The following is a 144,179-nucleotide window of genomic DNA, read 5'->3' as shown; positions in this document are numbered from 1 at the left end:
GCCCCATACCCTTCAACATGGCGCCATGTCCGGGCAATTATTCTCTTAGAAGAGTGGTATGCATGTCCCCAGGATTAAAAGGCAGGGTAACAGATGCAGTATTCCAGTTGTTTCATTTTTGACTCCATGTTAGTATGGGAAAATGAAAGGGCCAGGAACAGGGACAGAGCACATGTAGTGTGTGAAAGCGCAGGTTGACTATCAAAATGTCCTCTACCAGTGACATCAATGTTGTATCTAGTGTGGGGTGGTGAAACGAAAGACAGCAGACCAGTAGAAGGTATTACTTCTTCACTTGCACTGTCTGGAAAAGTAGTGGCTTCAAGAGCAAGTTTAGCGGCAACACACTAACATTTGTTTACATTCCCGGAAGTATTCAAATCGGTCCGGTTCCTCCCCAAAGAGTCTTGACACCATCACATCATCAGACTGGTCTTGATAAATCTTTTGAATTGGTCAAGTGGGATTTTGGGTATTCCTACTTGCTCTTCAGACTTTTTTTTAGACACTTAAAGTGTAGTAGTTAAGATAACATGCACTAGTTCATTTATTTAATCCTACAGTGGCTTACGTTAATCCATTGGTCTTGTCTGATTGGTTGTTTGCTATTTTCAAATTTCCTAAACTGTGAGTAGTTTCTAGTGATCCCATTGTCAGCTCTTCAAGCAGAGATCAGGGGTCTTTTCATGTGAGAAACAGCAGTGAAATGCAGGAATGTCCTTGTGCATGTGGACTTGACATACTAGTGCACAATCACCTACTTTAATGTCGATCTGCTTTGCCGTGCCAGCAAACTTAATTTACTGCTCTTAAGTGGACTGCTTTGCTTCTGTTGAGAGTGTGATCATGCAAACTGTTTATTGGAGGGCATATCTGAGTGTTGTGTTGTGGCGGAGCACACCGACATGGGTTTGGTTGGGTAGATATTGGTGGTCCAATGAAGGGTGTTTCTGTAATGTGATATAGTGCTTGGAGACGTGCTTTTCTTGTGCGTCTGCAATCCTGCATTGGTTTTTAGATGTTCCAAATCAATTTTTCCACAAGGCCATTTACGTACGGCCGTGAGGGTATACTCTTGCAATCATGAAATACTAAATAATTAGCAAACAACTTAAAATCAGATCCATTGAATGGAGGACCACTGTCTGACTTGAACGTTTGTGGAACTCCATATGCTGAAACGATTTTGCACGAAGAAGGAATGTGTATTGCATCCTTCCATGACTGTATTTTGTTTACTTTAGGAAATATGTAGTACTCAATTAACAACAAAGGTGCATGTCTCCAGGGGTCCACAGAAATGAACAGCAACTTCTTCCCAAATGATTTATGGGAGAGGTGATTTCTGAAACGGTTCTGGACGTTTGTACATTGTAATGGTCTCACAGGCACGATACTGCTTGAGTGTAGATTAAGCCATTTTATTGGATTATGTTCCTGATTATAATGAGCATCCTATAGGCAACAAATCTTTGGTAAACCTGATCATTAAAGTGGAAAAGACTATTCAAATTGATCATTGAGCCCATGAATATGCGTCTTCATGCCAAAGATCCAACTCAGCTCTTTAAATGTCAGACTCAATTTGATCAATTGTTGCAACAGGTTGCGTCTGACCACATCAAGTACCCACCAGTGAATCCCATTGTCATCATGGTTATGTTCGCCAAAATGGTGGACTAAGAGCGCTCCTAAATCTTGACATCTGATATGTGGTCTATGTTTCATAATACAAACCTTATATCCATTCTCGTAGTATTTCGAAAATATCTCAGTTCACATGGGCATTCAATGCAGTAAATCTCTAACTTTTATCGATAGTTTGTTTTGTTTGTTTATTTATTTTATTTGCATAGCGCACCAAACCCGTAGCTAACTGGGCGCAAGAGGTACAACATTAGTTTAAGTTTAGGTTACAGAGAGCAGAGTACAAAGGTAAAGATTCAGAGGACAGGTAACAAGGCAAGACATTCAAGTACATGATAATGTTAATGTTAATGTTAATGTTAAAGGATATTTTTACCGGCGCTCTGGCGGCTCTGAAAAAGGGAAAAGGGGGGGAGTTAATGGGAATAAGCTGGAAAAGTGCAAGAGAGCAGTGATGTGCTGTTCGCAGCCTCAGCCCGGTGGCTCCGTTGGCTGGGCTTGGGGTGTTTTACGGTCGGTAGTCGTTGTGTGCTGTTGTGCAAGTCTATGTGTGGTGTGTTTGTTGTTGCAGTGTGGTGAAGTTTGTGCGGATTGCTGTGCTTAAGGTTTGTGGTTGTGTTTGGTTAGAGTTTGAGAGGTGTATGCAGAGGGATGAATTTGTTAGTGTATTGATTAGTCGGTATTCCTGTCCTTGCAATTGTGTCTAGGTGTGATGCTTGCTAAAATTCGCTGTTCCATCTGAGTGTGGCACTTGCTAATCTTCAATGTTCTGTCCAGATGCGAGGCATACATGATGCAAAAAAATGGTAAATACAGAGATGCAATCCGTACAGTTATCATCTGGTTGTAATTCTTGACATAATACTGTGTGCAAAAGTAGAAGAGCGGCAGGTTAGATGTTGTTAGTTCTCAGCCAATTTACGATATTGCGTCTGAAGCTGAAGTAGGATTGTTCCACTCTACGTGCAAGGGGTAGTGTGTTCCAGGTTTGTGCAGCCTTAACAGTCAGGCTACTGCCACCAGATTTAGTTAAGTTAAATCTAGGTGTGTTAAGGCAGAAGGAATTGACAGTTCTTGGGCCGTCTGGTGGAGGTTTTTCTGATTATTCTTTCAGCTAGGTATAAGGTGCAGCTTTATTGAGGCATTTGTGTGTCAAGGAGGCTATCTTGAGTAGGATTCTAACCTTGCTTGACAACCAGTGATTTTGTCTCCTTAGTACAGATATATACTCTTTATTGGGAATATTTAGCACCGTTCTAAGGGTGTTATTCTGTCAAGTTTGTATTTTGTTCAGTATATACTTGCTAGCGCCCATGTAGACGGCGTTGCAGTAATCCAATTTCGAGAGTATAATGAAATGTTCAAGAAATGTCTTAATTTTCAGACTTGTACATTGACATATAATGTTGCAATTTTTCCAGTAAATTTGTAATCCAAGCATATTGCACATGGACGGTGGCCCGTTATAGGGGCTACGTTCCAAAGAGTGGTTTATACTCTTTTTAACTTGGTATTTGGAATGTATTGGTTGACCCCAGAGGTTCTTTTAACCTTTCAAAGCAAATAAAGGAATTTCAACATTTGTTAGATAAAGACAAATGGTGGTTCTATGTCTTCAAACTATCTGTTTTCGTTTCTGAGCATTAGGGTTGAAAGTGTGGGTGGAAGGGCACCCAATTTATAAAGTATTAGGTTGCATACCTTCTTTCAAGCAAATGTGTCCATATAATGTTAGTGTTGTCCTGTTACATTCCCACTTAACTTTGATTAATATGAGGTGAGTTTTCTAGAGCCATTCACCCTCACAAGAGCATGCTGTCAGACAGCTCTTTGGATATTCTGATGAATAAAACGTCAGCAATGCAGCGGATGTTGTTAGGAGTATTATTCTGTATGCCACGCCATATTTCGTTTTGGAAGGTATGCCTAGTAAGCCACTTTATGATGGACAAGAGATCGGATGGAAGCCAAATAAGGTGATCGTAGTGCACCTTCCTTTTATACTGTAAGGTAAACAAGACGTATCTTTTGTAGGCTGATAAGAACAGTTTTTTAACACTTCCTGAAGACTTGAGAAGATTGCGTCAACAAGTGGACATTTCCAAGATTGGTCTTTAGTGTTGTCCTAAGGAAAATAGTCCTTTATGTGGTCTACTTCAAATCCCAGTACATGGGAAAGTAACAGTCAGTTGAGTAAACCATCTTGACTTCACATCCATAATTTCTTTGCACATCCCTGCACAGTAGTCAAGAAACTTGGAACATGTTTTTAATCCCTCGTAGAGAATCAAATGCTTGACGATGCCCTATTGTGGTTACTCCAATACAATGTTGGTAGTGGCAATAGAACTTTGCTCAGTTAAGAGTTATTTGGTGGTATCCGCCGATCACCATCGGCCACAACCTTTCATTAACTTTGAAGAACTTTACAGCAGTATAAGGTGCACAGCTCTAGCACTAACCCCCCCCCCCCTCTTGGCCTGGTAAAACCAGCTTCATCATTGGCCTTGTATGGCACATGGAATTCGTGTAACCCCAAAGGTCTTTGGCGTTGCACACACATAACGGGCTGCATCGAATACATTGTGCTGGCTGCCTCTGTTAACGAAGCCACTTCAAATATGGTCTTAATGTTGCCACTACCCCAGAAAAAGAAATCACACTGTCCACACGGAGCAGACCTGCTATTGCTTCCCATTGCCGTTCCACAGGCCTCGGCACCACAGGTGTCCAGCTGATAAGAGCTAGGCACGTGCCCCTCTGCAGGCCAGTGCTGGACTCTCGCTTATTTCAGATGCTCCTAATCTTCCCAGATGCCGCACTGTTGCTGAAGTCCATTGGGCGGGCCTGCACCACAGGCCCATTTACTTCCGGGTGGAGGGGCTTGCTCACTGAAGACTTGTGCTGTACACATGCCCCACCTGAAGCATATTAGCCTGGCTTCAGCCGCACCCATAAAGTTACATGAATCCACAGGATGTGTTCCTCCGCTGATTGACGGCTTGCCCGACAGGTTATGAGTCATTCTCTTCCGTCATGTACTAGACCTTCTTTCTGGCACTTGAGTACTTTTTCAAGCAAGTTTCACTTCTTTAGTGCTGTTGGCAGAGGCGTGGCTGGGGGGCGGGTGTGGCAGCTGAGGGTGCTCCAGGTCTTTTGGTTGTAGCCCTGGATAGAAGCTGGGGGGCTACAACCAAAAGGGTATAGCTAGCCTCAAGAACAGACAGTCCAGTCATTAGCGTAACCCTGGATGTTTTCCAGACCTAGCAACACCCCTGCTGTTCTGCAACACTCCTGACATGAGCTTTGACAGGGAAGTGCAAAGAAAGAAAATATTCCCAGATATGGAGCAAGACAATGAGAGAGTAGGTGCACTAAGTCAGCTTCCCAATTATGGGATAAATTATCATGTAAAGCATAGCAGGCCAGTGCCATTGGTAAAAATGAGCAAGGAGTTATTTTTTTTATTTTTTATTGCAGCGTCGTGGTTGTCTTCTCAGTGCAGGAATGGAAAATGTAGAGGCAGTCTATACATTTTAAAATTAACTGGTCAGTAGCTTTTGTTAATTTTAGGTATTAGTAGTGCTATTGTCCCCTCATGCACTTTTAGCAACAGTGCCCTCAAGCAATAGTAGCTATAATGGCCGCGGGCAGTCTAGCAATAATGGCTGCAGATAGCATTTGCAATATCTGTGGGGCTGGGGCCACTTCAGGGGAAAATCGCAAAGCACAACACCTGGACACTCTTTAGGAACGGTATCAGATTTCTGAGACAAATTAACTTAAGCTGAGCAATGAGGAATCCAGTGGTAGCCATGGAAGTTTAGGAGAGTTCCCGCCAATAGTCTCCCGGTCACTGGTCGCCTTATATGATGCGACAGGGAGGACGCTGCAAGCAGGGAAGAAGCTGTAAGCAGGATCTTCGATCAGGAAGACAGCAACCACTAATACTAGAGAGGAAAGGAAACTAAGGGCAGCCATTTTGAAATCGGCTAGTATCGAACTCACTCTGGGACCGTGACAAGTGCCACGCAATCTATTGTATGTTAGGATTTTGCTGTCGTCCTAAAAAGTTCTCCATCAAGGTAGATGGTATTGTATTCAGTGCCAAATACCATTCCAGTTTATTAGAACACCCAGCATCTCAAGCAATCACACAGTAAGCGCAAATAGGCAAATAACCACCACACGGGTGTTTCGAAGTGGCGGTTTATGCTGCAATTTGTAGATCTGGCACAAATATCGAATGGGTGATGTCACTGTGGTTTCCAATTCAGATCAAATGTGCTGCTGCAGTTGGTCGGCTTCTTAGGGGACACTGCATCTGTGCCCCCTTGTCATGTCTCTGTTCGGGGTGGGTGGAGTATTTGGTGACTGATTTTGCTTCCAACGTACCATAGTTCTTTCTGTTGCATTGTAGCTTTCAGACGTCTTTACGTCAAGGACATGTGATAAGAGATGCGTGTTTCCTCCCGAATGCAGGGCCTGAGTGATGAGGGAAAAATGTAGCAGCATGCCCCAGACGGCTGAAACACATTATCAGCCCTCATGATCTCTGGGATGCTCCAGGGTGGCTGGCCTCTGGACAGCACAACATCCCCATTGTTTTGACTATAGAAAGGACTGCAGCCTGTGATTCAGGACCTGATGGCAGTGACTAGAAAACCTTTGTATGCTGAGCACCCCTTGTGTAAAAGTCATGTTGGCAGGGTCCACCAAATGACAGTCTATTGAAAGTAGATACCCGCCACTCTTTTCTACCAGTCTCGCGACAGCCCTGGACATCTACCAGATTTGGGACTGGAGGTCCAGAAAGAAGTTGATTGTGTCTCGAAAGGTACACCAATGTCATTTTTAAGTGAATGATAGACTTTGGACAGAGGATTTACACGTACATCTTATTATATGTATTCGTTTGATTTTCTATACAAAATACTTGCCATGTTTCCCAGTAGAAACCACAAACACAATAAGCAAGTGCAATATTTTTTTTGTTGGTGCACAATGACTAAAGACTGTAACACCTTGCCCAGATGAACATGTTGGTCTGATAACAGTGCAGCAGTGAAGTGCTTTGTCTATGCAGCACTGCGATCAGACCCGTCTGAACTGGAGAACTTCCAGCCCTTTAAGACAGGTCAACAATACATTTGAGAGGAAGAGGGCTGCAGAGGTTACTCAAACATCATTAAACGAAACGACTCAGAAAGTTGGCAAAAAGACAACTGTTTTAACATCAATTATCTAAAACAGGGAGTACAACGAACATCATTGGACGTATCATAGTAAGGTCTCTCAATGAACTTCATAAAAAGCACACCTTTAACTAAAATCTCGTCATAGGTGAGGTATAACCTGCATATTACTAACGTCACCCTACATGGCAAACTACAAAAACCTACTGAAGAGAGTGATAGGGTTTAAGGGAACATCTAAGTATACAATCCATACTCGTCTAATGGGCATGAGAAAGGTGATGTGTTTCTTAACATCAGGTAGGGCAACTAAGCCCTTCCCTGAAAATAGGTCACTATGAACGTCACTAAATACACAACATCCTATTGGCTACTTAATTGTAGGACCCCGAATCATGCAATCCTCTATCATTGGTTAGCTTCTAACCTCCATCAGCATCCTTCAGCCCACGCGACCCGCACGCAGGCCAGACTGCCAGGTGCTGGTGAGTTAGTCTTAAACATCCGCTTCCCACTAATTAGAACATCATCCATCATCACCTGAGTGGTCGGTTGTCAATTAGAGCCTTTGAACCTGTCGTTGAAAATGTTCTTTTACTCTTAAAGATACAGGGGAGTAGAGGTGCGCTCTACCCTCATGCATAGCTGCGACCATCATGCTCATACAACTCCTCCTCCCCACATGACCGGAGACCACAAAATTGAGCTTTCAGTGTATTAAAAAGACTATTTTCCAATGAGCCTCTGACGTCTTCTTTGTTCTCTCCAAGCTTCTGAACAGGAGATTCAATCCTTCACAAGATTGTAAATAATTTCTGTTCTTCTCAGCCGAACATAACCTTGGCTTCTTGGCTCGTTCAACCTTGCCTTTCTGAAATTCGCCTGTAATTCATTTGTTTTCTAACTGCGCCATAAGTGAAAAAAGATGACCTTTCTCCTTTATCTCAGCTCCTCTTATAGTTCATAATGGGATAATCCATTCTTTACTCATTCCTATGCATCCATACATTGGCGCTTGCCACAATCTATTTCACTATAAAGCTAGCCTCAAGAAACCTCTGTCTGCTTGTGTTACTTTGCATCTGTACACATGTGAATTGACTTCAATGATTTCATTGTTTCTTCAGCATAAGCCTCTTCATCTTGAGCCCAAGATGTTGCTTATCTTTGATACTTTCTTGATGCCCTATAGAATATCCGCATTCTCTCGTCTCTGCATTTCTTCTATGTACGTCAGCTCGACTCTCGCATGACGCCACCAATCTGCTTCATCAGTCAGGCATCCTGCTTCCTCTGGGATTTTGTTTACACAGCCATCATACTGTCTTGAATGCACGTATGGTTTTCTTAATGGGAACCTTGCCTCCAGGATATCTCTGTTGTTTCAATTGTTCTGCATAGGTCACATACCCTGGTTTCCAGCATATAGGCTTTCTGGGCAAAGTGATTGATGTGGGGGTACTTAGCTCCTTCTCTACACATCCTTTACCTATTTTTGTACAAAGCCCCTTGCCCGACCTACTTGTGAATAAAGGATGGTGCCTGCTCCTCTTGTAAACAAAGCCCCATGTCTAGACAACTTGTGTAGAAGGCCTCGTCTTGTTCCTGCTCATAGACACAGGCGCATACCCAGACTACTTGTAAAAAAGCATCAGCATGTCAGTGAGGAATGAGAAGAGGTGGCTGCATTCATTCACATCACCCAACACATCACCCACATATCAATCAAAAGTGTCCTTAGTTATTAAACATTTAAGGGGAGATGCTTTAATTTGGGACACACAAAATATACCAGAAGATTACTAGCTAACAAAATCGAATTAAAAAATAATACAATATTATGTTTGAACAAACTGTTCAAGCACAATCTAAAAGCACTGAGCTGCAAACCATGTAGAATATATTTATTTGAAGCAAGTCTCAAGGAACTGATGACAGGCGTTCACTGGCTGGGGGCACTGATGGGCATTTGTTTTCATTATAGAGCTTTAAAACAATAGCCTTGGTGATGTTATTCCCACAGGAGGAGCAGGAGTAGCTGGGTCATCATTTCAAAAAAGGGAATATCAGAATCGCAACTGAAATGTTTTCAACTTCCAAAATGATTACATGAGAAGAAACAATGTTAGGGCTAAGGAAAGTACGTATTGTGCATCATGGCTTTATTGTGGAAGGAAAGTGCACTTTTTTGAGTGGGACTCAAAACCTAAGTGTGAAAATGATCCACCAGAAGAAGGGAAAAAGCATTGAGCCATGCCTTGAAACATACATTGTCATGTGATTTACAAAACGGAAAGTTGCTGGCTGAAATGTTTTGAATTAATTATAACCTCTGAAATTGCTCGGGCAACCCTCTGCTGAAAGGTTTTGAATTAATCATAACCTCTGAAATGGCCCTGGGCAACCCTCCACACAATTGTTATTCAGCTATTACAGAAGGGGAAAGACCATAGGCCAATCAGGTTTCCTCTCACCTCAAAAGGGGTGAGCCAATGCAAACTGCTAGGTCTCTTTTTCACAAGAGCTCAAGCAGACCAAGCCATGTTTCATCCCCATTCTGTGTCTTCAGTGATGCCCTATGGGTCTTGGGTCTCGAGACACAGTAGGCCCTGGACTCCCACCTGGGCATACCCACCCCGCTCGAGGTGAGATATGCATTTCTCTGGTCAACCCTCCAAATCACCCTTTTCAGCCTGCCCTGCCATTACATATGGGAACACATTACTTACAATTAATTCTTGGTCCCAGCCTAAAATATTCAGTCCAGCATGAACGAGTACACATCCTATATGCAGGAGACCACAAGTAACCCCCCCAGACGTAGTTCAGCCTAATTGGGCAACAAAGTGAGATGTAGCTTGGGCCTTTGGGCACAGCAGGGTCGGGACTCATGTCTAGGCATAGCCTGTGGACTTGTGGTGATATTTGCAAAACTGAAGGTTGATGGCCTGAAGGTTTTGAATTAATCATAGGATCTTGCATTGCACTGGTGCACTCGCCAGACCAATCTTTGTCAGTCTGCCATGCCATCACATTGAAAGTCTCGGGAGGATAGCTCAGGCGCAACATGCTCACCTTGGAAACAAGACAACTTGGAGCAACACAGGTTTGATCCCCAGGTCCACGCTTAGAAACCTCTGGGCATTAAGCGTGTTATAAATGACCTATCATATCATGCAAAACTTGCTTGGTCACACCCCATAAGGTTTTCCAGCTATCAACATTCGGCTTTGATACTATCATGTGATGCCATAGGTTTTAGCCCCAATCATTGTTAGACTCAGATTTCACCAGTTAACATGTTTTCCACTTTAGCTGCCTTTGGAGCTAATGGATGCTGCATGATTAGTACAATTTCCAAGCAAAAAGCGATTCCTGTAAGGGTAAAGGAAATGCTGAAATAGTTTGATCTATGATTCTTTCAGAGTTAACCTCAGAAGTAGTAATGTACCATACAACTGAACTGTGCTTGTAAAAGTACAGCCCTATAAAACGGATGCCCTCACTTGCAATATAATGTTAAGAATACATTGGTTGAGGACACACAACCCATTTAACCACTGAAAGCATTGTGTGCTGCATTCCAACACTCCTGAATATTTGTAGAGTTCTTAATTCATAGATATGGTAGGCAGTGTTAGGATGATGTACATGAAGCTAATGAATGTTAGAGTTGGTGGTAGAAATAGTACACAAAGTAAAGAGGAGTATCACAGTTAAAAACATGGGCTAGTCCAACAGGGTGACCAGACAACTCTACATAGAATATATCATAGGGAAAAGGACTCCACGTGATTCACAACAAGGTGTATGGATTTACTAAGATAGAGCGGGAGGCATAAAAACATGCACATTGATGCAAAAGTATATAAGGTGTTCTTTCAGTATAATGCATCCCCAGCCAGTACACCTTTAGTTATTGCAAAGTAACTGTGGGCGATAACAGTCCATATATAAACTATAGATGTTTAATGACTGCAACGGTGAAATGTATCTTTTGACTTCGATAATGGATTGGTTGTACGAGTAGCCGGAAGCTCACCTGTTAACAACGGAAGGTCACGCATGATGATTATTATCTAGCCAGGATGTGTAGAATGGAAAACTGCATTCAAATGCAGATGTGCTCCCTATTAGTATGTAGTTTGGCCTTGGGATTGCGTTTGGGGCTAGCAGCTTCTCCCTGGCTTGCCTACTATGCTTTATTTTTCACTTTGTTACCAGGGCTCAAGTCGAGGGTACACGCGGGTGGACTCAGTCCCCCCCAGCTAATATGAGAAACATTGAAAGTCTACATTGAATGTATGAATGAAAGCAATCTCAGGAGTCGCAGTCGTCCGGTTTGCGGGCAGCACACTTCACCACTGCACTATCTAACCTGATGAAAAATAACCAACAAGTAAAGGTGAAATGTCTCCTTTCGGTACGGCATGTTGCAGGGAAAACATTAGCATTGGTTATTGGAGTTACAAACATGCACACCTATTAACGGCATTCGTCCTGTGCAAATAGCGTGGTTATGCAAAGCCATTTTAATGAAATGTGCATATTTCACATTGATATGCTAATTTCTGGCGACGACACACCCCACTGCGTTTGTTGATGAGTCCGTCCACTTTAATTTTTAGGACTTGACCCCTGTTTGTTACACATTGTTGTTATCATCCAATTGTATATATGAGTATTTTAAAAAGTAAAATAAGTGTTCATAGGTGTGTGAAAGAATAAACAGGATGCATGGTTGGGCCTCTATTTTATTGTATGTTTTTGTTCTGTGGAAAATAAGCCCAAAAGAATATTCTAGAATACAGTGGGAAATTGCTCACCCCGAAGCACAATGGGCCTTTACAATTGGTGAAAAATCAATCGTATGTAAATGTCACTTTAAAAAGAGGACGGGGTGTGGCCTGGAAGGGGACTGATGGAGTCGTAAGATCGATTAGCTCAGCAGCTCTGCTTTGCAGCACACGACTTCATTGGGACTCAAGTGGAGGTGGACGACTATACTCGGCTGATCCTGGAGTCGGAAAAGTTGGGGCAGCGATTGACAGGCATGTTGGAACAATCGGCTCTGTGGTTGTTGAATGAAGCAGTGATCTTTCTCAGGAGTCTGAGCCGAAGAGATCCTTGATTTGTTTGTCTGATTCCCGTGATCCGGTCTACACTCTACCCCTGAAGGTTGTTGTGGCAGGGCAGGTGTGTTTGCAGTGGTACCCTGCAGTGGTGCAGGAGGTATGGAGTGAGAGTGAGCCCGGTCCAAAGTGGGCTATTGAGCAAGTTCCCCCCTCCCTACAGGGGCAGCAAAGCAACGCTAGGAGGTCTGACCCTCTAACTCAAGGAGCCAACTCACATCAAGGGTCGCACTCTCGACTGGGTCGCCGATATGAACTGTGCCCTCAACGATATCTCCGTATAACCCTGCGCGTGGTCAGACCACCATAATATCTTATTCTCCATTAACACCAGCCCACCTGTAGACAAACCTAGCCTCGCCCCCCCCCTACTCAGACACGTAACAAAAAAGACATCACAGTTGAGAAACGTATACCTCTCATCCTCCTTTTACCGAACTCGGCATCCGAGTCTTGCTCTGACCCCACAGTGCTAGTAGACACCTATAATCGTGTCATGCTAAAAGCCCTCAATACCATCGCCCCTATCAAACTGCGCAAGCAAAAACCAAGACCCCACCTGAACTCTTGGTTCACACCGCATTTACGCGACCTGCGCAAAGAAAAAAGAAAAGCTGATGCTCTTTGGAAAAGCGAGCCCTTCCCAGTAAACAAAAATAACCTCACATCAGCTTCCCTTACCTACAAAGAAGCTATCTTCAATGCAAAAAAGGAAGTATACAACAATAGGATCACCCAAGCCCAATCCAGCACCAAGGAGCTATTTAAGATACTCAAGGAACTTGAGTCTCCAATTGCTCCCCTTGACACATGTACACCGGACGTGGAATGGTGCTCAAATATCCAAAAAGCACTGTTGGAAAAAATCTCCATGCTCCAAATTAAAATTAATGCAAAAAAAAACTAACTGCTAGACTCGTCCGGCGCCACCCCGACCTACACAATCCAGCCCCCCAAACACGACATCAAACCATTCTGCTTCTCACCACTCACCATTAAGGAAGTAGAAAACATCATAAACAAGCTCAAGCCCTCCAACATCCATGGTGATGCCTGCCCCACAGCCATCATCAAAGAGGCTGCACCTGATCTCGCACCTTTTATTACCTCATTTATAAATGCTTCCTTTGAATCAGGCACTGTGCCCGACAACCTCAGGGATGCGTGGGTCATAGCTCTAATTAAAAAACCCAATCTGGACCCCAGCAACCCGGCCAATTATAGGCCCATCACCACGGTGCCATACTTGCTTAAAATCCTCGATCGTGCAGCCTATCTCCAAATCCAGGATTATCTCAAGCTCAACAATCTACTTGGGCTCAGACAGTCTGGCTTCCGCCCTAGGCACAGCAGAGAGACAGCGCTATTAGATCTAAAAACCCAAATCGAGGACCTGAAAGACAAAGGCAAACTGGCGCTCCTACTTCTCCTTGATCTTTCAGCAGCCTTTGATTTGGTCGACCACCAAATCCTCTGTCACCATCTCCAAACCGCCGCCCACTTTTCTGATGCAGCTGCATCTTGGATCAGCTCATTCCTGGCTAACAGAACCATGAGGGTTTTCTCCCCACTAGCTGCAGCTGATCCAGCCCACATCCCGTGTGGAGTCCCACAAGGATCCTGTGTACCCCCCACACTATATAACGTGTTTACCAAACCTCTCTTTGATATCCTTGACTATCTGGGTGTCTCCTACACTAATTATGCGGATGACACCCAGATACTCATCCCTATCACTGGTGATTACGTAACCGACTCCAAATCTCTTAATACAGTCTATACCGTCATCCAAGCTTGGATGGCTAATCATGGGCTCTGCCTTAATGACGAAAAAACTGAGTTAATCATCCTAGGCTCACAAACAAAACGTACTAATCTTGACCCTAATTACAAGTCCTTCTCCATTGACGGGAATGATATCAAAGTTGCCAATGTTACCAAAACGCTAGGAATTTACCTAGACTCCACTCTGTCTCTTAATCGTCAAACTAACGCAGTTGTCTCTGCATCATCTTACACCTGCAAATTGATTACAGCCTGCCGGCCCCTCTTGACACCGGACAACTGCCTGATACTCGCCAGAACCCTCATCCTATTAAAAATTGACTACTGCAACGCCCTCTACTTAGGGACCAGCCAAAGAAACCTCGACAAACTCCAGATCATGCAAAACAATGCCATAAGGGCAGCACTCAACATACCTAGATGGTGTCACATCTCTAGTACGAGATGTAACATCCAATGGTTACCTATCTCGCACCGCATATCACTCAAATCTTTGGTACTTACCCACAAGGCACAGAACCATGCTGCTCCTGCCTACCTAGTAGCTCGATTCACACAACACACAGCCACCAGAACGTTGAGATCCGCCCAGGTACACACACTGAACATCCCCAATTTCAAACTCAAATCTGCGGGAGGGTCGAGCTTCCCGGTCCTGGCAGCCAAGCTTTGGAACTCCCTTCCCAATGGCCTAAGGAACATTCCGCACTGTCACGCCTTTAAAGCCAAAACTAAACTTTGGTTACTTGAACAAGATGCATCAGCATCCTCCTCGGCATCTGTCAGCTGTTAGCGCAACTCGATTGCTTCTATAAGTGCACAACCTGTTTGTAATATATTCTGACCTTGTTGTAAATATATCTGGTAACTTGTAACTGCACACTATTTTTTACCTACTGCTGTAAACCGTAACCTAACTCTGTTGTAAATATAACCTGTAACGATTTATTCTTTTCCACCTATGTACCTTCCCTGTAACCTATGTAATGTCCCTGTAACCTAAAACATGCGCCTGCAAGCCCTTGGGCAAGGTGCGCAATACAAAAAAATAAATACAAATACAAATACAAACTGCATTGCCAGCCCGGGACGCTTAGAAAAAGGACACCATTGGTCCTCAAGTGGTGGAAAACTCAAGAAGCCAGTCGGGCTAGACTGGACCGAGAGGCACAGCGATAGTGGTGAAGGGTAGGAAACCCTCATAAGGAGGCCAGAAGGCACCAGAAGAACCATGCAGAGGAGGAGACATGGGATTGTAGAATGTCATACTGTGGATTTAGGGTCTCAATTATATTAAGAGGAGAGGGGTCTAAGATTTTGGTCTCCATCTCTCACTTGTCAGGGATTGAGTGAGTTCCTCGTTTACAAAAACTAGGCCTGGACACCATGAATTGCATAAATTGAAGAACAGCAATCAGCATAACGGCTCATAAATTGAGGGACAAACCTGCATCCTCAATTAAAGATGTGCTTCAGAAGACTAGACCTTCTCCCACTATGACAGAGCAGACGACAGAGTCCTTGATAGATTCACAACCAGCTACTAATGGATACATTGCCCATTTATTGCAATCTATCCAGAAGGCCAAGGCAGCTACACTCCAAGTACTTCAAAGTTCTTTTCACGAATTGGCCCACAATGTGCAACAGGCCGAACATGGGCTGGGTGATCTGGAAAATGCCTTTTTGAGACCAAGAGAACAACTCAGGCCTACTGGATCAGAAGGTTGCGGCGTCAGAATTATAGCATGCCTCTCAGATTGCACATTTCTATATACCTGAAGCTACTAATAGTTGCCTTTAAATACGTCTTCACGTGGAGGGTGGTGTGCTTTCCTCTCTCCTGTCTCTGCTGCTCCCTCCAAGATAAATATTTCTTTGGAATTTTAGAGCTTGATGGTGCATTTGTATGCACGTGATATAAGAATATTTTTGTCAAAACCTAATATGATTTAAATGCTTCTTTACAGGATTTATTTTATAGGATGTCTCCCAAGCATTTAAAAAAAATCTTTATAAAATATGGCGTGCTTTTAAACACACTAGCAGAGAGGTATTTGGCAAAATGTTTAACTGCGGGGAGATAAACATTTCTAATAAATGTGCATATGTGACCGAGTGTAGCAAGGAAGCCTGATCCAGCCTAGGAGGAATCTGGCGATGCTGCGTCCAAGATTGTTTTTAAAATAATGCGTTAAAATGGTTAATTCTACAGCACGCTGTCTTTGAAAAATTGGGCAAAAAGCTACACAGTTTACTGGTCGTTTTGTAGGGTAACAGACAAAAAAATGTACATTAGTTACTAAGTCATGAACAGTACACAGGAGCACGTGCCGAAATATCTTTATTATGCCTTTCCCCACCATATATACCAGTATTATGCCAGTGTAAAGAAATATGTTGATGTTTCTTCCTCAGCATGTCCACACTGGCTGCACCAATGTATGCCAGCATGGCCTCGTAAGAACACTCATGTTGAGTTTTTCATAATGCCAGAAAATGCCATGCCACCCCACCGATGACACAAATAGTTTTTGTTTTTCTCGAGAATGCAAGTGAAAATACTTTGCCATTGTACATGTTCTGGCATCCGCAATGCCCCCCAATATCTGGCTCACTTGCTCCACCAGCCTGCCCATTCAGGAACACATTCATATTCTCATTCACAAATATACACAGTCACACGGCTTTCTCATTCCCTAACACACGCACCCAAACACCACACTAGAGCATCCAGATTATATTCTCATTCACATGCACAGCAATTCATGCATTCAATCATAGATGATTACTGCATACACCCACACCCATCTCATTCATATTGCTTATCAGATATACACTCATACATACACACATAGCAACGAATGTTTTTGTTTTTGCGCAGGTTTAAGCTAGATACTCCTGCTGATGAGGGCTTCCATGTTGCATGTCTAGCTACTGCTCACCCCACAGATAGGAAATAGGAAGCATGGAAAACCTCCTGGTTCTGACACTCATGGTGGAACCGGAGGGTCACCATTTTGCCACCCTGGTCCAAAGTAATCAGGAGTGGCCACACAAACACTTCAACTGCAGCACTCCAGCCTGCAAACTCAATGGGCCATGCAAGGTGTGTGAAACAAAATGCCCCTGACCTTTCATGGCGGCTCAGTGAGCAGATCTGCTGGGATATTGAAGTTTTGTGGCACGGAAACCAGTCCAGGAGCTCTCCCTCTGACTGAGGGATCATGTTTTCACTAGGCCTGCTTCTGGCTTATCCATAATGCTTGACAGGTCAGCACCCTGTTGACACTTATGAATGAGCACCCATGCACAAAGGGGAAAGAACATTGGTCAAAACACAGTATAATTTACATACCTCTTTGCACGTTTTTTTTATTCTTCACGCTCAAGACATCGGTGGAATGTTTAGCAATGGAGCACATTAACACACACAATGACAGTAACATTAATCAACACTTTGTCGGATTTAAATGGCTCTTAACTAGTGGACTTGATGTTGCTTACCCAATGATGCTTTTACAAATTGTGCAACAAATTGAGAACTTTGATGCTCATAAGATTAGTAAACTGGGTAAAAACATTGTAGGATTTAAATACCTCTAGATAGGCTGAGGGGGTGATGAGGGTTATTCCCCTCAAGGATTTCATTTGAAATGTCACAGAAGGAGCCTATCTAAACACACAAGGACGGTGACTTGGCTAAAAACCGTTAAAGTGGTTGAGCATTGGGCATGGACATTGACATTTATAAACAGTAAATGCGTAACACTTTGATCAGATTAAGTTTAACTTTCAAATGTCTTTAAAATTAACATAAGAGAGCCTCCACACATGAAAGTTATTCAGATTGATATCCCTCAACTAGGATCCATACATATATTTCGGATTTTTCATGCAATATGGATCATGTTACCTCATGTAGTGATGGTTCCCACTTCAGCGATGTCAAAGCAAGCATCAGTGGCTGATGGATGCAAAGGTAGATGCCGCTTCGAAGGTACGGAATGGAAAAACCTCTGTCAAAGTCTTTGATGTAAGTATCCAGATTTGTGGCATAAAACCTATATTTCCAGTTGCTAACTTTCTCAGGTTTGGAAAGTGATTTAAAATGCCTTTTCAGATATCCTTAAATGTAAGTGTAATTTGAATGCATAACAATTTGAGAACATCCAGTTTACATTTTAAGTCGTTTAGCAAACATGTTCTAATGATTGAGTGTGTTGCCATGTGCAAAGTATAAATATCAACCAGGTCAAGTTATAATAATTTGAATGCATTTGAATTTAAGTTATTTTAGGGCAATTGTAACACCTTCAATGTGGTTTAGTGTGCAACTTGACACCACATATTTTCGGCCAATTTTTGTCAATGTTGAGGCTGTAACGGGTTACTGCAAGTTCCATGCTTTAATTCAAATGTTCAGATGTAAGTTGGACAACCGAGATCCGTATTTTGATTTCAGAATCTTCATTGTACAAAATCCAGACTCACATCAGTAAGGTGACCCAAAAAAGCAAGCAAACACAGAGGATTTCTTGAGAAGGGGGTATTTGGACTTTTCAACCATGAACCAAAATTTTGTGTGTCATGATCTTGCTCTCAGATGCAAGCATGTTTTCAGAATAATGATTTCCATTTCAAGGTCTGGGATGGTATCTGAATGCATTCGCATTCTGTTGTACTTGTCCTGTATATAGGGCCTTTAACCATTATTAGAGTCTCAATGCGCTTCTGGTGGAAATGCCCCTGGGGATCAAAGTCCAGAATGTTTGATGTCACGGAGTAAGGCTTAGCAAGGCTGCTCAGGCTCCAGTAAAAAGCAACCCATGAGGTCTGGCTTGTGGGTGGCTGGTGAGGAGAGGAGTCAGGAGATACTGTGAGTGTTAGAAACTCGCTATGTGTTCAGCATGCCCGAGTTGGACATATGTCTGCGCTGCATTCTGATGTATAAGGTGTTGAGGCATAGTCTGGTTTAAGTAGACAGAGATTTTGTGACAAGCAGGACCAGAGTTTTTCATAGTCCTTGCTGTAGTCTGATGTGTGTGGGTAGCCATTCCTATCTCAGTGTTTAGCTTTTCTGCTATATGTTGACACTTAGGCTTCTCCTTTTTCCTGGATACTTGATTCTAGATTGCATTGCTGTTGTGTTGTAGCTGCTTCATGCTTCTCCCTCACCTGCTCTAAAGCCTCCATTGGCCCCCTCTCCCTTTCTCTCCTACTCTCCTCCTCTCTCTCATATCACCTGGCGAGGTCTCTGTTGGTCCCGCTCTGCGATAGTCTCATCACTCAGGTGTGCCTTGCTCCTCCTGAACTCCAAGGACAACATTGCTTCTGCTGGTCCAGCCTTTGGCGGATTCTGAGATCCTGTTCACTTGCACTTATGTTCCTTTCTCTTCTCTCCCTCCCAGCATTACCCTTCCTCACCTTCCTGCTCTTGCCCTCCTCTCCCCTCTCCCCTCATTTCCATTACCTGGACTTGCACGCTCCGAATTGTCTCACGACTAGTAGGAATGTTTTTGTTTGTCTTCTTCCCTGCTCATCGCTCCATACTCCTCCCCTCCTCCTACTCATCCCCTCTCCCCTCTTTCTGTTAATGTACTTGCACGTTCCGAATTGTCTCACAACCTAGTAGGAACGTTACTGTTGTCCTCTTCCCTCGCTCCTCTCATTCTCTCCTCCTTTCCCTTCCCCTCTTTCTTGTTTATGGCACGTGCACATTCTGAATGTTTCAAGACCTAGTAGGAATGTTTTTATTGTTTTATCCTTTTCCCCCCTCTTCCCCCCTCCCTTGTCTTAATGCGCCTTGAAACACCATTGGTTTATAGGCGCATTATAAATACCCAATAAATAAAATAAAATAAATAGCCATGCCTGCGGCTAGTGTCCACCACAGTGATATGATATGATAGTTTATTTATATAGCGGCTATACACAATGTGTTTCAAAGCGCTTCAAGGCAAGGGAGGGAACAAAGGAAAATACAACAACATTCTTACAGGCTATGTGAAATTAACTATCGTACTCGGCCTGACGACATTTCAGATAGTGCAAGTGCTAAGACATAGATAAGGAAGGGAGGGGGAGAATGGGGAGGAAATGGAAACAGACAGGTGACTACCGTACGAGGCCTGACGACATTTCTGGTAGAGCCGGAGGAAAACAAAAGGTGAGGGAGAGGGGTGCAGAAGGGAGGGGAGGAACAAAACAAGCGACTATCGCACTAGGCCTGACAACGTTTCAGATAGTGCTGGAGGGGGGTCAGTAAGGGGATGGGGGAGCGACAGACGAGGTTGCTATCATACTAGGTCCAGGGACAATTCTGATAGAGTAAGTGCATAGAAGAAAGTAAGGGGAGGAGGGGAGGAGATAGGAAAAGGGAGAGGGGAGGAGAGGAGAGAACAGAGAGTAAGCAGTCAAAAAGAGTGGAGAAGCAAGAGGGGCGAGCGAATACAATTGCAGAAGTCAGTAGTAACACATATTGTTGCAAGCCAGGATACAAGATGAAGATGGGAACAGCATGATTCAGGGCCACCATGAGTACAAGATGCAAAGGAGGTCCAGCATGAAAGTTGAGAAAGGGTGACGCACCGTGAATCAATGAAGTCCATAAATGTAAAATCCAGCATTGGCCAAAAGACGGTGATGGTGAAACCAGAATGTATCAGGACAGACTCCTGTGTGCAGGAAGGGGGAGGGCACAAGGGAACAACACGGGGGGACCAGGGAAGGTGGGGATGGCCTGTGGGGACAGATGGTATTAACACATGTCGGTGCATGCTTACCTGCTATCTTAGCACGGGGTCGGACCCTGGATCCCCCTTGTCCGAACAGGTCCAAACATGAATTGCCCTTTTCTTTGACTGCCCTTCACTTTGGACGCCCGGACGAGAGATGCCCTTGATCTAAGAGTTAAGAGCAGGAAAGAAGAGGCAGGGCTAAGAAGGTGGGTGGTGCTTAGGCCAGGTGACCTTGTTCCACTTACACATGCTCCCAGCTGCAAAGGAAAAGAGGCTGGAGGACTCCTTAATTAGGCAAAGGAAAAGCAAGAAAGAAGGCACCAGGTGGGCGGGGCTTAGGCCAGGTGACCTAGATCCACTTACACCTGCTCGACAGCTGCACAGGAAAAGAGGTTGGAGGGCTCCTTAAGTAGGGAAAAGAGCAGCCAGCAGGAAGGCACCGGGTGGGCGGGGCTTGCTAAGTGGTGAAAAAGAGCGGCAACCAGGAAGGCACCAGGTAGGCGGGGCTTAGGCCAGGTGAACTAGATCCACTTACACCTGCTCCCCAGCTGCAAAAGAAAAGAGGCTGGAGGGCTCCTTAAGTAGGGAAAAGAGCGGCAAGCAGGAAGGTACCAGGTGGGCGGGGCTTGCTAAGTGCTAAAAATGAGTGACAACCAGGAAGGCACCAGGTGGGCGGGGCCTAGACCAGGTGACCTAGATCCACTTACACCTGCTCCCCAGCTGCCCCAGTGGTGCTTTATACGTACCTCTGTAGATTCTGTGGTGATTTCATTCATTGATTTGTAAGGCTACATTGCACAATTAGGCTAAATGTGAGCTATAGCTGACTAACACAAATGGGCTAAATGTGAGGCACAGCAGACTAAAACAAATAGTGATCTACATGGTTAATTTCACAGTTCGATCTAAGTGAGATTTTGGCAAGTCCTTGCAATTTCTAAATGAAGAGTATTTGCCACCTGAATAATATTAAGCTAAATGCAGACTGTGGCTACCTGGCACAATTAGGCTACCGGCGAGATATAGCTGGCAAACACAAATGGGCTAAGTGCAAGATATAGCTGACTAACAGAATTAGGCTAAGTGCAAGACCTAGCTGACTTACAGAATTAGGCTAAATGCAAGATATAGCTGACCAACACAAGTAGGCTAAATGTAAGATACAGCAGACTAAACAGCCAGTGATATGCATGGTTAATTTCACAATTCTATCGAAGGGAGATGCGTGGCTAGTCCTTGCAATTGCGAAATGTAGAGTATTTGCCATCTGAATACAATTAAGCTAAATACAGACTGTGGCTACCTCACACAATTAGGCTACATGCAAGATATCGCTGACTAACACAAAAGGGCTACGTGCAAGATATAGCCGACTTACAGAATTAGGCTAAATGCAAGATACAGCTGACTAACACAAGTAGGCTAAATGCAGGATATAGCTGGCCAACACAAATGGGCTAAGTTCAAGATATAGCTGACTAACAGAATTTGGCTAAATGCAAGCTAAACCTGAGTAACACAAATGGCTAAAACAAGGTGAGGCTACCTTGCACAATTAGGCTAAATGTGAGATATAGCTGACTAACACAAATGGGCTTTGTGCAAGATATAGCTGACTTATGTCACAGCTGACTCCCTTCGCTCCCGTTCCCATCACTTGGGGGCATGTTTTTGGGTTTTTTCCCTACTGGACATTTCCTCCGAACCTTATGCTACAGTGCTGTGACGAATTGGGAGCGCTAAAACCTTATTTTCCAAGTTACTTCCCTTCCGTATCCATTCCAGGTTTTTGGCAGCCAGCATGCTACGTTAATCTAATGACTATACCTCCCAGAATGCCTTGCTCACTGCCTCACCTCCTCCCTTGCAGGACAAGGTTGGGTGGAGGATAGGCAACACCTGTGGCTGCAGGTGCAGCAGGCGGCACACCTGAGGGGTGTGCTCGTTAAGGAGCTTTAAAAGCCTCAGTTTACTTCAGTCCAGCGCTGGTCATTGTTGCAGTGTTCCTGTTGTGACTGGTCCCTTGTTCCTGGTTCCTAGTTTTTGTGCCTGGTTCCTAGTTCCTATTTCTTGTTCCTCTGCCCTGGATTTCAAATTTATGTGCTTAATTGATTTCTGCTTTCTGGATTTCCCTTTCTGTCTTCCTCTGTCTGCAGGCAGCCTTTCTCTGTGCTTTACCCTTTGATGCTGCCCAATTTGCCTGTGTTCTCTGCTTCTTTGAAGCTGTCCTTTGCTACTGAAAAACTTGATGCATTAGTCTTTCCCTTTATAGATTTAGCTTCCTGCCTTTTCTCCTTGGATGGGTGGGAAAGGTTTCCTTTTGTGATATCATTTTCCCTGCTCCTGATCCTTACTTTCTATTGGGATCCATTCCATGTTTTCCATTGCACTTCTACATTTATTTCCCATTGATTATTAGGTGTGGGGTGCTATTGTAACTAGTCCCTGTGTGAATGCCTTTTGTTTTCCTCACTATTCTATAATCACTTTTCCTACTTGCCCCTTGACTAGGGTCTTATGTATTTAGTTTCCTCCACCCATTGCTGTTATAGCCTGCAGGGTCCCTGTTTCATCAACTGGGTTCGTGGGTTTACTGACATTCAAGTGGTCTTTCCGGTCCTCGTGAGTACGGTTTCTAAGTTCCTTATTCAGTATCATCCAGAGTGTCAGCTCACAGATCCTGTCCTTGCTTGCCCTCTACGTGGGCTTAGTGCTGTCAGTATCTGTAATAGCATAGTGGGTAAGGAGTTTGCCAACTTCCCTTTCAGTCATAAGGAGGTTCTAAGTGCTTACCCCACATCCCTTTTCATATATTGGTATTATTGTTTCACTCTATTTGCACTCCTGGGTTTTAGTATACACGAGTCTTGGGTATTGTATGCACGTTGTTAGATTCAAAGTTGTTCACTGTGTGATTCCGTGCACATTTCCCTTGCCATATTCATTGCCTTCTTCCTTTCTTAACAACTTACAGAATTAAGCTAAAAGCAAGATATAGCTGATCAACACCTATAGCTAAAGCAAGATTAGACGGCTTTGCACAATTAGGCTAAATGTGAGATATAACTAACAGAATTAGGCTAAATGCGAGATATAGCTGACTGACACAAATGGCTAATGCAAGGTAAGGCTGCCTTGCACAATTAGGCTAAATGGTTAATATGGATAAGTTTGACAAATAGGCTATATTTATAGGAGGTAATAAGAGTGGTGGGGTTTTAAAGCAGCACCGTAATGGCTGTACTCGCAGCCCGCACAATTGCAATTTGTAATTTTCAATTTAAGCTGCAGTCTCAGTGACATTAGTTTCGATGAATGGGTTGGTTATGAAAGTAGCCACAGGTTCAATTACAATGAAATCAGAAAAACAGATTCTCAGGGTCTTTTCTGATTAAGCTGAGATGTTTGGCATATATACCTTTGTCATAAACAACACTTTCCCTGAATACATTTTCCAGAGTGGGAAAATGATTCAAGATACCCTTTTCCATTTGAGTCATCCATAAATTCAGTTTGACTTTAAATGCATTTAATGACCCAAAATGTTCTGTTATTTTTGTAATCTTGCCCTTGGAGTTCAAGGTTGAGAGCATATAGTTTAGATGTCAAATCATTAAGAGAAGCAAAATCGGATAACCATTTTTGGTCACTGAGTTGATCAACTGGTTCCCCCTCTTCCTTCTAAAAACAGTATCCTTTCAGGCAAGAGATCCAAAAATATTTGCAGTACTTTACTCCTGCTTAGCTACTGTGCATTTGTATGTAAGAATAGACAACCATATTGAACATCAATTCCATCTACAAGTGATTTGAAAAGTCTGTGTTGCAATGACCTTGCATGTATAGAATTGACCATTTTTAAAACTACATTCATGACATGCTGATAATTGAGTACCTTGGAACACACTGGCTGTTGGTGAATACTGCACTCATAACCTCTGAATTCTGGAACTTCTGAATCTCATCTGCAAAGAGCAACACAACCAATATTCTGCCCTATCATGGCTGGTGCACCAGTTGTTGTTATTACCACTAGTTTCAGAAGTGTCATAGTCATGTCTTTTATAAACAAGTTGAAAGCTTGATAAGTGTCTTCTCCTCTTGTCTTCACTGACATTACATCAATTGTACGAACCACTGTTTTTCCTGGGACCTGGACATCTTTAATGGCAGCTATTATTTGAGGGTAATTTTTAAAGTCCTGGAATAGTGAATCAGCAGTTGCAAGCATAACTTATTTTGACTATTTCACCATCTTTAAATGGCTTCTTCTTTTTGCAAGAATATGGGCCACTTTCAGCGATGCAACCGTTGTTGCTTTTGAATGAGAAACAGTTTAATTAAGAATTGTTTGCTGAGTGTTCAATGCTGTTTTAATACCTTTTACTCACACTTGCCTTAGATTACTGTTGGTCGGGTAGTCTATGTCATATTACTTTCCAAATTGCATTTCTTCTGTACTGAAACACTTGCTTGGCAAATTAAACATCTAGCTTTCCTTTTGAAACTTGTGAAGAAGTATTGTTCTTCCCATTCATCACTAAAAGTATATCAATATGCTCTTGATTTTTTTCACTGGTGGCGAGGTAAACACAGGAGCCATTTTGTCTCACTAGTCTACACGTAGTTGAAATTAGGAGTCACCACAGCTGTGTACGTAACTGGAAAAAGAAAAAAAGACTGTCACTGACTACTTTCTTTTCCGCGCCCTCCGTCCCCGACATTTATTATGGCACCATCACTGTCCTATCACAACACAGATGTTTTCCACTGATTGACTCTTGTGCATTCCCTTCTTCTCAGCAGTTCAGATCTATGAAAAGCATCAATAGTGGAAGACAGGTGCTGTACAAGACCACTTACGTTACATGTTATTCTACAGAGCAGTGTTATATTTCAGCTTGGTTCCTGAAAGACTCAATACACATAAAACAAATTGTAAACATGTAACAGATGTGTGATTCTTTTATCTTTTAGATATTGATGGTGGCAATGAACACTTGTTGTGTCCCTGGTACACATGTGAATGCTGGTGAGCACAGAAGGGGGCTTGTGGCACCTATGGGTTCTCTAGGCCTCCTTGAGTGCACATTAGCCACCTTGACCACTGTTGGGAGCTGTTAATATCTCACTGCCTGTAATTGTAATTTTTTTATTTGTAAAGCGCTTATACACAAATGAAGTGCTTCAAAGCGCTTCAGGGCAGGGAGGGAACAAGGGAATACAGTCGTCATTCTTAGGCCTTGGAGATTCCGAATGATCTGACAACAATAACTAGCATATTAGGCCAGAGGCATATCTACTAGTTTAAGTGTGTGACAAAGAGTGGGGGGGTGGGGTAGGGAGGACATTCAGAACAATAAACAACCGTACTAATACGTGCAAGGGCACAGACAGGAAGTGGAAGGGAGGGGGCGGGAAACAAGTGCACCCAGTCTAGCAGGGGCCTGTGTTAAAGGCTCATCCACAGAGAGTTGGAGAAGGCCGAGTGGAGGGCTCTAGAAGGAGAGTATTTCGGAAGAGTGTGTTGTAGATAGTAAGGTTCCTGGCCCCAGAAAGCATTGTTGACTATGCACAGGGACCTGAACTTGACCTTTGCAGCCGCAGGGAGCCAGTGGAGTGATTTCAGCACCAGAGAGATGTGGTCCCTGGGCTTGAGGCCAAGGATAAGTCTTGCAGTTCTGGTCTGGGCAAGTTGAAGAGGTCGGAGAGTAGAGATAGGAAGATTGAGAAAGAGACTGTTGCAGTAGTCCAGTCTGGCGAGAACCAGGGCTCTGGAGACAGTAAGCCTCTGAGGGAAGGTCAGAAAAGGTAGAATACCACTGAGGAGGTGCAGCTGGTAGTGGAACTTTTTGGACATGTCCAAGATGTGAGAAGAGAAGGAAAGAGTGGAGTCGAAGATGATCCCCAGATTTTTTGCCTCATTGGTGGGTGAGAGCGCAGGACTAAAGGATGCTGGGTAAAGTGAGAGTGGGAAAGTGTGAGCAGGGGTCCCAATGAGGACGATCTCTGTCTTATTGGCATTAAGTCAGGGATCATTAGCAGCACACCAGGATTGAACTGCAGACAGACAGTCAGGAATGAGCAAGGAGGAGGAAGAGGCCAAAGGTAGCCTGAAGGATAACTGTGTGTCATCCGCATAACACTGAAAGTTGGAGGTGAGGCAGAGATCTTGTGGGCCAAAGGGGCCATGTAGACATTGAAAAACCAGGGGGGTATATCAGATCCCTGTGGGCACCAAAGAGAGAGAGAGTGGTAGCGAAGGGAAAGGGCCCAAGTTGCACTTGGGAAGGACGGTCAGAGAGAAAGGATGCTAGCCACGCTAGGGCCTGATCTGTACTGCCCAAAGTATTAACTACCTTTAGGTAGTAAGGGCTCCTTGAGTGTCCTGTGTCACATGCCCTGCCTATGCCATCATTAAGTGACCCCTTAGGTGCCCTAGGCCACTCAATGATGTCTGAGGACTGCGATAAATTAGTCATGGGCAGTGGAGATCCTGGATTACAAATGAACCCCATTTTATCATGTTATCTAAAATTTGGGTCAGAAATCTAGCCTTTTCTTCAGAAACCCTACATAGTTGATGTCCAGTACCATATAGTGATTGAGTTGCAAGTCATATCCCACTGTGTGTGTGAACTAAGACGTTGTGTGTGATCTGTGGGGTTGTTTCAGAATGTGATGTGGGGAATGTTGGCCTGTGGTATTGATATGTTTTCAGTCATGGAAGCAGCCCTAAACATGTCCCTTGTCAACAGGGTGTAAACCACCAAGTCTTGTTTTTTTTTCTTTGCATTCTGGTACTTGTAGCTTTTCAATTTTCAATGCATGACTAAAATTCCCAGAGTGTGGTGAAAAAAGCAGGACTGATAGGCACAACCTGTAAGTGTGTGTGTGTGTGTGTCTGTGTGCACGCAAGCACACTACAGAGAGCAAGAGGAGGGAGAGAGAGACAGAGAAGAGAGGAATTGAGCTGTGGCTGATGTGAGAACCTATTGGTTTAATAACATTTTAAGAGAGGCAGTTAAGTCCTCTGTGAGTGATATTGTATTGTGTGCACATGAACAGTGTTGGCTTGTGCAATGTGTCATTATGTTCCTAGCTGTCCATGCTTGTGGGGTGGTGGGCAGGACTCCTGGTGATTTTGCAATTCGGTGTCTCAGTATTAAAGAGGTCCTATGATGCCATGCTTGTCAGGAACATTGATAACCCTTTGAGTGAAGGACCAGTATGGCTTGTATGCCTGACTTACTACAGGCAAGAAAAGCTGGGAAAACCGGTGGGTGATAAAATTGGTACCAGTCACCTGGACACCTATTCTGAATTAGGGACTGTGCTTTCTGCCATGTACCCCCTGTGACTGGAGAACCTGTGGATGTGGTCGGCCTATTCTGGGTACACAATATCCTTGTTTAAGAGAGTGCCAGCTGTGCTGCCCTGTGAAAGGAGGGCCAGGAGAGCTCTCAGTACGGCAAGGGAAGCATTGGTATCAAAAGCAAGACAGGCACATAAGATATGTTCGGAAAACCTTTATTGTTCTCGAAATAGGGGTTGGAAGAATGCCTATCTTGCACTGCGTCTAGGATGGGAGCACGCTCAACCATCAAATAATACATAAAACAGTCGTAGTGGAATCTGTCAAAACAAGATGGCCTATACTAACAAAACCTAATGCCAGCCCTTACTCTAATGTAACAAAATGTGTGTGGGAAAATGTGTATGGAAAAGAAATAATGTGTAAAACTATAAAGAATCAATGTGAAGAGTCAGCTCACCTCCCCACGTTGAATAGCACGGGGAAAGGCGGCCCCCATAGACAGGATGACACACTCTGGCTCAGGTTCTTCAAAATTAAAGGCAGTTCAAAACGTGGATCAAGGTCTGCATGGCCTTCCACGCTAAAGTCTTTCTTTCCAGCTTCAATATATAGTGCAACAAAAGGCTCACACTGGTCTCGGACCATCTCAAAGGCTCGGACCATCTCAAAACACAAAGTTCCTGCCGGTCTTCCTCAGTTGGGCTCGGACCGTTTCAAAACACAACGTTCAGGTAAGTCTCCCTCTGTCGGGCTCAGCCCTTTTCAAGCACAAAAGTTCCTGCTGGTCCCCCTCTGTCAGGATAAGACCTCAAAATGAAATTCACCTGCGTCCCCCTCTGTCAGTCTCAGTCCTCTTCAACCTATGTTCAACAAGACTTCCAAGGGGACTCCCTTCCCCAAGCTCATTACACTTCGGGTCTTTTTCCTCAGTCAGCCTCATACCTCTTTCGGATGTCAAAGACTTTCGAATGTGCGTGGCTTGCTTTACAGACCTCTGCAGTACCACTTCGACTAACAGTTAATTTGTTTTGTTGTTACAAACAATGCACCTTTCACAGAGACCTTTGAGTGGGTTACTTCCTTTCATGGAACCACTCCGTTACTCAGTACCACTGATTACACAGCTATATTTTTACTTCAAAGTTCATTCATAGGTCTGCCACTTCAATCTTCAACACACACCGGTCTCTCAGGTTGCTTGCCAACTCACCGGCTGTGGGCGTTTCTTTCTTGGTTTTCTCCAGGGATCTCCCTCAGTCGGGCACGGACCCCTTCCTTAAAGTTCACACACGGATCTCCCTCAGTCGAGCTCGGATCAATCTCAAAGTTTACAGATGGGTCTCCCTCAGTCAGGTTTAGACGCCTCTTAAAGTTCACAGATGGGTCTCCCTCAGTCGGGCTCAGACCCCTTCAAAAGTTAACAGATGGGTCTCCCTCAGTTGGGCTCAGACCCCTTCAAAGGTTCACAGATGGGTCTCCCTCAGTCAGGCTTGGATCCCTTTTAAAGTTCACAAAATAAATGTCTTTGGACTTCCAGTCCCAGAATCCTTCCTTCTGATTTTGCTCCTACTTTGCTAGCTCCTGCTTTTGGCACTCTGGGGTTTAGGGAGCTGCAGGAATGTATGGTGAGGTCAGGATCTCACCACCTGCGCCTCAAAGGCCTGGGCTTGACTGTTTTGCCCAGGAGAGGAGCTCTGGTGTGGACACTGCCAGGTAACCCCAGCTGTCCCTGGTTTGGCTTCCTGGAGGTGCAGTTCCCTGTCCACGCTGCAGTCTCTCCTGTACTCACAAGCCCAGCAATCAGGCAGTCCCTCTTCCTCCAGGCCTTCCAGGGTCTCTCCAGTTCGAATCTTCTCCCTCTGGCTTCCGTGCACCATCCAGCATCCCTAGCTCGCTTAGGATGTACCTGTGTGCTCTGCCTTTTATAGTGAGGGGGAGGCTTAATAGGTCTCAGGTGAGACTGATTGTCAAGGGAGGCTTGACCTTGCCTGCTGGGCCTAGAGACCCAAGCTACTCCTCACTGATGAGCCCCAACAAGGGCGAAACTTGTTTGGGGATGCTTGTGGTCTCGTGCAGAAGGGATGTGGCCTAGCAGTTCGGGCTGGACTGCCCCTTTTGGGGTGGGGCCAAGCCTGATTTGCATATGGTCTTTCCCTTCTGTAATGGCTTGGCAGGCGAAGAACGGTGGTCTGGAGGGTTGCCCAGAGCATTGCCAGTGGTTAAGATTAAGTCTAAACCTTCCAGCCATCACCTCTTTGTTTTTGCTATGTCCTTGTTAAGGGGACAGTCTGTTGTTAAAAGGGAAGTGTCTGCCTTCTGTGTCTGAGTGTGTTTCTTCTCAGTGTTCTCCATCCTCTCAGTTCCTCTCTTCTTCCTCTCAGTGTTAGTATAGAAAAGGGGCGGGGGTTGGAAGTCATAGGGTTTTCTGGTAATTATGGGAAAATTGGGTTTAACATATGCCATGTAAACTGAGGGGGTGTCCGGTAGGGGTGTTTCAGAAAAAGGGGACCACCACCTCTCTCCTGAGGGTATTTCTCCCGCAGCCCACAAGGACCCTGTGCCCAGGTGATCCCGCCACACTGTAACCCCCAGGGTCTGGTTCCAAAGGCGATGGTTGTGCCATGGCCACCTGAACAAAAGATCCTCGGGGTCTATCCGTGAGAACACCCTCAGGTTTCTCAGAGTACACAGAGGTGCAGTGCAGCAGGTAGGGTAAAATCAGAGTGGTCCTAAAACTGAAAAGTGCACAAAGCAGGGAGGTTTCTAGGCTAAAGGGGTGATATGGGCTTGGGTGTTCTGGTATAGATTAAAAAGTGGCAAATGCTGCATTGGATCACAGCTTCAAAGATGCCATGTCCCTGGAACTTGGGTTCATTTCTTTTGTCTCAATTTATAGTGTTTCCATTAAGTTTCAGAGTTTAGAGAGAATGTGGAGAGAATGTGCATTGACCCATTCGGGTTGCATGACTAGGCTTTGGTCCACTGGTTGTGGCTGCCTGTTCGATTGGGACACACACACACACAAACAGACACACACACACGCACATGTTTTCCCACTCATAGTATGGAGTACTCACTGTAATAAACAAACTGGCTTTTGCCTCAAGCGAAATCACAGAGGATTAAGTGCACCGATTCTTAAGTGCTGGCTCTTCTGTAGCCAATGGTAAAATTGCTAAAACCTAGAATAAGAATGTGCCCTACACATTGCTGCAGCGGCTAATGGCATATTGTAGAGATGACATGCAATAGTCGGTAGCAACTTAGAAGGTGGTCTCAGGGGGAGTTAGTAGAGAGTGCCTGGCCAATGAGCACACTAAACCTTATATAATGTTTAGATAGTTGATTTTCCTAATCGATCCGTTCCTACTTTAGGTTTTTGTGAAGTAACACATCAGTTGGGATGTCACACTCTTTTTTTAAAGTACTGACAAGCTAGGAGCTGATGAGAGACACAGAGATGTGCCTAATGTTCATGCTGTCCCTGTTTTATGTGGGTTTTGTTAAATTAAACTGAGGTTTGCACATGCTTGGTTCCTTCCTTTTTTGGGCGTGGGAATTCCCCTGCCCTGCCCTCTTGCTTAATCCACAGGATTCTTCCGTCCATCACTTCAAGTGCACCCCATCACACGATGCATGGCTGAAGAATCGGACTCTTTGTAACCAAAATCAAGACACTTGTTATCCGAAGTACATAAAGGTCAACAACGTCAAAAGACACCTTAACACTGCTGACTCAATAGCTGAATCAGACCTAGCAACATTAATACTATCAAACAATTATGAATCTCAGACCGTCTTAGTATCTTCATCTGACTATAAGCAAATTTGCCTTGTGTAGTTACGGTTCAGCAAACGGTGTTACTATATTGAATAATACAGCCTTTATGCAAGTGATGGCGAGTCCCTTTTATTGATAAGTTATTGGTTGCTGATTATTATCTAATATGTAGGCTGCAAGAACTGGATACTCCGATATTGAGGCTGCCCAATACACGATGACTGAATGTTACAAGAAAGGAGTTGATGAGTATCCTTGGTTGTGTGCCACAATTTAATGTGTTAAACAGTCTTAGATTTCTTATTCAACGTATTTGTCAAATGCATGATATTTCCCTCGACACGTGTTTCCCCACCTCTTTACTGTGGTTCATCAGGAGGGTACATTATTTCAATTAGTACACTTTTTGTGTTATGGATCTAAATCTTGATATATTACACCAAATATGTGATTCAGGATGAGGAAAAGACCGTTTTCCTTATGTTTTTCCTCCTTCTGAAGGTGGTACCTATTTTCCAAAGACAGTCTGGTTTCCCAAGGCTATGTGGCTGCTCGTGGCCTGATAACCGTACTATATTGGTTGCAAAATGTAACTGACTCTAAAAATATGTCTGTTTATTTCAATAACTAGACACTGAGTTTTTTATTTTTTTTATTGCAGTGTTATCTTAATAATGAAAATGAAACAAAGAACTTTTAAATCATGGCTTTTCCACTTACCTAAACTGTGTGATCCAAGACAAATCTTTTTTTTCTCTCTGTGGCTTATCTGCCAACATTAGAAGTCTCTAGAAGTGATGAAATGTACACTGCTACTCAAAGGAAGCATCAGTTATGATATTGCTCAATCGTTTTTATTATTATTAGGAGTGATAATAATAATAATAATAATAATAATAATAAGAAGAAGAAGAAGAAGAAGAAGAAGAATAGTAGTGGCCGTTCATAGATTACATATTATTGTAGTTGTTTTTTGGCTTACTCATAGCAACTTCTGATAATGTAACTTCCCAGGACATTCCGAAGTATCACTCATATCACTCTCTCTGAAGTCAATGGGCCTCATTACACGGATGGCGGTAAGGATTTACTGGTACCGGTAAAATACCGGTACCGGTAAATCCCTACCGCCTTACTACGAGGTCCCTTCGCGGGTTGGGGGATTTAACGCCTGCATTTTGCAGGCGTTAAAATCCAACCCGCAAAGGGACCTCGGAGCTAATTACGGCACCGCAAAATTGCGGTGCCGTAATTAGCGCCTTCCCCATTCCCATAGAGCCCTATGGGGCAGAAATGGGAATGGGGAAGGGCAATGGTGGAAGGGGGATTTACCGCCCCTCCAACCTTGGAATGGGGCGGTAAATCCCCTTTCCACCAAGGCGGTGCCGGTATTTTACCGGCATGAGCCATGGCGCTAATAGCGCCATGGCTCACCGCCTACCGTGTAATGAGGCCCAATGTCTGTAATGTCAATAATTATTCAAATTAGGGGGTCCACACATCTTTTTCCTCACAGGGCCATGTACATCCTAGACACGTCACTGTTTAGCAGTAGCTTGCCTTTAACACTCTTGTGCAGTTCCAATTGTTAACCCTTATTTCGCATATCCTTTTTCTCCCACCACCAATCTCTCTGTGCACTTAGCTGTCCTGTGTCTGTATCACTTCTGTGCACTACTACCTCCCCTACTACATCTCTCAGAAAGTATTCCTGTGCCTTCTTCCCTCCTGCACCACTCTCTACTTGTCTCTTTGCATGATCCCTCTCTCTATTAGAACCTAGATTCCCTTCTGTAACCCTCTCTTCTGCATGTTCTACCCCTCACCTGTCTTCCAGTGCTCTCCTCTGCAGCCTTCTCTCATGCACACTCCTTGCGTGTCTTCTGCACCCCTCTTTCTCCATTGTACTCTCTTAACTGAATCCTTCTCTACTCTACTTCCTCTTGCATCCCGCTCTTCTGCACCCAGCAGGGCCACTGCATAGAAAAATCCCTGCTGCTGCCTGCAACTTAATTCCCTCATCTTTCTCAATCGCCAGGAATATGGTAAAAGCAGTCAGTATCCATTTCTGCTCAGACCCATAAATCCAGTTCCATCCCAATCCCCTTACCCACAAGGCAACACGAGCAAATGTTTGAAGCATTCATCTCATGGAAGAGGATAGGGGATAATAGTGAAATAGTGGCATTCGTGGCAAAATCCTAGCTCACTGCAGCTTCTGCCCCTGCATTTCTCCTTCAGTACTAGTGCATAATAGTTCTACCCACTGCGCGATGATAATGAGAATAGTTGCCTTAGGGCAGTTTATGAAACATTATTTGTCCTTATACGTTTTGGACACCAGACCATGCACGTCATGCCATGAACTCCTGAAAATATTCTGTTTGCACGAGTTGCTAAAATAGATTTTTGGTGCCAAGAGAGTGACAAAAGAAAGGAAATCTGTCGGCTGTATCAGGCAAATTGAAGTGCCATGTGCAGATGTGCATGTGGCCTTTCAATGTTCATCGTTTGTCTTTATCATACTTTTCACCCTTAGTAACATAGGTTACTCACATGTTTTGACTGTTACATGCCTGGGGATTGGCTTTTTACAATCAATTCGTGTTTGCAATGAAAACTGAAGGGGGAACACAGGGACATATAAAAGCAGCCGTGAAATGCTTGCACTCTTTCTCTCACACTGTTTATTTCTCTTAGCTGCACGCAAGCACACAACTTTGCCTTCTCTTGCACCTTGAGCGCACACTTCTCACACTTTCAACTAGCTCTCGAACACTTGCTCACTCACCCCTCATCACTCACACACCCTTGTTAACATGGACACTTGCAACCACCCTCTCGCATATCCTTTCCCTCTAAATAAACAAACCATTGTTTAAAAAAATGTAATCATTAAAGACTCGACCTCCCTGACATTGCTGTAGAGAAGTCACTTAGCAAGATAAATGTGCATTTCAGCATGGGGGGGAGGGGCAATGCTGAGATTTGACAGCAATCCCAATGAGGATAATATGCTGAGAGACTGGGCCTGGTTACTGCTGCACAGGAATGACAGATGTGTGTTAATTTACAAGCAGCTCCACTGTTCATTCAAGTGGAAATGGCAGTGAATCTTTAAATCGGGAAGCACGTTTCACCTCTGGTTCATGCCTGCGCACTAAATCTGTCAGACACATGCGAGCTGATGAGCAACATGAAAGGGGGCTGCCACCAACATGTTGCTCGTGAGCTAGGGGTTGGAGACCCCTGAACTGGATTGTTCTGACTGACAGGATTTTATCCGTGAAGCATGTCTTTGCCCAATTTCTGATGCTGACAGGACTAGGTTGGAAGCCCCAAACAGGGTTGAAGAGGCTTCCGAAGTAATAAGATCCCTTGCGAATAATACAACTTCAGGCCTAGACATATTCATCCTGATATCATGCAGAGGGATCAGACAGGGTTCATTCCCAGAAGGTAGGCTCAGGCTAACATTTGAAGGGCAATTGATATATAATCGATTGGGTGAGAAGTAGAGTAAGTCGCTAGCAGTATTATCAGTCGATGCTGAAAAAGCATTTGATAGAATTGATTGGGCCTATCTCTCTGAAGTACTGCAGGGATTTGGTTTTGGACCCACTTTTATTAACCAGGTGTAAGCAAATTTTGCTCATTCCACCACAAAAATCCATCTGAATGGAATGATCTCAGAGCCACTTCCTTTGTCCAAGGGGACTCAGCAAGGGTGTCCATTGTCACCCTTATTGTTTGCACTATCCATGGAGCCACTAGCATGTAGTATCCTTTTTCAGGGAATAGAAATATCTGGCAACTACCATAAGGTGGCTCTATATGTAGATGATCTCCTGTTTTGTATGCAAGACTCAAACACCACACTACCTCATATAATAACCCTGATGGAATCATTTTGCGGAGCCGCAGGTTTTTAAATGAACTATAATAAATCGAACATACTTAATGTATTGGAAGAATGCTGTATAGTGATGAGGTTAAAGGAGGCCTTTACCTTTCAATGGACTTCAGAGTGTCTGAAATACTTAGGGGTCTACTTACGCCTAGATATGATCAGTTGTATCATAACAATTTTCCTTGAGCACTATTATCGCTAAACGCAGACCTATTATGATGGGGGACAGCTGATATTTCATGGATAGGGAGAATGGCGGCAGTTAAAATGACCTTGCTGCCGAAGGAAGCTGTTATATGTCTTCCAAGCATTGCCGATTCTAATTCCAAAAAAGATAATACGGGATCTCCAAAATCAGATTTTCAAATGTATATGGCTTATGAGGTTTTCCAGGGTTTCCCGGCCTACATTGATTGCAGCGAGAGAGGAGGATGGTATGGAAGTGCCGGACTTGGAGAGTTATTTATTTCCAATGCAACTGGCTTCCCTCTTAGACAGCAAAGGAGCTGAACAGTCCCTGAAACATTGAGTGGATATCAGTCAATCAATAGTGGGAGTCCCTTTGCCTGACTAGTGTCGGCAATCCACTGCAGAAAGGCAGAATGTGGTTCTGTTGCTTCCATCAACTAAGGCCATGACAGGCTATTGGGATAAGGCAGTGAGGAAATATACGATGACCAACCTTCCATTCCCCTTGCTCGAATTTGGAATACTTCAGAATTGCCTCCAGGGCTCCACCCTGGGCTGTGTACTCGATGATAGATGGGGGTTTACAGATATTAGGCCAATTATTTGGGGGAGGACATCCATTATCTTTTGGAAATTGTAAACAGTCATTTCTGGTAGGGGACAGATATGGCTTCATTCAGCTTAGACGTTGGATTACTAATGCTAAAGTATCTAAGCAAGCGAAGAGGGAGACAACACAGCTGGAAGATTTAGTCTTGGGAGGCCCTCCTGCAAGGAAGATCTCTTCGTCATATTAAGTCCTTAATGCTTGCCGTTTAAAACCCCTACACATATATATGGTTAGATGGGCGGAAGATATAGGTTCCCCTATTGTCGAAATGCCATAGTACAACATATGGTCGAGGGCTGCAGCATTTTCTAGATGTGTACAATTAAAAGAGAGCCGGTATAAAATATTGTATGCATGTTATCTCACCCCAGAGATACTTCATAAGATGAGTCCAAAGATCCCCCCAAGCTGTGGGAGGTGCGCTCAGGCTCCAGGCACATGTTTCATGTTTGGTGGTCCTGCGCTCTTACACAACCTTATTGGATGGTGCGCTTGCTCAAAGTAAGCTACTTAATGGGGTTGACCTATCAGTAGACCCGTTGGTGGTACTATTAGGTGATGAATATCAGGGTGGTCAGTATAAATGGTGGCAAAGTCTTCTAAATGTACTACTCAATTCTTGGTGAGAGCCGGAATTGTAGTCGCCCGTGATAAGAAAGTGACAAACACACCAGCTAGAAAGGAATGGTAGGCAAAATGATGGTTTGTTGCTCCAATGTGTAAAATTGAGGCCTCACTTAAGGGGTGACATGGCAAAATATTTTGAAGAGTGGGGACCATTCTTTCTTTTTGTTAGCCAGCACAATTATCCAAGGGTGCATCATGAAACTCCAGATTTGTATTTATGTTACGTTAATATAGTCACATATTAAGGGGAGATGGTAGTCTTCCATTAATGTTTACTGCATTGGAACTATTTGTTGAATCGTAACCTTAGTTTTATGTTTTATTTTTTGGGCGAAAGTTATACATTCAATTATAAACACATGTGTATAACTGACAGGAAACTGGCTGCTTCTGGTATTTAGGAATGTGTTAATTCTATGTCCACATGCCATGTCTTTCATTGCATTTAATACACATGTGAATGACAAAAAAAGAAGCGGATTCAGGCTAACAGCCAAGGAACGGTCCCGGCAGGTTACGGTACAATAGTACATTGGACCATTTTCCCTGGTTAAGAACATGTAAGATTGAAGGTTAGCTTGGGGGTTCACCAAACGTGCATAAAAAAGTATTGTGCAATGATGCGCTTAAATTGATTTTGATTGCAATTTGAAAAAAGAGAAACTTTATTATTCAGGGTAATAAGCATATTTGTACAACACGATTGAAAATGAAACTATATTCTTACATATCTGATTTAAGTAACACGCCATTAATAATATAATCATTTGGTACAAATTGCAGCCAACCACCTGATGTAAAAATTATTTAGCACTGGTTAAGTTCATAGGTCGAGCCACTGAATTACAGTACTCTGAACCAGCAGGACGCCACACATAATAACAGAACAAACTTGAAAAGCTAACAGTTTTTAAATGGTTTGTAGCCTGTGAAAATCTTCTAAACCTGATCCAGCATTATGCCGTGTCAGCACTCTTTAACAGGTCAAAGGCACATTGGGCCTCATTACGAGGTTGGCGGTCCGGTAATAACGGAGCCGGTAAGGCAGTACCGGCCTCCATTACTGGTCCGTAGTATTATAACCCTAGACGCCGGTCCCACCGGCATCGACAAGGATCCGCTGTGGCCGTGCACCACAGTACCAGAATGCGGCCGCGCGCGTGGATGGCGTGCCCGTAATACCAGCATCCCGCAACGAAGAGCCAACCACGAGTTGCACGGACATGTACATACCGGCATCAAGATGCCAGTAATAAGGGCCACCATGATGCCGGCAATACTGGCATCGCGGATCACCCGTTAACAGCAATCTGCTGTGTAACCAAGTGCCACATGTGCACACAATCAGTACAGGTGAAGGCAATGGAGTCAGGGCCAGCACAAAAAGAGCACACCAACACACCACACCCCTTTCCAAACCAAAATGCTACCACTTGCACTTGCCATACTGGGGCTGGAGGACATGCCTGCACTGCAACTCCTTGAGCAGGCAGTACAACAGGAAACACACAGGAGAGGCAGGAGGAGAAGGAGGGTGAGACTGGCCCAGCAAATCCCACCAGTGCAGGTAGTTGTTCCCCGCAGACAGCCATCAATTCCACGTATAAGGGCCAATCCATTTGACTTAACCCCAGCACAGATCCACACCCTGTACCGGCTGGACAGGGACACCATCACCAACATAGTGTATTAACACAGGAAGACTTGGTCAGCCTGATCAACATCCGCACAGCCATCCCCCCTCTGCTGAAAGTGGCCTCTGTTCTCCACTTCCTGGCCATAGGCACTTACCAACACACAGTGGGCCAAATGCATGGCATGTCGCAATCATGCTTCTCTGTTGTACTAAACCAAGTGCTGGATGCACTACTGAAGCACACAAGTGCCTACATATCCCTACCACGGACACCACAGGAGGCAAATGCCACCAAAATAGCATTCCATGTACTGGCAGGAATTCCCAATGTAATTGGTCCCTCGACTGCACCCACGTAGAGTTGGTAGTCCCACATGCCGTGGAGGAGGTGTACCGCAATCAGAAGCTATATCACTCAATCAATGTGCAGATGGAGTGTGATGCCAGCCAGATAATAACACATTACTGTGCCAGATACCCAGGATCCACGCATGATGCCATGGTGCTCCGGAACTCCTCACTACACCGCTACGTGGAAGGAGACGTCGTACGAAGTGGCTGGCTGTTGGGTGAGTCTGCCCCCTGGGCCATGGGAGGGGAGGGATGGGGGGACCTGAAAGTATCTTGAGTTATCCCCAGACACACAGCCCTCACATGTGTGTACACAATGGACCTAGCTAAAATGCATCGGGGGGGCCTGGTGGGTAAAATGTCTAGGCCCCTAAGTCATGTATGTCACCCAAGGCTCGTACCATGGATTGGCATGTACTGTACAGGGCTGATAGTCATGTGGATGTGGCTGCCATTGATGGGATAGTGCATGTGAACTTGAAAGATGTACAGGCTGAGCACACATGGCAACTGAGCATTATCCTTACACATACCTCCTTCTGCTCCCATGCAGGTGATGCTGGCTATCCTCTGAAGGCGTGGCTACTCACCCCTGTCGGGAATCCGCAAAACAGGCACGAAGAGAACTTCAATCGTGCACATACACGCACGCGTGTGGTCATTGAGCAAACGTTTGGCCTGTTGAAGGCACGGTTTTGCTGCCTCAGCAGGTCGGGAGGGGCACTCATATACGGGCCTGAGAAGGTGGACAAGATCATCATGGTATGTGCAATGCTGCATAACATGTGCATCGGGCGGAACGTACCCCTGCCACCTGACATGGAGCTGCCACCACCTGCTGAAGTAGAAGGAGAGGAAGGAGTAGATGTTGGACATAAGCCAGTACGCGATACACTTGAGGGTCGCGCAGTGCACCAATTGGTCATAGACCAATCATTCTGATGTACAGGGATGAAGAGGGTGCCATGTATTGGGAACTGTGCGCACTGGGTGTGTGGGTATATGGGCACAGTGCACTATGAAGCAATACATTGACAAACACCAAAGAAGAAATGTCCACTCATGTGATGTTTTGTACACAACAGGTGTATTAAAGTGATGTTTTGTACAACATGATTTAACAATCCACGCCCCATACATCCCTCCCCCCACACACCCCCACACAACCCCCATGCCCCTAAAACCCCCCTCCCTCTCCCTACACACCCCCATGCTACCCCCACACCCCCCGAAACCCCCAGTACTACAACCACCACCATCCTCCACCCTCCCACTAACACCCAAAGTCAACAATGGCCTTCTTCTTCAGCTGGGCTGGACGCCTGAGGTCGCTGCAGAATACCACATCAGCATTCGCCACTAGGGTGTCACCTAACATGTTCAGCTCCTTATCCTTGATCCGTGGTTTACGCAGGCGGGCAGTGCCTTTCTGCGTAGCCTTAGACATTTTGTCCGTGGTGTGCTAGGAGTTCTGGTGGTGAAGGTCCAGTATGTGGAGGATGGCAATGGAATGGATTGTGCTTTTGAAGAGGGCCGCCAAAGCATTTCCCGTTCCGGCGCAATGACGTTAATTTCGGGTCCGGTAATAACGGGCACATTCTTAGCACTATGTTAATACCGGTAGCGTTATTTAGGGATTGCCGAGGGCGGAGGTGTTATGTGCGCATTCGTTGATGCCGCTATCTGGGGGTTTGAGGGTCATTACCGGCATGCCGGTACGCCCGTTACCGGCATGCAGGGGTGCACGTGGTCGCGCACTCTTAATCACCCGCTGTTTGCAGGTTCGAGCCAAGACGGACATGTTATTACTGGCATGCCATTAAGGGCTGATTTTTAGCGCCAACCTCGTAATGAGCCCCATTGGCTTCTTTTCACCCTTTCCTTCGAACAACAGTGGTAATACATGAATATGTGTCAGTATAGCAAGAATGGGGTGAGGACAAAAGAGACAAAGGATATTTTGTGCTGAAACTAAGTCTTGAGCCCTGAGACTTTAACTCTTTATTGAGTGACAACCAAGGTTCTTTTTGGCATTTGTAACTGTGTTACTTGGAACTTGGAAAAGGGAACACCAAGTATTGGTTGAACTACTTTATCCAGAACTCAAGAGAGGTAACTCTGAGACTTTTTGTTGGAACTACTTTAAACTTGGGGAAGGGAGTTGAATGGAAGCTGGGAGCTGGAAGAGGCTTAGAACATTATGATGGGCAATGTTTCTTTTGGTTGCTGACATCCCTACACATTGTATATATTAGTTGTGAGGGCACGATAGGTTTTGGACACAGACATATTCTTCAGTTGAACTCTTTGACTCAGACTTTCCTTAGTTTTATTTTGATAGGGAAAATCCACCTTACCATAGGGCCAGCTAGGCCTTTTTCAATCCTGACATTTAAGTAAATAAAGGTGTTTCATGTAAATATTGAATCTTTTGTCTGTGTCTTGCTTCATGATGCCTTCGCAAATAACATCAAGGCCCTTGCTGAAGGGTGATGGGTTGTCATTACAGCAATCACAGTGGTCACAGCCTCTTTCAAATCTGCATTTTAAATATTCAAAACCTGACTCTTCAATCAGCGCAAGCAATGATACAAAACAAAAATGAAACGGTTGAATTTGTAATGAAAGTGAAACTCACTTACTTCAGTGGTAATCCAGGTAGGTTTTTAATTGTTTTGTATAGCGATTCATACAGGGTTACCTCAGTCGATAGTTTAATGACCTCTGAAGGATCTAAGGGTAACTCAGGCCAACCAACATTTGACCATGAGATTAGATATAGAGTTTAGCATTGAGCCATGTGCTTCTCTGCGTGATCGTATCGCAGCACTGGCATACCATTCTGTAGAACTACTCCCAGTAAATGCAGACTTTAACCATCAGACAATTTGACCATGAAACTTCAAAACACAGAATATAAGTCATGCTTGCTTTGCTGTGTAATTGGCCAGGTTTGCCTCTGTCTTAAAAATGTAAATATATACAGAAGAGACTAAATATGCAGGAAAAGTGAAAGTTATATTGAGTGACTTATCCTTCTGCAATAATAACATCACCATCTGCAACGTGCTTTCGGAAATTAACCAGCTGAGTGGTGGCTGGAAAATAGTACACAAATCATGTGTTGTTCTAAGGCTGAATTCCTTCTTATTATAGTTTGCTGACTTCCTACTAGTGGATTTTTTTCTGATTCTGGAAGTGTGGTTGGACTTCTCATTTGAACTAGTAGGTATCAATGCTATATTAGTTCTATCTGTGAGGAGCTTGCACTGCCGAGGCAATTAACTTTTCCTATTCTATTTGGGTGGTGTTCCCACTACTAGTAAGCTATTTCTGTTCTATGTTAGGTTAGTGTGGATCGCTAAGCCCCTGCTGTGCAAATTCTTTGTCATAGCAATTTGGACTACTGAGGCCTGTGCTGTTCCCTTTCTATGTGAGTCTAGCTGGCATTTGGGGCCCTTAATTTACCTGTTCAGTGTGGGGGTGCTTGCACAGACCATGCACTTTCATCTCTATATGAGTGGAGCTTCTACTGCTGTGACCTTATCTGTGCTTATCCTGACCCATGACATTCCTGTTCCATGTGAGGAAAGAATGATCTACTGAGGCCCATGGCATACCCTTTCTATATTAGGGAGTGTGCACTCCTGAAGAATATGTTCTAATGTATTTTGAGATACTTTGATTACAGCTGTACTCTACCCGTGAAGTAAGTGGTGCGCAATCTAATATTCCTAGGGTTTTGAGGACTAGTATATCCTGTAAAGAAGAAACACAGGTGGAAACTTGAGAATACGTTTTTTATTGTCTGCCCATTTATATATTTCAGGTGTTTCTTCTACTGCTCTCATTTTATTGATAATGTATGTAGTTTGTCTATGGAAAGTATTTGGAATCGTGTTTTAAGTGGGAGACAAATTTCGTTATATATCGCAGAAGTCAATTATTTATTGCAAACTGTAGGAATGAAATAGAAACATGATAGTCTATAGGACTGTATGTATTTTCTGGTAGCTACATACGTATATTATTGCCTTCTGGAATACATATTAATGTTTTTCTATTTTCTTTTGTTTGTTCTTGCTTGCAAAACCTGCATATGTTTTCTTCATTTCTTTTTTTAGCGTGAAAGGTTTATGTAAGCTGCCTCGCAACAAAAATAAAAATGTTTAAATATTCAAATTAGTCAAGTGTGGAACACACCCACCTGTCTCCTATGTTTTCTTGGATGTTTGTAAATTGTAATGCAGGTTTTGACTCCGATGTATGCATTACCCATCTCTATGCCCTCACTGACCCTCCAGCGGGGAACGGCCACTCACCTAGATGTGAAAGTCAGTTTCATGCATAGATTACGCAGTAGCATGTTACACATGTGCACATGTGCTCCAATTCTGAAAAACTGCTGGTCCGATGGTGCAATGGTCAATGAGCACAACCCACACACAGCTGCACTGTTCTGCAGAGGGTATCTTTGTGTAATGGGGAGCGTGGCTAGCACCAGGATCTACAGGCATATTTAAATGTAAAGAGAGCACTCATGTGCTAGCTACTTAGATATGCATAAGCCCCGAGAACCCACGTGGATGCTGTGGGCTTGCAGACATTAGCAGACCACAGCCCCCCCACCCATCATCCATGTGGTTTCTTAGAGGGTGTTTCAGATGACATGCCTACAATTGATTTATCCATGGTCAGATTATTTTTCGTAATCACCCTCTTAGGCCAAACTTGTTTGTTTTTTCAACTTGCTAGAGCAAGTGGAAAAACCCCTTTGTGGATCGGGCACATGGAATGTATACATTGTGAGTCATTTTAAAGGTACACATATGTGATGTACAACTTTTTCTAGGCGTAAATCACACGAACACATGTAAATGTATGCACTGTCTAGTAGTACATCAGCACTGGAAAACAGGTTACTTCAGGGTGATCAATTCTATTTGTTAGGGAGGTTGTACATGGTCTGACAGATACATCATCATCAGCATAGAGAGGCTTGGCAGCTACTGCACGTGGAGTTTGAGAAGGCTTAGTGGCAGTGGGTACACCCAATGTGTTACCATGGGGACATTCCTGAGATGCATTTCTGCGGCATGCTATCATCGTAGTCAAACAGATAAAGTTACAAAATGTCACCATCTCAAACAGCGGTTATGCTTAGATGTTCTGTGTTTAATTAAGCATTACTGTCTTGAAATTGAAAACTCATCCCTATTAGTGTGACACGAGGAGCTATTCATCTCTTGCAGAAATGGGTTACATACTTTATAAAGATATTGTGCTACATTAACAAAGCATTTGGGTTGACACCCAAACTGCTGTGTGTTCTGCAAGTGGTAGAACGTTATGAGAAAATGGCTGCCGCAGTATTGGATGCTGGTGGGGAGCGTGTGGTGACCATTTTCCTCTGTAATGCGAGGTTGCCACCTGACCTGCTTCTATGGATACTGTTCTCACCCCAAAGTATGGAACTCAAGTTCAGCTCCCTGGCTGCTTCATCACACTTGAAATCCAGCCAAAACTCTCTCAGAACCTCTCAGGAATCCGACCTCCGGGAGATCCTCTTAAACCATGCAACACATAACTCTGTGGCAACACATCGCGAGTTGGGATCATGCACCATCCTCAAACCTGTTTCTAGACCATCCCCACATAGGACAAGAACTAAGCACTGGGACTAGTGTCTACCGACCCTCCACTTCAGACACACACATTGTAACCAAACATCCACATTTGCACAGGGACCAGTCTTAACTAAAAACCCAGTCTCTAACTATTAGCATAACGAAACGTTCCTTACCAGTGAATACCCTAAAAAGTGTACAGGGAGCACAACATTAGTTTCCAAGCCATCCAAGCAACACCACCCACTCACAACTGCCCTGCAAGCCCAAATAGCTTAGTCCCACCAGGGTTTAGAATTAATTGCCTCATCTTCACTAACAGACCAGCAGTAGATGGGTTACAAAATTAGCGCAAGCAACATAGCAGCAAAATGGAAGGCAGGGTCACCTAGGCTTCCCTGTCCTCGGGAGTTGTTTTCCAGAAGAACATAAAACTATGGCTAAGGCCATCAGGATGGATTAACAAAATGGGATTCAATAACCTAACTAGGGGAATTCTGTTCTTCACAAATATTGCCCAATCAGTGTACAGTTTCAGGGATGTAGCGCACCACCCACTTCATGGTTCAAAAACACTGCATTAAAGCAGAGCATTGACACAAGCGAGACAAAGCAACAATCGTTTCCAAACAAGTATTTATTTGAAGATAGTGTCAGGATGGGTCGCTAAAACGCCTGTAGGACCTAGGGAAATGACTAAAAAGGAAAAAGGAGTGGCTATGGAAAATGTATCATGATGGACCAGAACAAAGTGGGAGTTGAGATATTCCCAACATCAAACATGGTGTTTAACACAAAATGATTCCAAACCTACTCTTATTCAGTCCTCATCAATCTAGCGAGGCCATAAGGTATCCTAAACAAATTCTCCAATAAGATGGCCAACCAAAATGTTCCAAAACCTAACCTTAAGTAGTCCTGGTAGTTACCAAGCTAACCCTACACTACACAACACATAGCCAATTTCCCATCAAACAGAAAGAACCAAAATCTCATTTATACCCAAGGGCTTAGTAAGCTGGCTCCTAAGAGGCTCTTTTCCCAGCATCCTACATTTTTGAGTTCTCACTGGTCTTGTAGTACAGGACTTCAATACTATTTCTTATTGAAAAACTATTTCCTCTTTGGCATTGGTTAATTGGGTAAGGACCACTTGTGCTTGCAGGTGTTATCTTACCTTACCTATGGTTGAAACTTAAAATTGCTTACGCCTCAAGCGCCATCTTGGTTTTCTTCAGGTGCTGCTTATCATTTCTACGTGGCTTCCATCTCGGGCAAAGCACATACATGGATGAACTCGGCTTTCAGCATGCTTGCAGGGGAAGCGAGCCATTGGAGCTTGTCTGCTTAATCTGCGCCTCTTGTTTGGTTTCATGTTGTATGCTGGCTTGGACTAGCAGCGCCAGCTCCATGATCCACAATGCGCAAGATCTAGGTATTAGCAGCGTCTTTGTCACCCGCAGGCGTTCCGACTGGCGGTTTCTTCCGCGCTGGGTTTTGGGACATAGGTACGGGAGGTACTAGTCCCTCCTTTGTGTCCGTTACTTTTTCCTCCTTGTAGCGCGGGGCCACTGGGAGTATATCTACTCTCCCGGCCCAGCGGTCCCTGCATTGCAACTTTCCTTTGGAAGCTCTCGCTCTTCCGGGTTTCTTCGCTCCTGCCTCGCTCTGTCCAGGCTCCAGCCACTCGCGCCCTTCAGCGAGTGTTCTTCTTACTTCCCTTCCCTCCAGTTTTTCTCTGCTGCCGCCGTGCCTCGGCGGTTTCTGTTTTCTCTATTCTGGCGGCCCCAGCCCCGCGGATAGGCGCCGCCCCTTTTCCCTGCGCTTTTCTTTTCTTTATTTATCTCTCTCCTCTCCTACGGTCCTGAACCCCCTTGCAGTCCTTGGCTGGTGGTAGTTCCGGCTCCCACGACAGGATTCCTCTGTTCCACTGCTGTGTTACCTTCAGTTACTCTTACGGATCCAGTCTACTGTTCTACTTTTCGGCTGGAACTACGTCTTCCGGGCTACAGACCAGAGGAGTCCAAGGGTTTTTTCCCCATTCGGGGTTTTTTCCCCTATTTCGGCTTGGTTCCGGAAGGGAGGTCCTCGGACAGCTGTTCTCTCCAGCGGTCACGGTGGCCTCCCTCCGTGACAAGCAAACTCATCGGAAAAAGGAGAAGGATCATCTATTCCGACGGTGTCTGCAGGACCCCGACAGCGATTCCGGCGGTTCAGGTGAGGAGAGTTTGACAGAAGGGGGAGAAAAGGGAGACCAGACACTTAAACTGTCACAGTTTGCAACGCCAAAGAAAGACACCATGTCAGCCGAAGGGCAAGTGCAAGAACTTTGGAAGGCAATTCAAGCTATGTCTCAGGAACTTCAGGTAGTCAAAGCTGAGAACGCCCTCCTTAGACAAATGGTATCCGCCCGGGAACCTCCTCCTCCAGAATTACCGCCTACAACACTATCCTCGGGAAAATTTGATGGTGCCCCCAAGAAGGTGAAGGAATTCTTAGAGGCGTGTACCGTCTACTTTACTTTCCGACCCCGCACTTTCTCTACAGACCAAGCGAAGGTCGGCTTCCTAATCTCAAACATGACAGGCAACGCTCTGACCTGGGCCACTCCCCTAGTCACAAGCAACAATGCCATTCTCCAAGATTACGCTGCGTTCCAAAGTTCTCTGAGACAGACTTTCGAACGCCCAGAGTTGTCATTTACCGCTTCTGAAGAGTTGTTGGATATAAAGCAAGGTTCTTTGGACGTCCTGTCGTATATCTCTGCTTTCAAAACAGTAGCCTCTGGCGCAGGCTGGCCAGAACCGGCACAATATGCCATTTTCAGGAGGGGTCTAAAAGAGGAGATTAAGGATGAGTTAGCCAGATCTACTCGCTCACCTACTTTCTCAGACCTGCTAACTGCGGCACTACATATCGAGTATCGCCTACAGGAAAGGAAGATGGAAAGACGCAAACAACGAGACTCAGGATTCTTCCCGGATTCTCGGACGTTCTCTCCCCCCAGTCACTCTCCCGCTGCCGCTTCAGAGGAACCGATGCAGATTGGCTTCACAAGAGCACCTCTGACTGCTGCCGAAAGACGGCGAAGAAGAGAAAAAGGACTTTGCGCTTACTGTGGGTCGGATCAACACCTTCTAAAGGACTGCACAGAACTGCCTAACAAAAGGCAGGGAAACGAGCACCCTCGGCATCAATAGGGACTAGTGTCCGGGGGTTTCCAGTTCTGTCTACTCGTCCCTATGTTTCTCTAACTGTTTCTTCTTCCAACTCAAATGAAGACTCCAGACTCATGGTAGTTTCAGCTATCATCATGATAGAAGGCGAGAAGGTGGAGACTCTCGCGTTATTGGACTGCAGAGCAGCAGGAAACTTCGTTGATACCCTATGGGCCGATAAGGTCGGTCTACGCAGGATACCCCGGAAGGAAGGTCAGAAGATAGAAGGAGTTGACGGCTCTCCACTATCATCCGGACTCATCACCCATACCACTGAAGAGCTATCCTTAACAGTTTTTCAGCACTCGGAAGTGATAAGGTTCGACATCATTCGGGCTGCACATTTTCCAATTATTTTGGGGATCACATGGCTTCGCAGACACAATCCTCAAATCAATTGGACTAATAACCAGCTGAGTTTCTGTTCTACATACTGCACCGAACACTGTCTTCCACCGAAGAGTCAGAAGGCCCCTCAATCTATTACGGCTCACACCTCCAACTGTGTAGGGGTTTTTGCACTACCCAGTTTTTGTTTGAAATACTCCGAAGTATTCCAAGAAAGCCTTCACTCCAAACTACCACCCTACCGGCCCGAGGACTGTACCATAGATCTGGAACCCAATGCACTAGTTCCCTTCGGCAGAATGTTCTCTCTAACACTTACAGAGAAGCTTGTGTTACGTAACTATTTGGACACAAATATGGCGAATGGGCTGATTCAGCCTTCGAAATCCCCTGCAGGGGCTCCCTTATTTTTCATCAAGAAAAGGGATTCCACTGAACTTAGACCCTGAATAGACTACAGAGGCCTAAATAAGGTAACTATCCGAGATCGCTATCCCATGCTATTGATCTCCGATATCATCGAGGCTGTACAAGGAGCCAGAATTTTTACCAAACTCGACCTCAGAAACGCATACCATCTGCTCAGAATCTCCAAGGGTGACGAATGGAAGACGGCATTCCGCACTCCATTCGGCCTGGACGAGAATAAGGTGATGCCATTTGGACTGGTTAACGCTCCTGCAGTGTTCCAAAGATTTATGGACAGAATGTTTTCCGACATGCTTTCCACTTCTGTCATCGTCTATTTGGATGATATCTTGGTCTACTCCTCAAACTTACAGGAACACATCGTTCATGTCACTCAAGTTCTTGAACGTCTACAGAAAAACGAGCTATTGGTTAAAGCCGAGAAGTGCAAATTTGCGGTACCTTCTGTGCAGTATCTGGGTTACAAGTTATCAGAAGAGGGAATAGACATGGATCAAAGGAAGGTGCAGGCCATTCTTGAATGGCCCGCGCCCACTTCTGTCTGAGAGGTGCAGAGGTTCCTGGGACTCTCAAACTATTACCGAAGGTTCACCCCCAACTTCTCGGAAGTGGTGTACCCCATCACTCGCCTTCTCAAGAAGGAGGCCTTGCCGTTCCGCTGGTCAACCGATACCGAGAACAGTTTCAAGTTGCTCAAACATCTCTTCTGCTCAGCTCCGATACTCCGACACCCGGACCAAACTCAGCCCTTCATCCTGGAGACCGATGCCTCTGCAATTGCCATCGGAGCGGTACTACTTCAGGTTGTCGGTGGAGTGGAACATCCGGTAGCCTACTTATCTAAGACACTCTCACCCAGTCAATTTAATTATTCTGTCCTAGAGAAGGAGCTGTTGGCAATGAAATTGGCTTGCGATGAATGGCGCCATTTGCTCATGGGGGCCCGAAATCCCTTCCTTATCAGGACAGACCACAAGAACCTGAAAGCCCTCCAGGAAATGGAGTGTTCTAATTCCAGGCAAGCACGTTGGGCATATCTTTTCTCGCAGCATGATTACCAGATTTCTTACATTCCTGGGTCACTAAACCGTCTGGCAGACGCCCTATCCCGCAAGGACTCCAGCAAGGAAAGGGCTTTGTTATCCGCTGAACCTATGTTTCCTCGCAAACCGATATTGGCCCTCGTTAGCTCTTTTCTACAAGAGGTTAAAGCCGCTGTGGTTCAGGAACTTCCCCAATTACCGCTACACTCCGACTCTCATTATCAGGAGAAGGACGGCTGGTATTCTTCAAGAAACGGCTATATGTTCCGGAAGGAATGCTGCGAAAGAAGATACTGGATTGATGTCACACTTCTCGCCTTGCAGGTCACCGTGGGGGAATCAACACCCTGGAGCTCATCTCGAGGAATTTTTCCTGGCCCACTGTGAGAAGAGATACCCTGCACTTTGTGAAGACCTGTCCTACTTGTGCTCGGTCTAAATATCCTACAGGGAAACCGTTGGGATTACTCACCCAAGTTGAAATGCCTACTCGCCCCTGGGGGTTGGTTTCTACGGATTTCATTGTAGACCTACCGGTATCCGAATCCTGTACCTGCATCATGGTCACGGTGGATGCGTTCTCCAGGATGGCACACTTCTCTCCTCTTTCTGGTGTTCCTACAGCCACCAGGATGGCTGAGGTGTTTGTACGAGATATTTTCAGACTTCATGGTTTACCTGACAAGATCATCTCTGATCGGGGTAGTCAGTACACCTCGAGATTCTGGACAGCCCTGTGTACCCGATTGGGGATCGAGAGAGCACTCTCTTCGGGATTCCATCCCCAATCCAACGGTATGGCGGTACGTCTGAACGCGACTCTCGAACTATATCTGAGATGTTACGTCACTCAGCATCAAGACAATTGGGTTTCTCTACTGCCTACTGCAGAATTCTCGTATAACAATACCAGGCACACTGCCATTGGTCTCTCGCCATTCTTTTGTACTTATAGGGTCCACCCTAAGTCCATTCTTCCTGAGGTTCCAAATTTCACCAACTCCCCAGCGGCCGAAGAAGTATTGGGTCAGATCAAAGATGCCCATGCCACGGCATTGCGGAGCCTAGAGAACAGCAGGAGACGATCGAAGATCGGAGCAGATAAACACCGCAAAGAATGCCCAGACTAGAAGCCAGGCGACAAGGTGTGGTTGTCCACTCGGTTTTTACCCAGATGGACAAGGCCCTCTAAACTCTCCCCTCGCTTTCTGGGTCCCTTTCCCATTCTTCTCAGGATCAATCCTGTGGCTTACCGTCTTCGGCTGCCTCCTTCTCTAAATCGCATTCACCCTGTATTTCATTCGTCTCTCTTAAAACCTTTCTATCCTGTTTCTCATCACAGACCAGTGCTCAGACACATTCCCTCACAGACACCCAATCAAGCAGAATTTGAGGTCTCCAACATTAGAGACTCTAGGTTCTACCGAGGAAGGTTGGAATACCTTTTGTCCTGGAAGGGTTACCCGGAGTCGGAGGACTCTTGGGAACCTGCTTCTCAGGTGCATGCTCCTCGCTTGCTTGCCAGGTTCCACCGCCTGCATCCGGGGAAACCTGGGGTGGTGCGGACTGGAAGGGGGCATACTGTCACCCGCAGGCGTTCCGACTGGCGGTTTCTTCCGCGCTGGGTTTTGGGACATAGGTACGGGAGGTACTAGTCCCTCCTTTGTGTCCGTTACTTTTTCCTCCTTGTAGCGCGGGGCCGCTGGGAGTATATCTACTCTCCCGGCCCAGCGGTCCCTGCGTTGCAACTTTCCTTTGGAAGCTCTCGCTCTTCCGGGTTTCTTCGCTCCTGCCTCGCTCTGTCCAGGCTCCAGCCACTCGCGCCCTTCAGCGAGTGTTCTTCTTACTTCCCTTCCCTCCAGTTTTTCTCTGCTGCCGCCGTGCCTCGGCGGTTTCTGTTTTCTCTATTCTGGCGGCCCCAGCCCCGCGGATAGGTGCCGCCCCTTTTCCCTGCGCTTTTCTTTTCTTTATTTATCTCTCTCCTCTCCTACGGTCCTGAACCCCCTTGCAGTCCTTGGCTGGTGGTAGTTCCGGCTCCCACAACAGGATTCCTCTGTTCCACTGCTGTGTTACCTTCAGTTACTCTTACGGATCCAGTCTACTGTTCTACTTTTCGGCTGGAACTACGTCTTCCGGGCTACAGACCAGAGGAGTCCAAGGGTTTTTTCCCCATTCGGGGTTTTTTCCCCTATTTCGGCTTGGTTCCGGAAGGGAGGTCCTCGGACAGCTGTTCTCTCCAGCGGTCACGGTGGCCTCCCTCCGTGACAAGCAAACTCATCGGAAAAAGGAGAAGGATTATCTATTCCGACGGCGTCTGCAGGACCCCGACAGCGATTCCGGCGGTTCAGGTGAGGAGAGTTTGACAGAAGGGGGAGAAAAGGGAGACCAGACACTTAAACTGTCACAGTCTTGTAGTCCCCCCCCCCCGCTATGAAGGAGTGTCGTGCCTCTGAGTCACTACAACACAGAGTCTCAGGTGTATAGTTCCAAGCTTGATTCTTGGCTTCTCGGACCTAAGGATACAACACCCAGCACATGTCCGGACTCCTACCAGCACATATTTCATCACCACTAGCTTTAAGGCATTACAATGAAACCTGCCTACCTGCAAGTATTTCTTCCCCCTTGCCTTACCATATTACCCTGAAAACCTTCTACCAGCAGGCCTTTCTTGCCCCCTTGCTTTAGGATAATACAATGGCACACTCCTATCAGTATGTCTTCCCCTCTTGCCTTATAGTATTAGCCACAGATTTCTTCCCTCTTGCATGGGGTTTTTGTCAAGCTGTAAGATTCTCACACACCTGTCATGGGGTTTCCTCCTGGGCAGTGGCAAAGGCAGATTTGAGTACTGGGGGAGAGGGACTCCAAGGTAGCACCTCCATCATAAAGGATTACAGGTCATCAGTGGGAATGTGTTCATAGGATGTATATTAATATTTCCACCTAATTATTCTGCGCACCTGAGCGTGGCAAGGGAGTCTGAATTAACACAAGAGTGATTTGAAGGATTCTCCACCGTAAATTGATTTGAACTAATTGGTTGAAATGGTACTTTGTACAGAGCACGTTTTTGAGACAACTGGGTAAAAGCCATACACAACATAATGGCAACACATGAACAATTTTGACATTACAGCACACAGACGCCAATGTGAAGCCCCAAAGTGCCAGAAGTCACCCGGAGCTCAGCTGACTGTATGTCGTAAATGTTTGCACATACAAGGCGCTTTCAGAGATGATAAGCATAGTTTGTGTATAATGACTGTGTTAGGTATAGCCAAAGATAGGTCCAAAACCTCCTTCCACAACTTGCCTTGTATGATATTAAGCAGGTTACCCAGATCGTGACACATATCTAGGTCATAGAGAATCACAGGTTCTATCTTGGCTAGATAGAAACGACGTATAGGTAGAATAGAAAATGTGCACAGTCTAGACAACAGACATTTCATTTGGGAGGCCAGTTTTCTCACCTTAGCATACAGAAAGATTTTCCACGCTTCCACAGTGGCCTTGTTGGTGATATTTTAGTGTAAATATGTCACTGAGAGCACCTGTTCTACTCTTTCAGGTCCCATCTTTCAGGTCCCATGGGCTAGTGCCTAGCTTTCAGTTTGGTGCCCTTTGAAAAAACTATCACCTTAGATTTAGAAGCGTTGGGTGAAAGATTGCTAGCTAGTGCATATTCGAAAAAAGGTTCATCTTGCATTGTAGGCCCCTAGATGTTCTATCAAAGACTATGAAATCATCGGCAGAAGCTAACTAGTCTAACCCAATGCTGCCTAACCTTGCTGATGAGCTAAAGGGGATGGAGGACCCCTTCCACAGACCTTCAACATCTCTAACATACAAATTGAAAAGTATCGGGCCAAAGTGCATCCCTGTTTCAGGGCTTCATAGGATTTTATCACTCTCGACAAGGACCCCTCATTGGTCAAGCTTATTTGCAGTGTTTTGTTTGCGTGGAGAAGAGCAAGTAGCTGTACCATCTTTCTAGGCACTTTAATGTCCAGATGTTTATACCACAACCTAGATCTAACAACACAGTCGAAGGCGCTAGGCATATCCAGAGAAGCTAGGTGTGCTTCCCCTACTTGGGCATGATGGATATAGTGTCGCAGGTGGGCCATAATAATGGCGTTAAGGGAAGTTCCCATGTCCTGCCGAAACCCTACCTGGAATCTGCTTAGCAGTTTAACAACTTGGTTAAGGTCGGTCAAGAGCAGTATAGAGAAGACTTTTCTAGTGGCATCGATAAGGGCGATCAGCCTACCAGCAGCTTCAAGTATTGGGTGCGGGTCACAATTTGCCAGACCTGCAAACACGTGGCCACAGGGATGAGGACAACAGAGGGCCCCTCAAAATGTCGAGCTATTCTTTCAAGTATTTTGTGAAGGAGGAAAGACAAATTCTGTAGAGTGTTTGTATGATAACAGGCGGATTATTCATGTAGTTCTGCATTTCAACTAGGACAGACGCACACTTTGTGGAAGGTTCCAGACTTTGCTGTGATGTGGGGATATTAAGAGATCTAGTGAGTCTTGATTTGCTTTCTGAAGGCTAATGGGTGTAATTGTTAAACTTTTTAGGGAGCCACTTTCCGGTGTCTGTGGCTAGTTCCTGTATTAACCCTCCACCCTGGCCCTCTCCCCCCTCCCCTGAGTAGGAGTTGGAATGAAGCGCCATCACAAGGTGCCGATTTCTAAACCAGTTCAGTAGATTCCATTCTTGATAAATTACTGGGTGCCACTAAAATGGGCATGTTTGTGATGGCGAAGAGGTTGAAGTAAGATATGCTTAGACTTTTAGTATCTTTTAAAGTCCATCTACTATATAGAGGTACACTTTATGGGAGCCAGGGAGCCAATCAAACTGTTTGTAGATGTCTCACCTGATGTTTGGCAATGAGACAGTCGAAGATTGGAACAGCATGTCTCTGCTTTTAACAAAGTGCTGCTTTGTCCTAATGCTGGGTCCTTTATTTGAGGGTTTTAGAGTGTTTGCCCAAGAATAGAGTAAGGCCTTTGACGTTTCATTCCACCATAGGGCTGATTTAAAAAAGCCTTGTACAATGGCGCAATCACATAGGAAAACACTTTGTAAATCAGCCCCCATGTGTGAGAGGAGGGTGACTAACTATCCCCTTGAAAGTGGTGAAACACAGAATTCATTGGTTCTTTATTCAGAAGCACCCCTTATTGTCCCCTTTAATCACAAGATGGGGAGAAAGGCTCAATCCTTTTAGAACCCAGAAGATGTAACCTGCACACGGGGCGAGTGGGGTCAACAGTGAGTATTAAGGTGACTGATCATTCTTTATATTGGGACAGGGGCCCAGGTCATCTTCAGGATGTGCATGAATTGGGATTCAAACTGGCTGATGGCCAAAGAAAGCTCATGAGCATTTAAAGGCAAACCTTTATTTTGTTGAGGAGGAGGTGCTTGCTGAAAAGTTTTAAAAATGTTTATGAGTGGCTTCACCATGACGCTGAAGCATTGTCAATGTTGATTTTGTACTAGTGAATTGTTTTTTATCTCACTGTCATCCTGGCTATAGAATTCTGTGTTCCATTGAATATGTTTAGGGGTTTCGGGACTCTAATATACCTGGTACCACTGTAATTCTCAACATCGCCTACAGTTTCTTGAAGAATAGGGGAAGTGTATTGCTGAGAAATAAATATTTGAAACCACTGAAGGACTTTAATTTTGAAACTGGTAAGTCTTGTGGGCAATAGCACCTGGATCGTTCGAATGACGAATGGGATTACCACTATAACCCATCTTGGGCCAAAATAACGGGACAGACTCAAAGAATATGGCAAATACTACTTTATTATCAGTTCAGCAGAAAAACCTGGCGAACAAGCAGATTGTAGCTCACACACTCACAGCACATTTCAGTTACACAAAAGGTTTCATACCTCATTATACATCAGCTATGACGTCATTCTACGTTGCAAACCGTAAAACCTACTAGATGGTGGGATTGGTTAAGGGAAACATATATGCCTATGATATGATCTGGCATTTGTAACGCACCTATACGCAAGTGTTTCAAGACGCGACGAGGCAAGGAAGGGGGAACAGAGGGAGGACAGAGACACAACGATCTTACTAGGCCAAGTGACATTGAGATCGCACAAATGCAGAGGAGTGGGGGAAGGGAAAAGTGCCAGGGGAAAGGGGAGGGGTCAGTGCTGTACATGGGATCAAAACAATAACAAGAAGTGTGGCCAGCAGGTGGCAGGTGCAAGGGTAAGTGCAGATAGCAGGTATCTAAAAGTGCATGTTGAGGGACTGTAGGGTTACAGATACAGACCCAAGGGCAAGGGTTGCCGGGAGGCATTGCGGGTGTGCAACTGGGCGGGCAGGGACCTGAGACCGAATCAGAGGGTAGCCAGGTGACCAGTCCAGTATCAGACAGGAAATCATCAGGGGAGAGGAAGAGAGAAGGCAGAAACAAAGAGGAAGGTCTTGAGGTGCTTCCAGAACCGGAGATGGTTCTCCCCAAGTTTTAGAGAGGAAGGGAGGCTGTTCCAGAGGGCTGGGTAATTTGGCCCCAGCCAAAGGAAGAGATCTACCACCGACTCATTACTTGGAGAAGCGATTGACCGTGAGGGAGGTCGAGGTGGAGGAGCGAAGAGCTTGAGTAGGAAGGTATTTGTGAAGAGAGAGTTGGAGGTATTTGGGACCCAGGACCCAGAATGCATTGTAGACATTGCAGAGGGTCATGAACTTAATCCTTGCAGCCACTGGGAGCCAATGCAGAGATTTCAGTGCTGGAGAAATACGATCCCTGGGCTTGAAACCCAGGACAAGTCTCACAGTGCTGCTCTGGATGAGTTGCAGAGGGCAGAGAGTAGAAGCAGGCAGATTTAGAAAGAGGCAGTTGCATTAGTCCAGCCTAGAGAGAACCAGAGCTCTAGAGACAGTGAGCTTCTGGGGGAAGGAGAGGAAAGGAAGACTACCTCTGAGGAGGTGCAGTTGGTAGTTTGACTTCTAAGAGACGTCAGAGATGCGAGGAGAAAAGGATACTGTGGAATCGAAGATGACCCGAGGTTCTTAGCCTCACAGGTGGGAGCAGGAAGAGGGCCAAGGGAGGCCATCCAGAGAGTAACAGGCAAGGAGGGTGCAGGTATGCCAATGAGGAGAATCTCCATCTTACTGGCATTAAGGCAGAGATCCACATTGCACTGAAATTTGAAGCAGAAGGCGGCAATGCGGTGGGCAAGAGGTGACAGGTATTGGTTGAACAGTCAGGGAGAGATGTTAGACCCCTGGGGAACACCACAGGTAGAAAGTGAGATAAAGGAGAGGAAGGACCCAAGTTGGACCTGGGAGAGTGATCAGAGAGGAACAAGGTCAGCCAGGCCAGGGCCTGATCAGTGATACCCAGGTTATTACAGAGACAATTGAGCAGGATGGCATGGTTGACCCTGCCAAAGGCAGAAGAGAGTTTGAGTAAGATGAGGACAGATGGGAGATTAGAATCAAGGTTAGAGAGCAGGTCTTCATGAATGTTCAGGAGAGCAGCTTCCGTGCTCAGTTTAACCTTATTTCCTTATTTCTTGCTTTTTGTTTTAAATCAAGCATCAAAGTGACAAACAACTGACTTTTTGTTAGTATTCAGACTTGGTTTATGTTTTTCTTTTATGTATTGTTTCTTATTTTGATTGTTTGAAGAATTCTATATTCAATCTTCGAATGTGTAAATTATGTTATTGACTATATATGTTCTTATATGTTGGATTTTATCATATGCATCACCTTTTTGATATAAAAGTTTTATTATCAATCTTCAAAATTTCTTCAAAATGTCTTCAAAATTTCTTATGTTTCTTGTCAAAGAGTGTCTTAATACACACAATACACACAATTGCATGCAACGTTCATAACCAGTGTCGTTATATGGGTTGTGACCAGGTGAATGTTTCAAATTCATTTATACTTCACATAGGCCAACTCCGGACATACCAGTCCCTCAGCTTTGTTGTGATTATCTGGCTGCTCTGAAGCAGGTCATGGAGACAAGCAACAGATTCAGTGTGAAGATTAAGCTGGGAGATGGCCAGCTTTTCAAGGATTTTGCCCAGGAAAGGAGTGATGGAGATCAGGCGATAGTTAGCCGGGCAGGAGGGGTCGGCTGAGGGTTTCTTGAGAAGAGGGTGCCCAAGAGAGTGCTTCAGGGGGGAAGGGAAGGCTCCAGTGGTGAAGGAGTGTTTGCAGAAGTCAGGCAGGGCAGGAGCTAGGGTGTCAATCTGGTCCTTGATGGTTTTGGAAGAACAGGGAAGAACCTGTTTTGACACAGACTTTAATAGATCGGCCTTGTCTAGAAACCTAGTCAGGGGAGAACAGAGGAAAGGAAGAGAAAGAGGAAGGAGAGGCGGCCACAGGGGAACCAGAGGTGGAGGAGAGAGTAGAGGGAGGAGGTGGAGAAGAGGACGAGAGGGTGGACAGAATATCATGGGCTTTAGCAATGAAATGAGAAGCCAGGGCTGTACAGAGGGCCTTGGAAGGAACAGGAGAGGTAGACACTGCAGCAGGATTGGCCAACTCCTTGCAGATTATAAAGAGTTTAGCCGAGTTGTTAGATGCCGTAGAGACACAGGATTTGATGTGGGTTCTCTTCTTAGTGCGGACAGAGAGCCCGTATTGCCTTTGGAGCAGGCGGCAGGCCAGTTTGTCTGAGGATGCATAAGAAGCTAGCCATTTCCTCTCACCCACCCTGCACTTGCGTTTAAGGGTGACAAGGTCAGAGTCATACCATGAGTTGCACTGGGCTTTGTGCTTCAAGTGGCACCTCATGATAAGGGCAAGAACCTCAACAGTATCAGAGATAGAAGAGTGGAGCATGGAAAGGGCTGTGTCAGGATGAGGACAGAAAGCGGCGACGAAAGCCTCAACTGACACACGCTTCATGGGCCGGATGACAGAGAAGGTAGGTGGCAGTGCTGGAGTTGGCTTGGCCTGAGGGGTAGAGAGGGAGAGATAGGAGAAAAGGCGAACGTGATCACTCCAGGAGAGAGAAGTCGTGAAGGGATAGAGAGGGGGAGGTCTGAGGAGATCAGAATATCCAGAGTGTGCCCTAAAAAGTGAATCAGGCCAGAGGGGAGCAATGAAAAAGAGAGAGAGTTTCAGTGGTCGCAAAATAGTCCAGAGGAGGGTCAGGAAGCATCCAGGTGAATGTTATAGTCTCCAAGAAGGAGGAGTTGAGTGGTCGAGGCCAGGATGGAGGAGGTGAGGTCCACCCACTCAGAGAGGAAGGAGATGATCTAACCAGGTGGGTGATAGATAGTAGCCACGGTAAGAGAGTGGCCAGGAGATAGAGAAAGCCTGCAGAAAGGCATTAGAAAGAGGAGTAGGCCTGCATAGGAATGACAGAGGCAGGAATCCACTCTGGGAAGGTCAAGGCTACAATCCCTCTGGAACGGTTGGACCTGGGCGTAGAGAGAATCTTGAAGCCATCAGGAAGGAGAGTGTCAAAGCTCGTGACAGAGCTGGCCGTGAACGATGTCTCGGTGAGACCTTGGACATCGAGATAAAGTTCTTCCAGGAGGCGGCAGATGTCAGAGGAGTGTTTGACAGCTGAGCAAGAGTTGAGAGTAGCAATATGGAGAAGGTTGCCAACCTTGAAAGACTTCCGGGGAGGGGTACACATCAGAGGTATATCCTGCAAAGGTGTAGAAGGAGCCCGAAGGGGGCGGCAGAAGAGGAAGGAGGAGAGGGCAAGGTAGCCAAGGAGGAGGCAGAGAGGTAGGCAAGGAAGCTGAAGAACGGAGAGAAGGGACAGCAGGAGAAGCAATGAAATTGATGAGGCGTGGGAGCGTCTATCAAAGAGGAGAAGGTTGGCCTGAGAGCCTTGGACCAAGACCGTGCCATTCAGGTAAACATTAATGATGACCTTAGAGGAGTGGAAGGGAGCCAGGAGAGCCTCCCAATGGATGCCACCACTAATGGGAGAAGAGAAAGGCGAGAACAAAGAGACCATATGAAGAGTCCATAGGTCTGGCGAGGGAACGAGAAAGAGGATGTTGGTGAGGGTCTGTCTGAAGGAAGCACTGGTATAGGTGTCAGCAATAGGGAGGCCAGGGTTGGAGATCAGGATATCCTTTTTGAACTTCTTCCTGCCAGACCTAGTGAGGTGAGCAAGATAGTCCATAGAGAAGCAGTTTGAAAAGATAGGATAAATGGAGAGCACCATAGAGTAGATGGGGGAAGAGGAGAGAGGAAGAGGGGTGTGGGGAAAGGTGGGGGGAGAGACTAGGGGAGGACTCAGGAAGGGATGCAAGCAGACAAGACTGAAAGGGACAAGACAATAGTGGACAATTGATTAAGTAGGCAACAGCTCAGATGGAAGAGCAGGTAGAAAACAAGGCAGTCCGGTAAGCAAATCACCTTACCAGGGCATTGGGAACAGAGCAGTCATTAAAAAGAGAACCTAGAGGAGGGTGGAGCACAGCAGAACACAGAACAATATACAAAACAAAGCAGCCTACAAATGATAAACTAGAGGAAGGAAGAATACAACAGAACACAGAGCAATACAATGCAAAACAGAGCAGTCAATAAGGAAGAGCAAAGGGGGACGATTGGGTGCAGGAGGCAGGAGAAGGGGAGCATGAGGCACATGTGATAGGGAGTTGCGAGGGACCACACTGTCATGGACACATGATGTGAAAAACCAAGGATGGAAAGTGCGTGGAAGGCGCAGTCGGGAGTTGCGAGGAACACATCTGCAGGGATTGCGAGGGACCACGTGGGCTAAAGACGCTCTGGCACAGGTGTGGCCAAGGATGGGGAGGGCGCTAGAGCACACACGATAGCGGGATTGCGAAGGACCATGCTAGTCAGGGGACGCGCAGAGCACGCGTAGGCAACACAATGGAAGATTGTGAGGGGCCGTGCAGGTAAGGGAGGTTAGGCGCGAGCGATGCGAGGATGGAGGTGGCGAGGGCACATGTGTAGCAAGCAAGGGTAGAGGGGTGTGGATGGGTACATGATCAAGGAATGCGATGGGCAATGCAGGAAAGGGCAAGCCTCTGGTCCATGGCCAAGGAGGCTGTCACGCCAGGGGGTGACTTGGTTGGCCGATTTAACAGGCCTGCCAACCAATGGGAGCATGGTGGAATGGAGGGAGGGGGTAGCGTGCACACACATGCTGCAGCCCAAGAATAAAACATTTACCTTTTACAAATGCACAATTTACTGTGCCACGGAGCACCTGTCCACACCCCAGCACTGGAGAATTTGATGTTGGCTATGCCTGATGATGGTGGGGAGGGCCTGTGGAGACAGAGGGATTAACCACATGTTGGTGCATGCTTACCTGCTGTCTGGGCACAGGTTTGAGTCCTGGGTCCCCTTGGTCCGAACAGGTCCAAAGAGGAATTGCACTTTTCTTCGCCTGCCCTCTGCTTCGGACACCTGGGCGAGAGATGCCCTTGATCTGAGAGTGAAGAGCAGGAAGGAGGAGGCAGGGCTAAGAAGGTGGGTGGTACTTAGGCCAGGTAACTAGATCCACTTGCACCTGCTTCCCATCTGCAAAGTAAAAGAGGCTGGAGGATGGCTTAATTAGGGAAAAAGAGCAGCAACCAGGAATGTTAAACGGGAAATCATATTGTGCCTCCTTTTCATTTATATTGGCCTAAGCCTAGTCGCTCTGCGAAGAAAACCGCGTTGCAAAGTTCTGATTTTGGATCGACTTCGCCATCATTTTTACATGTAGAGGGGCGGCCAATATTGTAGCAAATGTATAAAAATAGGAATGTCTAGATGTTCAGCACTCTCTGTCCTCTCGCTGACGGGCTGGTACTCATTGCGGGGTGTTGAGAGCCAGATAGCTATCTGTTTCTATGTTCTTTGTAAACTGTACAGTAGAATTAAAGATCTATGAATCTTTATAGCCTGTGTTTGGTGTATTTCCTTTTGTGATACTCAGCCTCGATATTTCCTTGGTTTTACAGATGGCGCTGAATAGGGACTCTCTAGATTGATGCCATCTCGTTGAAGTGTTGACGCGGTTATCGGACCAGGATCGGGTGGTGAGAAAGGGGGCCCCTTCTTGGATGAGACGCGATAATTCAACAGTACTGCACGACCCGATCCCTGGACGGTGAGCTTGCGGTCCGAGACTGCATCTTGACGAGTGTCCATATATCGAGGCAGGCAGTTTTGCCGAAATCACCAACCACGAGGGTCCTTTGTTGTCCTTAGTAATCCGATTGGACCTCCCTTAGTTCTTTGATCAGGTGAGTCGTGCCCCGATTCCAAAGTATCCTGATAATTTGATTTGGCGCATTGTCCTCGCGAGAACAATTATTGACCAGGTAACACCGGAAATCTGATATGCCTGAGAAATTGTCTGCCTGTTTCAGGGCATTATTCCGCAGAGACAGACAATCATTGGAATTTGGCAGTCCGGCGCCACAGGAGGGGTCGCCGTAGTGTACTATGTACTGTAAGCACGGCATTGGTAGTATAGTGTCTAATGATATTTGGCACAGACAAACTAGACATGCTTCCGAACTTCAGTGGCCAATCAATGGTAGCTTTGAAATTCCTCATATAGAATATTTAGAATCTATATTATTAAAGAAAAAAGCTAGACTTGCAGCGTTTGATGTATTGCAAAATTGGAAAAAAGAAGCTATGCAGCAGCTTAAAAGTAGAGAAAAACATGCGCGTCGACTTATGTCAAACGCAGAGAAAGCGTTACTGTATGACCAACAAAAACAGTCAGAGTCAGTTATGGACAGGGCTTTTCAACTTGGCATTCAGAAAATATATCCATCTAAAGATTTTCATGCGTCAGATGAATTCATTGACAAGCTTCTAAATGAACGAAGGCCTGGTGCCACTGCGCCACCTCCGTATGTACCTATTCCTGTTGCTTTACCTCTTCCTGCTGTTGTTCCTCCTCTCATAGCAATTCCTGCTCCTCCTATCGTTCCTCCTATTGCTCCTCTTCCTCCAATTATTGCTCCTCCTCCTATTGTTGCTCCTCCACCTGTACCTCCGCCTTTGCCTGTTGCCATAGGTTTGGTAGGTTTGTCTCTTCCGCCAGTGTTAGCGTCTTCATTACCTAATGTACAAGATTTATCTACTCTTTCTCATCCAAGTGGTTCTGTTCCGCTTGTAGTTGATAAGGGAGCGGAATCAAAGAATGTAACTCGTAATACAGTTTCTGAAGAAAGAAAGCGAGATTTGAATGCATGGGCTAGACAGTGCATGGAGAAAGGTGAACAATCTGATGTTTTTGCTACACTCTCTAATCTAGAAAGTGTTCCTGAGAAAAATGTTTTTATTGAAGGACTGGGAATTCATTTATCTGTAATGTGGAACAGACTGAATGATGTAGATCTCCCGCAAGGGTTGAGGGATCTGAATGTTTTAGCATATTCAAGAGATACTGCGGAGAAAGTATATGAGCACGTCAAGAGGGTTTTTGACTATAGAAGGGAGTTAGAAAAGTTACGAAATGAAGAAATAGATGCTGATAGTTGGAGCGCTATTTTTGTACAGAAACTGTTCCTTCCTCTTAGTAAGTCGATGAGTGAAGAAACACAAATTTGCACAAGAGATGCAATTAGATGGATTTCAGACATGTCGATATCTCCCGTAGAAGTATATGATACGTATAGTCAGTATATGCCAGAAATGCAGAGGAAAGGGATACAGGTTATGGTAGAATACCTGCAGGACGAATATATAAAAAGAAAGATTTGTTGTCCTGAAGAATTATTGAATATCTATAAGAGAGCTTTTTCGTCTGACACTCCTTCAGCTTCTTTAGTGCTCGATTTAGCTTTGTTGCTCAGTAAGCGTTCGGAGTTGCCTACTTCTCACTTGCCTATGAGAGAGGTTCCTCCAACATTTGTCCCTAAATTTGAGGTTCCGGCTAACGCCGCAACAGGTGTAGACGCCTATGACATTGATGCATATGATGTATCGCAGTTTGTTCACGTCCCGTTCTCAATTCAGTAGGTGAATACTATTAGACAATCCAGATATTAGAAAGAATCTGACAGGGTTCTATAAAGAAATTGAGTCTGTCTTGCAGTCGTCGGTATTTACTCTGGGTGACATAGATTTGTTATTTCCTGTGCTCCTACCTGCCGATTTGTGGAAACAGATTAGGACAGTAGATGATGTAGCAGGGTTAGGGGACACATGGGATAATTTGGCTAGGCAAGAGAGAGAATGGAAAGCTTGCGAGAGATCACCACAGGTAATACTGACTTTGCCTGATAGAATGGTGACGAAATTGAAAGCCTTAATTCCTGAGAGAAGGATTGTCTGGGACAAATGTACTGCTTGTGTCCAAGGGAAATCTAAGGGTGCTACCGAATTCTTTAATCGGTTTGAACAAGTGTTTTCAGATTTCAGTGGACAGGATTTGAGCACAGAGTCTGGAAAACGATTATTTGTAGACACATTTGTGTGTGGATTGTTACCTGACATCCAGTCGCAAATTATGACTTCTGAGAGCGCTTGGCAAGCTACGTCTCAGTCTGAAGTGTTGCACATGGCTCAGTATTATGAAAACCGAGTCAATAAGGAGAAAGAAAGGATCGAAAAGAAAAAGGGAGAGCTGAAGACTAAGGTGTTGTTGCAATAGATTGTTAGAGGTCCTAGAGGGGGTACTACACAGTTTAGGGGACAGTATGTTCCACAAGGTAATGTGCCATTGGGTCCTGTACACACAAACCAATGTGCTTATTGTAGACAAGAGGGTCATTGGCGAGCACAATGCCCGATCCTCCAGCAGAGGTCGAATAACACATTTGGTATCATGGATAGACGATCCAGAGGCTGCCCTGGTGAAGGGGGTCCTGGTAGAAGCCAGTTTTCTCAGAATTCACAGTCTTTTTCACAAGATAATCAGTCACTGAGTGTGGATAATAGAAACATTTTTGATCATCCTTCTACTGCTTATCTTTCCGAAGACCTTCCCTTTGATGATATATTGTTTCGCTAGGATTGCCCGAAGCAAGGTTTGGAACTGACACCTATTCCGGTTAATCAGAAAGGTCCCTATGTTGAAATGATAGTGGGAAATAGGAAACACCTATTTTTGATAGATACAGGAGCACAGAAGTGTGCCATTGACCATTCACAGGTTCCAGATATTCCAATGTCAGGGCAAACTAATGTTTCTGTAGGGTTTTCTGGTACGCCAGTGGTTAGTCCGGTTTCTCCGCCGGTACCGATTTCACTAGGTCCATTCACGGATCACTGTCCGTTTCTTTTGACATCGAACTTTGGTGAGAATTTGCTGGGGCTGAATTTGTTGAAGGAATTAAATGCGGTAATTCATTGTCCTTCGGATGCGTTTGACGATTTCACCACAGCAATTTTCTGCCTCACAGTTTCTGACTAGACCTTTGCCGCCAGAATTTAATGACGTTCCGGAGTGTTTATGGGCAATTGATGGCAATGACGTCGGTGTTTTACAAATTGAGCCCGTTAAAATTATCTTGACACCAGGATTAAAGTTGCCCCATATTCCTCAGTATAAGATTTCGGTTGATGGTGAGCAAGCTTTGAAGTGTATAGTTTCTGATTTTGTACACCGTGGGGTAATTGAAGAAATTGCAAGTAGTTTGTTCAATAGTCCGATTTTACTGGTGTATAAGAAAGGAGATAATGCAATTCCTTTTCATTTTATTATTGGTTTACGTGCTATCAACAAGATTGTTGCTCCACTATTTCCTATTGTGCCTGATGTAACAACGATATTAACTATGATCCCAGCTTCTGCTACTCATTTTAGTGTCGTAGATCTTAAGATCTTTAGCATTCCTATACACAAAGATAGCAGATACCTGTTCGCGTTCACCCTAGGGGGACGCTCGTTTACATTCGCACGTGTGCCACAGGGGTACACGGAAAGTCTGAGCATTTACAGTAGGGCTTTGAAAGAGCAGCTTGATACACTTGAGTTGCCCACTACTTGTACATTGCTTCAATATGTCAACGACCTTCTTTTAGCTGCAGATTCAGAAAGTGCATATAAGGAGGGCACCGTGTTGTTGCTTATCCACCTAGCAAAGCATGGACATAAAGCTTCACTGAAAAAGTTTCAATATAGTCGACAGGAGGTCGCCTATTTAGGCTATCTCATGTCAAAGGATGGAAGAAGATTGATGCCTGAACGGATTAAAATCCTTTCTAGCATGTCTGTCCCAAATACGTAGAAGGAAGTCAGAGCCTTGATAGGAATGGCTTCTTACTGTAGACAGTGGATCCCGAACTTCTCACTAGTGATCAAACCAATGTTGGCTTTGACAAAGAAGGGCATTTCTTTGCCATTGCCATGGAACTTGGAACACCATAAAGCTTTTGATCTGCTCAATACTGCACTGTGTTCAGCACAAGTTTTGGGCACAGCAAATTATGAAAAGGCCTTCGAGTTGTATGTGCATGAACGTGATGGCTGTGCTTTGGCTGTATTGATGCAGGAACATGGGGGGAAGAATAGGCTGTGCGGTTACTTTTCTTCCACCCTCGATCCTGTCGCATGCATTTGCCGAGATGTCTGAGAGCTGTTGCTGCTGCTGCTGCGTCTGTAAAACAGAGCGAGGGTATGGTCCTAGGTCATGCTTTAACCTTGTTGGTACCTCACTCTGTAGACGTTCTATTAAATAGAACGCAAACACAACATCTCACCTCCGCACGATTAACGAGATACGAATTGATCTTGTTTGCACCGCATATAAAAATTCAGAGGTGTTGTGCATTGAATCCGGCTGGATTATTACCTCTCCCGCAAGGTACTGCTTGCAGTGACGAAATGTCACATGACTGCCTTTATGCCAAAGAACAAGAAACTAAACGCAGGATTGATTTGAAAGACACACCATTGAACAATCCACAAGGGGAGCTGTTCTGTGATGGCTCCTGTTTCAAACTTCCAGACGGTACATCCACTGTTGCTTATGCCATCACTACACTAAGCACGATTGTGGAAACCAATCGAATTTCGCATAACTCTGCGCAGGTCGCAGAGATTATTGCATTGACCCGAGCTTGTGAACTTTCCGAAGTGCTTAAAGTAAACATATATACTGATAGTCAGTATGCTTTTGGGGTGGTTTACAACTTCGGTAGATTTTGCGCAGAACGAGGTTTCTTGACCTAACATGGGACGAAGATTCAATATGGCACCTTGATAGTTCAGTTACTCTCAGCGCTTGCACTTCCCACTCAGTAAGCAATTATGAAATGCGCAGCACATCAGAAAATCATAAATAATGTTGGAAAAGGAAACGCTTTCGCTGACCAGATAGCCAAACAAACTGCTACTGATCTCTATTCAGATATGTACACTGCAAGGGAAGCCACAAATGTCTGTACCATAGATGAAGGAATTGAGTCTATAAAGAATATCCAAGCCGATGCCACTCTAGAAGAAACTAAGCAATGGGCTGAGGGCTTGGCGCGGTTGGATGATGATGGGTGTTGGGGGGATAACTTGGAGGAAAAAAGGATGCTGCCAGATGCGTACTTCACTATGATGGTTTCAATGGCTCATGGTCCCACTCATATCTGCGCTAGGAAAATTTGTAAAATGTTAGAAAATGTCTGGGTAAACGTCAACATCCCGAAAACTGCTGAGCGTTTTGTCCAGAGTTGCATGGTCTGTCTACAGCACAATATGGGGAAGGGCACATCGACACCAAGGGGTAGTTTTGGTCCACCTTCTGTCCCTTTTGAAGTGATCCACTTTGACTTTATTGAAATGAAGCGTTGTAATAATTTCAAGTTTGTTTTGGTTGTTATTTGTGCTTTTAGTAAATGGGTTGAAGCCTTTCCTGTAAAAGATGCCACAGCAATGACAACGGCGAAAACCATGCTTAAGGAATATTTTCCTAGGTTTGGTTTGCCAAGGGTCATCTGGTCTGACAATGGTCCACATTTTATCGCTGCTGTAATTCTACAGATATGTGCGGGATTACAGATCGATAAACTGTTCCATTCGGCTAGACATGCTCAAAGTGCTGGATTGGTAAAGAGACACAATGGAATCTTGAAGAACAAGCTCGCTAAAACGTGTGCCGGCACCAATTTGAAATGGCTGGACGCATTACCGATAGTGTTGCTCTCCATGCGCACCACCCCACAGACAAGGACTGGGCTCTCCCCATATGAAGTGGTAATGGGTAGCCCAGCTAACATTTGGAATCTTCCGAAACCTAGAGCATTGAGGGATATTGAGCATGTACTTCTTTCTGAGTATTGTGACCGGTTAACTAAAAATCTGTATTTGATTCATCAACAGGTGCGAGAAGACCTCCCAGCTAAATACGAGGAGCCAGGTCACAGCATCCGACCTGGTGACTGGGTGTTTACTAAATCGTTTGAGAGAGCATCCTGCCTCGCACCAAGGTGGAGAGAGCCCCACCAGGTCCTCCTGGCCACACAGACAGCCGTACGAGTAACTGGGAGAAAGCACTGGATACATGCATCGCATATCAAAAAAATACCTTTCCCTTTGCCACACGACGAAGAAGTTAAGGAGAAACTTACTTGCTCTGCTCCCAACGATCATTTAGCATTGAGCAGTACTGAGAGTGCTTCGGAGACACTCCCTTAGCCCGCGGGGCCTGGGGAAACAGCTGCTTCATCTCCACACTCTCCTGCAGATCCTTTCGCATCCTTGTTAGGTTCTGCTGCAAATTCATCACTACCACCAGGAAGCAACGACGCACTGTTCGCAGATCACACTGTACCAGGAGTCACAAGGTACAATCTGCGGAGCTAGACTTACTGCACGGGTCGGCTGTGCCAACAAGAAGTAATCACGGGGCTTGTCCTTCGCCCCATCTTTTGCATCTGAAGGAAAGTAGGTGGCTGCGGATAGGGAAAGACTACGAAAACGCTTGATCAGTAGATCACCAGCAAACGGACTATAGAGTTTTTCGTTTCAAAGGAACAATGCCTGTTATCGCACCTACTCATACGGAACAAACACGTGACTGTGTGGCCAACAATGACAATGGACGATCACATACATAGACTTTTAAAATGTATTGTTTTCTTGTAATCATGTTAACCGGTTTCACAGTAGTAGTTGCCTTAGGATTTTGGTATATGGAAGAAGTACGTCCACTTGAAACATTCTTGCCTACTGAGAATGTTCCTACTGTAGCTACACCTTTCATGCATCTGCACACTCTATCTCCTAGAGACTCTCAGCATAGACAGAGTTACCACAATAATACAGTACTGCTTATAATGAATGCAACTCATGCCATTTTGAACAGGTCTAGCTGTTGGGTCTTCTCTCATTTACCGCAACATGGGGGAAAACGGTTGGGCTGTTATATTCATCTTTTGCCTCTAACTACTGCATGTTATGCCTCTGTAAGGGCACTATTCTTTGGCCGATGGAATGAGAGCATTTCGGGGAACTTTGATGGAACGAATTTGAACGAGCTTGAAAGGCGAGTTCGAAAGGCGAGCTCTAACACCTCTGGGATGCTCACTCTTCGCAAATAGGAGCAAGCTTAATGTTGCTTCTAGTAGGCCTTCTAATAGACTGTCCCGACCTTTTCAATCTCTGATCTCTTTCAAGATGGCTCCTATAGGCAATAGGGATGCCACGCCACCTTCTTATACTGTTAACCATAGCCCCAACTCAGTTTCTTTCTGCATACAGAGTAATGGTACTCAGTCAATGGGTGATTTCAAGGGTTGCACTAGTGTTGCAAACTTGACTAGTGAGGGCAGACCTTTGTACGTAGGTGAACCTGTCTACTTCATTTGCGGTAATTAAGCTTTCCCATGGCTGCCTAGGGGTTGGCAGGGAACCTGTTATTTAGGAATTCTGTTACATGGGGTATTTATAGCTAGTACCACAGAAATCTCTAGGGCTCATCCAAGGCGGGACAAGAATGGTGATACTCCTCCACAAATGCTGGGTGATGTAGCGAAATCTTTTGTACCATTTTGGAGGCAAATTATGAATTGGAGGATATCAGAAGACTAGCGAGAGTACTGGAGAAGACTATCAACCGGACCACTGACATACTCTATAACATTACTCTAGAGCAAACGGCAATCAGATTAGTGGCGCTACAAAACCGGATGGTATTAGACATCAACCTGGCTGGCGTGGTGGAGTATGCAAATTAGTGGGGTCCGCTTGTTGCGTTTTCGTACCAGATTCCTCCCCAACCATCTTTAAGGCAATACAAAATCTGCACGTCCTAAGTTCAGAAGTGCATGTTCCCGAGGGGAATTGGGATCTTAGTGCTTGGTTCTGGGACTTGATATGATATGATATGGCATTTGTAACGCGCCTATACACAAGTGTTTCAAGGCGCGACGAGGCGGGGGGGACAAAGGGAGACAGACAACGATCCTACTAGGCCAGGTGTCATTCAGATCGCGCAAGTGCAAGGGTAGGGGGAATGGGAAAAGTGCAGGGGAAGGGGAGAGGGGAAGTGCAGTACATGGTTAGTAGAATACAAGATAAATAATAGGGCCAGCTGGTAGCAAGTGCAAGGAAAGTGCGGGTCATGGTTAATAGAATACGAGATAAATAATAGGGCCAGCTGGTGGTAAGTGCAAAGGTAAGTGCCGGGAGAAGGGGCTGTAGGATACAGAGACAGTCCCGTAGTGCATGTAGGCAGTGCAAGGAAGAGTGGCTGGGCAGGTCATGAGATCGGTGAGTGGCCCAGTTGCAGATTCAGTGCAGGTTCAGTTATTTTAGCGGGGGAGAGAAGGAGAGAAAGCGGAGGCAATCTTGGAGATGGAAGCTTCTTTTAGTCTCATTGGTTACTCTGGGCATTCTGTTGTTCTGCTGTTGCTGTGTAAAATGTCTTCCTGCCATATGTTCAATGTTAGGGGAATGTTGTGCACAGACTATCGGAACATTAGGACCAAAGATACACGCACCGGAAAGAATGACCAACAAATTTGTGTTGAAGTAAATTTCTGCTGTAGACCCTATGGCTATTGACATATCTGATGAATGTGATTCAGGTTGTATGGACATTGAGATGTGGAGTTACTCGTAAAGTGACTAATTTTAGTTTAGCACTTGGCTTAGGCCAAAAGGAGGGTTTGTTAAATGGAAATCATAGTGTGCCTCCTTTTGATTTATATTGGCCTAAGCCTAGTCGCTCTGCGAAGAAAACAGCGTTGCAAAGTTCCGATTTTGGATCGACTTTGCCGCCATTTTTAGAATCATCAGCCATTTTGATTTCTGTTAGTATGATTCTCTGTTCTAAAATTGTGGACTGTGTTTCTAACTTGGAACCAAGCCTCCTGACCTTTGAGTTCTGTTAATGGTTAGAACATCCGAGGGCCGACTGTTTAGACTAAGTAATGAGACCTTGTACTGTGTATGAACTGTTGTCTCAGGTTTGTCTGCGCTAACAAGCCTCATCCACGAATACACATCGGCGACAATATTGTGCAAACGCCAAGGCTGGACACTGGCAGAACTACATTGTGAAGGGATATGTACTAAGGCTTACTGCTGGATCCAAGAATATACATCGCCATTATAACTTGATGGAAATGCAAACTCATGTAATCCTTCTGCATATTATTGTAAAAGCTGTATTTGAACTCGAAACAAACTCTAGACTGCAGATGATTAACATGTAGAGGGGCTGGACAATATTGTAGGAAATGTATAAAAATAGGAATGTCTAGATGTCCAGCATTCTCTCTCCTCACTCTGATGGGCTAGTACTCATTGCGGGGTGTTGAGAGCCAGATAGCTATCTGTTTCTATGTTCTTTGTAAACTGTACAGTAGAATTAAAGATCTGTGAATCTTTATAGCCCGTGTTTGGTGTATTTCCTTTTGTGGTACTCAGGCTCGATATTTCCTTGTTTTTACAGGCAGGTACCAGGCAGGCGGGGCTTAGGCCAGGTGACCTAGATCCACTGGAACCTGCTGCCCATCTCCCCATCTACAGTTTAAATAAGTGCTAGTATCATTATTGGATGCCCCTTATCAGACAGGCACGCCTTGAACAACCTCTAAATACGTAAAATACAGATAATAGCATAACAACAGCAGCGGATAGGCTTCTGCAACAATGTATGATCCACCATTACCTAGGCCCTCATGATTGGTTGTCATTCTGATACCAACCTTGGACACTCAAATTGTTAGCAGCACGTAAGCAACGAAACCCAGGTGCAAGGTAACAATGTTAGACAACTCTTTTTCGTAGCTAATTAGCCTACCATCTCTCATTAATTAGGCTCTAAGTCAAGACTTCTTCTTTGTTGTTGACCTTGCTGCATGTTCTCTCCCTCAGGACCTAAAAGGTAGTGAAGGTACATTGCTATCTTCATCTGGAGATTTATGAACAGGCCTTGTTTTCTGGTCTCACACCACGTGTTAAGAAATCATGATTTTGACCATTCTGTCCTTATATTTAGAGCTATTTAATTCAATTATATTAGGTGCTATTACTCCTCTTAGCCTCTGGAGACTTGCGAGACTCCATCCTGCATGCACTTTCTGCATCTTTGATTGTTCAATACTTGGAACTCACAATTGTTTACTCCTTTACTTAATCTAAGAGAAATATGTCTTACATACATGGCTTATCCTCTTCGACTTCTTTCCTTCCTTGCAGTTGCTTCTTGCTGTGGCATCCTTGATCCAACATTTTCTATGTGTTCAATCCACACTACCGGTCATATGGCAACACTCCCTAGTCAGATGGCAGAACAGCCAATGTCCAACATAGTTCTCATGGTCCTTGGAATAATAAAACTTTGTTCCTGGAGGGTGCCATACTGCTTCCTTTCAGGTGTTAATGGGTGGTGCTTTTGGTCTGCGTGTGCTTGTCAGCCACGGCATTCACATCGATCATTATCTTCATCTCAATAGCTTTCTTTATTGTCTTCATACATTGTCTTATGATTAGTCTTATAAGACAGAATCCTAGCAACACTAACTCTAGTATTACTCCCAATAATTTTAAGACATTTGCCAGCCAGGTTGGAACTTGCGAGAACAGGGATGAAAATCAGTCTTCATCATCTTCGGGTTCATCTTCTTCTTCCACCATGTTCATATGCAGGGTTGACAACAGAGTTATAGCTTCTGTCAGGGTTCCATTACCTCCATCATGGGCAGGTGTGTATGTACAGCAAGAAGGCCCCATTTTTGCAAATGCGTCCCCTTCCATTGCTGTAATTAGATCCAGGACATACCTGTTCTGGAGGGTCATGAGTCTGATGGCCCGCAAGTCTTCTTTTTTCGCATTAAATCCTTTTAGTGTCATGTTTATTGTAGCAGCTTCCACCTTGTGATTTGTAACCACTTGGCATTTTCTGCTGCTTAAATTCCTGGCATGAATATGGCTGTAAATATCACTGCCGTCCTACTGAACAATGTGTGCTCATCTGGGATGTCTTAATAAGCATCTTTTGATTTTGACAACAAAATGTTCTCTCTCTTCTGTCGGTTGAGGTTGAGTGACCTCTTCTTCGTTTAATGTACATCCATTTTTGGAAAATTGGCAATATGGAGATCATTTGAGGGATCACCAGTGCGGGAACATGTATTACCACCTTCGAACAGATTATTCCCCAATATTTAGGTAGCTTCATATTAGCTTTGGATCCACAGGCCCAATAGTGGTCCATCAGCACAGCAGTTCCCCCTTTCATTCCTGGCACATCCATTATATGTTTACATCCTTTATTTTCTCCAATTTGGTCACACCACTGTTTCTGAAGCACAGTGTTGCATTCATCATTGGCATTACAGATACAGGTCCTGCTTCATCTTCGAGCCATGTTAGTAACTTTGATTATTTGGTCCATTCCTTAAAGCATTTATCATTTACTATTTTCACTATCTTCACTGGTACAGACATCCATAAGTGTGCACTGCATCCCATCATTCCTTCTTCCCATCCTGTACTGGTGGCTACTTGTCCATGTACCAATAGCTGAGGTCTCTCCCAACATCCTCGAAATCCTGGTGTCTCCCATGTGTCTGCACAGTCCAGTATCTTTTGTTCCATGGTCTTCATCTCTTCTATATTCACACCAGCCAATGAGTGCAAGAGTGTTTTGCTCTTCCAACTTCGTTCTGTTATCATCTTCTGCATTTTTATGTAAGCACCTTCATATGGGAACGTTATTTTTGACATCCATTGTGGGGTTGCCCATTTCCCTTCAAATTGTCCTCTGTCGTGCATACTGCTAGATTCAGTGTGTCCATGTATCTTCTCTTTTCATGGCATCATTTCTCTTCGGTCAGACTTTTCTTACAGTTCTTCTATATCCAGTGGTGTCTGCAAGTTCATGTCTACCGCATCAGTTCGGGGATACATTTGGTATGGTTGTCTGAGTGCATAACATCTCTCATACCTACGATGTGGTATAGGTATGATACCATGTGTCATGAACACTGTACTCTTACTGTTCTTCCAGTTTGACGGTGTTGAGGGGGTGGGCTCTATAGATGATGTGTACACCTGCGTCTCTACACCTGTCACTCAGATAATTTGTCTTTCAAGAAACCAGACTGCGACTGTGTGTTGGGCTATCTATGATAAAAGGAGATGGAAGAGAAGGTATGATTATTATGATGCCACGTTGGGCTTTTTAAATTTTATGATAGTTTAATGTAGATGTACACAGTTTGGAAAACAGAAATTACTGTACAGGGATCAATTAAGTGTTTTAGTAATGGATGTTATTTAAGAACCCCAAACCTGCAGTACAAAAAATTCACATTCTCACTGCTAATTTTAGACCTTCTAATGATTTTGTTTTTAAACACCTTGCAACTATAAACAGATCTTCACGTGTGCCTCTCCCCAGCTACAAGTGATGTGCTACACGACAAGAAATATGGAAAAAAAAACTCCAGGTTACTAAATACTACAGTAGGGAACACAAGAATTGTTCCCACAGGGACTCAAATAAAAGCACTTCATTCCTAGAAATATTTCTTACATTTATCATTAAAAATGGTCTTACTGCAGTGCTTCAGAGAAGCTAGAAATGCCTTCAAAGAGCATAATGCAGAGCTGTGGGGTTTCCTGTGGCAATGTGTGAAAAGACAATCCAATCCTGTTTTCACTTAGAATTCTCTGACTTGTTGTTTTCCTGAATTTCAAATGGGAAAAAAAGACTACAAGTCCATGAATCCAAAGAGGAAAAAGTAGGACTGAATGGCCTTCTCATGCATTAACATGAAACACATGAGAGTGTTGCAAAATGACGTATCAGAAATGTTAGCTGCTGACCCTGCTAGAAACAAGATTGTGACAAATTGGATTCTGCTTTGATGAGCAGGGGTAAAATGGCCCACTTAGCCTTCACACTTCTATAAACCAAAAACACAATGCAATCATAAAGGAAACAGGCTCAATCAAGAGATACACCTCCTTCCCCTTTTGTTGTAACGCAGGCTGAGGGAAGGCTTTACTCTTAAGAGGGGTGAGAAGGTGATCTGGTAGTGACCGAAACAATACAGTACCACAGTCCAAAATAAAGGGAATGTCCAATCAAGGTTCTATACAACTATAAACACTTTAATAAAGCACACCATTTGCAAGTTGACCGAAAAGAGATTAGTATACAAAAAAAAACACACCAAAGGAAAGAACAGAGAAGATGTGACCAACTGGAGAAAGTAGCACTCTGAGTATAGTTCCAGGGGTGGTAGGTAAGGTAATACCATAAAAAGAATATTGCATTGAAAGCAGGAGAGACTGTGCCCTAACCACTCTCTAGGGGCCAAGTGGACCGTGGGAGCAGTGTAGGGTCACAGTACCTGGATTCGGTTCTTGGTGAGCTAACGCATCAGACCCAGGTTTAAACTTTGATGCAAAGATTCTTCCCACTTTCGGCTTTGTAAAAGAATACCAAAATAAAAATGTCTTTCACCTTGTCCTTTGGGTGAGAAAAATGTCCTCATCACACAGCACAAACAGTTTTTAACTTATCCCTTCTCCTGGGATGTACCCTCCTGACCTGAAGATGCAGGTTTCGCAGTTACCCAGTTTGCTCTTGGTCCCTCCTTGGTGGGTCACAGTCTTAGCTCCTGGTGGACTACGGGAACACTCAACCTTTCTGTGGTTATCGCTTTTCTCTCCCCCTCTTGGAGTATTCTTATTCTCATCTAGTGGTGGGTTACAGGCCTGCTCAAACCTGTTGGGATTGTCGCTCCTCTCACCCCTTCCTGTGGTATTCAGATTGTTAGCTCTCTGTGGGCTGTGGGCCTGCTCTGCCTTGTTTGTTTGATTGCTTATCTTACACCCATCTGTGGTTTTTGGATTGTTAGCCCCCTGTGGGTTCGAACCTTCTCAGCCTGCTGTTGTCTGTTGTTTCGCTTCTCCCTTCGTGGGGCATTCAGATAGTTAGCCTTCTGGGCACTTTGGTGTTTGTCAGAACAATGTGGTTTGTTACTTCTCTCTCCCTTTTGCAGGGTATTCAGATTGTTATCCCCCTTTGGGCTTCGGGGATTCTCAGTCTGGTGTGGTCTGTTCCTTCTCTCAACCCCTCCTGGAGTACTTGGATTGCCAGTCCCTTGTGGACATAGGACCTGCTCAGCCCGGTGCAGTTGGTTGTTTCTCTCACCCCTCCATGGGGTATCCGGGTGATCAGCTCCTTCTGGGCTTTGGACCTGCTCAGGTCAGTGCAGTCTGTTACTGATTTCACCCCTTCATGGGGTATTCATACTTTCAGCCCAGCATGGACTTGGTTGCAGCCTCACAGCCCTCCAACTGCTCCCTGAATGCTGCTGAGTACCTGTGTTACAGCAGCATTGCTCTGTAGTGTAGGTGGTCGCACTGGCCGTGTGGGTCAGCGTCATTGCCTTTGCTCTGGTTCACACAGTCTGCTGTTCCACAGTGTCTCTTGTGTCTCCGGTTTTCATCGTTGGTGGAATAGAATGCTGGTGCATCCGGTTTCGTTCAATTTTGCTTCAGTCTTCCATGCTCCCTCTGTGGTCGGACTCCTTCCTTCTCTATATTGGCAGCACTCTGTGGGCTGCCAGGGTCCATCCGCCGCACCAACTGCGTGGCTTTCAGCTTCTCCTGTACAGAAGTGTCTCTCTCTGCTGCGCGTCCATGCAAGCTGGTGTCCGGTTCCAAGTCTACCTCCCCCTTCTCCTCACCTGTCTCCTCCGAGGCACGTACACTAGGTTCAGTATCAACTTTGCCTGGCTTCTTTATAGTCCTTGGAACCCTGACCTTCGGTGTTCTGGTCTTCTTTTCGTGAAGATAAGGTCTGGCCCCTCCGGAGGCCACCTTGACAGAAGAGTGAACCTATCACCGGGGAACCCCAGGGGGCCAGCCTCAGTCTAGGGAAAAAGCCCGAAGGCGGAAAAAACCCTAGTTCCTAGATGGGTTCTTTAGATGGTATGGTTCAATTATGTCAGAGTTGATGAGGTAGTCAACGTGTGAGATGGCAGGAACTCAAGAGACCGGGAATCAGGACACGGAGCAAGGGTATCAGACCCTGAAAGTAGGGTATGGGAAGGTATAGAAAAGTAACGGGATACTGTGATTAGAAGAAAAGAGAAGAAAAGAGAAGGAAAGAAAAGGAAAGAAAAGGACTGCCGAGAAAAGGCGCAGTCTAGAATAGTACTAACCCCTGAATCCGACGAGATGGAAGGGAACCATTCGCCGGCAGATATCCGCCGCAGGGGACGTAAAGGTAGGAAAGGGACAAAGGCTCTAGGAAACTCGGAGGCGACCGGTACAACAACCGGCACAGCGCTTCCGTGAGAGCGGAAGAAACAACCAGTCAGAAGGGCTGAAGGAACAGCAAGTCAAGTAAGAAAGCTCCTGCCTCCGGACGCGGAACACAGTGCGCGAGCACCTTCGCGGCCGGAGAGCGAGGGTGAAGTTTAAGGTAAGGAGAAAATAGAGGAGCGGAAGGGTACCGCAGCTGTAGTAACCGCGGAAACAGTGAGTGCAGAGTAGACCGTAGCGAACACAGGATAAAGGGAAGGTAAGGCAATAGGAGTAAAGAGAGGAAACCAGGGAGTTATGAGGAGTAGGAGAAATACACAGGAAGGCAATAATCCGAGGTAGGCGCGATGAGAGCGTGAAATAACAGATACAACGCGCCGAAAAGTGGGCGGAGCCGGATATATATAGGCTCCATTGTCCTGTTGGGCGCCATGTTGGATGAGGACTAGACCGTTCACCGTCTGAACCGCCATCGATACCAATGCTTCCAATCTTGGTTCCTGACAGCTGGTGTCTCTTGTGTCTCTGGTTTTCATCGTTGGTGGAATAGAATGCTGGTGCATCCGGTTTCGTTCAATTTTGCTTCATTCTTCCATGCTCCCTCTGTGGTCGGACTCCTTCCTTCTCTATATTGGCAGCACTCTCTGGGCTGCCAGGGTCCATCCGCCGCACCAACTGCGTGGCTTTCAGCTTCTCCTGTACAGAAGTGTCTCCCTCTGCTGCGCGTCCATGCAAGCTCTGCAGTTAACTCCTCCACTGCGGTTGGCAAGCTGCTGTATTTGTGTTCTTCCCTGGAACGGAGGGGAAGATTCCATTCACCCTGTTTTGCACAAGGATGTGACCATGAATACAGGTTAGAAAGCAAGCCATCCACTTTAAAGGGGCCCTGTTCATGATTGCTCCATCCGTTTGGCGGAACACCCAACATCCCAGGTAATTCCACGGGTCTCGGGGATAACAGAATGTTTTACCTGGGGGCACGATGGGGCTTTGTTTTAGGTGAAACAGATGCAGATCACTGTGATGTGTATGCTCATCCTTCTTAGTGGCCACGTCTACTAGTATTTTCATTCCTACCATCTTCTGGGCAGTCTTCTTACATTGCACCATGTCTATTCTAATGACACAGAACCTAAATAACACTAGTAGTAGTGCAGGTTTGAGTACTTTGAAGCCGTTGGCCATCCAGGGGGGGATCCAGGAAAAGATATACGCGAGCCAATCTTCATCCTTCCCAACTGAGTTTGTCTCCTCCTCCATTTTAGCGTGCAGGTCCGTGAGCAGTGTTATAGAACTGTGAGGCTCCCATTTTCTTCGGGTGCAGGATTGTATGTACAGAAGCACGGACCAATCATTGCGCACACGCCACCCTCTATTACCGTTATGAGGTTGGGGAAATACCTCTTTTGAAGTTTCATGAGTCTCACAGCTCTGTGCTCCTCCTTAATGGCGTTAAAGCCCTTCAATGTTAAATGGATTGTTTGAAACAGCTCCCAACAATTAATATGTAACCATTTGGATTTACATTTGTTTGTATCCCAGGAACAACAGAGGCAAAGAACATCTCTGTTCTACTGAATAGTCTGTGCTCCTTTGGTAATTCATTGAGTGGTGTTTCTGTCTTGCTAGGGATATAATTACTTTTTTTTACCTGTTTGACCTCCATGGATCTTTCTTTCTCTGATGTGTATCTGTCATGTCTTCGGGTAGTTCCTACGACCTTGTCCCGACACCCAGTCCAGTGACCTACCCCTCCCATTCACCTGTCTCCCGGGGCTCACGCAGGCAACCCAGTTTGGCTCGCGCGCTAGCCAAACAAACGGCATACACCCTACAGTCACGATTGCGGCCGTTTCTCCATTGGCAGTTGCCATGGAGATTAGGCCACCGCTCGAGCAGTAACACACTCGCTCGTGCTGTTGTGGCCCGATCACGTGACCCGAGGAAACGGTCACGTGCCCCGGTTACGCGGTCACGTGACTCCGGTTAACATCATGTGATCAGGAAGTGGACGATATTTAGGCAGTGCAGTGCCGGTATCCTACGCTTCACAGCTGGTTTACCAGGAGTACTCTGTTTGGCTTTCTTACCTTTATTGCTTACCTGGCTTCCTTGGACTTGGCTTTTGTTTACTGGACTTCTTGTGGATCACGTTTGGATTTGGCTGCATCGGCTTTTCTGCTCATCACGGCTCCTGACCCCGGACTGAACTACGGACTTCCTCTGGATCACGTTCTTGTTTATCCCTTTGGTTCGGACGGCTCTTCCTGGCTTCAGACCTTCTTCTGCAACGGATCTCTTTTGGGCCTCCCTGATTGCACCTTTGCACGGGGAATCTCACTCTCCAGTTGGTGGCTGCCACCTGATTACCTGGGGCCCGACTTCAATACACTCTCCAGGTGGAGACTGGCGAGGAACATCTAGACCTATCCCGCAGGGTGGGTCCTTTGCCTACGTGAGTCCCGGAACCATCCTCCCGTTCAGGTTCTCCATCCCTTTCATCAGATCCCCGGTAAGACTCTGACTGTATTCGGATTATTGTATGTAGTGTCCTGACTGCTTGGTATCTAACCATTGCCTTTTTCCACAGCTGCCTTGGGGTTCCTAGTACTTCGGTTCCGGCTTCGGATTATCTCCACCTGTGGCCTCAAAGGTTGCACAGGGAGTGATTTAGTGATTCTCCCTGTGCGGCACTTGGGGATAGAGGTCTTCTATATCTTCAGGACTCTCAACACAAGACAGTATCCATTTTAGCAAACCCGTCAATTTGTATGTCCTTCTGTGGTACTACCAAGGCTGGTGTATTCAGTAGCACTAGGGAACATATGCTTCCCTAGTTTGAGGGCAACTGCATGTAAGCTTTGGAATCACAGTCCCAATAGAGATCCATGAGCGTGGCCATGCCTACTTTCAAACCAGGTATTTTCAATATGTGTTTACACCGTTCATTTGCTCCAACCTTTAACGGGCCATCATTCTGGAAGCATGGTGAGGGATTCTTTAGGAGTATTATGGGTACAGGTTCTGCTTCATTTTCTGCCCATGTGAGCAACTTTGAGTACTCTGCCCATTCATTGAGGCATTCATCATTCTCTGTCTGTGCTACTTCCACTGGCACAGTCAAAAGTGCTTGTGCTTTACAGCCCATGAGCCCTTCAACTCACTTGTCTCTTGTAAATACCTGTCCCAATACCAGTAGTTGAGGCCTTTACCATCATCCAGGCATTCCCCCTATTTCTTTCCTCCCATTTTTGGGACATGCTAACTCCTTTTGGGTTACTATCCTAGATTCCCCTCTGTTTTGGCCATCCAGTATGTATTGTACCATCTTATCCTTGTTCCAATAATCCTCTATCATTGCTTTTGTTTTTATCTAACTATCCTCAGAGGGGAATGTTTTCTGTGACATCCATCGTAATGTGGCCCATTTCCCTTGGAACTGTACCCTAGTTTTGGAGAGCACCAAGTGCATTAGGCACTGTGCTCTAGTCGCTGGGATTTCAGTACCCCCAAATGTCCTTGAGGCTGTCATGGTGTAGGGATGAGAGAACACACATAGCAGATCTCCCGCAAAGTCTCTCTTCCCACCATGGTCATGTGCTAGCACCACATATTATTGATCACGTGAGCCAAATTAGCCACGTAGGATTGTATTTGTTCAAAATTGTTATTGACACTTCTTTTGAGTCTTTTCATTTCTGTGGTGCCACTGGTAAAGAGTTGGGTAACCACTTCATTTACTAAGGGCACGGGCGTCCTATTAGCATATTCTTCTTTAGTCACATTATGATGAACAATTCTGGGTAATGCTATCAGGGTAAAGAGGTAGAGATAGCAGAATGCAAAGAATGTTGCTACAATCATTTTGGCCGGTGAGTCCATATTCTGCAAGTGTGAACGCTCATTGCATTGTCTGTGGACCAAAAACCTGTGCTTAGCTAAATTTAAATTTACTAAATTCATCATCATATATACTTTTGTGTTCCCCTTTTGTCCTTTTTTTATGATACTTTCAAGTTGATTCCCAAACTCCTAATGATTATAAAAAGAACTGTACTAGTATAGCGAGGAACATTCTTTCAAAAATAAAACTTGTTTTCAGGTTAGTCAGTAAGGCAAGGATTGGCACTTTACTTTTCTTAAACACGCTATAAGTGTTCGCTACGAATCAGAGAATAGGATAAAGAAATATCTGGAAAGGCACCATTTAACACTTTTTTCACAGTGTGCTCCTCGTTACGCTGTCGGTGAAAAGTTCTTAAGGACACAGTTTGTGAGAGCAGATTCTTTGCTTGTGTAAAGAAAGACAATCTATTTCATTTCTTCGTTTGTTTGTCTGTTCCTTGTCATTGCTCAAGTCTGTACTCTCCTCCTTTTTATTCTTGCTCTGCACCTTCTGGCACGTGGGGCAATGGGGTCTCACCTTTACAGGGTTTGACGTTGCTAATGTGGCCACGGTATGTATTGCTTTTGCCCTCCCCCTTTTCTAGCAATGGAAATTGTGTTAACTCTGCATTGGGTTCAGGCTCAGTCACCCCATTCATCCTTGTAAAGGCCCCAGTCATGCTCACTCTCTTTCGTCCTGGTAATGCTCTCAACCTCTGAGCGTATGGGGTGATGTAAGCTGCACAATCGACCTTTTGAGCTTTTGAGCATTACTGTGTGTCAGTAGCTCATAATTTTTCCCTTCTATCTCTCCCCCCTCAGACCACTCAGCCTCCCATTCAGGACTGTCCCCTTCAGAGGGACTGCATGCGCTTCTCCTCTCTTCCTCATCTTCACTTTCCCCCTTTCCTCATCTGAACTTATTGTCTTACAAATGCCATCACTTTCTGCAACTTCTTCATCTTCGAAATTCAATCGTTTTAGTATACCTCTCCCGTATCATCTCCTCATTGCCTTATCCAGTGAGCTGTGCTACTTCCTCATCGGGGACACCACTATGCTCCTCTTCACCTTAACAGTGGCACCTCCAACCCTCTTACTTCTATAAAGTGTCCAATCCTCCTTTGTTTCACAACTCCCTCATCCTCATCTGGAAGTGTGTGAGTCTTCATTATCTCCACCATTTCTCAAAAGTGCCTCTCCCAACTCCTCTCTCTCATTTTGTTCCTTATGTTTTTCCTTCTCTCTGTGCATACGCTCTTTAATGAGTTTTTCAATGTCTTTTTGCCTCCTCTCCCTACTTAACTATATCTGTCTCTCCCTTTCCTCCTCTGCTTCCCGTTTTGCCTTCTTTTCTGTTCCTTCTGTCTTTCCCTGTTCTCCTTTTGTCTCCTCAGCTTTTCGCGCTCCTCTCTTTCCTTCTCCCTTTCTGCTTCTTCTAATTCCCCCCTCTTCTCCTGCCATCTCTTTTCTTTCCTTTCCCTTTCATCCACCTCTTCTATTGCCTTTTACCATTTTCTTTCCTCTTCATCTGACTTCCTTCACTGTTGTGCCTTTTCTTCCTCCTTATCCCACCTCTCCTGCACTTTCTTTTCTCGGTCCTTTGCGTTATGGAGGCTTCTCCCATCTAGTATAAGCAATATCTGTCCTCCCACCCGTTCACTCGAGCTGGTCACTGTCCCTTCCTTATCACTCTGTCAGCTTTGCCTACAGTTCACGCGTGTGTCCTGTTATGTTATGTTATTTTTCTTATACCGCACCAAAGCCCGTAGGCATCCAGGCGCCGAGACAGAAGACGGCAGGCTACCAGTGAGAGGAATTGTACTAATAGAAGAGATGGGTCTTCAAGTGTTTCCGAAACATGAATAAGTCCCCGGTTTTACGCAGAGTAGCTGGCAACGCATTCCAGGCCTTGGCGCCTTGGATATGAAATGCTCTGCCAAGCCAGCGGGATCGTTTCACGCGGTGTTGGACTAGCAAGAGATCTTCCGCTGATCTGAGTCTTCTTGTGGGTTGGTAGATACTTATAACATCTTTCAGATAGATTGGTGCAGTCCCAAAGACGCATTTATGACAGATGGTAAGTAGCTTGAACCGAATACGGGCCTCAACAGGAAGCCAGTGTAGTTTTTTTCTAGCGGCGGTAATCGGTTCAGAACATTTCATCTGAAAGATGATGCGGATGGCTTTGTTTTGTACTTTTTGGAGTTCATAGATATCGGCTTCACTAGCCCCACATAGGAGTGCATTACAATAATCCACACGTGGTAGAATAATAGCTCTCACAAGTTTAGTGCGGTTTTCGATGGAAACAAGTGGGGCAACCTGTCCGAGCACTTTGAGATGGTAATTGGTGCTCTTTGAGGTAGCTGTAACATGAGCATCACAATCTAGACTACTCTCCATGTACGTGCCTAACGTTTTGACTTTCTGCACGACTTTTATGTCAGTGCCATCAATCCTAAACCCTGAGTACACCTGATCCAGTTTAGTTAAGGCCTGGCGGGGTCCAAATAGCATAAGCTCAGTCTTTGAGGCATTTAGGCAGAGCCAATTTGTAGACATCCACTTTTTTATTAATTGATACACCATGTCTACCAAGTTTTGGTCAGTATCATGATTACCAGTGATGTCAAGAACCAATTGGAAATCATCTGCATAATTGCAAAAGAAAATCTGAAAGAGTTCCAATTCATTGCAGAGGGGGAGGGTGTAAATATTAAACAATAAAGGGGAGAGACATGCCCCCTGTGGGACTCCACAAGTCAATAGTTGTGGTTCAGAGGCACAGTCCCCCCAATATACCTGGGATCCTCGACCCTCTAAAAACGATCTCAACCAGTCTATGGCATTTGCAGAGAGGCCCCCGACCGACTGCATTCTTTCAAGAAGGATGTAATGATCAAGCAGGTCGAAAGCTGCTGATAAGTCCAGCAACATAAGCAGCCCCAACCTACTTTCTTCCAGCTTGGAAAGCATAAAGGTCTGTAGGTCTAGAAGGGCACTTTCAGTGCCATGGTAACTTCCAAAACCTGACTGCTTAGAGCGAAGTATATTGGCCGACTGTACATGGTCCTGCAGTTGGATGGTTGCTACCTTGTCTATAAGTTTAAGTAGAAACAAGGTATTCGTAATTGGCCTTCAGTTTGCAGCGTCAGAAGGATCTAATCCAACTTTTTTTAATAATGGTGAAACTGCAACATTTTTTAATGGCTGGGGAATGTTGCCTGACCGAAAGGAGGCATTGGCGAATCTACATAAAAAAGGCGCTAACTGCTCTTTGTGCTCCAGAATAATTTTGGATGGGAGAAGTTCGCCAGGGCAATTTGTAGGATGCATAGATTTCAGAATATTTATCATTTCCACTACCGTGGTTTCCTAAAAAGTAAAGCCGAAAGCTGGGTCAGTTTTAATGGCAGTGTTGGACATGCAATCTTGTTTGGTATCAGCGGGTTTGGTGTCAAATAGTAGTGTCTTATTAGACAGCAATGTGGGCTTGACTGAAGAAGATGAGGAGGTCAAAGTTTCCTGCTTAATTTTATCTTGGGCTTTGCGTAATTTATCCGCAAATGCTTTCTGTACTCGGTCGCGTGTTTTTCCCAGGATCTGAAAAGGTGGAAAAGTTCCTTTGTCTGATCTCCTGCAGAACTAATTTGATTATTATAGTGGGTTTTCTTAGCCGCGAGAATTTCTAGTTTGTACTGCTTTTCTTTATGCTTCCAATCCAGTAGATTGGTCATGGAGCTATCTTTGCGCCAGCTGTGTTCGGCCTGCCTCTTACTAGCTCTGAGATCTACCAAGGAAGGGGAGAACCATCTATGACGATTTGGTAAATCTCTGACCAATTTATCTTTCAAAGGGGCGAATTTATCAAAAATATCAGTGGTCAGTTTATTATAGTTATCTATCAATGACTCAGGATCGTCAGTGTCCTTAGTTAAGGTCATCAGAGAAGACAGATAGTCAATCAAAATGGGTGTAGTTATGTTCTTCAAATTTTAAACTCTAAATGGGTGCGTAGGAACATGCACTCTACGTGCAAGGGCTGGAAGCTGCAAGACACAGGTGACGAAAAAGTGGTCGGACCAGATACATGGTGTGGTCAAGATATCTTCGACAGGTATGCTACTACTACTGACCCAATCCAAAGTGTGGCCCTTGTTGTGTGTTGGGTCAACATTATGGATTGTGATCTGGTAGGTAGCCAACATTTTTTCTAATGATAAGGCTTTTTTATCTCTCTTGTCACCTTTCCAACGGTTGAAATCCCCCAGGATGACCAGACCAGTATTGGATCTTTGCTCTGGGGAGGAGGAGGACGAAGAGGAGGAGGAGGAGGAGGAGCCGTGGGTGCTTTGCCCCCCATGTCGTGCTGGTTAACTATCCACTCCCCCGGGGTGGGTCTTCCACCTCATCCCCAAACATCTTCTATAGCTCTGGGATTGGTAATCTATTACGTAACTTCTTTCCCTTATGTGCATCATGTAAATATGTGGTCATGTGTTACAGCAGCGATTTCAAAAGACTGCCCTCCTGGGGCCAGGCTTTAGCCATTTTCGCTGTCGTTTCGCTAGTCAATTCTGTGTTATACTTGCAAATTGTATCCTTATATTGCGGGAGGGACTAGCACATATGCACAAGGGGAGTGTCTCCAATGATGGCACGTCACACTTTTGACTGGTGATACTTACCCTACCTTTAAGATACTTTTTATTCACAATCCTTCCTCTATGCTTCACAATTTCTCACCAACAATAAATCTGTATTCTCCAAATGTCAACACTCTTCAAACCCTTCTGCAAGCCTCTCCAGCTTCACCGACCCCACTTGGGGCACGCACCACAAGCGCTGCCCATATCCAAAACTCTGCCCTTTAAGGCCAAACCAAAACTCCATGTATTCCCAAAAGATGAACCGCTGTCCCCAAACCCTTGGTTCCACTTCTCAAAATCCTTTTCTCATGCTTTTGCTGTTACCCTACACTTGTGGGTACCACCAGAACCAATTCCGTCTCCCTAGCACAATATCCTTGCCCTATTCCATGGGCATACAAGCTCCCCCATCACTCCAAATCCTATGCACAGTGAACCAATAATAATTCTCCAAATTCTCCTTGCAAACTACCACTGGCGCAAGTAACCTCTACACATATAAAACATATGGGTGCACCCTCAAAAAAATAAAACGCCCAAAATCCCCACAGCCATCTTCCTGCCTCACTTCTAACAGCAAATGTGTCTTCTCTTAAATAACTGACCCTATGGGCAAGACGCCTTCTTCTATGCCATAGGCATAGGATAACTCATTTACTATTTTTTTTAAAATAACTTTTAGTGTTTCTTATCCCAAAACTCAATACCCCTTCTCGGAGTGTAAGGTGTCCCCTTCTGTAACGCCGGCTACAGGTAAACTTCTCATAAATAAACACGTCATCACTCTCCCTACAACTGACATGAACAAATCCTCAAATTACACTACCAGCTCCCTCCCACCTTTGTTTGTCAAATCAGTGCCCTCATCTGTGTGTCAGCCAAAACCTTCAGAACCCCTCCTCCCACAATCTTCCACTGTGCTACAGCCTCTGGAACCGCTCTTCCCGCAATCTGCCACTCCGCCTTCCGGCATGCATGGCGCCCAATGGGGGGCGGGAAGGAATTTCACAAGGAGGCTCCTGATGACTGCCTCAATTCCTGTGTGATTGGTTATCGGTCCTCACGGGTCACGGTGCAGTCCTTTAGTCTTGCGGTGGCAAAAAACGGTAAAGCACTGAGGGCATTGGCAAACGTCCTCTGCTACCACATGTAAAAGAGTGGGTAGGGCCCCCTGTGGGTAAGCAAGAGGACAGGCCAGGGGAAATTCCACACTCGAAAAATGGAAGAGTACAAAATTTGATAAAGAACTGTTTTATTCAACAAAACGCATATGAAACAGGGACAGCTATGGACATCACAGTGGTTTCCTAACTCTCGAATAACTCCAGGCCTGACAGCACCTTAAACCCTGTGATGGCATCACAATTGACGTTTCATTTCAGAAAACATAAGGTGGGATAGGATTGGTTAGGGGAATCAACTAGATATACATTGTAAATGGGTTAGTGCACTCATTGGTCAGGCTTTATCTAATAGGTCTGCATGAGACCACTTTCTAAAAGATACTAGTGAAAACATGTCATCGTAAGGTACTGTGAGTGGCTGCTGCAACTTTGAAAGATGCATGTTAAAGATGAGTCGGGATTGGTCGGTACTACTTTTCTCAGCACATGAGCAACAATAGTGGTTGGTGAGAACGGCACCAAGGTGCTACCTTATCCGAATACAGTTACCATTTTAGATTCTCTAGGCTACAAACCAGGACATTTATCTTTCAACATTGCACTGTCTTGTATTGTTTGTCCCAAGAACTGGATGGAAATGATGGTCTTATTCTGTCTGTCTCTGAATCTAATGAATAGTCATTATCCTCCACTGTGGGGCACGTGTGTAGTGACCACATTTTGGATTATCCTGTTTGGAATTTATGAGGATTTTAGCCCTTTTTACCGTGGGTGTCATTGCCTTCCTTGACCTCTAGAGACTTGTTCGAGCTGCTCTTCTCCCAATAGTAAGTCCGAGTTGGTGGGAATCTGATCTTCCAGCATTATTTGTTTCCCTGCTCAAGCTAAAAGAAATAGGTCTCCTGGAACTGTTATTGTCTGGTCCTTTGGGTGTCGATTCAAAACCTTCCTTCTGCTGTAACATTGGTGAGGCAGATGCATCTATTGTCCGAGCGGCTCAGATTTGGCTTTTCTGCTAACTCAGCGAGCCAGGTCCCCCTTCAGTTTCGAGGTCTCTCAATATCTCTCATTCACATAGACGTGCCTTTGCCCGTCCATCTTGTTTTACATGGCCACTCATTTTAGTTGCATTCGACATTAAGCAAGCTTTATGTGTGTTCTTGGGTGTCTTGCGTTTCAGCATAGAAAGAGAGTATATGTGTATATGTGTTCTAACCTAGTGGATGCAAGCATATGCTTTGTGTATAAGTGCAATTTGACCTTTTGTTTGTGTAACTTTGTGGTGGCTGTGTGTGTGCCCCGTGTCTAATGCACGTATGTGTGTTAGCACATAGTAGTGTTGTCATCCGCTTCTATCAGCTTCTTTACAGCATGTTAATTTCCTCCATTGCTTGAAGATTTATCTCCCATGTATTCTCTGCGGGGATCGGTCATTAGGGTTGTCTCAGTAAGTGGCGTCTCTCACACCTGTTTTACAGTGGTGGGGAGGAGTCAGATACCACAAGTGATGTGCACCTGCCTTTTTTATAGCATCGGAATGGGGAGGGGCCGATGTAATGACTGACAGATTCATTGGTCTGTCTTCATTGTCCTTGCCAATCCTCCCCTATTGGCTCAGGGGAGCTTGGTTGTGGCTTACATTCAAAGCAATGGAGCAGCTCTTTGCTTTCTATCAGAGTTGGATGGATGGAGAGGGTCTTCCTGCAGCCTCTCTTCACAAGGTTTGATTGTGTGCACTTTGAGAAGGAATATTGTGTGATCCACCATATGCTGCCTTTGGGTAGATCCGCACTAAGTTTGTGAGCATGTCCACCCCCATGTGCCTCTATATGAGACCCAAGTAATGTGACTTAATTGTGGACGTTGCCACTGAGGAGTTCTGTAACCAGATAGAAGAGAAGGCTGATGGCTGAGCTCCTTTGTAAGGCCAGAGATCTATGCTGTGACTTACAATATCATTTTTAAATATTGTGGGGGTATATTATTCCTTAGCAGACATGGTAACACCACCGTTACCTTAAATGCATGGACTTCGACTCCTAATGATGCAAGATATCTTTTAATATACTTTGGACACAGAGAACATTACAGTAGTGAGCTAATGCAGTATAATAATTATGATAATATTGATGATAATAATTGTATGTATGAAGAATAAATGTAGAATATGTTAAAGTTGGCACAAAATCCCCACAAAAACACAGTTTTCAATGTGTGGCAAACAAAAATTGTAAGCAAATTCTGTTTTCATGGTTTAAAAAGGACACATGCATACCGGTATTCAACTTAAATGTTGTACTAAATGAACATATTACCATAAATGTCTGCTTTTGAACAATGGATATGAAATGTCAAAGACAGGTCAGAAGAGAGGAATGTTAACACGTGGGAACGCATTTAATTAAATGCTCTTGGTGCAGCTGCAATTCATCTCTTTGCTGGCTCCAGCAGTAGCATTCTGATGACACAACTTAACTGCGATTAGTTGTTACAGTTGATTAATGTGTGCTATTGAATGAACATATGACAAAGCGCAAGTGACAGATTTTAAGATGTTTATAGAATATGAACCATATTTTTTCAATTCAGGCTCCATCTAACCAAGTATGAGTTGTTCATTCTACTTCATTCTAATTACATCTGTGTTGAATACTACTACAGTAGATGCTGTAAAAACAGGTTTGGGTGAGCAATAAAGAGGAGTCTATTGGCCTGGGATCCAGGATGCCACTTCAAGGGATAATTGCAAGGTACAAAGGGAGTCAAGAGGATAGGCCATGTACGTAAGACATATTTCTCTTAGATTAAGCAAAGAAGAAAACATTTGCAAGAGCCAAGTATTCGACAATCAAAGATGAGAAAAGCCTATGCAAGCTGGAGTGAGCAAGTCTCCAGATGCCAAGAGGAGTAATGACACTCAGCTTAATTAAATCAAATAGCAGTAAATAAAAGGTCAAAATGGACTTAATCATGGTCTCCTCACATGTGATACAGAAATTGAAAACAAGGGCTATTCATTAAGCTCCAGACGAAGATAATGGTTTACCTACACTCCCTTAAAAGTCCCAGAACAGAGAACAGGCTGCAAGGTCAACTATAAAGAAGAAGCCTTGGCTTGGGGCCTGACCGATGAGAGATAATGAACTAATTGGGCAAGTGGGTAGTAGTTCGACTGTAAGGAATTCGACCATCCCCACAGGGAGAGTGCGCTCGCATGGGCTTTTTGATTTTTTTGATAAATGAAAATGAATGATGGGAGTCCAACCTCCGAGAAATGAGTGCAGCAATTCTGCACCTATTTCATCTGCTTCCCACACCAAACGCATAGTCACATGTACTCTGGGAAGACACAGCCTTCAGGTGCCATCTTCCCCTGTCATATTCAGCTGGAATGTGACAGCCCTTGGGTACATCAAAGCATTCCAAGAAGGGGGAAGGCATATGAGCAGCCTAATTTAAATATCAAAGGCTCCATGGATCTGCATTCCTTTTGTTCTCCAGCTAGTGGCAGTGCATACTAATGAGAGATAATTGAAGCAAGCCTAGAGGAGGGGCTTGTTTGCCGGACAGACAACAGGAAGGTGGGGCTGACTCCCCTTTGTTATGCAATGTGTCAACTTGAAGCTAGTTCCCACCCCTCTCTATGAAAGGCTATGAAATGCATGCCTGGGCCCACTATTTACCGTCAGCAAACCCCTGCAGAACTGCCCCCTTTCGGAGGGGAGAAGTATGTGGTTTGGGGAGACAGGAAGTCTGCTCCCAGCACAAACTTCAAGGGAACCCTGTGCTTTAATCAAGAGTTACAGAGGGTGCAGTTAACCAGAGAGACACTTCGATCTACAACAGAGAGGGACACGGGTGGGACGTAGGTATATGTTGTCACCCCCTTGTCTGTCCTGTTGCAGTGCACTCTGGTTCTGACCACATGCATGACAGAAGATTGTTGGTGGTGACCCAGGATAGTTCATTAAGGTGGGCTTAGTCTGCACCAATCACTGGAGCCCATTTGGGCTTAAAGGAGGGCTGAACCCCTCACTTAGTAGATTATCTGAAGACTTCGAAAGGAGTAAGAATTACTCATGTGGACTCATTTAGACCCAAGCTGAAGGTACAGTCTACCTTACATCTTCCGCCAGTGAAGGAGGGCCAGGAGTTCCAAGAGGGAAGCAAGATCCCTACCCTAAACACCTCGCAGGGAACAGAGGGAGATACCGGACTTGGAGGACCCATCCAGCAGCTCCAGAACTGGTTCCCAGCCAGCACACAGCATGCCCTGCTAGCTTCCGCGTGCAAGCTTCCTAGGTGGAAGTGCCAGAGAGTATCTGAACTAAAGACAAGGCCATTGCCTGCAAACATTCTCCTGAGCTTTGGGCTGTCTGCCTTGAAAGGACATGAGCCCCGCAAAGAAGCTAGGTGGAGTGCCACACAAGCATCATCCAGCGTTCATCTTTTAAGGACATTTTTGAGAAAGTTGAGTCCTCAAACCGCATCTGTTTGTCATGCCGCTGTCACCAGGGTCGTCCGAGACACCTCGACCAGCCTTACAGATCTGCCAACCAGCACAGAGACAATTTTTGGCACAAGCCGCCACGTCAAACAGCCTGTGGACGTCCATCCAGCCTTGCTTGTCGAACTGCCTGCAGCCTGGTAGCCGCAGCGGCCTGCCGCCACTAACTCTGTCTCAAGGGCTGTGAAGCACCCTGGAACTGCCTCAATGCTGTCGAGCACCAAGAACTTCTTCAGCACCAGGTACATTGTGGTTCTGCCCCCCTGGTCCTTCTCCGAGGCCCCTAGAGACAGTTCCAACCCTTTGCCCTACCAACTATGCTCCTGTCAGTATCCAGAATGCATCCCTTTCCTTCGTGAAACTGTCTGTCCTCTGTGTTCCTTTACAGGGTGGGTTGTATTTTGTAGTGTGCTAGAACTGTCTGTTGTAGTAATAATAAAGTAGATATTTTATACAACATTGACTGGACAGTCCCTTTTATCATTGGGTAATTGTATTTTCGCTATGTTCCAACTAACCAACGATCCACGACCTTGCGGAGATAAGCCTGCCGTTCAGTCCACGTTACCAAAACTGGACAAGGAGGTCTTATAATTCACTTGTATTCCAATCTGTTCGGACCCCTTCTGGTGTACTAGAGGTGTGGGGTTGATTGATGGTTTAGAAACTGATATTCATCCCTTGACCACTGGTGCCCCGGAAGTTGATTTGTCACACTGACGTTGCTCTCTGCACCTGGGTTTCATTTTGCTTATGTGCCGCTAACAAGCTGTAAGTCCAAGCTTGGGAAAGAATGCAAACCAATCATAGGGTTTATGTAGCAACACGCTATACAATGTTGCACAGGCCAACCCGCTGCTGTTATTCTGCTATAATCTGTATTATGTGTATTTAGAGGTGGTTCAAGGCGTGTCTATTAGATAAGGGGCATCCAGTGATATTATTAATACATATATGATATATAGGCACATATGTTCCTGTAGTGATACACGAAATTGCAACCTTGCCAATCAGGGCTTTAGATGACAGCATTAGCCGCTGAAAGCCAATAGTGTATTCAAAGTATGTGCTAAAAATGCTGACAGTAGTCTGTTGTAGCACTTCCATTATGCAGTAGTGAGCTACAAGGAATATGCAGGCCTAGTATGAAATAGGTCAAATTAAGCATTGTTGATAGACAGGCAGGGAGGGCCCCTAGCTATGTAGCTAATAGGTATTTTTGGAGTGTTTGGAACATCATGGCACCTATATAGCGCTTAGATAGCCAGTCTTAAGCGCTATAAACACTAAGCTATGAGTGCATGCCTTTTAGAGCTTGCAGATGGGGTTAATACATCCCTGCTTCCCTTAGAATATTCAGCCTCACTAACGGTAGGCCTGGCTCCAAGCTAATCTTCCTTTTCTCTGGGAAGGTACTGATAAGACATTCCTCAGCCAGCGCAGATGGGAACCAAGGGAGGGGGTAGGAGCGAGCAGGGAGCATCTCAGAGAGAGCTGGGTTTTTTCCATGAACCAGCCTCACAGAGAAAGTTCTGGAACTATGCGTCATGGTGACTGACAGCAAGAGATTATAAAACATCCATGCACACATGGGATCAGGGGGAGATCGCCTGTGGACTTGATTCGTGCAGAAACAGGTGCCCGGCATTGGCTCATACGGTGTCCTTCAGCATTGTCCTCTGAGCGGGGCTTGTTTACAGCTAGCTTATGAGGGCCCAAGGTCTCCCCAGTGCTGCTTAAAGGGACGTAAGACTGTGTTTCTCTATGTTTCTCTATATTTCTCTATGTTTCTCTATATTTCTCTATGTTTCTCTATGTTTATCTAAGTTCCATGTTTCACTATATTTTGCATTGCTCTTTGTTTTATGCTTTGTAATATTCTCTAACTTGAATCCCAAATGTATATGAAATTCACTGCTTAGAATAAATATGCTAAAGCTTTGAGGGTGTCATTTGTCACTAGCATGAGATCACTGCTCAGCACAATAGAACCTGTATTTTGGGCTGAATTGGGTATTTTTGCTCTCAAAGGGCTGGCCCCGAGGAAGATTTTGCCCAATATCAAGACATTTGGTGGCAGCTTTGTGGGATTTGTGAAGAGCAGTGCCATGCTGACATGACAAATGGTGTGAGAGAACACAGTGTAGAGTGGGGAGCAGGCTGTCGCATTTCCTTGATGGTCTCACTGCAGCTCTGAGACTTCAAAAGGCAGCAATGTTGTGTCGGCTTGCCGTGGCCGATAGCTTGTGTGGTTAAGACTCCCTTCAGTAAATCAGTCGTGACTGACTTATTGCATGGGATTGGTGCCAGGGAGTACAAGGCAATAAACGAGCGGGAAATGGCTTTGTTTAAAGCACTCCGATGAATGGTTAAGAAAGATGTATGCTCAATTAGAAAAAGAATTTTATCATGTGGTTTCCCAGTTTAAAGTTGTAATTTGGAATGCATAATGAGACGGAGTTCTCATCTCTATTCTGTCATGAGGGCAGGAAAAATAATTGCAAGAATTTGACATGCAAATTGTGAATAGTGATTTAACCATTGACTCAGCCCCAGTGTGCTAGCGAGTGGGGGCTGTAATGTTCGGAGGCGAAGGTTCGCTTTTTTGATATATGCTTTTGAAGGGTTGGCATTCCTGAATAATGAGGAAGGGGAATGAGCCATGCTTAGGAGAATGAGTAACATCTGTGCTGAGAGCCTAAAGAGTTTTTTTTCTTTCTTTTGGCAACTGTAAAATTCCATGTGCTAATGGTGGCAAATTCTGTTTAAAGGAAACACACTAAAATGGTTATATTGCATTTTAGGCTGTGCCATGCTTTTAATGGGTGAGAGACTCACTTAAAAGGAAAGTGAGTGAATGTTATTTGGATTTTCGATTTTTGTGTACTGATTTGAAATTGCAGAATCAGTTTGCAATGGTTGGGGGGAAAAACAATTTATATTTTTCTAAATTGCCCCTGGAGTATTTTTGACTGTCCCCATGCTATGCCATGGATTTGTGCTGTTGCCTTATAAGTGATGTATGATTTGGAAATAGTGTCCTGTTGACTGTGATACATGGGGAAAAATGTTGTTGACACATTAAACAGCCCACAAGCAATAGAGTGTGGGTTGTTCTTGCAGAAAAAAAACGTGCAGGGAGCTGCACTAAACATTGGCATTTTTATTTTTTAAATGCACTGAACTGAGTGGTTATAGTTTGGCAATGGTACAACAGAATGAAACATCTGTGTGTGATAAGATAGCACAAAGATTTAATGGGTTGCGAGTTCTCTTGAAAGATCGCACATTACAAGAAAAAAAAAGACGCTTTGACATTTTGCAAAATTACATGGAGTAGAAACATTACAAGAAAAGTGCCGCTTTTGAAAACAAGAGTCTTGCTGTGTGTGCAGAGCTTGTGCCTCGAAGCTGTCTTGGGCGAGGTGCGTGAAGGCAAACAAAAGCAGAAACAGTACAAGAAAGAGGTAATCTGGATGAACTGTCTAAAACGAGTGAAGCCGCCACAGTATAAGAGTTATAGGCAAAAGAGATAAGCTGCCAGGTGCACACGAAAGATAAACATGCCTGCATTCCTGAGGAAGGGGGAGCAAAAACAGAGAGCTGTTCAAAAAGTAAAGAATTTGCCCAGTAAACTGTGGTACGGAGCAAAGGCTTCATGCAGGATGGCAGACGGGCACATCACATCTGAACATTTACCTATGCATCTGTGAATGGGCCAAGAAAAGACAGCTGCCCATTCCAACAGACATTACTGTGCAAACCGCATTCCCATGTGATGTGATGTGAAGTGAAGTAAAGCGCTATTGCTGTGCAAGCTGCATTCCAATGCTCCATGTGATGTGAACTGAAGTAAAGCGCTGTGCACTGGAGAAGAAACCTCTAGGCGCTTTGAGAAGAGAAAATACACATCTGGCAAACTGCAAGCTACATTGCCAGGGGATGGAGTAACTGACAAAGACATTATGGCATTCCAGATGGAAGCAAAACTGACAAAAAGTGCTTAGCCGTTTTGCAAGAGACAACATGCAGAGCGGGGCTTTGAAGTACAACATGAACACTGCACATTAGCCATGATCCAGAAGCCACACGGCTTAGTGCAAGAATGAATGATTTGTTGAAGCAACAAAAGAAACTGGCTTAGACTATCGCACTCAAAGGGGTGGTTCAAAAACAGCAAACGCCCTTTGAAAAAATGACAAGTGAAAAAACCAGAGGCTTGAAAAGACACTGCTAAGAAAAGAAAGATAAATAAACAAAGCTGCTCGTACAACTGCAAGCGGTATTGGACTGAAAGACTTTACCTTTGAAAAATGGAGTGATGCCAGCAGGGCAACCTAAACCAAGATCATGAGACACTGGAAGCAAGTTGGCGCCTGGCATTTGTGATCGCTTTGGTGAAAAAGAAAAGCATTGTGCGACCTGGGTACTTACTATATGGCTTTGTAAAAGCACAGATCAGTCTGAGGTACCATTGACCAGCTATGATTGCATTGCACAAATGAGTTTGTGATTAGGCAGTTACACCCCGTATGGTTGAGTGTAAATAAGCCCCCAGAAACATGCAGAAAGGTGATAAATAATTGCAGTAGCAATGACAAAGTGTGTAGTTACCTGATGAGACTTTTTGAAGATGGGGGTGGTATTAGGGGAAGGGGTGGATAACGCTGATATTGAAGTTTTGATGACATCCTAACATTTCTGTTTGTATTTTGCCTAGGCAAAGCACAACAAGACATTTTACAATATCAGGAAGTTAATATGCAGTTTGTGGGTGACACTGATCAAAGAAGGGTCAGACGCATTCTCAGAGAAAGCGAGCCACTGCGACATGCTATTTCAACTTTAACGTGCCCTGCACCGCACTCAATGCTGTAACCTGCGAATAGTGTCCAACAGAGTAATAACTTTTGCTGAACTGGCACGGTGCAGACTTGGCTAATTATCAAGTATTTGATGCTACACATTTAAATGACATGTTTTGCCCTTTCTTGTTTAAAGGACTATGGACAATGAATTGTGGACTGTAACATCAGGCACCACATACAGCTGTGTGACACAGCAATTGAATGCTAACACATTGAAAAATGGTTTTTAAATGCACTGTTGAGATGAATCTGAAAAAACCAAATGGTTTTACTCTTCCAACTGAATGGCTTTAACCAGAGATGTTTTGTTTTTTGAAAAAAAAAATATTCTACATTGCACGTAGGCAGGAGAATGATTTATGAACTGTTGGGGCAGCAGAATTATGCAAGCAGGAGTGTAATTAATTTTGAGATAAGATGAGTGCGCACATCAAAGTCACCTGTGCGTAGGTTAAGATTCTTAATTGAAGTAATGCTGCCAAGTGTATGAGCTATAATTTGAAATGGTAATCTTTGAAACACTGGATACTTTTACAGCCAGCTTAAGGCAGGTAAATGAAACCATGACTGACTTGATGTTTGATTTTATGACACAGAGTGTGACACGGTTTTTTGTTAAACCAACCAGTTTCATGTTTTTGTGGGGACAGCTGTCTCCAGCACACTAATGCAAAGAGTCACCTTTTGATTGTAAACATTTGGAATAATTCTTTGGAAAAGCGCTACAAATGAGTATCCACATGGAATTGCTAGTGTACTGGCCTGGCACATTGTCAGGCATCTTTTGTCACTGAATGGATACCATTTGTTTAATTTGTCTAATGTGATGTTTTTCTGACCAAGAACTGCAGCGAGTGTTCTCGCCAAGATCTTATGAACTATAACTTGACTAAATGAATTTTTTCCATGGTGTGATGAAACAGCCACTGCCGGATAGTAGTATGGTGTTTGTGGCTAAAGTTAATATTGTATATGGTAGATATCCCACTTGAAGAGGGGTATTCTCCAAGTCACAGAAGGTAGACACTGTGAACCTGTTAGATTTTCCAGTAGTAAGACAACATGTAAATTGTAGGCTGGTAATGCACACCTTCATTATTACAGTGCTACACTTAGACATAGATTTATCATGAGGCAATGTTTCCTTAGTACTACCAAGCTGCTACAAATGGAGTCCATTTCTATGGCCCATCACTAGAGTGCGCGTAGCTAGGGAGCTAGATTCATTAATTGCAGGAGCTTTATATGCTTGTGACATAGAAACTGTGCACTATAAGCTAGCCACTATGGGTTCTGATGCCAGCTCTGCTATAGAACTTCTGGCCTAGTGGGGCCCATTGATATGCCCAGCACTGCTACAAGTATTGACAGCCAATTGAAGATGACAGAATTTTAGACATGAAGACATTTTTGTCTGCCATAGGGCAGGTCAACAAGACTGCTAAATACACACAATGCATTGTATGGCAAACATTGTTAAATCAGCAGGTGTTGGCTTTTTACTGGGTGGGGGCAACCATCCTCCACACACTGGCACGCAGAGCTACAGTTACCAGCATACATATGGATTGAATTGCTTGCTTTTTGATTGCATGAATAACACATGCCATGCTTTGATGTAAATTAGTAGAATTGTTTTTATTTAGACAACCTGGTGCCCATGGGTTCACCTTGTTCACGAAATTAGATGGTTTCTGGTTGGGTTCCACCTACCTGGGGGAAGTGTCTAGTGTCACAGCCCATAGTCACGCTTGAATGCCCTGGGATCAGGGGGAGGGTAGGCCCTTAGGGTGAAAGGCTGCCAGGTTTTAGAATTGGTAACCATACATAAATGCAATAGTGCATTGTAGATTAGACTACACTGGATTGCCTTGACATTTTAACTGCATGCTGCTTTTTAACTGACAATCAGTTATACAAAATTGATTTAGGTATTTTTGTGTAGGCCAGGTTTTGGCTAGAGTAAATGTCCATGTTCACTTTGTGTAGGTATTTTTGTGTAGGCCAGGTTTTGGCTAGAGTAAATGTCCATGTTCACTTGGCGTAGGTATTTTTGTGTAGGCCAGGTTTTGGCAAGGGTATATGTCACTGTTCACTTTGTGTACATTTTTGTTTAGGTAGTGTTTTACCTTGCATGCCACGCTAACTAACCGCTATAAGATAGTTTGCTTAAACCTCTTGCAAAGCCCCAAGGTCTTTATCACTGCACTAAATACTATATTGATAGGTATTAGTCAGCATTTGTCGCACAAACGTTGAATAGGGGTGGAATGTAGTGATACACGAAATTGCAACCTTGCCAATCAGGGCTTTAGATGACAGCATTAGCCGCTGAAAGCCAATAGTGTATTCAAAGTATGTGCTAAAAATGCTGACAGTAGTCTGTTGTAGCACTTCCATTATGCAGTAGTGAGCTACAAGGAATATGCAGGCCTAGTATGAAATAGGTCAAATTAAGCATTGTTGATAGACAGGCAGGGAGGGCCCCTAGCTATGTAGCTAATAGGTATTTTTGGAGTGTTTGGAACATCATGGCACCTATATAGCGCTTAGATAGCCAGTCTTAAGCGCTATAAACACTAAGCTATGAGTGCATGCCTTTTAGAGCTTGCAGATGGGGTTAATACATCCCTGCTTCCCTTAGAATATTCAGCCTCACTAACGGTAGGCCTGGCTCCAAGCTAATCTTCCTTTTCTCTGGGAAGGTACTGATAAGACATTCCTCAGCCAGCGCAGATGGGAACCAAGGGAGGGGGTAGGAGCGAGCAGGGAGCATCTCAGAGAGAGCTGGGTTTTTTCCATGAACCAGCCTCACAGAGAAAGTTCTGGAACTATGCGTCATGGTGACTGACAGCAAGAGATTATAAAACATCCATGCACACATGGGATCAGGGGGAGATCGCCTGTGGACTTGATTCGTGCAGAAACAGGTGCCCGGCATTGGCTCATACGGTGTCCTTCAGCATTGTCCTCTGAGCGGGGCTTGTTTACAGCTAGCTTATGAGGGCCCAAGGTCTCCCCAGTGCTGCTTAAAGGGACGTAAGACTGTGTTTCTCTATGTTTCTCTATATTTCTCTATGTTTCTCTATATTTCTCTATGTTTCTCTATGTTTATCTAAGTTCCATGTTTCACTATATTTTGCATTGCTCTTTGTTTTATGCTTTGTAATATTCTCTAACTTGAATCCCAAATGTATATGAAATTCACTGCTTAGAATAAATATGCTAAAGCTTTGAGGGTGTCATTTGTCACTAGCATGAGATCACTGCTCAGCACAATAGAACCTGTATTTTGGGCTGAATTGGGTATTTTTGCTCTCAAAGGGCTGGCCCCGAGGAAGATTTTGCCCAATATCAAGACAGTTCCCTTAACCAATCTCTCCTTTCAATAGGTTTTACAGTTTCCCACATAGAATGACGTCTTAGATGATGCATATCGAGGTACAAGACTTTGTAAAATCAAAAGTGAACTGTGAGTGCATGCACTACAGTTTGTTGTTCGCCAGATTGCCCTACTTTATTTTATGCTGAGAATAAAGTATTACTTTGCCATATTGACTCTGTTCGGGTTATTTGGGTCTGAGTTCATTATTGTTAATTCCATCTAGCACATGAGACGCTCCAAGGTGCTAGAGCACAGCCCCACACTAACAATGAACCAGAAGTGATCCTAATCATAAAGGTAAAGCAGACACAGCACAACAGGTTTACCTCCTTCATCTTTTGTAGTAATGTGGGCCAAGGGTAGACTATATTCTCAGGAGAGGTGTGAAGTGATAACAGCAGCAAACGGAACAGCAATAGTACAAAGACTTTAAAAAAAAGAATCCCCTTTCAAAGGCCTACAAAATATAGACTTTTAATTAAACAAAAAATGTAAATACGTATCTAGAAAACACAAGCAAAAACCCACTGCTGTAGGGAAAAACAGAAAATTCAGAACTGTTATACAATAGGGCACTGGATACTTGGAGCATTCGGGGATCAGGTAAGGATCTGCAGCAATGCCAATGTTAAAAAAGGATATGTCTTTGAAGAAAAGGATTAAAGGGGGTCTTATAAATCATTATCGTCCCAAAATTGGACCAGGGGATATGGCCTCTTGGCAGTTCCTTATTCTCGGTCTGAGGTGATTCAACAGTGTCAAACTAGGCTTCTCACCGCTTTCCTTGTGCTTGAACCCGCTAAGAGATGTGTCAAGTTGAACTCATCCAGCACCAAGTCTACATCGAGTCAGCTTCAAGGCAGGGCTCTATGCCGTTCAAGCTGGCATTGGAGACAATGTGGTAACAGTTTCCGCTCGGCGGTGGGGTTGGTTTAAGATGATGTTACGATTGGGTCAGGTCGGCCCGTGACATGGTGGTTCCAGATGTTCGAGTAGAAGTTTAAATTGGGTCGAGTTGAGTTCCTGTTGGTTTGATGTGGTGCTTGAAAATACAGCCAGTCTCAGGCTTGCCCAGCTGTGAGCCAGTGTTTAAGTCACGGCAGCAAAGGGCTCTACAGGTGCAAAGCAGCATCAATGCAGCTTGAAGGTGGAGGCGAGCAGTGAAAAGGCCCAAAAAAGCTCCAAAAGAAGCACCATTTAGACTGTTGGCTCGAAAGGCATCAAACGTGGTTCAAATGCTGTTCAAAGCTGTGCAAACAGGATTGCAACTGCACTTGGACTTTCTGGTAGCCAGGGGATCTGAATCCAGGGTCTCCAGGACCAGCTAAATTCTATTTCTCTATACTCCCACTCCAGTGAGCTTGGCTGGCACCTACAGGGGATGCTTCAACTCGAGTGAGGCGGCTGTTCCAGTGCATCTGGCAGGGTGGGGAGTGGGGGAGGGGGCAGGGATCTATGTGAATAATTAATTAAAAAAACGGAATGAAATAATAACTAAAGATTTAAAAGGAAAAAATATAGACTTTGTTTTTAATTGGGGGTCCCTCCACCATGCCCCCATTTCCTCATGATTTTCAACCCACCTGTTTTAACCCCTTAACCCACGCCCATATATATATATTTTTTTATTCTATATTTTTTTCATTATTATTGTTTAGTTATTAATATTATTCTCTGTTTTCTATTCAGGCAAATGACTAGATACCGGGTGGCAGGGCTTATTCCAAACAGCAGTTACCCCAACTCTTCCCTGGAGATGGCTAGGGAACAGAGCTCTACTGTGACTGTGACGCTTTGTTATGTTCCCTACATTTGTACAGCACACCTTCACCAGCAAGGCCATTATGGCACGAAGGGGTACGAAACTAAACACAGAGCCAGAGCCAAAAGGGCAAAGAAAGCTCAGATAGAAAACAGAAAGGTTGTCAGAGCCCTTCCTTATAGTATTATTATTAGGTTTTTTATCATCTTAAATCTTATCCAAGTTAAGGTGCATTAAGTCCTGCAGAGCGAGAGAAGGATCTTGGTCTGCTCAGGACAAGCACATTGTCACTTGGCATTGGAAATAAGTGAGTCTGCTCCAAGGGGTCAAATCCCTGTTACTATAACAAGTGGCCCTTTCGGTTACAGCAGCTGTCCGGAATACACATCTGACTTTTGAACCTGCCCTCTACCACTGAAGAGCAGGTTCTGCGGTGGTTAGGAAACTGGTGCAGCAAAGGTATGCAGATGCACTATGGTTTTGTCATGTTGATTTACGGAAGGGGGGTTCTGATTAGCAGACACCCCTTTTAGAAATCAGAATTGCCTGCAACATTTGATTTAATAAAAATAAAACAAACAGGACTTTCACACCCTCGCCAGATGACAATCCATCGCTCATATGTCACTCACCTAATCAAGCCACATCAGGCAGTGAGGTCATCAAGTTTATGAGAACCAAACCAGACCATCAAAAGGAATGTATAAACTCACCAACGGTAGTGAATACCGTAATTCGAGCACCATGCAGCGTACTGACACCAGCCTCAACATTTCAGATGGAGCTAGAAACAAAACCAAATACCATTTTTAATAGATGCAAGCATTTGCACTCCTGTGCCATGGGTTAAATCATCCACAAATAAACGATTAAGAACTAAGAGATCATAATGGGAAAGGGCTCCAGTAGGGATAAGACAAAAATCCCTTTTGGACCCTATCCTATCACAAAACGTGTTCACTGAATAAATATTGGCTAAGAGGGCACCCTAGCGAGCTGCTTTCCGAATTCTTGACTTCCAAACCCCCATATTCCGAGAACGCTATTCTTAGCACTGCACAATGGAGTCATGATAGTCTGGAATGTTCTTGTCACCAAGTCAGAGAAAATATTGTTCCTCAGTGACATTCGAAACAGAGCACCGTGAAGACTTCTGCATTCCTTGCTTGTTCGCAGGACAGTGATATGAGCTCCTTGACACCTAATACTTACTTAAACACTGCCACACCTACATTCAACGTTCTTGCGATCTCGCAAACCCAAATAGCTCTCGCTGTTGAAAAGATAGATTTAGGAGCCTGGAAGAGGACGTCTCCCTCTCAGATCTGTAGGCGAACTCCAACGTGTTTTGGAAGCTAATGTGGCCCTTGCTCCCCAACCTTCCAGGAGCCCTCAAATGTATTTAAGTTTTGGTCAAGTGAAAGAGATATTTGCCATTGAAAAAGGATCACAGATCCAGTTTACTAGCCACCAATGTTCTGAAGGGAATGGTACCTGCATGAACTTTCTTGAAAGGACGCTGTGAAAGATGAAGCACCAGCTCATCAGGAGACCACCCCAATCCACCAGGATGGACTCATTCAGAGGCTCCCACATGTGTGCATTGTAGCCACTATGCCACCACTTGCAGTTCCCCAAAGATGGACTCGGTGCTTATTTGCAGAACAGGAATGGCCATTTCTATCAAAGATGACTTGCAGTGACACCTTTGTAGATGGTGCGAAGGGGGATGCCAATGCAGTGGTGCGGGAATTGAGGAGTGTATTAGTTACAAGGGTGCCATTGGCCTCTGGCTGGGGGGCTGGGGAGGGTGCTCTTCAGATGCACACAATTGCATTCTTGCACAGCGCAGGAGAGAGTGGTGGGGGGGGCTCCCTTTTGGTCAGGAGGTGGAATTTGAGACTGGCACAGACTGGCGGCAGGTTCAAATTGAGCACGATGGGTGGGGAATGGCGGAAAGGCCGAGATGAACGACAGGGGAGCGATGGTCAAGGGTGAGAGGTCAATGTGTAGTTTTAGCACTCCCAGGTAGCCATTTAATTGTTGGATCTACTGTGTACCGAGGGTTACGGTGCAATGGTGATTGTATCACATGGACCAGGAGTTATTGTGGTCTATTTTCTTATCTAATTTGTTTGTAGCTGTTTTTCTTATTACAGGGCCAACTCAGCCATTTATTATTCATAGTGTAATCCAATGGGTACCATTAGGCCTTTCACTGTGCCATAGCGTTCCACAAACTATACTTTTTTATCTCAAGGAATTGGACTGAGCAGCAAGCACACCTGTCAGATGTAACCACTAGATTTACATGGCCATTTATTAATGTAGCACTTTCCTGGTCTTCAGCTGTATGAATCTCAGTGTTAATTTGCTCGATTACATTACCCTTACCTGAAACTATAGGGAGATAGAAAGCCGCTCCGATCACAATTCCAAAAACCATTGGATTATGTGTTGGTGACATTTGTTTTTGCAGTGCTGGGAGTCAGGGCAACCTATGTGGAGATCACACAGTGTTACTGCTATCACAGAAGCAGAGGTCTTTTAGTCCGTTTTAATTCGGAACTATAGAGCTGGGAGGCAGGGAGTGCCGGGGAGCTACGTGAGGTGCTATATGTGTCCACAAAAAATGAACCACTATTACTCAGCAATAGGTGGCCACAACACGCAGGGCTATCTCGGCCCATCTATTTTATATTACATACATTATATATTTTGTATTATACTGTAACTTCACGTGAAGGGTGGATGTACAACTAGTTTTCTTGGACAATGCACCTTACCAACATTATGCAATCCTACCTATCAGGACCTTACAGTCCTTATCATTATAGATCAGTTACCTCAAAAGTTACCTCATGTTTTCCCGAAGCATTCTACTGTGCACGTCTTTACAAGTCCAACTCTTGGCACAGACACATCTGTCAGCTGGCTTGGCAAGAACAGATCTCTTTCCGGTGAAAGTTTCCACACAACAAGCACCAGCTTGCGCACATCTCTAGTCCATCGCACAACCACACAATAGCTACATCCAGCACAGTGAATTGGCTGGTCTAGATTTTGCCATCACAGTAAAGCCTTTGCTTTAAGCAGAGCTTGACTTTCCTGAAATGTTCTCTCAAGCTTACTGTTAACTAATCACAGTTTAGAAAGGTGCATTCCCACTACCCCAACCATGTTACCTCCCCCACATTCTACCCATTTTACCCCACTGAATGTGTTTTTTTATTGGCTAGCACCACCCTTTCCTATCTGCTACTCCAAACCCCCTTCCTACCATCCAAAGACTATGATCTGGCGACATTGTGGTGAGGCCACGATATGCTACAATTCGGACAAGGCTCTGGTGGCGTAAGACCACTAAGTTGTTGATGGGTATAGGATAAATAATGGATAACATAACATACCATAACATTATATTACATAGAATAACAGTCTTAATTCCAACCCAGAAAATAGGGGGATTCCCGGGCCTGCAAGAACCAAACTCAACCAACCACCCATTGCCCCTTGCTCTTCCAGACCACCAAGATCACTCCCCTCAGCCAGCAGCCTAACATTCCCCACCAGAAGCATGCTCCAAGCTTCCGGGTGGTCGATGCGGCACACTGGGTACCCAAAGGAAATCCACCAGGAGCCTATACTATCCTGATTGGAGCCCTGTCCCGTCCACCCAGAGCTCAACCTTGTCCATTTTTTACCACCCAAGCATCCCACACCCAAGCTCAACCCACCAAGAGCCCTTATCTGCCCACTGGGTTTCCACTTTGTGCATAAGGTCTAATGTAGGATGTGTGCTTCTGGGTGAAGAAAACAATACCTTTCTGGCATTCACATTGGTCAGTTTAGGTGAACTATGTATTTGCCATATAGGGGTTAATTCTACTATTGGATAGGCATATCTGGTGGCTCCTAGTGGGACCACCTCTACGTGTATCAATCTACAATGTTGCAGGGTCACAAAGGGGCCATTGGCTCCTGCAACATATTATACCTTCACGTGAAAGGTGACTCTGGATTGCACACAATGTGTCCTCCCAGCTCTGTGACCCTGGACGGCTACAAGGCCGAGTTTACCTGTTCAAGGCAAAGAGAATGCATATGGAGGTGCTGTGTGTTTCCTAATGTGGCCATCTCTGATCACCTAACCCTGGGAGAGTGCATTCAGTTGGCAGTTCGTTAGCAACACTTGTATCTTCCCACCTCTGATTTGGTGGGAATAGCTTCTCTCCATCCACCTCGATTGAATGGGTATTGTCTTGTTCTGCTGGATCACTTGTGTTGAGACCACAGAAAGGAGCGCTATTGCCTGAAATTATGAGGATTTTAGTCTGAATTTCTTGCAGGTGGCTTATCGTCTTGGTAACCAGTAATTTTTCATTTCGACTCGTCCTTGGCTGGGTGCATCGTTTCTGCTTGGCTCTGGCTGCAGCAATCATCCAAGCCCTTCCATGTATCCAAAACCTGTCTCCTCTTCCCCATTCATTTCAGTGTGCCTGTGCCTTCCATATTTGTCCTTATGGCTTTTCCATGTTAGTGGCAGTCAAGAATATGCAAGCTTGGTATACATATACTTTGGCGTCTTTCGATTCATCTTTGGTGAAGAATGTGACTATATATAGCAATATGTATGTGTGTCTTTCATCTAACTGCATGGGTCATAAGCATGTGTTTTGTGTCTTTATGCAATAAACTAATGCATGTTTGTGTAACTTCATGAATGGATGGCTATATACTTCATGTCTAAGTGTGGCTACATCGTGATGTCAGTGATGATGTCATTGATTTCTTGATTTACGGTCAGTCAACTTGTTCGATTGGTGGCATCTCCATCTCCTCCGGATTAACGACTGAGTATGTCCTAAATTGCTGTCTGAGACAGTAGTGTTTCTCACATCTGTGATACATTGATGATGGCAGTGAATGTCCTAAGAATGAGGAGCATTTGTCATATCTCAGTCTAAGGGGTGAGAGTCATGTGGGAGTCATGAGGGCCATACTTGGCTCTCTGTTATCATTCCCCCTCTGGTCGATGTGTCGACTAAATTACTTACCTGACTCTCTCTGTTCACGTGTAATTTCAGGAGCCAAACCTTTGTTATCCTTCCGAGATGTCCATGGTACTTTGCATGGTCATCCAAACTCCATGTCAGGTAACTGCAATCTCCACCAGGGTTGCACCAGACCCATTTTTCCCAATAGTCACAGGTGTTTAATGGAAACTCGAACATGGTGCGTGCCGGGAACAGAGGGCACTGCTTCAGTTGTGATTTCAGCGTATTCCGTACCTTTGTCTCTTCATCTTCTTCAGTCTCTAGGTCTACCAATACTTTCATCCGTGTGGTCTTTTCAGTAGTCTTTTTGGATTGCATGGAGGCTATTCTGATGACACAAAAGGCGAACAACACTAGTACCAGGGCTGCCACCAGTACCTTCAGTCCTTTGGCCATACACGTTGGCATCCATGAAAAGACAGCCAGCCTTTGTTCTTTTCCTACAGTAATCGTTTCTGCCTCCATCTTAGCATGCAGCTCTGATAACTGGATAATGGCCTCTATTAGGGTCCCATTGTCTTCATTATGGGCAGGATGGAAGGTACAGCAAGAGGACCCGATCTTGGCACAAAAACCTCCATCCACGCCCATGAGAAGGTCTAGAATATGTTTGTTCTGGAGAGCCATTAACCTCTCTGCTCTTAGCTCTTGCTTGATGGTATTGAACCCTTTGACAGTTGAAATTATCATGTGCATCAGCTACAAATGCATTATTTGGAGCCATTTGGCATTTGTGCTACTTTTGACTGCTGGAACAATGGACGCAAAGAACATTTCTGTTCTCCTAAACAGTCTGTGCTCTGGTGGTATCGGATGCAGGGACTCTTCCTTTTTTGATGATGCACAGTTCCCTCTTTTCACTCTGGTCAACCCTACAGATCTCTTGTTTCTTTGGCGAGTATCAATTTTGGAGAATCCATCTGCTTGTATGTCCTTCCAGGGCACTAACAATGCTGGTGTGTTAAACTGTATGAGTGAACATATTCCTCCCCAGTTAAGTGGCAGTTGCGGGTATGCCCTCAACCCTCAGGCCCAGTAGTGGTCCATAAGCACTACGGTTCTAACCTTCATGCCTGGTACCTACGAGATCTGCTTACACCCCTTACTCTCTCCAACCTTTACTGGACATCATTCTGGAAACATAAGAAAGCACCTTCAAGTGGTATGATAGGCATGGGCCATGCCTAGTTTTCCACCCATGTGAGCAGTTTTGCAATTGTTTCCCATTCCTTGAGCCAATTGTCATTTTGCCTTTGCACTACTTCCACTACTTCCACTGGGACTGTAACAAGTGCATGTGCTTTGCTCCCAACCACTCCTTCCTTCCACCCATCTGCTGTGTACACTTGTCCATACACTAGCATCTGCAGTCGTTCTCAGCATCCTGGCATTCCTCCTATCTCCCTTGGTCCTGTCTTGGGGCACTGTAACTCCTTTTGCATCTCTACCTTTGTTTCTCCCTTTTGCAGACCTTCTGTGACATATTCTATGGTCTTGTCTGTACTCCAGTAATGTAATCATTCATCATTTCTTGGGTCTTGATGTAACTATCTTCATACAGGAATGTCTTTCTGGACATCCATCATAGTGTGGCTCGTCTCCCTTGGAATTTTCTTCTTGTAGTGCAGGGAAATAAATGCATTATGCTCTGGCCTTTGGAATTTCAGTTGCTACGAATGTCCTGGATGATCAGTAAGATAGGAATTTACATGGCTGTAGTCTATGTCTGCACTGCACCTAGGTTTCTTTACTTCCTTAGCAGCGCTGATCGCCTGCCCAGATATGTATTCCGTAATGGCATGGATGGGAGTTATGTTAGTAGGGGTGAAAGCTTGTGCATGTGAAAATAATAGTCTTCATAGAACAAGGGGGGTAAAGAGGTAGAGACAGCAGAAGACACAAAACATTATCGCAACATTTCTAATTACATTTCCCATTTTATTACTGAGTGTTTTCTTGCATTGCTCCAAGGGTCTGTAAAATGTACCTGAAAAGCCTATAAAATACATAGTTATGAAGTTTTTGTGTTAGGTTAAGCTCTACATCTATATATTGGGAGAGTGCTGGATAAAACAATCGCTCCCACACTATACTGATTCTCAAATCACTGAGTAAGAAAATGATGGATGGATCCCAGCGCATCAACTTTGGATAGGTCTGAGCAGCATAAAGCAGAAACGCGCGAGAAAACAATCATAGAGGAATCATCCGCTCTGTTTGTGACTGTATCACAATTCTTATGAAATGATCTTGAAAGGACATATGTCAATTGTAGGCCATACATCTCGGACAGTCAGTACTTTCTCGATGAACCCTTTTTGTAAGGAAAAGATAATGTGCCTAATATAGGTGTGCACATTGTCCTTCCCTAACTCCTTGGTCCAGGTTCCGTTAGTAGGGGTTAAAGCTTGTGCATGTGAAAATAACAGTCTTCGTAGAACAAGGAGGGTAAAGAGGTAGGGACAGCAGAAAACACAAAATGTTATCACAAAATTTTGAATTACATTTCCCATTTTATTACTGAGTGTTTTCTTGCGTTGATCCAAGGGTCTGTAAAATGTACCAGAAAAGCCTAAAAAATGCGTAGTTATGAAGTTATTGTGTTGGGTTAAGCTCTACACCTGCAGTGCTGCATAGAACAATTGCTCCCACACTATACATATTCTCTAATCACTCAGTAAGCCAATGATGGGCATGTCCACACAGGGCAACTCTGGTTAGGTCTGTGCTACATAAAGCAGACAAGCGCGGAAAAACAATCATGGAGGAATCATCTGCTCTGTTTTTGACAGTATCATAAATCTAATGAAATACTCTTGAAAGGACATATGTCAATTGGGGAACATATATCTCGGACAGTCTGTACTTTCTCGATGAACACCTATTGTAAGGAAAAGATAATGTGCCTAATCTAGGTGTGCATATTGTCCCTCCCTAAAGCTTTGACCGGGACCAAGTTAGCTGCGGTTGTGGTTATACTTCATTGTCTTGTTCTTCTTCCATCAAATCATCTTTGTTTGGGTGGGAGGAGACCAACGGCAGGGCTTAATATCTCCAATGTCGTTACAAACCTTCTTACCGCTCAGTTTAACTGCACAATCTATGGCCTTCTATACAACATATGTCCCATCGAACCTGGGCTTATACCAAGGCCAGACAAAGTTTCTCAACAGGACAGTGTCCCCAGGGTAAAGAAGTGGTGGCTTTTGGAGTCCTTCATTAATTTCTGGGATGTTATCTTCCTTGCTGTTCTTTGACCTCTCCCACTGGGCCTGCAGTTGGCGAGAAATAAAAGAGGCACTAGCCATCAAAGAAGCAATATATTCATGCATTTCATTGCCAAATATGTCAGATTTGGCATGGTTGTCTGTCAATGCCCTAGTGGGAGGAGACTGGGGGAGTTGCATATGCCATCCGGTTACCACCTCATGGGCATTAAGTGGTGGGTGGATCAGGGAGGATTACACAGTGTGAACAGTGCAAGGGGCAAACAATGGAGCCATCCTGTTTTTAAGGTGGCTTTTATTTTTGCAATCTTTTCTTTGAGCAGGCCGTTGAGGTGCTAAGAGACCATGTTCCGCTGTGGGTGATAGGCACAGGAGAATGTGTGCTGTATCCCCAATAGAGTTGTGATTCTGCTCAAAAGTCTCATTAATGGAATTAGTTCCATTGTCAGACTGCTGGACCTCACACACCACCCATCGTGGGAACACCTCTCTAGTGAGAAGTTTCGCAGCTCTGAGAGCATAAGAGTGTGAGCAAGGACTGTGAGCAAGGACCGGCTTTGATCCATCGTGAAAATGGGCACACAACCACTATCATGTAGCGGTCGCCCTGGCACACCTGGATCATGTCTACGTAGTCTATGTGGAGCTGTTGGAAGGGCCCGATTTGGTGGGGTATGGCTCCTCTCACTACACATAAAGTATGCCCAGCTGTACATTGCTTGCAGTGAAGTTTTGCATGAATGTGGCAGGTGGGTAGAATAGTATAATTGCATCAGCGCAATCTGCAATAGTGCTGTTGGAATCACTAGCTTGCCTGTGCTCTCCTGTTGCCACAAAGCATCCATGGGGGATATTGAACATCCCCTTCTCAACCATAATTCTTTCTCCCCTATCGGTGCCCTTCCCTGAAATTCCACAATCTGCGTGGCTCACAATGTATTATAGCCTTCCTTTAGAATCATATTGCGCACACGGATATGTGTGTTTGGTGGGGTATCAAAGTCTGTGATTGCAGAGAAATATGCTGCGCACTTCGCTTCCACATCTGTGGCTTAGTTGCCCCAGGACACTAGGTCCTCCACCCTCGTGTTGGCCTGGCACTTCACACCCGATATTGCTGCTGGGAGTTGGAGCACATCTATGCGCCTTCCCAATAGGGCGCATGCTGCACAGGTGTGCTGTCAACATGTCAGAAGCCCCTCCTCTGTCACTGTGACAACCCAGAGTGTACTGTAGATGTCACACAGGAGTAATCAGAATACACTGTTACTTCCTGGTTCCTGTGCACTTCTAATGCCATTACGAGAACCACTAATTCTGCTGCTTGCGCTGAAAAATATCAAGGCAATCTCGCGCATGTTATTACTTCGGCTGTCCCGTCTGTCTTTATTTTCTTCACTACCATCCCCATATGTCTTTCCTTCATTGCCTGGTCTATCGCTGAAGACCTGTCTATATAATGCACTACTCCCACCTCAAGTGGCTTCACTCACACTTTCAGAAGGTCGTCATACTGTTCCATGTACATAGTACAGTCTTTTCACATAGTCTCCCTCCTCCACTGGTTTAACTAGAACCATCGTCAGGTTTACAGTCCTGTATTTCACCACCTTTATTGCTGGATTCGAGATAATTACCTCATATCCAGAAGCTCTCTGTCAGGGGCAGGACTAGCCATAGACCATGTATTGTTGGAACTGTAGGGCCAGGGACCATGAAGACACCTAGACCCAGAAAGCTACTATACTTAAAAAGGCTGTTATGCCCTTTCTGTAGACGTATTGCCGCCCAAAACTACAAATCCCAGCATTTGGCAAGCCAGGACTACATTTCCCAGCATGCTCTGCGGACTCGCGAGCCAATGGGAAGCCGCGCTGGGTGTGGCGCGCGAGTGCGCATGCGCAAGCCCCAAGGCACGGGGCTTGTGCTTGAGACATCGAGGAGAGTGGACATGTGCCCAGCAGCTCCTCGGAATTCACACGCGAGGGGCCCAGAACCTCCGGAGGAACCATCCGGCCCCTCGCTTCATAAAGATAAGTACCGCTCAGCCCACGGAGTGTCTGGGACCTACGGGGGAAGCGCAGGGGGGCATATCCCAACCCCTCCAGAGCCCCCTGCGCCGGCACATAGGAGCTAAGTGGGCGGGCTTCGGGGGAAAGAGTTCTGCTCTGTGATTGTGTGCAGGCGAAAGACAATACTATTTGTGGATGTTTTCACGTGTTTTGTCTCGTGGAACATAAACCGGAAAGGCGCACGAGGCGGGAGCGCATTACAGTGCAAAAGGCAGTCGGTCTGAAGGAAGACCGAATATTGGCAAAATATAGATCCTGGGGGGTTGAAGGCCACGTGCGGCAGCGCACCCAAAGGAACCTGAAAATCCTTGAATGCACGGAATGCTGAATGCGTGTAGAGTGTGTTTGGCAGAGTGAGAGACTGACAGAATCAGAAGGCACACGCTAATGCTTGTCCTTTGTTTTTTCCTTTTAGTGTGCATCTGATCACCTGACCGCAAGGACGTGGCACAGGACTCGACAGCCTTTGCAGGACAGGACTTAAGGACAGAAGTATAAGCTAAGTGTGCTTGTGCATGAGACTTTTGTTCATGAAAATGTAACAGGACTCACATCTTGTTTATCAATCCATGTTTGTTTTAACTTCATGTTCAGAGGAGAATGTACATGATATGTTGAAGGGCAATGTAGTGTGAAGGGAAACACCTTTACATGTAAGGGTGTTCAAAACACTTGCAGCAACCAGTTCAGGAAAAGTGTGCAGTCATCGTTTATCCTAAAATCCCCAGTCCCATCCATAACCTCTTCCTACCCCTCAATCCGGTTAACCTAAAAATCCCGCTACCTATCCACTCATCGAGCTCCTAACCCTCCTTCCCCGCTCTGGTTACAGAGGTCTGTGTAAGCCTTGACTTGCAGGCACTGAGACCATTGAGGGGGTGGTTGGTACTGCTTCGCTCCTGCGCCTTGGACCTGAGCATCCTGACACTCTCTGTGTAGTCAACATACTCTTGGGTCTTTAGAGGACTGCAAAGAGAGCATGATCCACGTAAAGCGTGGTGCTGCACCCCATCTTAATGCCCGCTGTCATTTCTACCGCGAATGCGTCAGCAGCCAGAGCTTGTTCGCATTGATAATGTCCTCTCACCACAGGGTCTAAACGTCCATTATAAAAGGCCCGTGGATTGTGCCCTAGGATAGTCTTCTGCACGAGTACCACAGTCATCACTACTCCATTGGAGTGTGAGAAAAATTAGAATTTGTCATGGTAGTCTGGGATCCCTAACACTGGAGCTGTGCATATTGATTTTTTTCAGCTCCTTCACTTTACTTTACTTTAAATTATTTATATAGTTCAACCATGGACCCATAGGTCTTAGGGCGCAGACAGAACACAAAACACAATAACATGGGAAGTCTGAGAAACAGTCATAGGGCCTCATTCCGAGTATGGCGGTAAGGGATAGCGGCCACCGCTAACGAGAGCGGTGGCGGTAATCCCTTACCGCCATACTCCGAGTTCCCTTAGCGCCATGGTGGTATTAACACCTGCTTTTAGCAGGTGTTAAAAACCATGGCGCTAAGGGACCTTGATGTTAATTACGCCACCGTAATTTACGGTGGCGTAATTGACGCCTTCCCCACTCCCATTATGCCCTATGGGGCAAGAATGGGAATGGGGAAGGGTAAATGGGGATTAGGGAATTACCACCCCGCCAACCTTGGAATGGGGCGGTAATTCCGCCAACCACCAAGGCGCTGCCGGTCCGGGTACGGCGTCAACCAAGGCGTTAATAGCGCCATTGGTTAGCGCCGTACTCGGAATGAGGCCCATAGTCATAGTCTAAGATCATAGACTAAGATCATAGACCTCGAATGCTTCGGTCATTTCATGTGTCCATAGCAACTCGCTCTCCCCTCTATGTGCTTCTCAGAGTCCGCTTAACAAGGGTCTTCTATATATACTATAATAAAACACCGAGGCTCTGCAATAATTGCAGAGGCCCAAGAACTTCTGCATTTCTCTCACTGTGTTTGGCATCAACGTTCTGCAGATTGCTTCTGCCCTTTCTGGAGGCACGTTTCGCCCTTCTTGTGATATCAGTTGCCCAATAAATAGCACTTCCTTCTGGCAATATTGTAATTATTTGTAACCCTTTTCTGACAATACTGTCAACAAGTATACAGAGTCATTTTGACACTGTTCCTCTGACTTGCTATAAATCAAAATGTCATCCACATACTGTATGATGGTGCTCCACATGTGTATGTTGTCAAGATCTATCTGAAAGACCCTAATAAAAATAGAAGGTTACTCACAGTACCCTTATTTTAATCTTGTGTGTTTCCACTTCTGGTTTCTATATAGAAACGAGGTCAGGTCCTGTGATTCTTCATGCAGTGGTATAGAGAAGGTGGCATTCTTCAAGTCTATTACTGTGAAGTGTGTAGCTTCTAGTGGGATGCTACACAGAATTGCCGCTGCAATAGGCACTAACAGGAATTCTGCTTCAATGATTTGGTTCAAGGGACGCAAATCCTGAATAAAATGCCACAACCCCCCGGTTGCCTTTTTTACACGGTGCACTGTGGTGTTACACTGTGATTCTGAGGGTACCTGAATGCCTTGCTCCCCTAGCACAGCAATTGTCTCACAAATACCTTTGTCTGCTTCCTTTGATAGGGGATACTGTCTCGCCCGTGGTAAAATAGCCCCTGGTTTAAGTTTTATCTTGAATGCCCCAATCCCCTTTAGTAGACCCACGTCATAGGGACCACTGGTCCATAAGACACTGGGTACTTGCCCCAAGTATTCCTTGAGAAATGGTGGTGGTGCTTTTCGCAACACGGCCATTCTCTGTGGTACTTCCCTGTAATGTATTGTAAACAGGTATACCAGAACCAAGGTTCATGCTACACAGTCATCGTTCAGCATAGTGCCCAGGCCCAATGAACCCTCCCCCAGTAATGACGGAGGACTCAGCCAAGGGCAAGTTAGAACTGCCCTTTATTTTCCATACAGACAGGGATCATACAAGAAAACGAATTTCCAGCAATCACTGCTCCTGAGCCTGTGTCAGGAGGTTTTCTTAGCAAATATCATCACAACTTAGAACCACTGCCCAAAAACATAAAACCCCATTCTATTTTGTGGCTGGGGTGGTAGGGCCTATAGAAGGCACCTATAGGTGTTAGCTAACAGGTCCTTTCATGTCAGGTGGTCTTGCCTGAGACTTCCCCAAAAACTATCCATTACATTGTTGGAGGGTTGCAAGACTACCATTGGCCATTTCCCATTACCCTCCACCCTAGGATGTTGTGTTCCCTGATTGGCTGCAGTGGGTCTCCTCGGCCTGGGACTCTGTTCTGTTTCTCAAGGTGATGAGAAAGACTATGGGCCTCATCACGAGTTGGGCGGTAATAGCTAATAGCCCTACCGCCAAACCCTCCGGCACTATTAGCGCCGGATCACGGGTTTGGCAGAACGGTTATTGCCCATTCCCCATCGGGCCCATTCGGGAATTCCTCATTCCCCATTCCCCATTGGGCCTCATTCCCCATTGGGCCCAATGGGGAAAATTCACGCTATTATCCGCCGGCGGTAAACGTGCCGAAAATCGGCAAATTTGCCATCGAGAAATCCGCCATGGTCGTGATCTGGCAGACCCTTAAACTAATGGTTCGGTCAGAAAATATTATTGTCCCTATGGTTCGGCCATGTGTTTTTAACCATAATTCGATCGATCGTACAAACATTTCCTATGCACCTTACCCGAGTTTTCGTCTCTTGAACTCAAGTGAAATCAGGCAGCAGGGTGCGGCCATCTTGTGATAATCTTATCACTTGCTGCATCGCCCTGCGTGACCTGGGTTTGCGGCACTAAATCATATCCCCCGCCCCTGAGCCTGACATCACTAGATGCATACCGCCCATTTCACAACGCCAAAGCACGTCTCGTGTCAACATTCTCTGCGCCTCAGCTAATGACGTGTCGCCATGTAAACGGCAGGAAGCCTCTTTCCTCGATAAGTATAAACAGACCGTTTCACAACACACAACAGCAGATTTTCTTTTCCCTTCCTCTCACTGTATTTCTTTGAGTATTCTGTGCTCTGGTCAGCTACCTTCCTTGCTTGTAGCCCGTGTGAACAGATACCAGTACCACCCCTATACATTATTTTTGTTTGTTTACCACACAATGGCAACAATAATGCCCTACCTGTACGAGCCCGAGTATTCCGAGGAGGAATTACTGGAAAGAGAAAGCTGCGTAAACGATGCGGCTTTGGACGACAGTTGGGCGGACGTTTCAACAGATGAAGAGCCTGGGCCTAGTCGCATGGACTGTGTTTCCACCTGGTGTACCTGCAATCAGTGCGCGCTAATGCCAACCGAGGAGGAGAACTGCTGCTGCCGTGAAAACTCTGGATGCTTGTCCTACATATCGCAAGGCGATCCACAGCCGCAATGCGTTACCGAGCTGCCAGACTTCACGGCAGCCTGTCTCACACGGTCCGTGTTGAGGATTTTGATAGTGCTTATGCACAAACTTCGCGCAACAGTTTAGCCTCGTAATCCAAGTAACGAGTAAGTATAGTCTGGTTGTGATGTCAGTTAGGCCACTACTATTTCATGGTTGTCCCCTATATTCTCGTAACTTCAATATATCATTGTCATATCAGTTTAGTCTTGCAATTCTCTAGTAATAGTCGCATAAAAGTCGTTCAATATTGTGCAGTGTCTAGTTAGCATTTGTCCTTGCAAAAATACCATTGGATAAAAGAATTGTCATTGACAACTAAGGTGTGATGCACTTATCTTGGTCATTTAAAAACAGTTTGTATCATTCTCTTTCACAGGTGGTACCGGCTGGTGGCCTATCGTTCGTACACATGGTGGCTTCATGGGAGGCTTGGACACCGCGTTCGACGAGTAATACCCGCCTGTGTCGTTGGTGCCATTAGACAAACTTTCCCTAGTGACAGCGGTCAGTACAGGGGATTTTACCTCGCTGAGCTGCAACCAGACCTTTACAATGTTTAGTATTTTTGTGCCATCAAAATAAGAAACCAAATAAAACACAACATATTTTTTACCAATGGTTGTTTCATTTTTTAAGTGAGTCAAATGTGTCTCCATTCCGCAGTGTTCTGGTGCCTTGTCTGCACCCCTCGGCCAATCCATCCCCCCTCCACTATTAAAAGGCAGTTCGCACCAGTGGATGTGCGCTTCCATGGGTGCTGTCATGAACGCAAAAGGCCAAGGTGCCAAACACCATGTACACTTCAAAAGGTATCTTACGCCCAGGGGAGACCCTGTGTCTCCAGGCAGGCTCCCCTTCAAGGAGGCCGCGCCCCGCAATACACATAAGTGTGTCTCCGTTCCGCAGTGTTCTGGTGCCTTGTCTGCACGCCCCCGGCCAATCCATCCCCCCTCCACTATCAAAGGCAGGTCGCACCAGTGGATATGCGCTTCCACGGGGTGCTGTCACGGGCGCGAAAGGCCAAGGTGCCAAACACCATGTACACTTCAAAAGGTATCTTACGCCCAGAGGCCATTGTTCACATGGCCTCCTCAGACCCCGTGTCTCCAGGCAGGCTCCCCTTGAAGGAGGCCGCGCCCCTGCAATACAAATAATGCCACGACATATACACATCATTCATTCACAAAAACACCCCTATTTGTAATTCTTTATAAACCACTTTATATTTACCATGAGAACATCTTTGAGCACTGCAAGTCAACTCGTGAACGTGCTACTCTGTGAACGCTTCGAGTGTGCTACCTGTGAACATCTCCCTGTTCTCCTGCCACTAATTACTCTGCTTGCTGAATCTAACTGTTTGTTGGTCAAGGTAAGGGCATGTATCCTAATCATATCTCCTTCGTTTGTAAATTTATATCTATTTCGAAGTACCGTACTCAGTAGTGCTATGTTAATTTGTCTCATTGTTATTGACTTGAGTTTCTTTTATTATGTTATCGATATATCAATTTTTATCAATGTCAATTGGCATTGCATTGCATCCTTCGCGGACCGTGTCTATAGTATAAGCATGTTTCCTTTTCGTGCACGATAGAATATTCAAGGGACAAGTAACATGTTCTGATTTTCAACACATCAATGAATCGTTTGTGAAATGTATCCCATAACTGAGCTGCACACGCTGCACTGGTTTTGCTGTGGTTCCCAAAAGAAACCGTGCAATGAACAATGTATGGTCCAATTCATTCTTTCTCACAATAATTTTCTAATAATGTTGACCTTTATTTTGCAGAATTTACAACAATGCCTGCATGTTCTATTTTCGGTTGCCCTTCGAAGACCCATGACAAATCCGAAGGCATTACAATGCATGTATTCCCTAAGACTGTTGATTGAATAAGAGAATGTGTCAGACATTGCGGATATCCACAGGAAGAGCTTGAAAGTAGAGTCAAACAAGTCTTGGAGGACAAGAGGGGTTGTCAATACCGCACGGGCAGCCTGCACTTCAACCCGGAAATGTACGACACATCCTTGTACACAAAGAGGAATCAACTGAGAACAACTCGAAAATTGCTCCCAAACACTATTCCGACTTTATTCGTTCACATGCCCCCACAGGTGAGACACGCTTCCGGATGTAGCTTTACGCCTGTATTTTCGGTGTAAATGTCACTTATAATACTTTCGATATTTATGTGATTGAATAGCTGTTTAAATAATGACTATTTTGCTAAACATCAGTCCTTGTTTTTTAGAACCCACATAGAAAATTGATTTATGGGGACAGATAACTATGCTATATTATGCATTTACATAAGCATAATTTTCTCGTATTGAGTCTCCTTACATGCCACTTTTTAATGTTGGAATTTCTAAATCGAATAATACTTTCCCTTTACAACTCCATGACTATCCACCGAATATGAAGCAACAAGATTCAACATCCATGTCTTGCCTGGAGTCATCAACCACTTCGAGCGCGTATCAGGTAATATTACCTAGCTATTCTGTTCCAGACTAGTTTTATGCACGGAATTCTAGATAATGTGATCATATTTTCACAGCGTATCATTGCTTTACACAATGTTTATCGTGGTTTGATATTAATATGTACCTTTGTCGTCTTTCCAAATTGTGTGTCCAGTTTCCAATATTTTCATCCTTACTAATGCAAGTACTGTGTTTCAGGGAGATGCTGAGGCGTACACTACAATTATAACATTCCTCTTAGGAGATCCAGTGCCAGTGGTATGGGTCTTCACAGTTCAATTGGACGACATAATCTGATCATATTTACATATCGTGTAATTGTTTTACACAATGTTTCATTCATACTTTACTATTGATATGTACTTTTGTCGTCTTTCCAAATTGTGTGTCCAGTTTCCAATATTTTTGTCCTTACTAATGCAAGCACTGTGTTTCAGGGAGATGCTGCAGCGTCCTCTACAATTACATTATCCGTTGTAGTTGTTCCAGAACCAGACCTTGCAGGTGATCCGGCGCCAGAGGTATGCGTACTGACAGTACCATCTAATGAAAGAAAGTCTGTCTAATTATATGTGTAATGCAAATGATTTATTTTATATGGATACTTTTTTTTGTAGGGATGTATATAAGATCCGTATATTGAACCGGAGGCACGTGGATCTGAGTCGGTGCGCCAGCTTGCTAATGTTGATGTTAGAGTAAAGAAGGTTTCAAAGAAAAGAAATAAAAATAAGGTTAGTTATAAACACTTTATATTGTTGGCAATTGTTTTGTGCTCAGGCCTTCATTATATGCTTTTAATGTAAATCGTACAACACTGTATGTTGGATTTACACTGAACATCCCTTTTCCTATCTGTCCTGTAGTTGCCCAATGGAGTACGGACTATGCAGACACAGACAGCGATACAAATGACAGATGCTGCTTGCCAAACTGTTTTCACCATGGAGGAACTATTAACTGAGGCGCAGTGTGTTCACACTCGAGATGCCTATGTCAAATGGCCAGAAAATAAATTTAATATGACTGGCTAATCCAGCAAAGTGTTTTTGGACCATTGCTACAATGCGCCTGCTCAGCCAGATGAAGGTGAAAGTGAATTTATAGAAGATAGTTTTACATTACTCGATGAGCACTTGACACTATTGACACCTGCCAAGAAGATGCCCCCCAAAAACAGTCCACTTTGATGTTTTCTTCTATCCATGGTCAAGTAACAGATGTTGAAATGACAGAGACTGAAGCATCAACACTATTGACTGATGAAACAGACAAAGATATCTACTATAGTATGTCCAGTTTGGCTGATATGTCCACAACGGTTCAGTCCGAAACAACAGTGTTGCCGGATGACAGTCTAATAAAAGAGGCCAAATACATAGTATTCGACAGCAGCTTGATAGAGATTATAAAGATGCTGAAATGTGTGCATTCAGTGGGAGGGGAAGTATGTGGGAAGCCATTGGTGAGCGTGACTCGTCTAACACATGGGAGTAACCTCAAAATACATGCCACCTGTGAAAAGTCACATAAAACATTTTCATGGTCCGCTCAACCTATGCTGGGGTAACTGCCAGCTGGCAATCTACTGTGTGCAGCAGCTTTACTTTTCAGTGGCTCTAGTTTCACGAAGTTATCCAGTTTCTTTCAGTTTGTGGGACCCCATTTCATTTCTAAAACGTAATACTACAAATACCAATGTGATTATCTTTTCCCTGCCATTAGTGAAGCTTGGTAAATTGAACAATTGGCTATTCAAAGTACATTCACCGACAAACGGTTCAGGCTAGCCGGCGATGGACAGTGTGACAGCCCCGGATTTTCTGCTAAGTACTGCACCTACCATTTTCAGGATATGGAAAGTAAGAAAATTGTGAATTCGGTGGTCGTGCAGGTGTCCCAATGTAAATCCTCAGTGGCCATGGAGAAACTTGGTTTTATAAAATCAATGGAAGATCTACAATCGAGGGGAATGCAAATCGACCTCATAGCCACGGACAGACACGTTTCAATAGCCAAGACAATGAGAGAGCAGTATCCGAATATTAAACATCAATTTGATGTATGGCATGTTGCCAAATCAATCAATAAAAAAATCTCTGCGGCAGGGAAAAAAAAGGTTTTGGAAGTATTTCACAATGGTCCCAGTCTTTCAGCAACCGTCTTTGGTGGAGCTCCAAAACATGTGATGGGTCTGTGGAAATTCTACTGGAAAATGGCGCTCACTAATGCACCACTGTTCCAACTTTCACCACTGGACAGAAAAGCAACATTTCCACCAATGTGAACATGGCCCTTTGTCCCCAGAGAAGGCACGGAAGAAGAAGTGGTTGATCTCATCTTCACCTCCACACAAAGCCTTTGAGAAGATTGTGTTTGATAAAACTCTATCAAGAGATCTGAAGGGGCTCACAGAATTCCGTCACATTTCGGCATCCAAGGGATGAAATCCTGGACTTTACTAGCGGCATTAGTGCATAATGAGAATGTAGGCCGGGAAGAATCTAGAACTGCAGAAAACTTAGGGGCGCTTCGCTACACTATGGCCTTTATGAAAAGAAGCAAAAAATGGGTTGGCAAACCAGTATATGAGAAAATGGAATTCGATTTTGTGAAAGATCTTATTGTTAATGTCTTCGAGATGCATACTCATGGAATTGCACACAAATCTGTTCAGAGCACACATACATTGCCACAAAAAATTGCCAACATGCCATGTCCACCCAAAGCAGAGCTCGTTAAATCGTTCAAAACCCAGTTCAAATGATTACCATCTGTTTTTATTTTTGCAAAAAATGTTTTTATAAACTGTATAAATAAAGTATGCAATGTGTCTTTTGAAATCTATCCTCTTAGTCCTTTTCTTAAAAAAAAGATTACAATTATTACGATTGCTTTCACATTTCACAGTTTAGTCGAGCTACTGCGGGACCTTCATTTTTCGTGTTAATGACCAATGGATAACAGTGTGTAAGAATCTTTGGGTTTTGGCAGTTGACTTGCCATAAAGTTCTGCAAAAAGCTGAATATCTGCTCGTCCTACAAAAGGGATTAGACCTAGGCCACAAAACATTCTAGGCACGCAAGAAATACTGACTGTGAAAACATGCCATGGGGTAGGAGGCCATGAGATAAGCAGAGATGGGCCTTTTACTAGACACATTTTGACTCCGTTTTTGTGTTACATCGACTATAATTTGGGAATAGGGGGCATTCTGTCATTGGCAAGTTTCCCCTACAGCTCAGCAGCGCCACGAACAACGAGCAGTGACAGCCTCCAATTTCCTGTGCCCGTGCTTCAAAATGCATGTTCTCATGGATGCGTTGACACGGGATGTTGCAAAGTAAGAATGTATGTTCATTTTGAGTGAAGGTCACCAGCTTTGAATTTTTGCTTGGGAGCTGGGAGGCCCACGTGTCCTGCGCACAGTACAGGGTTCTATTGTTTTTTTACATTGAGAGGCAGGGACCATTCCGAAAGGGATTGAATTGAAGGGGGGGGTGTAATAACGTATGATATGATAAGGTTGCCCATTGCGAAACTGGACCTAGTTACATATAAGCTCAGTTTATGAAAAATCCTTGACACGAACTGAGGTGTCTGCATTACGGTCTGCATTGCGCCAAGAGAATGGAAATGCCGAATATAATGTATGTTTCTCTTTAGACGATTTCATACCAGAACTAGTCGAAATACGAATAGCTGACCATTATTGCTGGGTCACATTGTACTTGTTCGTTCTGTGTGGCATACTGCAATGAAGTGCTAGTACAACCTTTGTGTGCTGGGCTATCTACCGGGCACATGGGCAGGCCAGCATCGAGACTCATGTAGACCGCCACTCATTTCTCCTTGGTTCTATGCTAATAAATCATTAAATTGTTTGTGCACCTCGAATTCTTGCCCCAGTTTACGCATTACGTTTAGAGCTCAACATACTCCATTGCACTATCCTCGGAAGCAAATAGCGGAGTACTTTGATATTCCACGTTGTATTCTCTCGGTTCACATTGTGTCACCTCTGCGCTAATAAAGAAAATGATTAACTGTAATAAAGATTGGCTACTGAGACACAGTTCTATTTTTATCTTTTGCAAACAGGTACATCGTGCCATTCTGCGATTGTCATCTATTCCAGACCCCGACCGATGGATTATTCGACCGCCAGCTGCAGCTACATGTCAATCACTGGATCTACTTAACCGTCTTTTGGGACGACAGACAAGGTCTTATATGCCCGCACGCGGTACCAGCGATTAGGAGCAACATAACAACCTTTACGGTGGTCTAGTGCCAAGTTCATGCACCTGCTTTGCAATTTACCTTGCGACCGAAGTGCTTCATTTAGACAAAATGAACACCCTGTGTACTCAAAAGGAACAGCACGTGACTCACGATAAACATTTGCGGATTTGCGGAATGAGAGCAAAGAAAAAAAGTTACATTTTGATTGATTATGTCAGACGCCGAACGTTATCGAAACATTTAATGTGAAATAAATGTACTTTACCAATTGTACAGTCTTGTTGTTTCCTTTTAAAGTACAGTTTCATATTCCTAATTGTGACGCACTGTGCTGTGAGACGATGTGTGTTGTTTTCCGGGTTCCGCGTTTAGTCGCGTAGGTGACGACTGGGCGCGTTTGGCTACGCTGCCCAGTAATGTCACGGAGAGAGGCGGAGAATATCAATGATTTGGTGATGACAGGCTCAGGGGAGGGGGATATGATTTAGTGCAGCAAACGCAGGTCACCCAGGGCCATGCGGCAAGTGATAAGATTATCAGAAGATGGCCGCGCCCTGCTGCCTGATTTCGCTTGTGTTCAAAAGACGAAAACTTGGGTAAGGTGCATAGGAAATGTGTGTACGATCGATCGACTTATGGTTAAAAACACATGGCCGAACCATAGGGACAATAATATTTCTGACCGAACCATTCCTTTAAATGTGGCGGTAATAGCGCTACCGCCGCATGTAAGGGTTACCGCCAAACTCGTGATGAGGCCCTATGTGTCCCAATTGTTGCCATTGGTATATCCACCTAGCCTGAGAGAGTGCCTGCAACTTGCAATGTTTTTGGGCAAGACATGTATCAGTTCTTGTCTGTGTCGTTGGGAACAGCTTCTCTTCCCACCACGAGTAAATGGCTATTGTTTGGCTCAACCGCATCACATGGGTGAGAACCACAACACTGAGCCTTTTCCTCTGCAATTATTGAGTATTTATTCTGTTGTTTTGCAGGTGGCTCCCTGACCCTGGAGTCCAGAATTGTCCACCCGCCTTTGTTCTTTGCTGTGAGCACTGGCCCCTTGCTTCGCGCTGCATGTCTTCATTCCTTGTTCTGAGGCCTGTGGCTTTGTGCACTTTCACTACAGTTGTTCTATGGTTTCTCTATGTCTATATATGTTATAGTATTTCTTTCTCTTGAGGTTGGTAGTATTCAGTTCTTCCTGGTTCCTTATGTGTCTCTGAGGTTCCACATGGTTAGTTGCAATAAGCGGCTGCAACCTTATTTTGTGTGGCTCTTGCTCTCTTACAATTGCGTGTTTGACTAATGAAAGAAAATAAGAAAGACTTTCGACAGTCTGTGCATGTATCTGTCCTCTATCTATAGAGCTGTGTATGCATGTTCTTAATGTGTGCACATGTGTGTCCGTGTAATTTCGTGCAGGGATGCAAGTTTGCCTCGTGGCAAATCTTACTTTGTCCTGGTGTCTCTAATGACATCAGCACAACTGGATATTTATCATTAGTCAACCTGGTCCAGTGTTGAGGCATCTGTATCCATGAAGATGTCAGCTGGATATGTTTTGAATGATTGTCTAAGAGAATATCTGCTCACATATGTAGAATTTCTGGCCCACCTGTGGGCTGGCTAAACAGTGAATGGCATCTTTCATTTCTCAGTCTTTGGGCTGTCATGTGTATAGCGGTCACAAGGGGCTTTCCACTGACCCTCTCTTCAGTATTATCACCCAGTGTGTAATGCTTCTGTCAAACACCACCTCGTGATCTGATCGATGGCCTTGAAATAGTTCCTCATCTGTCACGACAGTCAGTCTGTATCCCTCCCCCACGGCAGTGACTGTTCTCGTTGATCGTCCTGTGTCATTAGTCCCATACAATAGTATTCTCTCGTCTCTCACTATAACTGCCTTGAGTTCTATTGGATTCACTTTTCCTTCCTCTTCATCTAAGGGAATCTTTGGTCAATACTTCCACTCCATATTGAAACAACTCAACATCTGTTGGCACCCCTGTCCGCAATATGCCTGGAGGAGCTCTGTTCATGTAATGAATTCCTGGTATCGAGCACACTATCCCTTGGTCTGTGAATGAAATAGTCATGTTAGGTCGGCTAACCATGTCTCTACTGATTAAGTTCACAGGTGTCTGTCGGGTATATAGCAATGGCATGGTTAGGTCGAGTTCTCATGTGGAAAATGGAAGTTTGTCGGTAAACGGAACCAAGTTCATAGCCCCAGAGAATCATTGTGCAATGCCTCACATTGGGTATCTTCCTTCCCTAATACAGGACCGAGTCGCCCCCGTATCCACGATAAAGGAAAATGTCTTGTCACCTATCGTCACCCCTATACGTGGTTCCTCAGCCAGACTGGGTGTAACGGATAGGATTGAACATATCAGATCTGTCTGTGGGCTGTCCGATTGTAGGTATAATGACCTTACCCTCTCTGAGAAACGATTGCCCCTAAGAAAAGTCACCCGCCCAGCTTTTGCCCGTGAGTCAGCATCGTGGAGTCTGCATGTGTCATTATTATGGTGTTCTGCAGTGCTGGTTGTGATGGCTGAATGTTTCCCTGAATCTGCGATGCATGTGTCATGGGCTGAAATGGCTGTATTTACATGTCCTGTGTGTACATCTGTCGCGGAGCAAATGCCTGCGCTTGCGTGTGATCCTGGGCATAATAGTCAGTCTGCTCTGTTTGATATGTGGGTTGGTGCTGCACTCCCCCATTCTGGGGCATCCCACCTCTGTTTCTACACACTCAAGATATGTGGGCCATTTGCCCGCACACCCAACATTATACGGAACCCCCTGTTGGTCTTTGCTGTCCTCCATGAAACCCTTCAGCGTCAGATTGCATTTGATGCCTAAACCCTCTCCCCTAAGGTGACCCTGAGGGGAGATTGACCTGTGGTCATTGATTCATATCCTCCCGCCCTGCCAATACTCCCCCTGCTATTCGAGGTCTGGACTGCGTATGCTGAGTAACCACTCCCTCCCCCTCGTTAGCATTGCCCCTTCCTTTGTGTACTTGGATTCTTCTTCACCAAATTCGCCTTTTCTATTTTCTTTCCTCACGCATCTTTCTCGCATTCTCTTGCATTAGTCTACAATAGTGCACTATGGTTAGCTGAATTTCTGACCATAGCTTAGCCTCTATCCCCAGTAGCTTCTTAAGCTGTGTTTGCACCTGCTCAGGCAACCCTTGACATAATATGTCGTACAATAACCCCACTGTTTTGTCCCATTGCTCTCTCATCTCAAAACGTCATTGCTCCTGAATCTCTTGAATATATTGAAGTGGTTCTTCATCCTCACGCATTTTGCATACCATAATCGCGCCTATATCCGAGGTGTTTGGGTATTGCACCCTTAGAGTTTGCCATAAGGCTGCTCTGCAGTTATTGAACAGCGTGCCATTGTGTGCCGTGTTCTGCGCAGTCACTCCGGGATACCCTGCCCTTTTCCATACATCGTCTATATACCTCCCCAAGAATGGCTGAAAGTAAACTCTTCATGTCACCCACTGCTAATGTCGTCCCAGCTGTCAGCCTGTGAAAACAAAGAAATAATATGAGGCTAGGTAGCCCAAAAGGAAATACACCAAACACAGGTTACAAAGGAACATACAAAGGTCTTTATTTTATGCTAAACAGTTACAAAAAGTCAAAGACAAATCAGATAGCTATCGGCCCTCAGTACAACACAGCAAACTCCAGTGTGGTTCGGTGTGCTCAGGGAGTGGGAATAGTCATTAAAACAGTCAGGCTTTTATACAATTTTCAGCCTGCTGTCCAGCCCTACTGCGGGTTAACTATTCCATAAATACATTACTGATCTAGGGTTCGTACCAGGTTCGCTTCTAATTTGTTCATCTATATGTACCTAGTTCATCTTTGGTTTACACATCAACAAGTCAAAATGGCAACAGTGCATTCTCTAGGTTTAACATTAAGCCTTAGGACATAGTTTATACAATGTAGTTAAACAGGCGTTCCCATTCAGTTATTCAAACGACATTGCAGTTAATATATGTTCATAGATCAGTTTCGTTGACACAGGTAATCCATTACACACATGTCAGCAAAGGACAAGGTCTCAGTTCATGACCCTAACAAGTGGCCTGCAGGCAAGGTACATATTAGCTGTACACAGGGGTCATGACGGCCGTGTTCTATTCTGAATGACATCGTCCACCATTTTAACTCACAGGGTGACTTTACAGGGAGAGAGAACTTAAAATGGCGGTTTACATTGATTCTAGGGTCAGGACCTCGCAACATGAATTTCTTCAGAAGTAGCTTGTTAGCAGCTTGGCGTAGGCCAATATACATATATTCATAGCAATAGGAGGCACGATATTATTTCCAGTTTGACAAACCCTCCTTTTGGCCTATGCCAAGTGTTAAACTACTTCTGATCTCCTTGCAAATAACTCCATACATCATCGTCCATACACCCTGAATCGCTGTCGCAAATATCTATTGCCATCAGATCGTTTACTAAAATCTCTTTCAGTGCATATTCTTTGGAGGTTTTATCCGGGGCATACACTTTATGTCCTATCGTACCTATCGCCTGAGCGCAAAATCCCCCTAGCATCGAACATATAATAGGTAGACATTGGATAGAACAACAAAGGAACAACAGAACTCCCAAAATGATCAGCAAGACTGAAAGCACTTTCCAACCCCGAGATCGCAAGAAGTCCCAGAACCAAGCGCTAAGGTCACAGTTTCTCTCGGGAACATGCACTTCTGATCTAAGGACGTGCAGATTCTGTATTGCCTTGAAGATAGTTGGGGAGGAATTTGGTACAAAAACACAGCAAGCGGACCCCACTAATTTACATACTCCACCACGTTCAGCCAGAACGACATCTAATGCCATCCGGTTCTGAAGTGCTACCAATCTGATCGCTTTCTGCTCTAATGTCATGTTATAGAGTATATCTGTGGTCCGGTTGATGGTTCTCTCCAGTACTCTCGCTAGTCTCCTGATGTCTTCGGAATTCGCTATCTACCCAAAGAATGGAAGGAATGATTTTGCAACATCTCCCAAAACCTGTGCTGGAGTGTCACCATTTTCGTCCCGGCATGGACGAGCCTTTGAAACTTCTACAGTACTTGCTATGAACACCCCAGGTAACAGGATCCCTAAATAACAGGTTCCCTGCCAATCCCTGGGTAACCATGGAAATGCTACATTACCGCAAACTAAATAGACAGGTTCGCCTACATTCAAAGGTCTGTCTTCCCCAGTCAAATTTGCAACATTGGCACAACCTTTAAAATCCCCCATTGACCGAGTGCCATTCCTCTGTATGCAGAAAGAAACTGAATTGGGGCTATGGTTAACAGGGAAGGAGGCATGACATCCTTATTGCCTATTGGAGCCATTTTAAAGGAAATCAAAGATTGGAAAGGACGAGACAGTCTATCAGAAGGCCTAATAGAAGCAATGTTGAGCTTACTCCTATTTGCGAAAAGCGAGCATCCCAGGGGAGTCAAAACACGTTTCTCAAAACTATTCAAATTAGTGCCATCAAAGTTCCCCGAGATGCTATTGTTCCAACGGCCAAAGAATAGTTCTCTAAGAGAAGCATAACAAGCAGTTGTCAAAGATAAAGGATGAATATACCAACCTAGCCCCTTATCCCCGTGTTGCGGTAAATGCGAGCAGACCCAGAAGTTAGACCTATTAAAAATAGCATGCGTAGCGTTCATGATAAGTAACAAGGTGTTGTTGTGATACCTTTGTCTATGCTGAGAGTCCCTAGGGGACAGAGTATGCAAATGCAAAAAAGGAGTGGAAACAGTAGGTACATTTTCAGTCGGTAACAAGGACTCTAAAGGATAATTTTCTTCGACGTACCACAGGCCTAAGACAGTGACTATTAATAACCCAAATATTATCATAAAAACACAGCAATACATTTTCGGGGCCCACATTGTATGTCCATTGTCCTGGCTGGTCACACGATCATTTACAAGTCCAATACGAGCGGTGGTGGTAGCAGACATTGCAATCTTCAAACAACAAGACCCCATTGTTTTTGGCTGGTGACCTCCCGGCCACGCGACTTCTTAGTCCTTCCACAACCCTAGCCAACAGAATCCCCTTTTCTCAAATGTGGGCAAAAAGCAAGCCCTCGATGACTCTTGTCCTTCTCCGAATGCACAGCCGAACCGTGCCGTAAGTCTATCAGATGCACAGCAAAACCGTGCCGTATGTCTATTTTCTTGGACGTAGATTGTACCTTGCTGTTCCTTGTACTGATTGATCCTGAAACAATGTGTCGTCACTTCCCGTTGGAAGCAACGTATCAGAGACAAGTGCAGATGCCGAATTTGGGACAGCAGTTTCCGGATGCAAAACATTTGGAGAGTGTGGAGACAAAATGGCGGCTTCCCCAAGCCTCACGGGCTCAGAGAGATTCCCCAACACACTCTCAGCACTTTTTACTGCTTTGGGATCGTTGGTTGCAGCGTTAGCGAGGGGTTCTGTTTCTTCTGTAACGTGTGGCACTGGGTGAGGAAGTTTCTTGACATGCGACATGTTGATCCAATGCTTCCGGCCTGCGATGCGCACCGCTGTCTGGGTGACCAGCAGGACCTGGAATGGGCCCCGCCACCGTGGTGCAAGGCAGGAGGAGCGCTCAAAGGACTTCACGAGCACCCACTCCCCTGGCCATATGCTGTGGCCCGGGCCTTCGTATCGCACAGGTAAAGATTCACGTACCTGGTGATAAATAAAATACAGGTTTTTAGTCAACTGGCTACAATAGTCTGAAAGTAATACATTTTCAACATTTCTTAGTGCACGACATTTTGGAAGGTTCCAGATATTGGCAGGTCTCCCCATTACCACCTCAAATGGAGAGAGCCCAGTCTTAGTTTGAGGGGTTGTACGCATGGATAATAACATGATCGGTAAGGCATCCGGCCATTTTAATTTGGTGCCGGCACACGTCTTAGCGAGCTTGTTCTTGATGATACCATTGTGTCTTTCTACTAGTCCGGCGCTCTGAGCATGTCTGGCCGAATGGAATCGTTTGTCAATTTGCAATGCCGCACATATCTGTAGAATTACAGCAGCGATAAAATGTGGACCATTGTCGGACCAGATAACTCTCGGCAAACCGAACCGCGGGAAGTACTCTTTTAACATGGTTTTCGCACTGGTCATGGCTGCAGCATCTTTGACAGGGAAAGCCTCGACCCATTTACTAAAGACACAAACAACCACAAGGACATATTTTAAATTGCTACACCGTTTCATTTCAATAAAATCAAAGTGGATGACTTCAATTGGGACAGAGGGTGGCCCAAAACTTCCCCATCGAGTTGATGTCCCCTTTCCCGCATTGGGCAATTTTAGAAATCTTGTCATTTGCCCAAACTTTCTCTAACATTTTCGTAACCTGCTGGGCACAAACATGTGTAGAGCCGTGTGCCAAGACAACCATCATCATGACATAGGCGTCAGGTAGCAGCCATTTCCCTTCGACCGTATCCACCCAACACCCATCATCATCAAGTTTCCCCAAGCCTTCAGCCCAACTCATAGACTCTTCCATTGTGGCATCAGCTTCGATATCCTGTACAGAACCAACACCCTCATCCATTGCATAGGCATTTACAGCCTCCCTTGAAACATACATCTCCGTGAAGAGATCAGTGGCAGTTTGTCTAGCTATCTGATCAGCGAAAGCATTCCCTTTTCCAATATCATCTACAATCTTTCGATGTGCTGCACATTTCACGACCGCTAACTGAGGAGGGAGCGCAAGCGCTGAGAGCAGTTGTACTATCAGGGAGCCATGTTGAATCTTGGTGCCATGCGAAGTTAAAAACCCTCCCTCACCAAAGTCTCCCAAAGTTGTGAACCACTCCAAAGGCATACTCGCTATCGGTGTATATATTTACTGAAAGCCCTTTGGAAAGTTCACAAGCTCGGGTCAGTGCTATAATCTCTGTGGCCTGTGCGGAGTTATGTGTGATTCTCTTGGTCTCCACAACTGTGCTCAATGTGGTGATTGCATAAGCAGCTGTGGATGTACCATCCGGAAGTTTGAAGCAGGAGCCATCACAACACAGCTCCCCTTGTGCATTATCCAAAGGAGTGTCCTTGAGATCAATTCTACCCTTTGTTTCTTGTTCGGTAGCATACAGACAACCGTGTGACTCTTCATCACTGCAAGCTGTACCTTGCGGGAAAGGTAGGAGTTCAGCCGGATTAAGAACGCAACACCTCTTAATTTGAATGTGAGGAGCAAACAAGATCAATTCATATCTCGTCAACCGTGCGGAAGTGAGGTGTTGCGTTTGGGTTCTGTTCAGTAGAACAGCTACAGTGAGGCACCATCAGGGTTAGATCATGGCCTAGCACCATTCCCTCACACTGCTTTACAGACGCAGCAGCAGCAGCGACAGCTCGCAAACATCTTGGCAAAGCGCATGCTACAGGATCAAGGGCGGAAGAAAAGTAACCGCATGGCCTATTCTTCCCTCCATGTTCCTGCGTTAATACAGCCAAAGCACATCCATCACATTCATGCACAAACAACTCAAAGGCCTTTTCATAATTTGGTGTGCCCAAAACTGGTGCCGAGCATAATGCAGTCTTGAGTAACTCAAATGATTGCTGGTGTTCCGTGTTCCATGGAAATGGCAAAGAAATGCCCTTCTTTGTCAAGGCCAACATCGGTTTTATCACTAGTGAGAAATTCGGGATCCACAACCTACAGTAAGAAGCCATACCTATCAAGGCTCTAACTTCCTTCTGTGTATTTGGGACAGACATGCCAGAAATTAACTTTATCCTTTCAGGTGTCAATCTTTTTCCCTCCTTTGACAGGAGATAGCCTAAATAGGTGACCTGCTGGCAACAATATTGAAACTTTTTAAGCGAAGCTTTGTGACCATGTTTAGCTAGATGGAATAAGCAACAACACAGTGCCCTCCTTACAGGCGGTGAATGCAAACAAGTATCTACTGTCCTTGTGTATAGAAATACTGAAGAAAGCATTCTTCAGGTCCACAACACTAAAGAAAGTAGCTGCAGCTGGTATCATTGTTAATATTGTCGCCATATCAAGCACAATTGGAATTTGCGGAGCGACGACTTTATTAATGGTACGCAAATCATTTATGAAATGGAATGGAATTGCATTATCGCCCTTCTTGTACACGGGTAAAATCGGACTATTGCACAAACTACCTGCAATTTCCTCAATCACCCCGCGATGCACAAAATCAGAAACAGTGCATTTCAAAGCTTGCTCCCCCTCAACTGAAATCTTATACTGTGGAATGCGTGGCAGCTTTATCCCATGTTTCAAGACTATTTTAACAGGCTCAATCTGTAAGATTCCGACATCATTGTCGTCAACCACCCATAAACATTCCGGTGCATTACTGAATTCTGGCGGTAAAGGTCTAGTCAAAAATTGAGAGACAGAAAGTTGCTGTGGTGAAATCGTCAAACGTACTCCATCAGAAGAACAATAAATGACCACATTTAATTCCTTCAACAGATTTAACCCCAACAAATTCTCTCCACAATTCTAAGTCAAAAGAAATGGACAGTGGTCCGTAAAGGGACCAAAGAGATAGGTACCGGCGAAGAAACCGGGCAGACAACTGGTGTGCCAGAAAACCCTACAGGAACGTTGGTTTGCCCTGACAGTGAAATGTTTGGAAGCCTAGAATGATCAATGGAACACTTCTGTGCTCCAGTGTCTATCAAAAACTGAAGTTTCCTATTTCCCACTACCATTTCAACGTAGGGACCTTTTTAATTAACGGGAATAGGTGTAGGTTCCAAACCCTGCTTCGGGCAATCCTAGCGAAACAAAATATAATCGAAAGGAAGCTCCTCAGATAGATATGCAACAGAAGGATGATCAAATATGTTTCTAGTATCCACACTCGAAGTCTGATTGTCCAGTGAAAAAGGTTGCTGGGGATCCTGTGAAAATGACCTCTACCAGGGCCCCCTACACCCGGGTGACCTCTGGATCGTCTACCCATATTTCCAAATGTGTTATTCGACCTCTGTCGAAGGACGGGGCATTGTGCATGCCAATGACCCTCCTGGCGACAATAGGCACACTGATTAATGTTCACAGGACCCAAGGGCACATTCCCTTGTGGAACATACTGACCTCTAATCTGCAAACTACCCCATCTGGGGCCTCTAACTATTTGTTGTAACAATACTTTAGTTTTTAAATCACTTTTTCTCTTCTCGACTCTATCTTTTTCATTATTGACACGGTTCTCGTAGTACTGAGCCATGTGCAGTACTTCTGATTGGGATTTCGCCTGCCAAGCGCTCTCGAAAGACATAATTTGTGACTGGATGTCAGGCAGCAATCCACGTACAAATTTGTCCACAAATAATCTTTTCCCAGACTCTGTGCCTAAGTCTTGTCCACTGAAATCCGAGAATACTTGTTCGAACCGATTAAAGACCTCGGTAGCACCCTCAGACTTCCCTTGGACACAGGCCGTAAGCTTGTCCCAAATAATTCTCTTTTCAGGAATTATGGTTTTTAATTTCACAATGATTCTGTCAGGCAAAGTTAGTATCACCTGATGCGGTCTCTCGCCAGCTGGCCTTTCTCTATCGAGCCTAGTTATGTTAGCTCACGTATCTCCCAACCCAGGTGCGTCGTCTATAGTTCTAACCTGTTTCCACAAATCTACGGGCAGGAATACAGGAAACAACAAATCAATGTTGCCTAGGGTGAACACTGAGGACTGCAAAACAGACTCTATGGGCCTCATTACACGGAAGCCGGTAAACCATGGTGCTATTAGCAACATGGTTGCCGCCGGTACCATACCGGTACCACCATGGAGAAAAGGGGAATTACCACCCCATTCCAAGGTTGGCGGGGCGGTAATTCCCCCTTTCTCCATGGCCCTTCCCCATTCCCATTTTTGCCCCATAGGGCATAATGGGAATGGGGAAGGCAGTAATTACGGTACCGCAAATTGCGGTACCGTAATTAGCACCAAGGTCCCTTTGCGGGTCCCAACTTTAACAGCTGGTCTACACCAGACGTTAAGGTCGGGTCCCGCAAAGGGACCTCGTAGTAAGGCGGTAAGGGTTAATGGTCACCGGTACCCTTACCGGTGACTGTTAACCCTTACCGCCTTCCGTGTAATGAGGCCCTATCTCTTTATAGAACCCTGTCAGATTTTTCCTAATGTCAGGAATAGACTGTCTAATTGTGTTCACTTCCTGCCGTGAAAACGGGACGTGAACAAACTGTGATACATAATGTGCAGGGATGTTCACAAAGACTATATTATGTGCAGGATCAGCCGCAATCTCAACCTTTGGGACAAATGTCGGAGGTACCTCTCTCATAGGCAACTGAGAAGTAGGCAACTCCGAACGCTTACTAAGCAACAAAGCCAAGTCGAGCGCTAAAGCAGTCGAAGAAGTGTAAAGTGAAAAAGCTCTCTTATAAATGCTCAATAACTCTGTGGGACAACTAATCTTCCTTTTTACACACTCATCCTGCAGGAGCGCTACCATTACCTGTATCACTTTCCTCTGCATTTCTAGCGTATATTGACTGTATGTGTCATATACCTCAACAGGAGTTATCGATATGTCTGAAATCCATCTAATTGCGTCTTTCTTACAAATGTGCGTTTCCTCAGATATCGATTTACGACACGGAAGAAACCGTTTCTGTACATACATACTTTCCCCTTCGTCATCCTCATTCTGTAACCTTTCCAACTCCTTTCTGTACTCAAATATCCTCTCAACATGCTCATTTACTTTCTCCACAGTGTCTCTTGAAAATGCTAAAGTGTTTAAATCTCTTAACCCTTGTGGGAGATCTACATTATTTAATCTTCCCCACATTACACACAAATGAATCCCTACACCTTCAATGAAAACATTTTTCTCAGGAAAATTATCCATATTAGAAAGTGTGGCAAAACATTAGATTGATCATCCCTCTCTATACAATGCTTAGCCCATGCAAACAAATCCTGTTTCTTTTCTGTAGGAACAATATTACGAGTAACAACCCTCGACCTCGCACCCTGATCAACTACAAGCGGTACAGGACTACTTGGGAGTGGGGGTGCAGGCAAATTCAATGGAGGTACTATTACCGGTGTAATGGGAAGAGGTGGAGGAGCAGGTGGAGGAACGACAACTGGAGGAATAGGAACAACATGTTGAGAAGGAAGAGCAGGAATAACAGCAGGAAGAGGTACAGCAGCGGGAAGAGGAACATACGGAGGTGGTGCAGAGGCACCAGTTCTTCGTTCATTTAGCAATTTGTCAATAAACTCATCAGAAACATGAAGATCTTTAGAAGGATAGATTTTCTGAATACCGAGTGAGAAAGCCCTGTCCACATTCCTAACCGACTCAGACTGTTTGTCCTGGTCATATAACAACGCTTTTTCAGCGTTCGTTTTATGACGGCGCGCATGTTTTTCCCTACTCTTAAGCTGTAGCAACGCTTCTCTTTTCCAATTCTGCAAAACATCAAATGCTGCAGGTCTAGCCTTCTTCTTTAACAAGACTGACTCCAAATATTCAATACGAGGGATCTCAAAACTACCATTGATTGGCCACTGAAGTTCGGAGGCATGTCTGGTTTGTCTGTGCCAAGTATCATTAAATACTATACTTCCAATGCCATGCTTACAGTGCATAGTACATCCCGGCAACCCCTCCTGTGGTGCCGGATGGCTAAATTCCAAAGATTGTCTATCGCTGTGGAATAATGCCCTAAAGCAGGTAGACAATTTCCCAGGCATATCTCAAATTCTTGGTGTCACCTGGTCAATAATTGTGTCTGCAGATACAATGTGCCAAATTCAAATTGTCAAGATTAAATCAAGAATCGGGTCACGACGCACCTGACCAAACCTAAGGGAGTCCGATCGGATTTTAAAAAACTTACCTAACAAATTTTACCTTGTGTTTGGTGATTTCGGCAAATCTGCCCGCCTCGAAAAATGGACCCTCGTTAAGATGCCGTCTCAGACCACAAGCTAATCGTCCAGGGATCGGGTCGTGCAGTGCTGCTGAGGTGTCGCGTCTCGTTCAGTGGGGCCCCTTATGTCACCCTTCCGATCCCGGTCTGATAGCGTGTGTCAACCTTCAACAAACCGGCATCAATCTTGAGGGTCCCTATTCAGGGCGCCAACTGTGAAAACAAAGAAATAATATGAGGCTGGGTAGCCCAAAAGGAAATACACCAAACACAGGTTACAAAGGAAATACAAAGGTCTTTATTTTATGCTAAACAGTAACAAAAATTCAAAGACAAATCAGATAGCTATCGGCCCTCAGTACAACCCAGCGAACTCCAGCATGGTTCGGTGTGCTCAGTGAGTGGGAATATTCATTGAAACAGTGAGGCTTTTATACAATTTTCAGCCTGCTGTACAGCCCTACTGCGGGTTAACTATTCCATAAATACATTACTGATCTGAGGTTCGTGCCAGGTTCGCTTCTAATTTGTTCGTCTATATGTATCTAGTTCATCTTTGGTTTACACATCAACAAGTCAAAATGGCAACAGTGTATTCTCTAGGTTTAACATTAAGCTTAGGACATGGTTTATACAATGTAGTTAAACAGGCGTTCCCATTCAGTTATTCAAACAACATTGCAGTTAATATATGTTCCTAGATCAGTTTCGTTGACAAAGGTAATCCATTACACACAGGTCAGCAAAGGACAAAGTCTCAGTTCATGACCCTAACAAGTGGCCTGCAGGCAAGTTACATATTAGCTGTACACAGGGGTCATGACGGCCGTGTTCTATTCTGAATGACATCGTCCACCATTTTAACTCACAGGGTGACTTTACAGGGAGAGAGAACCTAAAATGGCGGTTTACATTGATTCTAGGGTCAGGACCTTGCGACACAAATTTCTTCACAAGTAGCTTGTTAGCAGCTTGGCGTAGGCCAATATACATATATTCATAGCAATAGGAGGCACGATATAATTTCAAGTTTGACAAGCCTTTCGAGCTCATAAATCCATTTCCCAGCCCCAACAGTCAATGAAGGTTGCTTGCATCTTAAATTGTTCTTGTCCATTTGCTGCAACGGAATATACTGAGGCCGCCCACCACTCTACTCCTATAATCAAAACTCTGTCAGTCTTGTCCCTCCACCCTTTCTGCCCATGTCTTTAGTGGTGGTGAACGCCCTTGCCATCTCTGTCCATTTCCGTCCTGGCAGGGCCCTGAGACTCTTTGCATGTGGAGTGATATTGTCTGCACGGCGCGATCCACCATTAGGATGCAGAAGCCACCCTTCCATATCCTCCTCTCCTCTGTCCATGTCTTGTTCGCCTCCCCATACTGTGTCTCTATCAGGGCTTAATTCTTTGGAGCGGTGAGGGGGTCTTCCCTCTTTGTCATCCTCACTCGCCTGTGAATCCTCATTCGACCCAAGGATTCTGATACTACTGCCACTGTTCCCTTCTCTCTCACTCTCGAAGCTAAACCTCCTTAACATTGGGTCTTCCCATTGTTTTCCCTTTGCTAGTTCTGTAGTTACGCTTTCCCCCCTCACTGAAGGCCCAGTAGCACTCCTATATGCCCATAGGTCAGCCGTGCTGTTTCTCTTACTCCTGTAGAGTTCCCCTAATCTTCTTAATATACCTTCCTCATCATCATCATCTAAACGTGCCAAGTCCATCTTAATATACACTGCCTTCAAAGAGCATCTCTCTCTACTCTCATCTCTGTCCCGCTCGTATCTCTGCTCCTCTTCTTCCCTGAATCAGTGTTCTTTAACGAGCCGCTCAACTTCTATTCTCCTTTTATCTTTTTTTTATTTGCAATTGCTTTTCAGACTCTTCTTCTGCCTTCCACCTTGGATATCCTCCATCTCTCTCTGTTTCTTTTCCTCCTTTACTTCTCTTTCTCATGCTTCTGCTCGCTCTCTCTCTTTTGCAACCTTTATCTCTGGCCATTCTTTAGCTTCCTCCTCTGCGTCTTTACTAGTTGGTAGTTCTTTCCCCACGTGACCTGTCTCACTTGCTGCTTTCCCGTCCAATTTGAGCAATATCTGTCCACCTACCCATTCATTCAGGACTATCAATTCTTGGCCATCACTAAGCCCTCTGTTTCCCAAATCATGCTCCATTAACTTTGCTTGCAGCTCACTGCGCTCCTTAGATTCGCTGCTGATAGCTTGCGTTACTTTACTCGCTTGCTTTGTGCAACTAAGTTCATCTCTGCCACTATACGCTGGCAGTACAAAAGTGGGATTGATGTATCCTGCAAGTGCTTTTAACTGCTTTACTGGGTAAAATCCCTTACTTTCTGTTTCTGCTTCTATGTCCGCGGGTTGAGGAGGAGGAGGAGGGGGAGCCGGCAGCCATTTGCCTTCCATATCCCATTGACTCATAGACTCATCATCCAATGCCACTGGGCCGAGTCCCCTTCCTCATCCTGAATATTTTCCATAATTTTAATATGGCCAGTCGCTTCGTTAATTTGTTTCCCTTGTAGACTGCATGTAAATAAGTGGTCACTTGTTGCTGCACACATTTGGAAAAGCGCCTGTCTTTGGGCTATGGCTTTACCAACTTGCCCTCTGAACTGCAAGTCCATTCCGCGCTATACTTGTGTATTTTGTCTTGATACAACGGGAGGGAGTTGCATAAGTGTTGAAGAGGTGTATCGCTCATTTGTCACCTTACGTAACACTTGTCAATACTTACTTGACCTCAAATCGGGATTTGAACATATCCAATTTTACCCTGCAATTTTGCAATTCACAATCTGAATACTGTCTCTGAAATACCATGTATCCAAATCTTAACAGTGCAATGAACTCTTTTCCTTAGCCTCTCCGGCTCACCACCATCACTGGGTGTGCTCTGCACACCGCCCCACTACGGCTCTTCACCCAAGTCTCAAATCACAACTCTACTTGTGCACTTCTCATGCTCCACCCCAATGGCCTAACACTAGTTCTCGAACTAAATTGACAGTCTAAGCACTGAAATCCACCACTTGCAGTGCACTTCAAGTCCTATTAAACTACCTTGCCGGTGTTGACACCAATACCTTAGAGGAACAGTTCTCGATGCCTGACCCTTCAGCATATATGTCTGCTTATTAATTACCCAAACACAATGACAAACATGAAGTAACACATACACAGCCGTCTTCCTGCCTCAATAACAGTATAAACCATTAAGTCACATGGTCTCTCTTCTAAAGCATCGTCATATAGGAATACATCCCAGAGAGATAAAATAGGAAACCACCTTCCGTGATATAAGCCAGCTTCTCCCGCTAACACCTATACACAGGAAAACCATATATAATTATCCATAAACCAAGCTAAATAGCCTAAATCACAGGGAAACCATTATTATATGTTTTTTCATCTGTAAGCTAGGCTGACCATCTAACCTGACTGCCCAAACTGACCGCCTAAAGAGCAGACAATCCTTACACAATAAATAAAACACACCATAAAGAGCATGCAGAACATTTCCTTTCCCCCCCACCTTTGCCAAATGGCTGAGCTTATACTTGCACTCTGTGGTTCGCTGAAGCCCCTCGAACACTGACTCCCCCACAACGTGCAATTCTGCCATCCGGTCTGCTAGACGTCCCACGGGAAACGGGCAGGAATTTCCTCCAAAGGTGGCTACTGTCGGCCTCTTCTCTTTTTGCCCACGTGTGGTTTTCGGCGTCCGTATTTGAGGCTCAACGCGCAGTCCCTCTGGTATGCGGCAGGATGAGGTGGCTTACTGCGAAAAGGTTTTAGCGACCATCCCTCGGCTACCACTTGTTGTAGAGCAGCACGGGCCCTATAGCAGTCACCCAATTACCAGCAGAGAGACTCTCTGGCCCATCAAAAACTCCCCGCCGCAAGAACGGAAGACTGTCTTTATTATCTAACAAAACGACAGAGCTCACACTAGAAAAACATGACTTCTTAAGGGCACTCATCTTCTGAGCATGTGTCAACCGGTTTTATCCAGGAGTGACATCACAAAACCAAGTTCCGTCCCCGAAACCTATCGGGCATTCACATTGGTAAATTGAGGTGAACTATATATGTGTTCTATAGGGGTTAATTCTACTGTTGGATAGCCTTATCTGCTGTATCAATCTCAATGTTGCAGGGTCTCAGACGGACCATTGGCTCCTGCAACATTTTATACCTTCACGTGAAACGTGGTTCTGGATTCGGCAGAATGTGTCCTCCCAGCCCTTGGACACTGGATGGTTACCAGGCTGAGTGTACCTGTTCAAGGCAATGAGAATGAACATGGAGGTGCTTTGTGTTCCCTAATGTTGCCATCTCTGATCACCTAAGCCTTGGAGGGGGCATTCAATTGGCAGTTTGTGATCAACACTTGTATCTTCCCACCTCTGATTTGGTGCGAACAACTTCTCTCTATCCACCTCAATTTAATGGGTATTGTCTTGTTCTGCTGGATCCCTGTAATTGTAAGGATTTTAGTGCGCATTTCTTGCAGGTGGCTTATCATCTTGGTAACCAGGAACATTCCGTCTCCACTTGTCCTTGGCTGGGTGCATTGTTTCTGCTTGCCTCTGGCTGCAGCGATCATGCAAGCCCTCCCATGTATTAAAAGCCTGTCTCCCCTTCCCCATTCACTTCAGTGGGCCTGCAGCTTCCATATTTGTACTAATGGCTTTTCCATGTTAGTGGCAGTCAAGCATATGCAAGCTTGGTATTCTTTGGCATCTTGTGGTTCAGCTTTGGTGAAGAATGTGACTATATTTAGCGATATATGTATGTCTGTCTGTCATCTACCTGCGTGAATCATAAACATGTGTTTTGTGCCTGGTATGCAATAAACTAAAACATGTTTGTTTAACTTTGTGAATGAATGGATATGTACTTCATGTCTATGTGCGGCTACATCGTGAAGTCAGTGATGATGTCATTGATTTCTTGATTTGTGGTCAGTCGACTTGTTCAATTGGTGGCATCTCCTTCTCCTTCAGATCACCAAATGGGTATGGCCTGAATGGTTGTCTGAGAGAGTAACGTTTCTCACGTCTGTGATACATCAATGATGGCGGTGAAGGGCCTAAGAATTAGGTATATCTGTCGTGTCCCAGTCTTCAGGCTCACAGTTGTATGGGAGTCATGAGGGCCATACTTGGCACTCTGTCTTCAACATGAGTGCATAGACTTCTTTGGAGACTGGAAATCCTCTCTTGAACAATAAACAGAGGAACAATTGGAAAGTACTGGAGTATTGCCAGCAAATAAATATGGCTTTAAAATCAATGCTATTCGGCCCACATAAACAGTGTAGCGCTTATATAAAAGCTGAGTGAAAAACATTCTGCCAGTTCAGAGACTCTCACTGGAGTTGCGCGGGTCATAGAAAGATTTTGAAAATAATACACCACACATCTCAACAATAAAATTAATCTTATTGTACATCATAAAATCAGCGTTTTACAACCGAAAAATAATTCAATAAAATGCCCGCCATGTAATGGAGAGAAGGTACTATATGTAGTCTCCTCTCCCTTTCCATCGCGGCCAGTGAAAAATTAAAAAATTAAAAAATCTGCCATTGAAAGGAGAGAAGGGACTTCACATAGTCACTTTCCACTTCCATGATGGCCACTCTCAGAAGGAACCCCGGGCCGCCGCGGTGAGCAGAGCCTTGTCATTCAGGTAAGGAACTGGCGAGGGCGAATCAGATTGTGTGAAACAATCTGCTTGTCCCTCACCAGGTACTAATGTAAAGTAAGTTAGGGGGAGCACCGCCACCGCTTGACAGTTTCTTCTGCAATCGCAGACCTCATTTTGAAACATGGAGCACTGAATCCAGGAATTAACGAGGAAACATATTTATATCAAATACGCTTTGAAGCGCATATCATTTGGATATCTGTTGGTGAGAGCATAGAGCAGAGATAGCTCAGTTTTGGATCCACTGAAATACTGAATACATGCACAGCATGTCTGGTGCGAAGCGAAAATCGGGCTGAAATTCCCATATAACATGACAGACAGGACAACACCACGAGATGGATCAATAACTTTCAAGGAATCTTTGGAAATGTGTCCATAAATTGTTGCGAATTTGTTGTGGAATAGAAAGACTGTTTCTAGCCTTCAAAAAGCCGAATTTGTTGGTGAAACATCTGCACATGCACCAGTGGGTTGATGTTGGCTAAGAAACATGTGTGCACAAGCCTGTAGGTGTCACCGGCTTAAAAATATTTGTGCACATGCTGATAAGTGCCAATAGAATGTTGTTATTACTACTGATGAAAAATTAATAAACTATATGATTATGGCATTATAGACTTGCTCATACTTTGATAGTTGTTTCAACACAGCGCTGTCACAAGATGTGGTGAGGCCCGGGGCAAAACATTTGGTGAGGCCCTCTTATGATTTTTTTGCACTGGGCCAGCTGCGGCACCCCTGCAAATAGGAGACTCGAGAAATCTCCCCTTGAGTTTGTGTGGAAGAACCCAAATATGGTTTATTTCTACAACTGCAAATCATCAACTATAGCAAATTTAGATTTCTCTACTGAAGAAATGTTTATGTCAGACTAGCTTATGTATCACATGCATAAATATATATATAGGATAACATGACGGCATGTGGTGCGTGATGCCAGCATTAAGGAGCACAGTGTCCCTGTGTGCACATTAAAACACACATCATAAACAGTGGCAGTCAGATAAGATGATGTACAGTGGGGGCATCTGCTTGGGGGCCCATTTCAACTGTGAAAGCTGAAAGGCCCAGATGCCCTCCCTCAGTGGGGAGACCGACAGCGCAGTGGGTTTATTGGCCCCACTCACTATCCGCTTTCAGAACTGTCATCCAGCCCCTACCGGGCTGACCAATGGAGCCGTGGCCAGACGCAACAGGACACAGACGTTAATCGGTGCCTGGGCTTTGCTGTTAAGAAAGGCCCTGCAATTACTAACATAAAACGTTTCGCTGTTATCACCTGCATTCATATGCATACATCTTTAGGTAACTGAAATTGTGATGTGGGGTTAGCACTTGTATACCAGGGGAGTGATTAGAAGGGAAATGGTGATATGAGACATCTCATTCTCACTGGCAGTAGTCCTTAAGTGCAGGGTTTCAGAAATGAAGGAGATAGCTGCCTGTAACATTGAAGCTTCACAGAAATAGTCTCATTTGAATGTGGAAAGATGTTAGATGCCCCTACAGTAGGTTTGCCCCTCTCCCAACATTTGAAGTGTTAGTCCCAACCCACCCCCCGAAAGTTTAGCCTAGGTGCACCTCTAATGCTGTGACCCCACCTCTTAACTAAGTGGCCCGTAGGGCTGCTAAATGTAGGGGTGGGGGCTGGCACACACACTCACATACCACACTTTCATAGATGCACTCATCCACCAGTCACACAACTCCTTACATGCATGCATACATAAAAACCAAACACAGAGTTGACCCTAACATAAACACCAACATGCACGCATGCATTCATACACATATACATACTCATTACAAATATATACACATTTAATTTTAAATTAAAATAAAACACTATACTTACCTCCATGCACCCTTCAAAAGTGGATGGCCCTGCCATCACTCTGACACGTAGACATGCTGCCTGATAGGAGAGAACTCCTCTCCTATCAGTCAGCGTGTTCACACTGAGCAACGTGAACACACTGACTGGCAGGAGAGGAGTCCTCTCTTGTCATTCAGCATGTCTACGTTGTCAGCTGAATAACCATTATTTTGCTGTTTGTTGCAGAGCCAAACGTTTTTGCAACAAATAGCAACATCATTGCTGGTGCAGAGAGCAGACAGCACAGTCCCCAGTGTGAATAAAGAACACAGGAGCACTATGCTGCCTTCTTTCTACTCAGGAGAGGGTGCTGCGAGGCCCCTGGCAAGCACGAGGCCTGGGGCAGTTTGGCTCTCCTGCCCCCCCCCCCCGACCCCTCTCGTGACGGCCCTGCACAGTGGTGACTTACATTTTAAGTTTTTAGTCTATTTCCTTTGTCTGCCAATAGTACTTATTCGAAAAAGCATGTTTGGTCCCAGCAAGCATATTAAATAGTCAGAGTCACAGCTGAATAATTGGCTGGAAGCACTATATGATGAGCAGTACCCTCATTGCATTCTGCGACCAGTAGGAAGCTCCCCAGTTTACCC

This window comes from Ambystoma mexicanum, chromosome 1p (genome assembly GCF_040938575.1).
Source record: "Ambystoma mexicanum isolate Mex_15411 chromosome 1p, UKY_AmexF1_1, whole genome shotgun sequence".
Lineage (NCBI taxonomy): Eukaryota > Metazoa > Chordata > Amphibia > Caudata > Ambystomatidae > Ambystoma > Ambystoma mexicanum.
This window is presented reverse-complemented; position numbering follows the sequence as displayed.